The 124,134-nt window shown below is 46.8% G+C and overlaps 1 protein-coding gene across 4 annotated transcripts; it reads right to left on the bottom strand.

Moving 5' to 3' along the window:
• Positions 1–20,753: 20,753 nt before the first annotated feature.
• gpr155a (G protein-coupled receptor 155a) lies at positions 20,754–123,050 on the bottom strand. 4 transcript variants are annotated; one of them, XM_038789376.1, is made up of 16 exons: positions 122,693–123,050; positions 102,405–102,908; positions 76,948–77,347; positions 69,582–69,747; positions 69,026–69,181; positions 63,511–63,594; positions 60,534–60,654; positions 58,728–58,806; positions 56,142–56,235; positions 44,762–44,975; positions 35,220–35,318; positions 34,654–34,787; positions 33,399–33,494; positions 33,203–33,267; positions 27,019–27,156; positions 20,754–22,284 (listed from the first exon to the last, which is right to left on the bottom strand). In XM_038789376.1, the coding sequence occupies exons 2-16, from the start codon at positions 102,805–102,807 to the stop codon at positions 22,077–22,079; spliced, it is 2,457 nt and encodes an 818-aa protein (XP_038645304.1). In that variant the 5' UTR covers positions 102,808–102,908; positions 122,693–123,050; the 3' UTR covers positions 20,754–22,076. The 4 variants fall into 4 exon arrangements, with proteins under 4 accessions (XP_038645304.1, XP_038645305.1, XP_038645306.1 ...); XM_038789377.1 differs by lacking the exon at positions 122,693–123,050 and adding an exon at positions 116,049–116,445; XM_038789378.1 differs by lacking the exon at positions 122,693–123,050 and adding an exon at positions 110,212–110,354.
• Positions 123,051–124,134: the final 1,084 nt, after the last annotated feature.

Below are 124,134 nucleotides of genomic sequence, written 5' to 3'. Positions count from 1 at the left end.
GTGACGCAATACTGCCAGTGCAAAAGGCATGTGCAGCACTCTTGCTTCCCAGTGCTAGAGTTCCAGGTTCGATTTCTGCTTGGGTCACTGTCTGTGCGGAGTCTGCATGTTCTCCCCATATCTACGTGGGTTTCCTCCGGGTACTCCAGTTTCCTCCCACAAGTCCTGAAAGACGTGCTTGTGAGGTGAATTGGACATTCTGAATTCTCCTTCAGTGTACCCAAACAGGTGCCGGAGTGTGGCGACTCGGGGATTTTCACAGTTAATTCATTGCAGTGTTAATGTAAGCCTACTTGTGACAATAATAAAGATTATTAAAAAAATAGATTATTTTGTGACTCCCCTTTGATTCTCCACTTCTGTCACAATTCATACCTGCCTAAAATGAGTGATATGTGTGGATGTAGAAACAATTACGCTATCTTCGGATAATGACTTAACTTGAGCTAAAAATTAACTGCTTCATATTCTTTACCCTTCTGCTAGAAAAAGATCAATAAATACGTTAAAATTCAGAAAATTGCAGCAACAAGTGAATTTATCTCGTGTTCATATCTGCAGACATGTCATTTATCACTATTCAATTTCCAAACCTTGAGGTCTCTTGGACCTATATCGTTGTTCTGACATTGTCGCGGGGCCAAGATCCCTTCCTAATAGAACTGTGGGTGTTACTACACCAGATTGGCTGCAGTGTTTCAAGAAGGTGATTCAATACCACCTTCTCAAGGACAATTAGGGATGAGCAACAGATTATCTATCGCCTTGCCAGCAACAAATACCCCATGAAAGAATAATTTAAAAATCTTCTCTGCTCCCTGTCTTTTTTTTTGAAATAATTTTTATTAAGATTTTCACAAAATATAAACAACAAAACAATATTAATAGTATAACCATTGTAAAAAAAAAAACCAGGAACAACAGCCACCCCCCTACAAAAACAACTACTAACTCGAAAACAAAAAAAAGAAAGCAAACAACAGAAAGGAAAGAGATAACACCCGCCACATCCCACAAACCCAGGTACACACTTCTCCCCCCCTCCAAACCCAACCCCCCCCCCCCCCCCGGGTTGCTGCTGCTGCCGGCCTATTTCCCTACCGTTCCGCCAGGAAGTCCAGGAAAGGCTGCCACCGCCTAAAGAACCCCTGTACTGATCCCCTCAGGGCAAATTTCACCTTCTCCAATTTGATAAACCCCACCATATCATTGATCCAGGCCTCCACGCTTGGTGGCCTCGCATCCTTCCACTGAAGAAGAATCCTCCACCGGGCTCTGCTCCCTGTCTTGAAGGCAGCTAGCGACCTATTCTCCCACTTGTCCTCAAATCCACTTTATCGGATTTCGCTCATTAGTCTATGATGGCACCCTTTATCAAAGATTTTTTGAAAAGCCAGATAAATTACATCTAGTATATTACTGTTGTTTAATCTCTCTGTTACCTCAAACAAATCAGTAATGTTGATCAAGATTTTCCATTTTGAAAACATGCATACTATTCAATATTGTATTATTTTCTGTATGTTCTATTCTCTCTTGTAAAGATTCTATTCATTTTCCTACCACCAATATTAAGCTGTCTGGTCTATAATTCCCTGGGCATGTTTTGTGTCCCTTCTAACTTTAGCTATTCATCAATCTTCTGGAACTGCAGTGTTTTCTAATGAATTAGAAAATATGTGTAATAATATATCTGCTTTCACGCTGTAGATTATTTTAAATGCATGGATGCAAAGTTTAATTCCCAATCCAGATTTTCTGTAGCCATATTTCAGTAGTCCCTTCTATATCTGCTACCTCCCAATCCATTATTGCTTCCAGCTTCCCTGTTTTACATAAGGCACTGTATATTGTTGCACAGGCAATGTTTAACTATCTTTTTAGACTGTTCTATGGGTGCGATTTAACACAAACATTTCTAAGTGTCATTTTGGGTGCGATTGGCAGGGTGATTTTCGACAGCCGCGGTGGGGTATTGCGGCCCATATTTAGCGGCACTTAAGACCAGAAATGAGCCCCACGCGCTACTCGCCATTACTGGCTGTCTTGCCATCTGATTCACCAGATTAGTGCTTCAGCATCTCGCCACTTACGAGGGGGAGCTGCTTTTAAATACTCCTTCACCACTTTCTCCGATCAACACGCAAGCATAGCAGCATGCAGACCTGCACCTTGCTTTGGCAATGACGACCTGACCAGGTTTCTCGACGATGTCGATGAGAGATGGGGCATCCTGTTCCCCCAAGGGGTTGGAGGACCAGCAGCAGGGCCACCAAAATCGCCTCTGGGCAGCATGACGAGGAGAACCATCAGACAATGTAGGAAGAATATCGACAACATTTACCGAGCTGTAAGGGAAGTTATCACCTCTCTCTTCGCATCAGTTGTGCCTGACACCCCTCAAATTCCCAATTTCTCCTCTTCCCCCTCCCCCTGCAAATCACTGGCTGACACCTCATGCCATCCCCACATCCAATCTTCGTTCTTGTTCCTCAGTGGCACCCACCAGCACAACTCTTTGTTGAAAATTAGGAGAAACGTTAAGAGGAAAAATAAGTTAGGAGAGGTTACTGATCAAGGTGTTAAGATTCAAACAGGTATAAAAGCCAACAGAAGTGTACTTTACCTGAATGCTCGTAGTATTCGGAATAAGGTCAATGAGTTGATGGCACAAATCATCGTGAATGACTGATTTAGTGGCCATTACTGAAACATGGTTAAAGGATGGTCATGACTAGGAGTTAAATATCCAAAGGTATCAAACTATTCGGAAGGACAGAGTGGATGGTGAGGGAGGTGGTGTAGATCTTATTTAAGGATGACATTGGTGCTATGGAGGATAAGGTTGAATCCATTTTGGTGGAAATCAGGAATAGTAAGGTGAAAAAGTCACTGATAGGAGTAGTCTATAGGCCACCAAATAGTAACATTATGGTGGGGTGGTGGGGCAGGCAATAAACAAAGAAATAACTGATGCATGTAGAAATGGTACAGGAGTTATCATGGGGGATTTTAATATACATGTTGATTGGTTTAACCAGGTCGGTCAAGGCAGCCTTGAGGAGGAGTTTATAGAATGTATCCGCGATAGTTTCCTACAACAGTATGTAATGGAACCTACGAGGGAACAAGCGGTCCTATATCTGGTCCTGTGTAATGAGACAGGATTGATTAATGATCTCATAGTTAGGTATCCTCTCTGAAGGAGCGATCACAACATGGTGAAATTTAAAATACAGATGGAGGGTGAGAAAGTAAAATCAATTACTAGTGTTTTGTGCTTAAACAAAGGGGATTACAATGGGATGAAAGAAGAGCTATCTAAGGTAGACTGGGAGCAAATACTTTATGGTGAACAGTTGAGGAACAGTGGAGAACCTTCCAAGTGATTTTTCACAGTGCTCAGCAAAGGTTTATACCAACAAAAAGGAAGGACGGTAGTAGGGAAGATGCTGGAATCTATCATCAAGGAAGAAATAGTGAGGCATCTGGATGGAAATTGTCCCATTGAGCAGACGCAGCATGGGTTCATAAAGGGCAGGTCATGCTTAATTAATTCAGTGGAATTTTTTGAGGACATTACCAGTACAGTAGATAACGGGGAGTCAATGGATGTGGTATATCTGGATTTCCAGAAAGCCTTTGACAAGGTGCCACACAAAAGGTTGCTGCATAAGATGAAGATGCATGGCATTAAGGGTAAAGTAGTAGCATGGATAGAGGATTGGTTAATTAATAGAAAGCAAAGAGTGGGGATTAATGGGTGTTTCTCTGGTTGGTGATCAGTAGCTAGTGGTGTCCCTCAAGGATCAGTGTTGGGCCCACAATTGTTCACAATTTACATAGATGATTTAGAGTGATATTAAAGCAGGACAAGGACCCGGAATCCTGCGGGTCATACAGGCCAATCTCCCTGATTAATGTGGACGCCAAGGTCCTGGCGATTAGAATTGAGGACTGTGTACCGGAGGTGATTGGAAACGATCAAACAGAGTTTGTTAAAGGCAGACAGCTGGCAGCCAACTTGAGAAGATTGCTTAATGTGATTATGATGCCCCTGATGGGCAAGGAGGTGGAGGTAGTGGTGGAAATGGATGCTGAGAAGGCCTTTGACCGGGTGGAGTGGGACTATTTGTGGGAGGTACTCAGACGGTTTGGGGAGTGACTGGTTAATTGGGTCAGACTATTGTACCAGGCCCCAAAAGCTAGTGTAAGGACGAACAAGACGACGTCAGATTATTTCAGACTACATTGCGGGACCAGACAGGGATGCCCACTCTCCCCGTTGCTGTTCACGCTGGCCATAGAACCGTTGGCAATTGCTCTGAGAGCTGCAAAGGGGTGGAAGGGAATGACTGGGGGGGGGGGGGGGTGGAGCACAAGGTCTCTCTCTATGCGGATGACCTGCTCCTGTACGTGTCAGACCCACTGGCCAGGATGGACAATATACTGGAAACACTGAGAAAGTTTGGCCCGTTCTAAGGTACAAATTAAATATGACCAAGAGTGAGATGGTTGTAGTGCAGGCAAGGGGCCAGGAGAATAGGCTGAAAGAGCTGCCATTTAGGCTGGTTGGGGAAAGTTTCCGATACTTAGGGATACAGGTGGCACGAGAATGGGGCAGGTTACATCAGTTAAATTTGACTAGAGTGGTGGAACAAATGAAGAGGGAGTTTCGGAGATGGGATGCACTCCCGCTATCACTTGCGAGGAGGGTGCAGACGGTAAAGATGACAATCCTCCCAAGATTCCTGTTCATTTTTCAGTGCCTCCCGATCTTTATCCCTCGGTCCTTCTTCAAAAGGACCAGCAAAATCATTATGAGCTTTGGGCGGGAAAATCCCCGTGGGTGAGGAAGGCGATGCTGGAAAGGAACCGGAGCGAGGGGGGACTGGCGTTGCTGAATCTGATCAACTATTACTGGGTGGCTAACATAGCCATGATAAGGAAATGGATGGTGGGTACGGGGTCTATTTGGGAGCGGGTGGAGGCGGCTTCGTGCAGGGGCACCAGCTTGGCAGCCCTGGTCACGGCTCCCCTACCGCTTTCGCCGGCCAGGTACTCCACCAGCCCGGTAGTGGGGGGCGGCCCTGCGCATATTGGGCCAGTGGAAGAAACATGTAGGGGAGGTGGGTGCGTCGGTCTGGGCTTCAGTATGTGATAACCATTGATTCGCTCCCGGGAACATGGATAGAGGGTTTCGAACATGGCGGCGGGCAGGGGTGAGCGATATGTTCCTGGAGGGGAGCTTTGCGAGCTTGAGGGCATTGGAGGAGAAATTTGGACTGGTAAGGGGAAATTACTTTAGGTACTTACAGGTGCGGGACTTTATACGCAGACAGGTCCCATCCTTCCCACGCCTCCCGCCAATAGGGATCCAGGACAGAATAGTGTCTAGAGGAGAAGGTAGAGTCTTGGATATCTACAAGGTGCTCACGAAGGGGGAAGATTTCCAGACGGAGGAACTGAAACTCAAATGGGAGGAGGAACTCGGCGGGGAGATGGAGGAAGGGGTATGGGCGGAAGCCCTGAGTAGGGTAAACTCAACCGCAACATGTGCCAGGCTCACCCTGATTCAGTTTAAGGTCATTCACCGGACCCACATGACGGTGGCTCGGATGAGCAAATTCTTTGGGGTAGAGGACAAGTGCGCTAGATGCGCGGGAGGACCAGCGAACCAGGTACACATGTTTTGGGCATGCCCTAAGCTTAGGGGATACTGGGAGGGATTTGCGGGTGTCATGTCCTGGGTACTGAAAACAAGGGTGGTGATGAGTCCAGAGGTGGCAATTGTTGGGGTTTCGGAAGACCCGGGAGTCTAGGAGGAGAAAGAGGCTGATGTTCTGGCCTTTGCTTCCCTAATAGCCCGGCGACAAATACTGCTGGCATGGAGGGACTCAAAACTCCTGAAGACCGAACTATAGCTTTCGGACATGTCGAGTTTTCTGGGTATGGAAAAAAATCAAGTTTGCCTTGAGCGGATCTGTACTGGGGTTCGCCCGAAGGTGGCAACCATTCATCGACTTCTTCGCGGGAGATTGAACGTCAGCAGGGGAGAAAGGGGGTGGGGGTGGGGGGGGAGGGGGGGGGGGTGGGTGTGGGGGGGAGGTTAGAGTAGAGTAAGAGGGATAAATAGGCGGGTAGTGTTTATGGGAGAGGAGCGGTTATGTGCACTATGGTGTTGGTTTTCCGTTGTTGTTTTCATTTTTCTGTAACCTGTAACTGTTTACAATGCCATAAAATTCCTCAATAAAATTGTTTGTTAAAAAAAAATAGATGATATGGAGTTGGGGACCAAGTGCAATGTGTCCAAGTTTGCAGACGACACTAAGATGAGTGGTAAAGCAAAAAGTGCAGAGGATACCGGAAGCCTGCAGAGGGGTTTGGATAGGTTAAGTGAATGGGCTAGGGTCTGGCAAATGGAATACAATGTTTCCAAATGTGAGGTTATCCATTTTGGTAGGAATAACAGCAAAGGGATTATTATTTAAATGATAAAATATTAAAACGTACTGGCGCTGGAGAGTGTGCAGAGGAGATTCACTAGGTTAATCCAAGAGCTGAAGGGGTTGGATTGCGAGGAGAGGTTGAGTAGACTGAGACTGTACTCGTTGGAAATTAGAAGGATGTGGGAGGGGGGGTCTTATAGAAACATATAAAACTATGAAGGGAATAGATAGGATATGCTAAAGAAAATAGATAGGATTGGCCATGCTAAATTCCCCCTTAATTGGAAAAAATTAATTGGGTACTCTAAATTTATTTTTTAAAGATATGTTGACAAGAGAATGTGAATTTGTTTGTGACAGTTCTGTGTCTGGGGAAACATTTCATTCATTTGTAATTGAATGTAAACTTCTGGAGTCTGCGGAAGTAAAATATAGAGCTGTACCTCAGTTTATGACCCACAAAACAGGGGTTGCAAAGGTGGTGTGACAAAAAATAATCTTCACTTTATAGCCAATAGAAGGAGTGATTTTGGATCATTCCCAAAAAAGGAATGCCTGAATGGTGAGTCATAGGGATAAAAGTTGGAGAATTAATGTTCTTGTTGGCCCAGTTTTTACCATCGCTTCAATGGTATACTTCTGAAACAGTTCATCATTACTTCACAGACTTCGGCTGTGCTGTCAGAATCCTAGGCCATTGAGGATAGAGTATCCAGGATGTCTTCACTGCTTCTTGTTAAGTATATTTACATTTTATATAATAAATTCTGCTTGTACCTTATTAGGTCAAGCACAACGGAGGACCTTAGCGTTAGAAATTAAGAATTCGGATCTTAACATTTTTAATTAGAGGGGTTTTATACCTTGAAACCCCCAAATCATGCAGATCAATACGAAAGCTTCCTCCCTTAATGCTAAATTAATATTTTTGTATAACTTTGAAATGTCAGTTATAAAATAGTTAATGATTATCTGAAGCACTGCTAGTTGGAGGCATACAGCTTTTTCAATGAGGCGTGGAACAGAAGAGATGGATACAGAGAGAATATGAGTGAAGTGTTAACAGCTCAATGACATGATCACAGAGAGATATTGGGAAAGTCACAGGTAGAGATTGAGGCAGAGAGAAATGAGGGAGAACAATAAAGTAGGGGAGAAAAATCATGTAGACAAATCACAAGGGAGCACTTGGGGCAAAGAGAGTAAAAAGTAATCAACAGTTTAAAGGAGAAAAGCAATTGTCAAGGGGCCAAAGGAAAAGAGCCAAATATCAGAACAGTGGACTCAAAGGAAACTATGGGATTATATATGTATGTGTACATAATCACAGATATAAATAATAGATATAAATGCACAGATAGATTTGAGAAAAATCTAGATAAATACATGAAGGAGAAAGGAGCAGCGCGGTAGCATGGTGGTTAGCATAAATGCTTCACAGCTCCAGGGTCCCAGGTTCGATTCCCGGCTGGGTCACTGTCTGTGCGGAGTCTGCACGTCCTCCCCATGTGTGCGTGGGTTTCCTCCGGGTGCTCCGGTTTCCTCCCACAGTCCAAAGATGTGCGGGTTAGGTGGATTGGCTATACTAAATTGCCCGTAGTGTCCTAAAAAGTAAGGTTAAGGGGGGGTGTTCTTGGGTTACGGGTATAGGGTGGATACGTGGGTTTGAGTAGGGTGATCATTGGTCGGCACAACATCGAGGGCCGAAGGGCCTGTTCTGTGCTGTACTGTTCTATGTTCTATATATTAAGAGGGTTAAATGAGGACTTCCGGTGGCAACCATGGTGTGAGTGGTCACATACGGGGTGGCTCCAGCTCGAAGGTGTTGGTTTTGGCCTTTTTCACCCATGTTTGGGGTAGATTCGGCAGAAAGGTGGGGCGGAAAGTGTAAGGGAAGAAGTTCTCCCCTGGATTGGCATGTTTGCTGGCTATCAGACCTAGCAGAAAACAGTGCGGGACCTGACTAAGGAGTTGGAGGAGACTCATAGAGCAGCATCAATTGTGAAAATGGAGGTGGGGGGGTGAGTCGGCTGTGGCAGGAAAGCCTCAGATGGAGCAATTGATGAGCTTCATCAAGAAGGAATCACGGCAGCAAAGGAAGGAGATGCATAGTGACTGGTTGAAGGTGATTGAGGGAGCAGTGACACCTCTTCGCGGTTCCCTGGATCTGGTGGAAAAGTGCCTTGAGGCGCAGGGAGAGACGAACCAGGAGGTGGAAAAGGTGATGTCCGACCAGAGTGATCGGATTGTGTCTTTGGGGACGAAGGTGGGGAGCCTGGGAGATCTATTCAAGTTGCTGCAGTCGAAGGTGGGGGAGCAGGAGAATAGGCCCAGGCGACAGAAGTTGCGGATTGTGGGTCTGCCGGAGGGAGTGGAGGGAACGAGTGCCACAAAATATATTTTGAAGATGTTGGCCAGGTTGGTGGAGGAAAAGGTGTTGGATGAGGCCCCAGAGGTGGACCGGGCCCCTAGGTCCTTGAGGCAGAAGCCGAGATCAGGGGAGCTGCCACGGGCGGTGATTGTGCGGATGCACAAGTTTCTGGATAATGAGAAGATCCTGAGGTGGGTCCAAGTGAAACAAGTCTGTGACTGGGAGGGTAATCGAATCTGGATCTACGAGGACTTTGGCGCAGGGCTGGCAAAAAGGCGAGCAGGTTTCAACAAGTCCAAGGCGGTCTTGTACAGATGACAGATTCGGTTTGGGGTATTGCACCCGACCAGACTCTGGGTAACTCATAACAGCCGGGAATGTTGCTTTGAAGTTGCCGGAGGAGGTGAAAGACTTTTTCAGGGACCATATGCTGGGCGAGAACTGAAGGACGGTATGGGATGGAGTCGTTAAGTCAGCAAAAGTTGGAATTTGATGTGGTTCTAGGTTGCCGATGGGGGGGGGGGGGACGACTTTTGAAGATGTAATTTTGTAAGGAAGGGTGATCGCTCCCCCCTCCCCGCCTTTTGTATTTTAGGAGGATGTGTTTGTGTATTTTGGTGTTCTTTCATGTCAGGGGTGTGTTTTATGAGGCCCTTTGTGTTGTGTTGACGTTTGGATGTTTTTTGGAGTGTTTGGCTCAGGCTAAGGTGGGATTGGTAGCGGGAAGGGTGGGGTAGTGGGTAAGGGGGCCTTCAGGCAGGAGTCACCATGCTAGCAAGCAATGCTAGTGAACGAGAGTGTGGCAGGGAGGACACCACAATGGTTGGCCAGTTTGTGGCGGGGAAAGGGGAGGGGGAATGCGACGTAGAAGGTATGGAGGATGAGCATGGTCATCGGCAGTCGGCCATCTTGGATGGGCCGGGTACAGAGTGGGTTTGAGCGAGCAGAGCGAATGGGGCGATAGAGGACGACAGAGAGGCGTGGGGGCGTTAGCCTCCGGTAAGAAGTGTGACATGGTATATCCGCCGGTTAATCGGTCCAGCCAAGAAGTCCAGGGTTTTTGAAGAGTTTGAGAGCGGAGTTGATTTTCGTGCAGGAGACGCATCTCCGGGTGAAGGATCAGGTTAGGCTGAGGAAGGGATGGGTGGGACAAATATTTCACTGAGGTTTTGACTCAAAGTCAAGGGGGGGTGGCCATTTTATTGAGCAAGAAAACAAGGTTTGTGGGGCCAGGGAGGTGTGAGACCCAGGCGGGGGAGGTTTGTGCTGGTAAGTGGGGTGTTAGAGGGGACACCAGTAGTTTTAATCAATGTGTAGGCACCTAATTGGAACAATGCTGGGTTTGTAAAGAGATTACTGGGGTCAATTCCAGACTTAGATTCGCACCAGCTGATTATGGGAGGGGATTTTAACTGTGTTTTGGAGCCGAAGGTAGACACGTCGAACCCCAAGTCGCTGGGAAGATCAGGAATGGTGAAAGAGCTGGGGGGGTTTATGAAAAGGATGTGGATGATGGATCCATGGAGTTTGCAACAGAGTTGACCCTCCCACTTGTTGGGGATGTTCGGTGAGGCGGTGTAAAGGGGTGAGTTGCCAGCAATATTGTTACAAGTATAGATCTCGTTGTTCCTGAAAAAGGGGAAGGAGCATGGGTCCTACAGGCCTATTTCTTTGTTGAACACAAGTGTGAAAGTACTGGCACAGGTATTGGCGAGTAGGATGGAGGGGTGTGTGACCGAGGCGGTTTCTGAAAATCAAACAGATTTTGTGAAGCGGAGGCAGCTCTCCAGTAACATTAGGAGAATGCTGAATGAAGTTATGACTCCGTCAGGGGGGGGGGGGGGGGGGGGGGCAGGCACCGTGATTGGGGTGTCCATGGATGTGGAGAAGGCATTTGACCAGGTAGAGTGCAGGGGACGCGATTCTCCGAACCCTGCGCCGGGCTGGAGAATGGCCGCAACCGCGCTATGAAGCCCTGACGCCGGCGCGCGATTCTCCAAGGTGTGGAGAATTGGTGCCATTTGTGCCGGCGCGTTTGGCGTGAACCACTCCAGTGCCGTGCTGGTCCCCTGTGGGGGCTAGAATCGGTCGTGCCAGGGCCTGGTTCGCGCCATCGTGAAATGCGACGGCGTTCACGACGGCCAAACACTTGGGCTCCATATTGGAGAATCGCCCCCCAGGTATTTGAGATTCTGGGTAGGTTTGGGTTTGGGCCAAAGCTTGTGCATACCCTGTGGCAAACGTGCGTATGATTGAGATGAGTTCAGGGTATTTTGGGTTACATAGGGGAACGAGACAGGGTTGCCTGCTGTCACCGTTGTTATTCGTGTTGGCGATTCAGCCTTTGGTGATTGCCCTTCGGGGTATAGTCGAGTTTTTAGGGATTGTGTGCGGGGGTAGGGAGCACCAGGTGTCGCAGTATGCAGCTGATCTGTTGTTATTTGTGTCAGTCCTGCTGGAGAGTATGGGCAGAATTATGGGTCTGGTGGAGAGATTTGAGGCCTTCTCCAAGTATAAGTTGAGCGTAGCGAAGAGTGAGGTGTTTCCGGTGAATCTGGCCGGTCAAGCGGCGATTCTCCGGCCCGGATGGGCCGAGCGGCCTGCCTAATCCGACCGGTTCACGCCGGCGCCAACCACACCTGGTCGCTGCCGGTGTGAACAGCGCGCGACCGCTGCGTGTGGGGCCTGTGGGGGGTGCGGAGGGAGAATAGAGCACCAGGGGGGTGCTCAGGAGGGGTCTGGCCAGCGATCAGTTCCCACCGATCGTCGGGCCGGCGTCTCTGAAAGACGCACTCTTTTCCCTCCGCCGCCCCGCAAGATCAATCCGCCATGTCTTGCGGGGCAGCGGAGGGGAAGACGGCAACCGGGCATGCACGGGTTGGCGCCGTCATTTAGGTGCCGCCGGCCGCGTCATTCAGGCGGCGCCGCTTTGACGCAAGCGTCAAGGCCCGGCGCACGAGATTGACGCGCCGCCGCTCCTAGCCCCCTGGGGGTGGGAGAATAGGGGGCGAGGAGCGGCCTCCGACGTCGGAGTGAAACACTCTGGTTTTCACTCCGGCATCGCCACTTTGTCTCCCTTTGGGAGAATCGCGCCCATTGTGTCCAGTTCTGGTCGCCTCATTATAGGAAGGATGTGGATGCTTTGGAGAGGATGCAGAGGAGATTTACCAGGATGCTGCCTGGACTGGAGGGCATGTCTTGTGAAGAAAGGTTGAGGGAGCTAGGGCTTTTTTCACTAGAGCGAAGAAGGAAGAGAGGTGATTTGATAGAGGTGTACAAGATGATGAGAGGCATGGATAGAGTCGATAGCCAGAGACTTTCCCCAGGCCGAAATGGCTGTCACGAGGGGACATAATTTTAAGGTGATTGGAGGAAGGTATTGGGGAGATGTCAGAGGTAGGTTCTTTACACAGAGAGTGGCGGGTGCGTGAAATGCGCTGCCAGCAGAGGTGGCGGAGTCAGAGTCCTTAGGGACATTTAAGCGACTCTTGGACAGGCACATGGACAGCAGGGGTGCTGAAGGGCATGTACCGTGCTGTACTGTTCTATGTTCTATGAAAAGGAGCCAGTTGAGGAGGTATTTTAAGTTGGATAAAATGTTGGCGTTGATGCCACTGTGTGGGAGGTTTAGGCTGGGAGTTGGATGGGATGTGGAGGGAGGTGGAGCTGGTGCAGTTTAAGGATATTTTCTTTGAGGGAATGTTTGCTGAAGTGGACGAGCTGCGGGAGAGATTTGAGTTACCAAGGGAGAGTGAGTTTAGGTATATGCATGACTTTGTGTGACTTTGTGTACCACCAGTGACTCCGTTTCGCCAGCAACCGGAGTACATGTTATTGGAGTAACTGCTGCTTCCTGATGATGTGGGGAGGGCTGGATTGGGGGTATATATGGGTGGTTGGAAGAGCAGGGCAAGTCACTGGTGGTAAGGATAAAGCGTAAGTGGGAGGATTTGGGGAGGGAGGTAGCATGTGGACTCTCGTGTGAGGCGATGCGGTGGGTGAACTCAACCTCCTCCTGCACGGGGATGATCTTGATTCAGTTCAAGGTGGTGCACAGGGTACACATGACTCGGACAAGGATGGCAATCTTTGAGGTTTCAGAGGAGTCGAGTTGCTGGCGGGGGAAGGGGGCCGATGTCATGGACTTTGCCTCTCTAATTGCCCGGCGAAGGATCTTTTTGAATTGGAGGTCGTATATGCCACTGGGGATGGTGGTCTGGCTGGTAGATGTGTATGACTTTCTTTGGCTGGAGAAGATTAAGTTTGCTTTGAGGGGGTCAGAAGAGGGCTTCAAAGTGCGGCGGAGGCCGTTCATGACCTTAATTGAGGAGCTGTTTGTCGGGGGAGGGGGATGGACAGGATTAAAAGAGGTAAAATTGTACAAACTGTTAACTATGATTTGTTGGACTGTGTATTTTGTTGATATTGTGTATGTTTGGAATAAAATAGCTTTAAAAAAAGGGTTAAATGATGTGAGATGGAATGAGGCACATGCGGAGCATAAAATCTAGTATGAGCCAGTAGGGATAAAAGGCCTGTTGCTGTGCTGTAAATTCTGTTATGTTCTTGATTGAGACCAGTGACTGCTTTTTTAAAAAAGGATATAAATCCAAAACCCCATTAATTTACTGGAAGAATAAAGTCACAAGATTTCATGATTTAAATCCAAATAATTTTTACTGTACAAGAGTCAAACAAAGCAAACAATAAAGATTATCTTTGGTAACAATCTATACTCTAAAACCCAAAATCAACATGAATTAATCATGAATTAACAGGAAAATTGCGGTTGATTCTAAACTATAAATTACACACTAACTGGCAGATAAAAAAATCAGACAGATTTTACAAATTGGTTCAGCAACCTACACAGCAGATAGGGCGTCAAACTCAGTCACACCATCCTTCAAAGCTCTGTCTTCCTTATGAAGAATTTCAGCTCCTCCTCTTTTGGTATTTAACCTAATTCCCAGCAATACAAAACAGAAGGGAAAGAAGTTCTTCTGTGACAATCATTGGGGCATTTCACTTCTTTCCACAGCAGATCAGATTCTTGCAATGGCAATTTTCAGCATGATTGTCACTCATCTTGCAGACTCGGTGTACCCTCCCTGCTCCATGAATGAATGCTAATTATTACTTTGCATGTTCCTGCTGACGTGGGCCGGGATTCTCTGGTTACTCCTGCTCGAAGCGGGATTCGCGATCGGGCGGTGAAAAGCCAGTCGGCCCAAATTTGGAATTCACGCCGGGCGTCAGACCCGTCGCGAGTCTATGGGCCCGCCCAGCCAGCCATAACGAGATCCCCGCCCATGACAGCAAGACCATCCAAAGTACTAATCAGCCCGGCTGTTTAAAATGTTGCTTGTTGTCACTTTCAGTGGATTGCCCTGAGGTCTCCTGGTCATGTAGATTTCCAATTACCCCACCCATCTGGAGACCCTCATCACTGTCTCTCAGCACTCTCATCAAAGAGATGGGTGTAGCCAAGCTGAATCTCAGGACCACCAGCGGCTGGGATGCCTCATTAGATGCACAGCTCCACAGATGAATGAGAGGATTAACAGAGCTGAGTTCATACATGGACCAGTGGCTGTGGGTTCCTCTTTGGCACACAGCTGCCGTCAGGATAGAAAATTCACTGGTGAGACTATCAGCTAACCCACTCCTAAGGCTCAGGTGATTTCCCACCACCCCAGAGGTCAACCTAGCCCCCTCTGTGTCACACAGTCTGAGCACAGTAAGAAGTCTTACAACACCAGGTTAAAGTCCAACAGGTTTGATTCAAACACGAGCTTTCGGAGCGCAGCTCCTTCCTCAGGTGAGTGTCTGGATCCCGGACCTACCTAGGAGACATAGCAGATTTCTGACACAACCTCAGTGTTAAACACTGGCTCAATATATCATAGCTGCAAAGCTTGCAGCAAAGACACACATCTCTCTTTTTTAAAAATAAATTAGAATGCCCTATTATTTTTTTCCCAATTAAGGGGTATTTTAATATGGCCAATTCACCTTCCCTGCACATCTTTTTGAGTTGTGGGGTGAGACCCATGCAGACACGGGGAGAATGTGCAAACTGCACACAAACAGTGGGGCCTGGATCGAGCCAGGGTCCTCAGCACCATGAGGCAGCAGTGCTAACCACTGTGCCACCCAAAGACAATCTCTCAGACTCTCATCTTTAGGATGTGCCCTCACTTCAGCATCTTGAAAGAGAGCTGCATGCCTGCACAGTATGAACGTCACCACACAAGCAGCTGGCAATATTCTAGCAGGAATGCACAAGGCTCGCACAGGGAGGACACTCCTTTTAGTCTCTCTTGGAGACCCAGGAGAAGGGTCACATTTTGCAATCTCTAACATCTTTCCTTGAGGCCACTGACTCCTTATTTGGCAGTGAGGGATTGTGAGGGTAGAAAGTTCGCACATGAAATGAAAAATGAAAATCGCTTATTGTCACAAGTAGGCTTCAATAAAGTTACTGTGAAAAGCCTCTAGTCACCACATTCCGGCGCCTGTTTGGGGAGGCTGGTATAGGAATCAAACTGTGCTGCTGGCCTGCCTTGGTCTGCTTTAAAAGCTAGCGATTTAGCCCAGTGAGCTAAACCAGCCCCATGCAGGGCTGGGCACAGGTTTATGATAGGGAAAGGGCTGCAGTGTCAAATACAAAGGGATTGGGGGGTTGGGAGGGGTTTGCAGTTGGGGGGAGAATATTGATGGTGCTGTAAAAGCCCCTTTAGAAGTGGCAGGTACTTCAGTGGCTGCCCTGCTGGTTGGAGTGCAGCAAATCGTCAGCTGATATGGTGAGTCGGGTAAATTTCACGAGAGCCTTTCGGCAGACATACTGGCTTCCCGAGTCGGTTGCAACGTGGCAGTTAGATCGAGCCCTCAGTCACTTTTTGAACTTTGGGGAGTTTCTCCATGGTCACACTTAGAAATCTTTTCAACACTAGGGAGCTGAACTCACCGGTGAGACCAGCTCTTCAGAGATCTCTCGCTACACTGGGGAGTTCCAATGAGCGGAACTCCCCACTGTACAAAACGGGGACATGTGTGGCCTTGCCTCCGATGGGCCGAGTTGCTGACGGTGCGATTCACTTGTGCTTTAATAAATTGTGAAACTTGCGTGCTGGCTGATGAGGGAGAAGAAATAGGACACAGAGAGGAGTGATTACGGGCTGCCAGGCCTGAAACTGGCCGGGTGGGGGTGGTCTGCCAGGGCTGGGGGTGGGGGGGAACAAGCCAAGTGGCCAGGGTGACCCCCCCCCCCCCCACCCACAGAACTAGGGCAGTGCCCAGGCACGGACCGCCATTCAGCGGCCATCTTGCAGCGCATTCACTGACCACCCACCCAGGCCCCTGGTTCTGCAGATTGATACTGGCCCTATGGGCCACCACCCACCAGCGGCCTACCCAGGGAAACAGCCACAGTAACCTCTACGGATGCTGGTGCATACGCCTGGCGAGTGCAGTGCCAGCCGACAGTACCCCTGGCATCAGGGACGGGCTCCAGGGCCAGAGGCCCCAGTGGTGCTGGCCAATGACGGGGCCAGGGATGTGGGGATGGGGGCCTGCGGGGGCAAAGCCCACAGTACCAACTGGGTGCACCATGTAGCCCGGTTGACCTGGTTGGGCACGGGGGTACACACCATGTTAACGTGTCGGCCTTTCACCTCTGCAGACAATGGATATTGAAATACAACCAGCAACGGTGGCCTTCCTGCTAGTCACTGCAGTCTTGGGGGATGCCCTGTGGCTGTATGAGCTGGAGCTTCTCGAGGAGGAGGAGGAAACTGCAGCAGTGGAGCGTGCAGTAGAGGGACAGGTGGCAGCCGCTCAGGTTGGAGAGTCGGTCACCCAACACACCGTGGAGGTGCCAAGGAGGCGCCGCATGAGGCCTTGCATGTACCGGCATCGTCTGTCATTCGAGGACCTGCCATTGAAGACTCCGGCTGAGCAGAGAGGCCGTGCGACAAATCTGCCAGATGATGGCACACCTGACATGGTGGGGGTATGGAGGAGGACACCCACTCCTGGTGGCCATCAAGGTGACGGTCGCCCTGAACCTTTATGCGATGGGTTCCTTCAGATGCTGAGTCCGGGATCCCACAGATCTCGGTGTACAGGTGCATCCACGCTTTCACAGAGGTCCTATATGCCTAGGTGGCTCAATACATCCACCTCAATGTAGTCAGAGCACACCAGGATGCCCGGGCAGCGGGGTTCCCACCATTGCCAGGATGTCCCGGATCCAGGAGGTGATCTACGGGATGCATGTTACCCTATGAGCATTTGCAGATGACAGGCTGCTCTAAACAAACCGAAAGAGATTCCACTCAATGAACGTGCAGCTGATGTGTGACCAGTTGTGCATTATTCACCTCTGTGCCTGATACCCCGGGCAGTGTGCACAACGCCTTCATCCTGGCACACTCGACGATTCCTGACATGTTCGAGAACCCCCCCCCCTCCCCCGACTGAGAGGGTCGCCCATATCGTGGGGGCCTGCTGTGTAATGTTGTGGAGGGGTGATGTGCTGGAGGAGGAACTGCAGGCCTTGTCCAATGAGGAGGATGGGGGGAGGGGGAGGATGGGGGACATGGGGCCCAGGTAGACACAAGGGGCCGCACAACGTGCTCAGGACCCTCTGATCACCTCGGGGGGGGGGGGGGGGGGGGGGGGGGGAGGAAAGAGAGAACAGGTCAGGGACATGGGCACCACATCCCATTCCCTCACCTGCAACCCTCTCCATGATTCATGGGCGGCATGGTAGCACAGTGGTTAGCACTGTTGCTTCACAGCACCAGGGTTCCAGGTTTAATTCCCAGTTTGGATCAGTGTGTGGAGTTTGCACATTCTCCCCGTGTCTGCGTGGGTTTCCTCCCAAAGATGTGCTGTTAAGTGAATTGGACATTCTGAATTCTCCCTCCATGTACCCAAACAGGTGCCAGAATGTGGCGACTAGGGGATTTTAACAGTAAATTCATTGCTGTGTTAATGTAAGCCTATATGTGACAATAATAAAGATTATTAATATTACCTGCTGCAGTACGGGATGGGGGCCTTGGGTTGGCAGTAACAGTTGGTCTGGTCCATGGGATGGAGGATGATTACAACCTGTTCTGTGATGAGCTCTGGTGCTCCACATCATTTGGCAACGTCTGACTCCTGCCCACAGTAGCACATTCCACAATGCCCGTGGGTAATCCCAGCATTCAAGCTGGCCATTCCATCACATGGTCCCATCGAATCCCTGGGATGGTCAGTGGGGAATGCACGGCCAAAGGCTGCACATAGCCCCATTTTGTACACCGGGGAACTCCACTCGCCGGTGCAGAGAGATCAGACGCTATTTTTAAATGGCGTCCTGATTTCCGAGGCCCCAAAGCTGTCCCCGGTCCTTCCCCACCACGAACGTAGTATGGGAGGGTTCCATAGGGAGGGTTTTCAGGTGCAGCGTGGCCATTGGATTGCACCCTATGTCATTGATACCAATGTGGACCATGACCACAGGCTGTTCACCCTCTCCTTCAGGGTGCTCTGCAGCTGTTCAGTCTTTAGCCTAGCACTAGGGAAGCAATAAGCCATCCTGGATTCATATCTACGGCCATAGAAACATCTGTCTGTTCCCCTATCGATTTTCCTACACTATTGCTCTTCCACCTCTACGTGCCTCATTGTACAACTGAGTCAATTATAGTCCCATGTACTTGGCCCTAACTGCATTCCCCAGATGAACAATCACTCCCATCAATATTCAGAACAGAATACATGTTGGATAGTGGGATGCATTATCTGCCTGTATCTTCTTGACTGCCTGGTGGTCACCTATTCCCTCTCTCCCTGCATACTCACAGTGGGGGTAACCTCATCTTTAACCATGCCATGTACAATGCACTCTACCTCACCAATGTACTGCCAGCTGTTGTTCAAGCTCCAAAACCCAGAGCTCGGGCAGCTAACAACCCTTCCTACAAATGGTCATCAAGAAATGGGAAGCACCCTGCGTTCCCTTGTGGAAGAGGATGTGCACTCAAGAGGTGTGCTTTTTGTGGCCATAGATGTGAATCCAGGACAGTATGTTGCCTCTCTGGTGCTAGGGTCAAGATTATCACTGAATGGCTGTCCCACCATTCCTCTGTCTATTAAATAATAACACTTCTCCAGAAAGGAAAAACTCAACAGTTGCTTTCTTCTGCTAACTCACTCAAATATAGGGAAGTTCACTTAAATGTTTTAACTCAACCTCTGTTTTCTTAAAACAAAATAATTTCTCATACGCTTAGACTAACACCCAGGCATTGGAAATAGGGACACAAGGCTACAATACTCAGCAGCCAATCAATTCTGTCTTCCTATGATATCACAGCTTGATTTCTTTTCTCCCACTTGCTTAACCTCAAGCATATCTGATCCGCTACAGCTGTTGTATTCAATCAGCTGTGCTCAAGCAGCAGATTAAGACTGAGCACCCACCATTCCTGCCACACAAGATAAAATGGACACATGAATGGTGTCATTCAGGATTGAGACCCTGAGAATCCAACAGGTGAGCATAGAGCAGCCTTATTTGTTTGGAGCACATTGCATATACTTAAATTATTTTGTTTCTTTATTACAATAGACCTATCCTTTCCCTCCTGATCTACACGTCACCTCCTATAATAGATTTCCTCTGATTTGGGCAGCACCTGTTCTGATGAAGTGACATCCCGCCTGGTAGTTTTGCTGATGGCACCCAAATCAACGAACAGGAGACTGAATGAGAACACTGATCTCTTAGGGCAAATCAGCAGTTTGTCCAATTCTAAGTTAGTTTCATGATTCATTTCATTTCTTTGAGGGATGCCAACTCAGTTGATGTGCCTGATTATTGCAGGCAAACCAATGCCCCAAATTAAGGTAGATTGACCACTTTAGTCAGATGTGTCCGGTGAGGGTCTCTGAAAACTAAGTATAAAATGATTTCAGTCAGTCTATCATTATCCATTGGCAGGAGTACGCCTACAGCCAATGCAGCATCATAGAAAGTGGGTCCAATGGATGAAATGTTATTAATTAACTTATTAAAATATGTTGTTAATAAATAAAAGAATACAACAAATTTAAACTCTCAAAAGGAAAATGTGGGCTGGGATTTCCCACACCCTTCGCAGCACGTTTTCTGGCGATGGAATTCTGCCATTAGCTGGGGGCAGTTTCTTCTGGTCCCGCCCCTGTTCATGAGGTTTCCCATTCTATGCGTTTCCCCACCGCTGGGAAACCTACCTCAGGGGTTCACTGTCAGTGAGAATGGCAGTTGTAGGGGCTGGTTTAGCACAGTGGGATAAACAGCTGGCTTGTAATGCAGAACAAGGCAGCAGCACGGGTTAAATTCCTGTACCGGCCTTCCCGAACAGGTGCCGGAATGTGGCGACTAGGGGCTTTTCATTGAAGCCTACTTGTGACAATAAGCGATTATTATTATTACTTGTGTATCACGGGGTGTATGTCAGAAGATGTCATAAAAAGCAGTAACGTACCATGTCATTTTCCCAGGTCATGTTCCAGGCCTGGATCAATGACACCAATGTGTGGAAAATGTGTTCTAAAGAATGGGTTTTAAGCAAACAAATTTAAAATCCAAAACTATCTTTCTGAGCAATTTCATTAAATGCACATATACCACTGGAACTTTATTCAGGTATATACGAAACAGACATTATAATGTGACCACTTAAATTATTAACCTGCAACTACTTGTCAAAAATTGCATATTCTACAAAAGATACCCAAATGCAAGATCAATAATCTTAATTAATTTAGGTTCTTAACACAAGGCAGGTAATATTAAATAATAATGAAGACAAATCGAGCATGAGTTATTACGTTCAGCCATATGCCTACTATTCAAAATCTATTAAAAGTACTCAATATTTTAGACACTCGAGTATTTAAAAAAAGTTTTATTTCTTTATTTGTACAAGACTCAGGGACACCTTTAAACATATCAAAATATTTGTCACAATACCAGGATTTTACATTCCAACAAATGACACTCCTTTTCATTATTTTTATTACCATATAGCTACAATTAAGAATAAAAGAAATAGGTTAACAATCATTTATAATCTACCAGATATTTTTTGATCTTACACAATTCAGTGTTAAACAGATACTTTGGATAAATATAAATAAACGATTCAGCTTTCACTTGGCCTTTTCTGTTTGTTTTATACTGAATTTAAAAGTGCACCTTTTACCTTAAAGTGCAGTTTTTAACATTTAGTTATGTGAATGTCAGCATACCCGGTGAAGATCCATGTACAGACTGCTGGATTTGTTATGAATGTGATTTGCATTTGTTTAACAGACTCGTACGGGCGGCACGGTGGCCCAGCAGTTAGCACTGCTGCCTCACGGCAATGCTGACGTGAGGGCACATTCTGAAATGAGAATCTTTGGGCGGCATGGCGGCGCAGTGGATAGCACTGCTGCCTCACGCCACTGAGGACCCGGGTTTGATCCTGGCCCTGGGACACTGTCCGTGTGGAGTTTGCACGTTCTCCCCGTGTCTGTGTGAGTCTTGCCCCCACAACACAGGGTAGGTGGATTAGCCACACTAAGTTGCCCTTTATTTGGAAAAAAAATTGGGTTCTCGAAATTTATTTTAAAAGAAACAGGCTCCTACAACGTGTAGTCTGTGATATTTTTTACCCTGTTTTAGCCATTGCTTTTCTTTCCATGTATTAGTTTTCTTATTAAAGTTAAGTGGAAATATCAAATGTTCAATATCATAGTGATGATACATGGAAGGTTGAGGCTTTTTAAATACAAGTATCCAGCTCCATTATGAGCACCCATTTGCTGCAAACGTTGTTAGTTTTTCTGTTCCCCAGGTACAGAACATAAAATGTTAACTCATTACTTCAATGCAGTACCTAAATTTGGTTTAAATATGCTTGCAATATGGTGCAAGGTAAACCCTAAAACCGCTCTCTACTTTGCCACTACAGAATGAGTCACATTTTACATTTCCATAGATAAAACATCACTTTCTATACATTAATGCTGCATGGGTTTTAAATCTTAGTAAAAGTTAGGAGCAAATTTAACCACTTTATTTAGTAAATGGGGATTTCAAATTCTTTGGTTAACAGTACAAACATTTTTTTAAAAGACAGAAATTTTAAAATGTCCAATACATTTTACAGCAATGAGGAAAATCGCACATTTCATCTCTGGATTTAAAGCTGCTCGAATGGTAGTACAAATCATGCTTCATTCATCCGCGCCATGCGATAGTACAAAGGTTTATCCTCAAATGTATATTCATTTGTAATGTGCTGAATGATACCACCTTCCAGCAATCCGTCTCCATACTTAACAGCTTCACCTCGGTCATGAGCCAGACCAACTTGAATCAACCAGTCCACCAGATCACAGCCCTGGAAGACATCTACGAAGGTTTCTGCACCACACCTGTGTCAAAGGAATGATTCATCCACTTGGTCTGCAAGTTTCACATCACTGTTTCACAGGAAAGGAAACACCAAAAACAGTAGAAAGCGGTGGGATGGTAGGAAATAAGACTAATTGTAAACCAACAGATGTCCAAAATCAACTCTCTGCAGCCAGGTTCAACCAAAAAATATCTTGGCATTACGCAAAATTCATACACAAAATTCCACTTCCACACCCACACGAACAACACCCAGCTCTACCTTAGCAGCACCTCGCGTGGCCACTGTTGTCCAACTACTTGTCCAGCATCCAGACTTGGATTGGGAAGACCAAGCCATTGTTCACTGATCCCTTAGCCTATCCCTCGGTCTACCATCTTTAGACTGAACTCAATTGTTCACAATCTCAGCTCTATTTGGTCCCTAGCTGAGCTTCCGACCCCTTGAGCAGAATCGTACCAGAATTTGGCAAAGTGTCAGGCTCTGTCTGAAGACTGGTGTGTAACTCTCCATTTGCACAGACTTGTTTTCTCTTAAATAAAAAAAATGAGCGGGCGAGATTTATACTGTCACTCTGGCAGGATGGGACTTGATAAAGCTTACACCTGGCTTCAAAGAGATCGGGGTGCCATCTTTGAAGCGGGCCCCACTCCCCTCCCCAGACAATCAGTGGGCGCTCCCCACAGCCATGGAAGAATCGTTGGGGTCCTCCACCCTCAGTGCCTGCTCCTTCCCATGCCTACTAGTTTACCCCTCAAGAGCCCGTTCCCCCCCACCCCCAATTGGGGCTCCCACAAGGGCCCGCCTGGGCATGTCCCTCTCCCTTTAGGGGTTATAGTTGCCTTTACATCCCCGAGGGATCCCCTGACTGTTTCTCATTTTGTCAAACCTGTTGTAAACCTCGCCACGGTGACATCATGTCAGCGAGCAATGAATATTTAGTGAGAGTGGATCATGTGGTGGGGTGTCCCATTAATAATATGAGGATCCCATCCTTTGTGAGTGTGAACCTGGAGATGTTGCCGGCAAGGATATGTAGGTTGGAGAAGTAGGCTGCAAGGGTTGGGCACACTGGATATGTGGAGCTTGTTCAAGGAACAGCTATTGCATGTTCTTGATAAGTACGTACCAGTCAGGCAGGGAGGAAGGGGTCGAGCGAGGGAACCATGGTTTACCAAAGAAGTGGAATCTCTTGTTAAGAGGAAGAAGGAGGCCTATGTGAAGATGAGGCGTGAAGTTTCAGTTGGGGCGCTTGATAGTTACAAGGAAGCGAGGAAGGATCTAAAGAGAGAGCTAAGACGAGCAAGGAGGGGACATGAGAAGTCTTTGGCAGGTAGGATCAAGGAAAACCCAAAAGCTTTCTATAGGTATGTCAGGAATAAAAGAATGACTAGGGTAAGAGTAGGGCCAGTCAAGGACAGTGGTGGGAAGTTGTGTGTGGAGGCTGAGGAGATAAGCGAGATACTAAATGAATACTTTTCGTCAGTATTCACTCAGGAAAAAGATAATGTTGTGGAGGAGAATGCTGAGACCCAGGCTTTTAGAATAGATGGCATTGAGGTGCGTAGGGAAGAAGTGTTGGCAATTCTGGACAAGGTGAAAATAGATAAGTCCCCGGGGCCTGATGGGATTTATCCGAGGATTCTCTGGGAAGCCAGGGAAGAGATTGCTGAGCCTTTGGCTGTGATTTTTATGTCATCATTGGCTACAGGAATAGTGCCAGAGGACTGGAGGATAGCAAATGTGGTCCCTTTGTTCAAGAAGGGGAGTAGAGATAACCCCGGTAACTATAGGCCGGTGAGCCTCACGTCTGTTGTGGGTAAAGTCTTGGAGAGGATTATAAGAGATACGATTTATAATCATCTAGATAGGAATAATATGATTAGGGATAGTCAGCATGGTTTTGTGAAGGGTAGGTCATGCCTCACAAACCTTATCAAGTTCTTTGAGAAGGTGACTGAACAGGTAGACGAGGGTAGAGCAGTTGATGTGGTGTATATGGATTTCAGTAAAGCGTTTGATAAGGTTCCCCACGGTCGTCTATTGCAGAAAATACGGAGGCTGGGGATTGAGGGTGATTTAGAGATGTGGATCAGAAATTGGCTAGTTGAAAGAAGACAGAGGGTGGTGGTTGATGATAAATGTTCAGAATGGAGTTCAGTTACGAGTGGCGTACCACAAGGATCTGTTCTGGGGCCGTTGCTGTTTGTCATTTTTATAAATGACCTAGAGGAGGGCACAGAAGGTTGGGTGAGTAAATTTGCAGACGACACTAAAGTCGGTGGAGTTGTAGACAGTGTGGAAGGATGTTGCAGGTTACAGAGGGACATAGATAAGCTGCAGAGCTGGGCTGAGAGGTGGCAAATGGAGTTTAATGTAGAGAAGTGTGAGGTGATTCACTTTGGAAAGAATAACAGGAATGCGGAATATTTGGCTAATGGTAAAATTCTTCGCAGTGTGGATGAGCAGAGGGATCTCGGTGTCCATGTACATAGATCCCTGAAAGTTGCCACCCAGGTTGATAGGGTTGTGAAGAAGGCCTATGGTGTGTTGGCCTTTATTGGTAGAGGGATTGAGTTCCGGAGCCATGAGGTCATGTTGCAGCTGTACAAAACTCTGGTACGGCCGCATTTGGAGTATTGCATACAGTTCTGGTCGCCTCATTATAGGAAGGACGTGGAAGCTTTGGAACGGGTGCAGAGGAGATTTACCAGGATGTTGCCTGGTATGGAGGGAAAATCTTATGAGGAAAGGCTGATGGACTTGAGGTTGTTTTCGTTAGAGAGAAGAAGGTTAAGATGTGACTTAATAGAGGCATACAAAATGATCAGAGGGTTAGATAGGGTGGACAGTGAGAGCCTTCTCCCACGGATGGAGGTGGCTAGCACGAGGGGACATAGCCTTAAATTGAGGGGTAATAGATATAGGACAGAGGTCAGAGGTGGGTTTTTTACGCAAAGAGTGGTGAGGCCGTGGAATGCCCTACCTGCAACAGTAGTGAACTCGCCAACATTGAGGGCATTTAAAAGTTTATTGGATAAGCATATGGATGATAATGGCACAGTGTAGGTTAGATAGCCTTTAGTTTTTGACTTCCCATGTCGGTGCAGCATCGTGGGCCGAAGGGCCTGTACTGCGCTGTATCGTTCTATGTTCTAAGGGGCGGGAAAAGTCAGGAAAAGTGATTCTCTCTGGATTTTCCACCCATGTCACCGTTTCTCTGATAGCGATCTCGGGCTGAAAATTGTCCCCTTATATTTTCTTTGTCTACCCGCCTACTTCCACCTCAATAATATCCAACCCTGCCTCAGTCAGTCAGCTACCAAAACCCTCTTGCGTATTTAAGTTATCTCCAGATCTGGGGTATGAATCAGCAACTCCATTGCGCAGATCGGGGCACAATGAATACATCGCACAAATCGGGCTCCGTGCCAGGCGTTGGACCGATTGTGAGTCCACCTGATTTTCTCTGTTTGTGTGATCTGGATCTTGCCCTCGCTGGGGTAGAATTCATCTCGGCCCTTCCCACTGGAACAAACCTCCGACCACCTCACACATAAATCTTGTGTGAGGCACTGTCATGTGACAAGTGATTTTAGCAAAATTGAAGTGCTATTCTGTTCAGACTAACCTAACCAAACATATTTATCACTGATAGCTGATATAAATATATTATCTGAGATTAACATTTATTAACGCTTCGAGCACAATTTTGTATCTTAATTCTGCTTCAAACATGCAACATTCAATGCAAGCACTATACAATGCAAATCATTCATCCAGGTTGCAAACCAAAATCATTCACCCAATCAGCAATTCTGAAGGTGAATCAAGATCTACACAAAAAACATCTGTGGAAAGCAAAATGTTTTAATAAACACAGGAATGTGTTTCTGGGGCAGCACGGTGGCACAGTGGTTAGCATTGCTGCCTACGGCGCTGAGGACCTGGGTTCAAATCCCGGCCTTGGGTCACTGTCCGTTAGGAGTTTGCACATTCTCCCCGTGTCTGCGTGGGTTTCGCCCCCACAACCCAAAGATGTGCAGAGTAGGTGGATTGGCCATGCTAAATTGCCCCTTAATTGGAAAAAATAATTGGGTACCCTAAATTTATTTTAAAAAAAGGAATGTGTTTCTGTAGAGAAAACGTCTGGAATTCTCCAGCTGTTTGCTGGCGGCGGGATTCTCCGATGCTGCTGGCAGTGAACCTCCGCCCATGGGTTTCCCAGCAGCATGGGGTGGCTTCAATGGGAATTCCCACTGACAGCAGTGGGAGCAGAGCATCCTGCCGCCAGCGAACGGTGCGCTGCCGAGAAACACACGGCTGAGAGGCCGGAGACTCCCGCCTAACATATTTCAAAAGTGCAACACGTACAAATCGCTCAAAAAAGTTCCCCCAAATTTTAAGCATTGTATCCTCATTAATTAAAACTACTGTTTTCAATACAATAATATATATTTAAAAGTTTCCTGTACAAATAATGCTACCTCATTAATTTGTGCCATACTCAAGTGAAAAATATTGTAGAGCAAATGTTTTACAGCAATGAAAATATTGCTGTGAATTTAAATAATATCAAAAGTCTTTAAGAATAAGTATTAGTGGAGTATTAGTAAATCTTCGGAAATAAATTCAGTGTTTCAGATTGAAACAAAACTATTAAGAATCCAAGCAAATTAAGAAAATGCAATGGATTGCCAATACCAAGCATTGAATAGCACAATGCATGTGTCATGCTAATAGAAACTCATACCTCCTTTCTTTGACAATATCTCTGGCACATTGATGCTTATGATATTGAGAAAACTGTTGGCAAGTCATCCTTATGTCCTCAGGTAATGTATTGTCAGTCTGTACGCCTAGATTTCTTCCATACCATAGGAATTCCAGCCTGTCAAATTAACCAGAATAATTAACTAATGACATGCCAAAAAATGCCAAATAAACTCTAATTCCCAACTCTTGAGCACACTTTGCCATTCTAGGGGTGGAATATAGGAATTGTTACACAAAAAAAAGGACCAAGGTCCATCTGGTTTTCCTCCTACCACCTTGGTGATTGCATGGGGAGCGCAACCGTGTTTTCACTCATAGCTACAAATAACACAGTCCTAAAATTGTACAAAACCAGCTCTGCGACAGTACAGCAGAAGAAAGAAATTAGCTTCATAATGGGGTAAGGAGGGGTGTGAACCCACATCCACTGTCTATGCATCAAGAAAGTTACACAAATACACTGTTTTATGTCAATCCGTTTTACTTTATAATTATAATAGTGCCTCTTCTGAAGCGTGTCATATAAATCAAAGGTTTTGCCCTGGTATGCATGCCCTGTCAATTTTTTCCATTGTAAATGTTTATGTCATATTTGTAATAGAAACTGTTTTCATAAGATTTAGATTTATTGTCACGTCTACCGAGGTACAGTGAAAAGTATTATTCTGTGTACATCCAGGCAGATTGTTCCATACATGAAAAGCATAGGACATGTAATAAATACACAGTCATAGACATCGGGTGAAGCATACGGAGCAGAGTGCTACAACAGGAGAAGATGTAAATTGGGAAAGTAAAGGATACGGGGGGGGGGGGGGAAGGTGGTTGTGGATCCGGCGGGAGTGAATGATGTGGTTTGGGAATTTTATAGTAGACTATACAAATCGGACCCCCGGAGTTGGTGGAAGGCTTGGAGGCCCAATCGGGATTGGGGGCGATGCAATCGGGTAAGGCCCCGGGACCTGACGGATACCCAGTCCAGTTCTACAAAAAGCTGCTGGGGCTGCTCCTGGTAAAGGCTTTTAGTGAGTCCAAGGAGCTGGGAGTGCTTCCCCCAACGTTAGCGCGGGCATTGATTTCCCTTATTCTGAAGGGGGATAAGGATCCAGAGAACTGTGGATCGTATAGGCCGATCTCCCTTTTAAATGTGGATGCAAAATTGCTGGCAAAGATCTTGGCCATGCACAGAGAGGACTGTGTCCCGGAGGTGATAGGGGAGGGCCAGATGGGGTTTGCGAAGGGACGTCACCTGACGTCCAACATTAGACGGCTCTTAAATGCGATAATGATGCCAGCGGAAGGGCGCGAGGTCGAGGTGGTGGTAGCCATGGATGCAGAAAAGGCCTTTGATCAGGTCGAGTGGAAGCACCTGTGGGATATCCTGGGAAGGTTTGGGTTTGGGCAGGGATTCGTTGACTGGGTCCAGCTGTTATATCAGGCACCTCTGGCGAATGTAAGGACCAACTGGGTCCGGTCAGAATATTTTAGTTTGCGTAGGGGGACAAGACAGGGGTGTCCATTCTCCCCACTACTGTTTGCCTTGACCATGGAGCCCTTGGCAATGGTGCTTAGGTCATTGAATATCTGGTGGGGCAAAGTGAGATAGATGGGGGGTTGGAGCATCGGGTTTCACTCTACGCGGACGACATGCTCCTTTACATAACAGACCCGTTGGGGTGGATGGCTGGAATCATGGAGATATTGGAGGAATTTGGTCAGTTCTCGGGCTACGGAGTAAACATGGGTAAGAGGCGATTCAGGCACGGGGGCAGGAGAGGAGACTGAGGGAGTTACCGTTTAAAGTGGTGGGAAGGAGTTTTAGGTACCTGGGGATTCAGGTGGCAAGGGACTGGGGTCAGCTCCATAAGTTAAATTTGGGACGGGCGGTTGAGCAAATGCAAGGGGACCTCCGCAGGTGGGACGTGTTCCCGCTGTCATTGGCGGGGAGGGTACAGACTGTGAAGGTCAGAATCCTCCCGGGATTGCGGTTTGTGTTTCAATGTCTTCCAATTTTTATCCCTATGGCATTTTTCAGGAAGATGAACGCGGTGATCTCGGGTTTCGTATGGGCCTGTAAGGCCTCGAGGGTGAGGAAGGTCCTTTTGGAACGGTGGCACGGGATGGGGGGCTTGGCCCTTCTGAATTTTATTAATTATTACTGGGCGGCGAATATATCGATGGTTAGAAAATGGGTAGTTGGGGAGGGGTCAGTGTGGGAGCTAGCGGAGGCGGCATCCTATAAGGGTGCGAGTTTGGAGGCTTTGTTAACAGCACCTCTGCCGTTCTCGCCGGCTCAGTACTCCACAAGCCCAGTGGTAGTGGCAGCCCTGAGGGTGTAGGGGAAATGGAGGCAACACATGAGACTGGAGGGGGCGTCGGTGAGGTCACCGATCTGTGACAACCACCGTTTTGTTCCGGGAGGGGTGGACGGGGGCTTTGTGAGGTGGCAGCGGGAAGGGATTGAGAGATTTGGTGATCTCTTCATTGAAGAGGGTTATCCGAGCCTGGAGAGATTAGAGGAGGAGTTTGAGTTGCTGGGTGGGAACGGATTTTGGTACCTACAGGTAAGGGACTTTGTCCGATGGCAGATTCCAAGCATCCTTCGCCTCCTTCCAAGGGGATTACAGGATAAGGTGATGTCTAAAACAGGGGTTGGGGAGGGGAGGGTCTCGGAAATATATAAGGAATTGATGGAGTGGGAAGGGGTTCCAATTGGGGAGGTGAAAAGGAAGTGGGGGTAAGAGTTTGGAAGGGGAATTGGAAGTCGGAATATGGGAAAAGGGCTTGAGGAGTCAATTCATCCTCGTTGTGTGCCACGCTCAGCCTGATCCAGTTCAAGGTGGTCCACAGGGCTCATATGACTATGGCCCGGATGAGTAGGTTTTTTGAGGAGGTGGAGGACAGATGTGGGCGGTGCGGGAGAAATCCGGCGAATCATGTACACATGTTTTGGGTGTGTCCGAAGTTGAGGGGATTCTGGCAGGGATTCTCAGATGTCATGTTAGAGGTTCTGGTCAGGAGGGTGACTCCGAGTCCAGAGATGACAATATTTGGGGTGTCGGAGGATCCGGGAGCCCAGGAGGGGAGAGAGGCCGATGTTTTGGCCTTTGCCTCCCTGGTGGCCTGGAGAAGGATGTTGCTGGGATGGAGGGACTCGGAGCCTCCAAAGTCGGGGGTGTGGGTCAATGACATTACACGGTTTCTCAGGCTGGAGATTAAGTTTGCTTTAAGAGGTTCAATTCAGGGGTTCGCTCGGAGGTGGCAGCCGTTCATCGACTTCTTTAAGGAAAACTGACCGTCAGCGGAAGGCGGGGGGGCATGGCATTGTAGAATAGGTATAGGGAATCTAATATACGGGCAGTCAGGAGGTAGGTCGGGGGGTGTTGGGTACGTTCTGGTGATGTTGTTGTGTGTGTCGGACCGCTCTGTTGTTTCGAATGCTTCAATAAAATGTTTTCTAAAATGAAAAACTATAGTGAAGATGTAAAGAGAGTTCAGTTCAGTCCATAAGATGGTCATTCAGGAGTCTGTTAACAGTGGGGAAGAAGTTGTTTTTGAATCTTAATCATAAACTTGTCACACTGTAATTACACCCTCTCCCAGTGAGGGCACTGCTGTGTTATCACAGACAGAAGAACATAATTGCTGTCACAAAGGGACTTCCCATTTTAAATATAGACATGTAGGTAGATACAGCTAGGTAGGTAGATACAGCCAGGTAGGTAGATACAGCCGGGTAGGTAGATACAGCCGGGTAGGTAGATACAGCCGGGTAGGTAGATACAGCCGGGTAGGTAGATACAGCCGGGTAGGTAGATACAGCCGGGTAGGTAGATACAGCCGGGTAGGTAGATACAGCCGGGTAGGTAGATACAGCCGGGTAGGTAGATACAGCCGGGTAGGTAGATACAGCCGGGTAGGTAGATACAGCCGGGTAGGTAGATACAGCCGGGTAGGTAGATACAGCCGGGTAGGTAGATACAGCCGGGTAGGTAGATACAGCCGGGTAGGTAGATACAGCCGGGTAGGTAGATACAGCCGGGTAGGTAGATACAGCCGGGTAGGTAGATACAGCCGGGTAGGTAGATACAGCCGGGTAGGTAGATACAGCCGGGTAGGGAGATACAGCCGGGTAGGGAGATACAGCCGGGTAGGGAGATACAGCCGGGTAGGGAGATACAGCCGGGTAGGGAGATACAGCCGGGTAGGGAGATACAGCCGGGTAGGGAGATACAGCCGGGTAGGGAGATACAGCCGGGTAGGGAGATACAGCCGGGTAGGGAGATACAGCCGGGTAGGGAGATACAGCCGGGTAGGGAGATACAGCCGGGTAGGGAGATACAGCCGGGTAGGGAGATACAGCCGGGTAGGCAGATACAGCCGGGTAGGCAGATACAGCCGGGTAGGCAGATACAGCCGGGTAGGCAGATACAGCCGGGTAGGCAGATACAGCCGGGTAGGCAGATACAGCCGGGTAGGCAGATACAGCCGGGTAGGCAGATACAGCCGGTAGGCAGATACAGCCCGGTAGGTAGATACAGCCCGGTAGGTAGATACAGCCGGGTAGGTAGATACAGCCGGGTAGGTAGATACAGCCGGGTAGGTAGATACAGCCGGGTAGGTAGATACAGCCGGGCAGGTAGATACAGCCGGGCAGGTAGATACAGCCGGGCAGGTAGATACAGCCGGGCAGGTAGATACAGCCGGGCAGGTAGATACAGCCGGGCAGGTAGATACAGCCGGGCAGGTAGATACAGCCGGGTAGGTAGATACAGCCGGGTAGGTAGATACAGCCGGGTAGGTAGATACAGCCGGGTAGGTAGATACAGCCGGGTAGGTAGATACAGCCAGGTAGGTAGATACAGCCGGGTAGGTAGATACAGCCGGGTAGGTAGATACAGCCGGGTAGGTAGATACAGCCGGGTAGGTAGATACAGCCGGGTAGGTAGATACAGCCGGGTAGGTAGATACAGCCGGGTAGGTAGATACAGCCGGGTAGGTAGATACAGCCGGGTAGGTAGATACAGCCGGGTAGGTAGATACAGCCGGGTAGGTAGATACAGCCGGGTAGGTAGATACAGCCGGGTAGGTAGATACAGCCGGGTAGGTAGATACAGCCGGGTAGGTAGATACAGCCGGGTAGGTAGATACAGCCGGGTAGGTAGATACAGCCGGGTAGGTAGATACAGCCGGGTAGGGAGATACAGCCGGGTAGGCAGATACAGCCGGGTAGGCAGATACAGCCGGGTAGGTAGATACAGCCGGGTAGGTAGATACAGCCGGGTAGGTAGATACAGCCAAGTAGGTAGATACAGCCGGGTAGGTAGATACAGCCAGGTAGGTAGATACAGCTAGGTAGGTAGATACAGCCAGGTAGGTAGATACAGCCAAGTAGGTAGATACAGCCAAGTAGGTAGATACAGCCAGGTAGGTAGATACAGCCAAGTAGGTAGATACAGCCAAGTAGGTAGATACAGCTAGGTAGGTAGATACAGCCGGGTAGGTAGATACAGCCAAGTAGGTAGATACAGCCAAGTAGGTAGATACAGCCAGGTAGGTAGATACAGCCAAGTAGGTAGATACAGCCAGGTAGGTAGATACAGCCGGGTAGGTAGATACAGCCGGGTAGGTAGATACAGCCGGGTAGGTAGATACAGCCGGGTAGGTAGATACAGCCAAGTAGGTAGATACAGCTAGGTAGGTAGATAGTCTGAACATCAATGGCAGCTGCAGGACTTTAAAGCTTTTTGATGTGGAAATTCTCTAGTATCACAAAAAAACATTTTAAAATTTCCCGTTGACATCTTTCACTGTTACCACTGGTCAGCCAGGTTGGCATATCTTCAGTCACAATGACAGGAAAAGAATATACTGTGAACATCATGACTGCAACTAATTACATTACGTGATCACAAACTGGCTAAACTCCTTCGCAGCAAAAGGCTTATCAGGCAAGCTCTGACCCTCTCTTCTCTTTCTCTGAAGTTTGCCATCAGGAACACTGTCAGTACGTGGGTAACTGAGATATGCAGGTTGCACTGATAGTCAATCAAAACCCTCAGCTTGCTGGTCTAATGCAAACTGCCGGAGCTGCTGCACTGCCATTTATTTTAAGAGACAGAAGTGGGTGTTATGCAGATGTATGAAATAAAATTATTTACCTCTTTTTACATGGAAGAATGATTAAATGTTTATCAAGTCCAAATATGACAAAGGAAATAAAACCCTGAAAGGAAACAGAAATTTGGATTAATTATTTACCATTACATTTCAATTGATATTAATCACTAAATAGATAATGTTTACTGTTGAAATATCACAAGTGTCACATAAAGCTGGCATATCAGAAATACAAACCTGACCAAAATTAAAGATTATACAGAAGAACTGCAGCTCAACGTAAAGGCGACCTGGCTCATGATTAACCAACCACCACAAACAACTGGACACATTCTGAAAAATGAAATAAAACAGAGACAAATCAAAAAGCTATTTATACAATTGATGCAAGTACAAGCCCAGTGAAATGACTAACATAAAACAGATAATGTTCTAGGCAGGCATTTACCACAGTAATACATAGATCAACTAAAATGGCAACTGCCATTGCTCAGCTGTGACAAGCAGCAGCACAGGGAGAAAGACATAGCCAGGTGCTCCATTCTTGGTTATTCATTTGCCTCCTCCAGCAGTCTGCTGAAATTCACTGTCAAGGCTCACATGAATTAGAGACTCTTTGGAAGCACTACTGGAGGATGAACAGTCGTTATAGAATTGTTGAACCAACTAAGAACATCAGCCGGGATTCTCCAAAATCCCGGCCAAGTGTTGACGCCGACGTATATACCAGAGTGTGTACGCAAGCGTCAACGGGTCTCCTGGCCCAGCAATTCACCACTGTTCAGGGGGCTAGCACAGGGTGCCGGAGAGCTGCGCGCTGCTCTGGCGTCAAAAGGCGGCCCTGCATGGCTGGCGCGGGCCCGTGCATGCGTGTGGTTGCCGTCTCCGCATTGGCGCGGAGCAATATGTTGGGGACTTTACAGCGGGCCGCGTGGAAGGAGGTAGGCCGCCCGCCGATCAGATGCCCCCGATTGCGGGCCAGGACCCCGTGGAGGCTCTCCCCAGTCAGATCCCCTCGCCCCCCCCCCCCCCCCCCCCCCCCCCCCCCCCCCCCCCCCCCCCCCCCCCCCCCACACCAAGATGCCCACAGCGGCCGCGGGTCCAAACTCCTGTCAGGTGGTACCAGGTTCGAACTACACTGGTGGGACTTGCCGGGGGTTGGGCCCGTCGCCCGCGGAGAATTGCCACGGGGGCCTATTTCAGCTGCCCCCGACCGGCGCCGCGGCGACAACGTGGGCGCAATTGGTGCTGATTCTCCGGTTGCCGGAGAATTGGCGGCCCGGCTTCAGAGCAACGTGGCGGGAATTACCCGCAGCTCCAACATCTCTCCAACCCAGCGCGAGCTCAGAGAATCCCGCCCCATCATCTTCAGGTAAGAAGGGGAGGGAAAGTGAGCAAGATAAAAGGAAAACACTACAGGGGAAAAATGAATTATACTTTTTGTTCTTTGACTGAAGTCAAGGAAGAACTGAATATAAAACGTCAGACTTACAGCGAACAAGCCTATAATGAGAAGCAAGCACAGCAGCACGTGTCTGGCTAACTGTGGATCTGTATTCTGTAAAAGCTGTTCTTCTTGGATCAACATGCAGTTTTCAGTTTTGCACAAGGCTGTACATTGTTCTGCTGCAAAATACATCATAAGTAACGTATTGTAGATACAGGAACTACCATTTTATTGTTTTGAGTTTTGTCATTTGCAGGGAAGTAAACTTCAGGGAAGTAAAACAATATCAGACTCGCAGCAAACAAAGATTCTCCTCTTAAAATTATTATTTCATTAGTGCCTAGTTAAGAAATCCAATTGTTTAACTCAAAAATACAAGTTGCACCACAAGAAATGCAGCCTGTTTAAACTTTAAACATTTTAGCCAAATTATCAATATCTTCTTAAATACCATACCAGAATGTTTGACGAGATAAGGATTTCTAGATTAGTATGCATAAAAGTATTGCAGTACGTATCATACTTTTCGTATTGCTTTTAGCCATCAAAACATTGAAGTTATTAAAACTGGATGCTTTAATATCCAATCAATATTGGTTTAATAAACTTACCACTCAGTAATGCCTCATTTATACTTGTATCATTATTCTGAACTTGCTGGTTGCCACAACATAATTCGCCTTGATTTTTCATTCGACATGCACAGATTTCTGTGAGTAAAGTAGAAATACCTTAAACATCCGTTTCCACACTTAACAATGCCAATAAAAAAAAATGTTTAAGTAGAGTAGGAGGGATAAATTGGCGGGTAGTGCCGATGGGAGAGGAGCGGGCCTGTGCAGTAGGGTACGATTGAAGTATTGATTGTACGTGGATGTTTGCACATTTTTTCCTTATTTGCTTTCTTTTTGTTGATGTCTGTAACTGTTTACAATGCTGAAAACGACCTCAATAAAACTGTTTGTTAATAAAAAAAAATGTTTACATATGGAATTAAAAGCTCAAATTCAAGCCCAATATGTACTGTGCTTGCCATTACACCGCAAGCCCTCCAAAATTATTATGCCACGTCTTTTCAAAGAAGCACCAAATATAACAGCAGAAAATTTGAGAAAAGTGAATTTTAAAATCATAATTGTTCAAAACCGCCTAACAGAATAACATTAATGCAATCTTAAAAAAGTGGATCAAATTCTACAAACTGTTGAATCCTGTAAAAACTGCAAAATGTATTTCTAGCTGTACAAAAAGATATATATTTTGAGAAAATACAATCCAGTTATGTCATAGACAGAAATGGTTGCAAGATCAATGAAATAACCAAGTAATACAAATTAAAATAATTAACTGCAAATGTTCAAATTCAGAAACCAAATCAAAACACATTTTCAGCTGCAGTTCCAAATATGTCTCTCTCTCTCAGGCAATCCCTCAGTATTGAGGATGATTTGCTTCCAATCCGGGCAGGTAGGTTCTGCAGTGGCTGAGTAGTCCAATCCTGGATCTGCAGACTCTGCTACAGGTTTGGCAGGTGATGTTTGATGAGGTAGGTGGGTGTGACGTTCTGGATTCTGCACTCGCCTTCCACTGTTTACACATGTCCTCCGCACCTGGACCAATTCACCGACCGTTGAGGGGCTAGCACCAGCACCACATGGAACACGATCGATTCTAATGGGAAATGGAGTCAGATTCGCCGGGGCCGGGATTGGCACTCGAGAGGCTGACAAGCTGCAGCCGCGTATGAGCCCTCACATTCCTCACACACACTCATCCTAAACAACAAGATGGCACTGGAGCGCACCCATCCCATTGATGGGTCGGCTGGGGCCAGAGGGTATCTGGGAGGGGTGGCCTGGGGGGCACCCATACAACCCATGGCGCTAAGTTCACAGTGGGCAGTCAGCTGCATGCGCAGCCGCATGGCGGTCTGGCAGGCTGTGACAACGGTGTCCGTGCCCATCCACCCCAACTCCACAGTCCACCTCCTGGCCATCCCTGCTACTCCCCCCAACCCTGGCAGAAGCCCTCCCAGCCAGCAGCACAACTATCAGGGCACCATGGCGATGTTGCACACTTTCCGTACCCCTTTTTCCCCCTCAGCAGCCAGAGCAAACCTCACAGCCTGGATATTGGTGCCCCTCCAGTTTAGATGCAATGTGTCCTTCTTGTAGAGGTCCCACCTGACCGGAGGAGATCCCAGTGGTCCAGAAATCTGAAACCATCCCTCCTACACCACCAATTTAGCCACGTACTTAGCTGCACTATATCCCTATTTCTAGCCTCACTGGCACGTGGCACAGGGAGTAATCCTGAGATTACTACCCTGGAGGTTCTGCTTCTTAGCTTACTGCCTAACTCCCTGAACTCATTCTGCAGGACCTCATTGGTCTTCTTGTTGATGTCTTTAGTACCTATGTGTACTACGACCTCTGGCTCTTCACCCTCCCCCTTCAGGATGTCCTGTGTTTGTTTAGAGACATCCTTGACCCTGGCACCAGGGAGGCAACATGCCATCCCATAGTCACTTTCATGTCCACAGAAGCGGCTATCTGTGCCCCGTACTATAGAGTTGTGGTGCCACTTTTCTGGCTGCTGTTGTTTACCCCGATAGGCTATCCCCCCCCAACAGTATACAAAACAGTATACTTGCTAGAGAGGGGTCAGCCACAGAGGATTCCTGCACTCGCTGCCTGCCCTTTCTAGTGGTCACCCATCTGTCTGCCTGCACCTTGGGTGTGATCACGTCTCTGTAACTCCTATCTATGACGCTTTCCACCACTTGCATGCTCCTACGTGTATCAACTGCTGCTCCAACTGAACCACGCAGTCTGCGAGGAGCTGCCATTGGTTACACTTCCTGCAGACACCGTCGACCGGAATGCAAGAAGCTCCACGGATCTTCCACGTCTCACAGTTAGAGCACTGCACCCTGCTGAGTGATATTTAAGCACAAGTTAATGAATTTAAAATAAATACTTAAATCTTTATTTAATGATGTTACAATTAACTATATGGTCCCTGGCGCTAGATTTTTAGTGTAAAATTGAATGCTAAATAGTAGCACAGTGGGTAGCACCGCTGCTTCACAGCTCCAGGGTCCCAGGTTCGATTCCCGGCTTGGGTCACTGTCTGTGTGGAGTCTGCACGCTCTTCCTGTGTCTGCGTGGGTTTCCTCTGGGTGCTCCTGTTTCCTCCCACAATTCCTGAAAAATGTGCTGTTAGGTAATTTGGACATTCTGAATTCTCCCTCTGTGTACCCGAACAGGCGCCGAAATGTGGTGACTTGGGGTTTTTCACAGTAACTTCATTGCAGTGTTAATGTAAGTCTACTTAACATAGAACATACAGTGCAGAAGGAGGACATTCGGCCCATCGAGTCTGCACCGACCCACTTAAGCCCTCACTTCCACCCTATCCCCGTAACCCAATAACCCTCCTCACCTTTTTGGATACTAAGGGCAATTTAGCATGGCCAATCCACCTAACCGGCACGTCTTTGGACTGTGGGAGGAAACCGGAGCACCCGGAGGAAACCCAATCAGACATGGGGAGAACGTGCAGACTCCGCACAGTGTCCCAGCGGGGAATCGAACCTGGGACCCTGGCGCTGTAAAGCTACAGTGCTAGCCACTTGTCCTACCATGCTGCCCAATAAAGATGACAATAAAGATTATTATTATTATTCTCTGCCCTCAGGTTTAGTCATTCCTCTAGCTCGTTAATGAATTAGTTTGTCTCTTTATATAATGTAATAATCATTATCTAAATTTTTTCTCCTTTTCAGTAGACCAACCTAGATTGCTCGTTTAGTTTTTTGTTCCTTATTTAACTTCGAAGACTTACATTGTTAAAGTCTTGTGCAAATATCCTTATTGTTACAACCTTGATGTTATTCTAACATTTTTGCCATTACAGCATTAGCATCATCATGAACAACATTCTCACTGCCCCATCTCCCCACTTCAAGTACTTGAAGTTAAAGGTTCAGACGGTCTGGGGGCCTTACAATTCTTCCACATCTTGTTTGCTGTTTGTTGGGAGCGTGGTACGGTCTGCTGTTTCCTGTTCTTGTTGTTGGCTTGGAGGTTTGACTGGTACTTGTGTCTGGTTTAATTTGTCTCTTCCATTCCTTGATGCTAAACCATGTCTGGTTGTTCTGGCAATGTATGGGAATGGAAGGATACGGACTCCGTAAGTACAGACGGTTTTAGTTTAGGCAGGTACTATAGTCAGTGCAGGCTTGGGCGGCCGAATTGTTCTTTGTATAGCTGTTGTTTGTCTTGACTTATCATCGTAGTGGATGAATATGGTATTTGTCTGCTTAGTGATATTTTTACTTCTTTTTCCGTTGAGGTCACCAGGAAGTTCACCGAGGCTGAGGAAGAGCATTCCTGTAGCGAGATAATGATTGAGTAGCATGCTCACCTCTACCGTTTGTTTTTGATGGCCTGTAAATGCTCCCAGATTCCAGCATCCCTTGTGGTTTTGGCACACTGGCTGGAATTTGCTATGAGTGCCGATGGTTGGTGTGTCCACCGGCTGTACTATCATCGTAGTTGGAGGTAGAGGCTCCTCACAGACAGTTGAACCTTTTCTGGTATTACTTCCACTGGAGGTGCAGTGAAAACGCAATAGATTGATCATGAGGGCTTTTGAGATCTGGAATGATGACGGGCAAACTTGCTCCGCAAAAGGAGAAGTGACATTTGCAGGTGAAATCAAAGTCGGAATACTCTTTAGTAGTTAAGGATTCAGGACTGTGATGTTCTGGCCAGCAAACGACGTTGTACTCTTGACATCTTCAGCCAGCTTGAGAAGATCAAGAGCTACACAGGCATCTCTGCTCAGAAGAGAGAAAGGCTGACTGCCGACAACATACATCAACTTAAAGGGTTGTTGTCACCATATACCAGTGGTTGAAGGATTAGATTGGATTAGATTAGTTTATTGTCACATGTCCGAGGTACAGTGAAAAGTATTTTTCTGCTAGCAGCTCAACAGATCATTAAGTACTTGGGAAGAAAAGGGAATAAAAGAAAATACATAATAGGGCAACACAAGGTACACAATGTAACTACATAACACTGGCATCGGATGAAGCATACAGGGTGTAGTGTTAATGAGGTCAGTCCATAAGAGGGTCATTTAGGAGTCTGGTAACAGCAGGGAAGAAGCTGTTTTTGAGTCTATTTGTGCGTGTTCTCAGACTTCTGTATCTCCTGCCCGATGGAAGAAGTTGGAAGAGTGAGTAAGCCGGGTGGGAGGGGTCTTTGATTATGCTGCCCGCTTTCCCCAGGCAGCGAGAGGTGTAGATCGAGTCAATGGATGGGAGGCAGGTTTGTGTGATGGTCTGGGCTGTGTCCACGACTCTCTGAAGTTTCTTGCGGCCCTGGGCCGAGCAGTTGCCATACCAGGCTGTGATGCAGCCTGATAGGATGCTTTCTATAGTGCATCTGTAAAAGTTGGTAAGAGTTAATGTGGACATACCGAATTTCCTTAGTTTCCTGAGGACGTATAGGCACTGTTGTGCTTTCTCGGTGGTAGCATCGACGTGGGTGGACCAGGTCAGATTTTTGGAGATGTGCACCCCTAGGAATTTGAAACTGCTAACCATCTCAGGGGCAGCACGGTAGCATTGTGGATAGCACAAATGCTTCACAGCTCCAGGGTCCCAGGTTCGATTCCGGCTTGGGTCACTGTCTGTGCGGAGTCTGCACATCCTCCCTGTGTGTGCGTGGGTTTCCTCCGGGTGCTCCGGTTTCCTCCCACAGTCCAAAGATGTGCAGGTTAGGTGGATTGGCCATGATAAATTGCCCTTAGTGTCCAAAATTGCCCTTAGTGTTGGGTGGGATTGCTGGGTTATGGGGATGGGGAGGAGGTGTTGACCTCGGGTGGGGTGCTCATTCCCAGGGCCGGTGCACTCTCGATGGGCCGAATGGCCTCCTTCTGCACTGTAAATTCTATGATAATCTATGATAATCTCCACCTCCCGTTGATGCTGACAGGGGTGTGTACAGTATTTTGCTTCCTGAAGTCAATGACCCGCTCTTTAGTTTTGCTGGCATTGAGGGAGAGATTGTTGTCGCTACACCACTCCACCAGGTTCTCTATCTCCCTGACTCTGACTCGTATTCTGACTCGTCGTTCTTAGAGATCCGGCCCACTATGGTCGTGTCGTCCGCAAACTTGTAGATGGAGTTGGAACCAAATTTTGCCACGCAGTCGGGTGTATACAGGGAATAGAGTAGGGGGCTAAGTACGCAGCCTTGCGGGGCCCCGGTATTGAGGACTATTGTGGAGGAGGTGTTGTTATTTATTCTTACTGATTGTGGTCTGTGGGTTAGAAAGTCAAGGATCCAGTTGCAGAGCGGGGAGCCAAGACCTAGGTTTTGGAGCTTCGATATGAGCTTGGCTAGGATTATGGTGTTGAAGGTGGAGCTGTAGTTAATAAATAGGAGTCTGGTGGAGGAGTCCTTGTTGCCGAGATGCTCTAGGGATGAGTGTAGGGCCATAGAAATGGCGTCTGCAGGGGACCAGTTGCGACGGTATGTGAATTGTAGTGGATCAAGGCGTTCCGGGAGTATGGAGGTGATGCGCTTCATGATCAACCTCTCGAAGCACTTCATTATGACTGAAGTCAGGGCCACCGGACGGTTGTCATTGAGGCACGTTGCCTGGTTCTTCTTTGACACCGGTACGATGGTGGTCTTCTTGAAGCAGGTGGGGACCTCGGAGTAGAGTAGGGACAGATTAAAGATGTCCGCGAACACCTCTGCCAGCTGGTCCGCGCAGACTCCGAGTGCACGACCAGGGATCCCGTCCGAGGGTTCACTTTCAGGGAGGCCGATCTGACTTTGGAAGCTGTGATGGTGGGTATGGGTGAGTTATGGGCTCCTGGGGCATTCGACAGCGGATTGTTGATTACTTGCTCGAACCGAGCATAGAATGCATTGAGTTCAGCGGGGAGGGGTTTGTAGCCCGTTATGTTGTTTAGTCCTTGCCACAGCCGCCGAGAGTCTGTCTGTGACTCTAGCCTGGTTTATATTCTCTCTTGGCATCTCGGATGGCTTTGAGGAGGTCGTACATGGATTTCTTATTTAGGTCAGGGTCGTCTGACTTGAACGCCTCAGATCTGTTCTTCAGTAGGGGGTCATCTCGCGACTGAGCCATGGTTTCCGGTTGGGGAACGTACGTATTGCTTTCTTTGGCACACAGTCATCCACACATTTGCTGATGAAGTCTGTGACGGTGGTGGCATACTCATTTAAGTTAGTCGCTGAGTTCTTAAATATGGACCAGTCCATTGTCTCTAAGCAGTTACGTAAGAGCTCTTCTGTTTCCTCGGACCAGCACTGCACGACCTTCTTAGCTGGATTCTCCCGCTTGAGTTTCTGCTTGTATGCCGGGAGAAGGGACACCGTCTTATGGTCTGATTTCCCAAACTGTGGTCGGGGGATGGAACGGTAGGCGCCCTTGATTTTTGAGTAGCAGTGGTCAAGAGTGTTGTCGCCCCTGGTGGGACAGGAGATGTGCTGGTGGAATTCCTCACTTCTGCCTGGGGTGGGATGTAGACCGCTGTGATAATGGCTGAAGTGAACTCACGTGGAAGATAGTATGGGCGGCTCTTCACGGTCAGATATTCCAGGTCCGGGGAGCAGTAGGTCGCCAGGGTCGCCACATCCAAGCACCAGGAGGAGTTGATGAGGAGGCAAACCCCTCCACCCTTCGCTTTGCCTGATGACGCGGTGCGGTCCGCCCGGTGAATTGAGAAGCCTTCAGGTTGTATGGCACAGTCCGGTGAGGCGGGGGTGAGCCATGTCTCTGTGAAACAGAGCACACAGCAGTCTCTTACTTCCCTCTGAGAGGTAAGTCTGGCGTTAAGTTCATCCAGCTGGTTTTCGATCACTTGGACATTTGCCAGGAGTATGCTGGGGAGAGGGGTCTTGAAACCGCATTGCTTCAGTCTAACCTACAGACCGCTGCGTTTCCCTCGCTTCCTCGTTCGGCGGCTGCGGATGGATGGTGCCGGGATCCGATGGGAGACGTCAGCCCTTGTGGAAGGTAGGTGGTTGCATCTGGCGGGGTCCAGGACGCTGTCGGGGACCACGGCGTTCTGCGGGCACGGGAATACCTTGCAGCACATTCGGGTCTTCGCGCGGGGTCTCCGCCATTTCGGGTTTCCTGGGTCATGGGCAGGGGCTTCCTGAGGCAGGTTGGGCTGAGTCCCGTGGTCTGTTCCTCCCTGGGTGCTCCTGGGGTAGGGTCTTGAAGTAGGCCCGGTCGAGCCACAAGTGGATTTTTCTTCTCAAGGACAGGAGGGAGGACTCGCATTGCTCTGTACAATGAAGCATCTGTCGTTCAAATCCAGAGGCCTTGGAGTCATGATTCTTTGCCTGACAGGACTGTCACTGGCGTTGGAATCTCATTTAAAATTTATCTGAAGAAGGGACCGCAATTACGGTGTACGTCGGTTGGCTGTCAACTTAATTAATTATTGCATTAAGAATCAGCACTCTTGTAAAAGAACTGTGGGCTTGCTGTTTCCAAACTTAGATGGTCGCAAAGTACCCAGAGTGACAAAATTAATCATTGATTTTTGTTTTGCTGGACTCGGGAGCCACCGGCTCCAAGGTGCTCCGACACCCTTGGAAGGTCACCCAGCAAACCCTGCTGGAATTTGCCAGTGGCCTTCTGGAGGTGATGTATGGGCCGATCATAGTCAGGCAGTCTGCGCCCAATCGAGGGATCCAGCTTTAGAGGGCTGGGCCACTGCAAGCCAAACCAAGCCATTGCGTCCGAAACACCTCCCCCTCTCCTGGGACACCTCCATCCCACCTTCCCTCAACTTGATCTGGGGTCTCACGATAATCCTAGGCCTCTGCTGAGTGCACAGCCGCCATCAATATCCGCTTTCACTGGTTTTCATGGTATGAAGACTGCTGGCCTCTGATTTGCCAATAGCTCTCAGTGGGCTTCTGCCATTGGGGGCCCCAATTGTAGAGAAGGCCTGACGGTGGCCATTCTAGATCTCATCAAACCATCCCACAGAACCGACCCGCTGAAAGAGCACCCGACCTCGGCTCACTTCCTCGCCTTATCCCTGTAACTCCATAATCCCACCTAACCTGCTTCGCTTTGGACACTAAGGGGCAATTGATCATGGCCAATCCACCTAACCTGCACATTTTTGGACTGTGGGAGGAAACCGGAACATCCGGAGGAAACCCATGCAGACACGGGGAGAAAGTGCAAACTCCGCACAGTCACCCAGGCTGAAATTGAACCCGGGTTCCTGGCACTGTGAGGCAGCACTGCTAACCACTGTGCCACCGTACCTAGGGAAAGACTTTTATAAAGACTTTTATATAACCAGGTTGTTGGTTGTAACGGACCAAGTTGTAACCAGCACTAAACGGCATCCTGGAGAGGTGCCCCAGGATCTGCCTGTGAGACCCGGGTGAATCTGTGTCCAGGTCTGAGTCATTAGGCTAATTTAAATATTCAGATTTGGATCTTGCCCTGCGCCAGGCGTAAAAGGGTCGTTGAATCGCGCCCTGCACCAGGCGTAAAAGGGTCGTTGAATCACGCCCAAGAAACAAAATGGATTTGAGGAGGCATGTGACCTTTTCTTTCCTACAAACATACTTGTAAAATCACAAGGCCCTGGAACTAGCCATCATATCTGGCTGGAGATTAAATTGCAAACAAACTTTCAAGATATCTCACTGAGAAGTGATTAAAATGCAACAAATCTTTCCTGTGGTTAATGACTGCCCTTATTCATATAATTTAAGAAACTAGTTAACAATATTTTTTGTAGAGCTTGTGGCTTTGAAGTGGAATTCCCAGAAATGGGTGTGAAAAACCTCCAACTCTACCAAAAAGATGTGCGAATGGGTGAAACTTAGACCCCATTATTTGACAATCACCAAGTCATGAGAGAGCATTTCTCCCACGCAGACACGGGGAGAATGTGCAAACTCCACACGGACAATGAACACGGCCTGGATCGAACCCGGGTCCTCGGCGCTGCGAGGGAGCAGTACTAACCACTGCACCACTGTGCCGCCCATATAGATGTTTTAAGGAGGAAGGAGGTAACAAATGCCACATCTGTCATTCCATGCTGTATCAAGTAAATAAAAAATACCTTCACTTTCTCCAGTTGCAAATTCTGCAACAGGTGCTACATTTTTAGCTGTTGGTTGGATTTCTTTCAGTCTGGGGTCCACACTAGTATTGCTGGAAATAGAGTTGCGCTGTAGTATCTGGTAAGCATTATTATGCCTGTTCCGACTCAGTAACATCAATGATGAGCCCGCAAGAACAATGCTGCAGGACAGTACCAATGCAGTACTAATAACCTGTACATGAGAAACATGTGAAGGAGGAAACAAAAACACAAAAACACGCTCTTCAAAAAAGTGTGAATTTGAGGATCAGATCAACTGAAATTACAGAATACAGCCCAACTCTTGTAGCAAACAGATCTTTGGTCATATTTCTATTCATACATGGATCATATCTTTTTGGAAGCTCTTTCAAAATGGAGGTAGTGATTGTTAGTGGGTACTCTGGTGGATCTAGTTAATTTATATGCACTGAACTGGGATGATACAGCTTTCGTCAACAATTTGTTGGCTTCTATTCCCGATCTAGACTCGCACCAGCTAATTCGGGGGGGGGGGGGGGGGGGGGGGGGGTATAGGTTTCTCCTTACTTGGATATTTGGCAATAGGTATTTTAGATCATGCTCCACATTTTGTGGATTTTGTGTTGGGGTGAGGCCCCGCTCAGCGCCCCACATGGAAGCTGGATGTGATGTTGCTGGCGTACAACATCATATCCAGCTTCCGTGTGTGGGGGTATCCTCCACCATTGGGGAGTACATTGATTTTAATAGAAGTGAGACTATCTCGCCTTCCACGTTGTCGGAGGCTCAGACAGTGGTCATTAAGAGGGAGATAATCTCTTATAGGGTACAGTAAGAGAAGAGTTAAAGGATCAATAGACAGAGGTTGCTTGATTCCGTCCTTCAGATGGACTGCCAGTACTTGCTTACCCCGACACCAGAGTCATTGGCAAGCAGGAAGAAATTACAGATGGACTTTGCTGTGTTCTCAACGGGCAAGGCAGTGCATCTGCTGTGACGCTCGAGGGAGGCATTTTATGAATATGGGGAGAAGGCCAGTTGCCTTTTAGTGCACCAACTGAGGCGGCAAGCTGCCTCCTGGGAGATAGTACAGCTGAAGTACTTTAGTGGCAGGTTGGTCTCAGCCCCATGGAAGGTCAATGAGGTTTTTGAGGCGTTTTGTCGCAGACTTTCTAAGTCAGAAACCCTGGATGATATGTTGCCCATGATGGAATTTTTGCATGGCTTGTCTATCCCAGTTGTAGACTAAGAGAGAAGACATGAGTTGGAGCCCCCACTCAGCCCAGAGGAGATCATGAAATGCATTGGGTTGATGCAGTTGGGTAAGGATACAGGCCCGGACGGATTCCCGATAGAATTTTACAAGAAATTTGCAGGTCAGCTGATCCCACTGACGTTAAATATGTTTAATGATTCCTTGTCCTAGGAGGTATTGCCAATTGCATTGGCGCAGGCATCAGTCTCTTTGATTTTAAAGAAGGATAAGGATATGACAGTACATAGGTCGTATCACCCTATTTCGTTATTGAATGCAGACGCTAAGCTATTGCTGAAAGTTTTAGCAATGTGCTTGGAGTCCTGCCTACGGGGTTATTTTGGAGGAACAGACTGGGTTTGTTAAGGGCAGCCAGCTTTCAGCCAACATACAGCGCTTGCTTAATATTATTTCTCTCAAGTCCCTGAGCCAGAGGTGATTATTTCAATGTTCGCTGATGAGGTATTTTAGAGGGTGGAATGGGGTATCTGTTTGAGGTCCTTGGAAGGTTTGGGTTTGGGCCTATATTTATATCTTGGATCCATCTTTTATATAGAGCCCCCACTGCTAGTGTTCGTACGAATGCCCAGCGTTCGGAATACTTTGTTAAATAGAGGTATGAGGCAGGGTTACCCATTGTCGATCCTATTGTTTGCCTTGGCAATTGAGCCTCTGGACAGAGAATTGAGGTCATCAACGGGGTAGAGGGGAATAAAGAAGGGAGGGAGGGAGCATAGAATGTCCTTGTATGCAGATTATCTGCTGTTGTATAATGGATCCTCTCTCCAGCGTAGTGCAGATAATGAAGTTAGTTATGGGTTTTGGCTCCATTTCGGGAAAAGGTTGAATCTGGACAGAAGCAAATATTTTCTGGTGAACTCCCCGGAGGGGGGTGCCGATTTGGGGATGTTGCCTATTCGCTTGGCCAGAGCTAGCTTTCGTTATCGGGAAATTCGGGTGGCCCACCACTCGGCCTCGCTGCATAAACTTAATTTTATAGCCTACTGAACGGGGTTAAATCCAAATTGAAAAAAATGGGAGAACCTCTCTTTGTCCTTGGCAGGCAAGGTTCAGTCAGTAAAAATTAATGCCCTTCCTAGGTTTCAGTGTCACCCAATTTTCCTTCCCAAATCTTTCTTTGTGGAGGTGAATAAAGCTGGTTTAGCTTGGGGCTGGTTTAGCTCACTGGGCTAAATCGCTGGTTTGAAAGCAGGCCAACAGCACGGTTCAATTCCCGTACCAGCCTCCCCGAACAGGCACTGTAATGTGGCGACTAGGGGCTTTTCACAGTAACGACATTGAAGCCTACTTGTGACAATAAGCGATTTTCATTTCATTCTTTAAATTGATTTCCTCCTTTATTTGGGTGCGCAAAACTCCACAGATTCATTGGAAGTGTCTGCAGAGGGGACGATATCGGCGCTACCAAATTTGTTACTTTATTATTGGACGGCAAATATTGAGAAAGTAGAGGGGTGGCTTAAAGATCCTGATTTCATATGAGGGGCCAAAGAGGCAGGCTTGTAAGCGTATTCGTTCGAGGCCTTGGTTATGGCCCCACTTCCGCTTCCCCCCCGCAAAGTTTACGTTAAGCCCGGTGGTGGTGGCCACTCTGCGGATATGGAAACATTTCAACAATATTTTAGGTTGGGTGCCATGTCAATATTAGCCCCAATCTGCAGAAATCAGCATTTTCTTTCCACTGGTTTTGGACTCATTGTTCGGGTCTTGGGGGAGGGAGGGGTTGGTGCAGTTTGGGGACATATAGGGCGGGATTCTCCCCTACCTGGCAGGCGGTCCCAGCGCCGAGGAGTGGCGTGAACCACTCCGGCGTCAGGCCGCCCAGAGGGTGCAGAATCCTCTGCACCTTCAGGGGCTAGGCCGGCGGCGGCGGGGTTGGCGCCGCGCCAATTGGCGCGGAATGGGCTTGGCATGGTAGGGCCTCCGCCGACTGGCACATGTGCGGGAGCGCCAGTGTGTGCTGGCGTCATCCCAGCGCATGCGCAGGGAGGGTTCGTCGCCGCACTGGCCATGGCGGAGATCCACAGCAGCCGGTGCGGAGGGATAGAGTGCCCCCACAGCACAGGCCGGCCCGTGGATTGGTGGGCCCCGATCTGGGGCCAGGCCACCGTGTGGGCACCCCCTGGGGCCAGATTCACCTCCCCCCCCCAGAGGCCGCCCACAGAGCCAGGTCCTGCCAGTAAGTAACAGGTCCAATTTACAGCGGCGGGACTGGCCTAAAATGGGCGGCCGCTCGGCCCATCACGGGCCGGAGAATCGCCGGAGGGGCCGCTGCCAGTGGCCGCCGACCGGCGCGATTCCCATCCCCGCCAAAACCCTGGCGCCGGAGAATTCAGCAGCTGGCGGGGGCTGTCTTCACGCCCATACCCCCGGCAAATCCCGTCTATAGAGGGGAAGTTCACCGGTTTTGAAGATTTGTTGGGGAAATTCCAACTTCAGAAGTCTAATCTATTTAGGTTTTTTCAGGTCCTTTTGCTGGCTGGGTTGGGGGAGGGGAAGATATCGGGATATTTATCGTTGGATTTTGTCAATAGAGCAAGCTCTGTTGGATGAGGTAAAAATAAGTGGAAAAGAGAGCTGGGTCCGGTTTTTGATGGAGGGGTGTGTGGCGTGAGATTCTTCACATGGTCAACTCCATCTCCTCCTGTGCTAAGCTCAGCTTGATTCAGCTCAAGGTGGTGCACAGGGCACATCTGACCAGGGTGTGGATGGGTGGGAGTGGAAGTGCGAGCGCAGTTCTCGGGGCCTGCGAATCATAAACACATGTGCTGGTCATGTCCTAAACCTGTGAGCTTTTGGGTCTCCTTCTTCAACAGCATGCCAGGGATTCTTGGGATTGAACTGGAGCCTTGTCTGCAAGTGATTATTTTTGGGGTCTCAGACTCGCTCGAGCTTCAGATGGGGGCGAAGGCAGGTGCTCTTGCCTTTGCCTTGTTAATAGCCCGGAGACGAGTTCTGCTTGGGTGGCGGACTCCGGTTCGGCCCAGTGCTTTGTCATGGTTGAGTGACCTTATGGAGTCTTTGTACTTAGAGAAGGTCAAGTACATCCTGATAGGGTCAGCAGAAGGGTTTGACTCGAGGTGGCAGCCTTTCATTTCCTATTTCAGGGCGACGGTCACCATCAGATGTTTGGGGGGGGGGATTTGGGATTGTATTTGTTTTGTGTTTCTACTGTGTTATAGTGAAACATTTTCTCAATAAAAATATACATCTTTATGGAAGCTCTAGCGTGCAAACAATTTCTTTCACTGCAGCATTTTAGTTCTACTACATTAAACTTTGTACGATCTACCTCATTTTGCATGGGAGCCCTGTCTAATAATTGAAAACGTCAGTACATTATACGTAAGCTATCTGTCACACTTTATTGCTGTCACAAGCTTATGAGCACAGTAAGAAGTCTGACAACACCAGGTTAAAGTCCAACAGGTTTGTTTCGAATCACTAGCTTTCAGAGCACTGCTCCTTCCTCAGGTGAATGAAGAGGTGGGTTTCAGAAATATATATACAGACAAAGGCAAAGATGCAAGACGATACTTTGAATGCAAGTCTTTGCAGGTAATTAAGTCTCAGGTCCAGGCGGAGCAATTGGAGAGAGGGATAATCACAGGTTAAAGAGGTGTGAATTGTCTCAAGCCAGAACAGTACGGCCTCAACCGGGACCTTGGATTTGTGTCGCATTACATTCACCCCCCCACCATCTGGCCTGGGCTTGCGAAATCCTACCAAATGTCCTGGCTTGTGATAATTCACACCTCTTTAACCTGGGATTATCCCTCTCTCCTGTTGCTCCGTCTAGACCTGTAGACTTAATTACCTGCAAAGATTCACATTCAAAGTATTATCTTGCACCTTTGACTTTGTCTATATATATATCTTTCTGGAATCCACCTCTTCATTCTCCTGAGCAAGGAGCAGTGCTCCGAAAGCTAGCAATTTGAAACAAACCTGTTGGACTTTAACCTGGTTTTGTAAGACTTCTTACTGTGCTCGCCCCAGTCCAACGCCGGCATCTCCACATCCAAGTTTATGATGTTAAGCTTCGCAGCACAAGAGGCCAGAATCGGAGGGACAGGGAAGTGGGGGAGGTGGATGGAAATAATGACAAGGAAATGGAATTTGCAGCAGGAGCAGAAAACCATGGATTCAGTCTTCCCAACTTTTAAATTGCAGGTGAATTTTGCTCACAGAAAACAAGATGGTGGAAATGCCGTCTGACAATGGAATGGGAGACGGAAGCAGTGGAGAAGCTTTATAAAAGAAATTGGATGAAATGAAAATCGTTTATTTTCACGAGTAGGCTTCAATGAAGTTACTGTGAAAAGCCCCTAGTCGCCACATTCTGGCGCCTGTTCGGGGAGGCTGGTACGGAAACACATGAGAGTGAAATGTACTGGATTCCAGGAACGGGTAAGGGAGTGGAACTAGTTAAAATGCCCTTGCAGAGAGCTGTGTTGATTAGTCTCCTTCTATGCAGTAACCATGATAAAGATGGCAGTGATCAGTGTACATGTTGAAGTCTGTAGACTTGAAGGGATAGTAGTAGGAGGGGGTCAAAGGCAGATCATGGGAAGTAATGACGTAGGAGCAGGAGAAGAAGTAATTGCTGAAGATGCTTTGGCTTCGACCAGATAGGCATGTGTGGAACCAATCAAGAGCAGCCCACAGAGTGGGGCAATGGGAGAGAAGCACTGGAGAATGAGAGTGTTGTCAGCTCTTTCAAAGGTTACAATAAGTTCTGGAATGGTGGGAGGTGTTGAGTGAGGGTATTTCTTTTTTTTCAAAAATACTTTTTTATTCTCCCCCCTTTTCACATTTTCTTCAAAATTTACACCCAACAACAAACAATCAATGGTAACAAATACAATGTCAATCCCCTCATCAACAACAACAATCCCATCCTCCCACCAACCCCCAAACAACAACCAACATGTCAACACAAACATCAAATTAAAAGGTAATCAGGAATCACCCATAGTCACCATCAACATACACAGCCCCCCCCCCCCCCCCCACCCTAATGTTCGATGTCATCCAATTCTCGAAAGTGCATAATGAATAACACCCATGAATTGTAGAACCCCTCCATCCTTCCCCTCAGTTCATACTTTAACTTCTCAAGAGTTAGGAATTCCAGCAGGTGCCCCACCACGCCAGGGCACAGGGTGGATAGGTTGACCTCCACCCCAACAAGATTCGCCTTCAGGCGATCAACGAGGCAAAGGCTACAACATCTGCCTCCGCACCCGTTTCAACCCTGGCTGGTGCGACACCCTGAATATGGCCTCGAGAGGGCCCGGGTCAAGTTTCACGTGCACCACCTTAGAGATTACCCTAAAAACCCTCTTCAAATAATCCTCCAGCTTTGGATAGGACTAAAACATATGAACGTGGTTTGCACACCGACCCCCCCCCCCCCCCCCCCCCCCCCCCCCCGCAACGTTCACACACATCTTCTGCCTCCTCAAAGAGCCGGCTCATCCTCACCTTTGTGAAGTGTGCTTTATATACCACCTAAAAAAAAATCTTTATTGTCACAAGTAGGCTTACATTGCAATGATGTTACTGTGAAAAGCCCCTAGTTGCCACATTCTGGCACCTGTTCCGGTACACAGAGGGAGAATTCAGAATGTCCAAATTACCTAACAGCACGTCTTTCGGGGCTTGTGGGAGGAAACATTTCCTGTTCCAGCCCATACTTCGCAACCAGCTCCTTCAATCCTGCAAACCGACTCCCTAAGAACAACTCCCTTCTCCTCCCATCTCCAAAAATTCCCGTCCCTCTTCCCTCACTCAAATAATCTATGATTCCCCCAAATCTGCATTTCCCTTGACCCTGCCCCCAACTGAAGTGCTGGCTAAACTGCCTCCAAATTCGCAACAATGCTATCACTACCAGTCTCCCTGAGTACTTATCCTGGGCCATCAGGAGCGGCGCTGTTGCTAGTGCCTTCAATCCCGACCCCCTACACAAACTCTCCTCCATTCTGACCCATTGGGAGTCAACCCCTCTGACCCAGCTCCGTACCTTCTCCACATTCACCGCCCAGTAATAATACATCAGGTTCGGAAGGCCCAAACCCCCTGCTGTCTTCCCCTCTGTAGCAGCACCTTTCTCACTCTGGCCACCTTCCCTCCCCATATGAACGAGGTATTCATTCCTTCAATCTTTGTAAAAAAAAATGCTTTTGGCAGGAACATCGGCAGGCATTGAAAAATAAACAGAAATCGTGGCAACACGTTCATTTTAACCACATGTACCCAACCCGCCAGTGACAGGAGACCATCCCACCACGCCAGGACAGCTTTCACTCTCCCCACCAAACTACAAATGTTGTACCTACGGAGTCTCCCCAATCCCGAGCAACCTGCACCCCAGATATCTAAGGTGAGTCCCTGCCCTACGGAATGGCAGCCCCCCCACCCCTGCCCCCACTCCCGGCCGAGACACCACAAAATACTCACTCTTGTCTAGTTTAATTTGTACCCCGAGAAAGAACCAAACACTCAAAGCAGCTCCAATATTCCCCCTATTGACACACTCGGTTATGACACGTATAACAGCAAATCATCCACATATAACAACACCCTAAACTCTACCCTCCCCCACCACACTATCCCTTTCCATAACCCCCCAAACTTCTTAACACAATGGCCAGCGGCTCAATCGCGAGCGCAAACAACATGGAGGACATGGGACATCCCTACCTAGTCCCACGGTGGAGAGCAAAATATCCCGAGCTGACATTATTTGCGCAGACACTCGCCTTCGGCTCCTTATACAGTAGCTTTATCCAGTCAAGAATGAGTGTCTTTCTAATTGGACCAAGGTGGGTATGCATTTCGAGTGAAGATCAAAGTCAACACAGCCCTGCATTTCTTCACCTCTGCCTCCTTCTAGGTGACATTTGTAGAATTTCACAATCTCTTTCTCACAGGTGCATCTCCCAGTTAAAGACACTCGGTGGTTCAGGTGCCACAGCCGGAGTCCTCCTGTGAGTCGGGCACCAACGTTGAAAGCAGCTCGGACACCAGCCCTCCGCCCGAGACTCAGGAGACCCCAAGCTCGGGTCGCAGGATGACGGTGATTTTCTGTCACAGCTGTCTCCAACACCCTGCAGTATTCCAGAGGCACTCACCTTGGTTGGGCATGTTAGTGAAGAGGCTCCTAGGACACTATCTGGTGCTCACCACACAGCTGATCCAGTGCCACTCTGGCACTGTTAGGACACCGGGTGGACAGTGCCAGTGTGCCTGGATGCCAGGTTGGCACTGCTAGGGATCTAGCCCGGGGTTCAGAAAAAAAGGGAGGAGGAGAAAGAGATTGGGGCAGACAGATAAAATAGTGATCTGATCTGGGAGGAGCCTTTCCTACCGGTGAGCTTTAGCTAGCCAGCTGGAAATCCCTCCAAGTGCAGTCTCGGTGGAGAGAATCTGCCCGAGGCCAAAACAAACTGGCAAAGTACCATCGAATAGCGAGATGTTTCTCAGTACCTCAAGTCCGCTGAATCGCACCCATTCTTTTGTTACATTCTGGAACGCATTAACTGAAATGGTGATGACTATAGGACATACATTTGGAACGCATTAACTGAAATGGTGATGACTATAGGACATACATTTGAAGAGAACCAATATGCATGATTATGTGGATAAAGCTGGGTCTAATTTTAACAGTTCTTTTATGGAGCCAGTACAGAATGATAAGTCCAATCGCCCATTTCTGGGCTGTAAGTCTCTGTGACTTTATGAAATGACAGGTAAACTGGAATCAAGGCAATTAAGTCTTCAAGTCCTTGAATGGCGGAGCAGGCTCAAAGGGCCAGATGACCTACTCCTGCTCCTAGTTCTTATGAATGTCAAAAAGGAGATAGTAAAGGCTCTGACCAGTTTTTCCAATCCTGTCGCTTTTCCCTGGTTAACCGTACCGTCGATGGAATTCACATCCTTGCCTTCGTCACTGGGGGAATTGTTCTTCCAGCCACCTTCTGAGCTGCACTACAATTTCCAATTCATACGGAGCTCACAACTTTAGGTACCCAGTTCTGACTGGCCAATTCTAGCTCATTTCCGATTGCATTAAAGCATTAGCATTATTATAAAATCCACTCTGGCATCTTTCCATTTTACCTATGAAATCTCCTACAGCCCTAGCATTCTCAGTTAATTCAATTCCTCCTGAAATGAAAAATGAAAATCGCTTATTGTCACGAGTAGGCTTCAATTAAGTTACTGTGAAAAGCCCCTAGTCGCCACATTCCGGCGCCTGTCCGGGGAGGCTGGTACGGGAATCGAACCGTGCTGCTGGCCTGCTTTAAAAGCCAGCAATTTAGCTGAGTGAGCTAAACCAGCCCCTTGTCCAGATTTCTCTGCGTCACTCCAACCCCACTGCCTTCGATCTAACACTAGTGGCAGATCCATGAACCATTGTGACCTTACATTCTGAAAATCTCTTCTGAAACTCTCCACATCTCTTTACACTTCCAAAAGCCTCTTCAAAATTCAACTCTCCAGTCAAATAGTGAGTCTTTTCCCCCAGGTTTGATGTACTATGAATTGCCTTGGGATGTCACATTACACCAAGACTGTACATAAGTTGCAAAAATATAATAGAAAAATAATGGATATTTACAGTGCTGCTTTTCAAGTAAAGTTATATTTCTCAAATCTCAGCTAAGACAATAGGGGCTGGTTTAGCTCACTGGGCTAAATCGCTGGCTTTTAAAGCAGGCCAGCAGCACGGTTCGATTCCCGTATCAGCCTCCCCGGACAGGCGCTGGAATGTGGCGACTAGGGGCTTTTCACAGTAACTTCATTGAAGCCTACTCGTTACAATAAGCGATTTTCATTTCATTTCATTTCAATACCAAGATGGAGCTTCTTCAGTCAATTCAATACAATAAAGAATACCGTGCATTTCCACAATTAGTCATTTGTTGACATAAAACTTGGAACTATGCTGTTTTATAATTATATGAACAGTCTTGTTAACATTAGTGAACAGTGAGACTACATATGTTAAATTCCACCCATCCATCTAATTTTTAGCAAATACGATAATGTATTGCAGAACCACCTTTCAAAAGCCTAATTAATGTTCTAATAGATACACATTGTCTGAACATAGCAAATTACAGTATAATTTCTCCTTTATTTGCAATCTCACAAAGGCATTGTTCTCTTCCACGTCACTGAGGCTAATTATAGGTCCACTTATGGCTCCCTATCAGATCAGTTCACGAAGCAATGACCGAGGATTGAACTTTGGGAGCTAATTTATTTTCATGGCTCAGAACCAAAAACAAAAACACTGCAGAAAGCTATTTGCATTCAACTTGGTCCTGTGAGCTACAGAAAAATAGAGGAGTCTTAATACTCTCAGGTCAAACTACCACTTCCCTCTTAGCCTGATGAAAATCCAAGAAACTACCCGAACTTTTCTTCAGTCGCAAACTTGCAGCATCAGGGCCCATCACCCTGCGCATCTGCACCCCTCCTGAGCTATTCCTGCACACAAGTTGTGTCCTGGAGCTGCCTTATTGATGCCAGTTATTAAAATTGACCTATAGATTACACTACAAAGAAGAGATCACTGGTGAGCACACAGCAAAAGCAGTGATATTTCCCAGCTTCTGCTGGTCTTTGAAAATAAATATAATGGGTGGGAGGCTGATGTGGAGCAGAAACAGCCAGCAAAAGAACTGTTTCTGTGTCATAAATTCTATGTATCTGGTGGATTCCATCATTGTAAGCTATAACTATTAAAGCTCATTCTTCCAGTGATTTTTTTAAAGCTTTTCTTTTGATGATTTAAGCACTGAATTATAAAAATATGTTCCATCTTGACCTCAACAGTAATACACTACCAAATTTCAAGTATTTCAAAATAAAGTATATAAAAAGTGAATTACTTTCACATTTCTCCAAACTTGCATGTTGGTGATAAATGCATCAGTGGTTTACATTATTCTAGGACAACAGTTGGAAGAAAATGTAGATCTCTGTAGACAGAATTTCCATGCTAGTCAATGTATATAAGAACTTGTACTTGTTTTAGCGATATACTTTGAAGGTGATTCAGAGATGCCACTTAATTCATACCTGAGTATTTCCATAAAAGAATGCTGAATCTTCCAGTAGTTGTGTATTTGGATGACCAGTAATCAATAGCATTCCTACAACAAATGCCGGTATTCTAATAGAACAAAAACTTACAGCTATTAATTGCGAGAATAATGGGTCACAATAATGCATTAACAAATAAATATAAAAAGGATATTAGCTGAGGCAAGCATCATGAAATAAAGTCACATCTGTAGTACGGGTCTTATAGACATGGACATGGCAGAAAACTTACTACAATTAATCTTAACATAGACTTTCAGTAATGACATCAAGGTTTTTGATTACATATGTTTCAAGGTGACTTTAGCTCACATTCAAGCACTGCTGTGAATGCATGTACAAACATGTGAAATAAAATGTGCATTGTGCAAAATCAGGCCTGCTTTAGATGGTTCAGAGGCTTCAGTTACTCCTTCAAGCCTGCTGAGCACCTTTTATGGGCGTTGATTAACTCAGCTCCTCATTACAGCCTTGATTTGAACATGGAAAAACGAGCTGAATTCCAGGGGTGGGATTCTCCGGCCACGTCCGCCTGGTGACCGGAGAATCCTGCCTGAGGTCAATGGCGTTCTTGCGGCAGGTGGGTGACAGAATCATCCCCAGGAGGTGAGAGTGACTACCCTTGACATTAAGGCAGCATCTCGCAGAGTGTAGCATCAAGTAGTTCCAGCAAAACTGGAGTAATTTGGAATCGGGGGGAAAACTCTCTGCTGGTTGGAGTCATACCTAGCATTAAGGAAGATGGTTGTGGTTGTTGGAGGTCAATCATGTCATCAGTTCCAGAGCATCACTGCAAGAGTTTCTCAAGGTAGTTTCCTAGGTGCAACCATTTTCAGCTGCTTCATCAGTGACGTTCCTTCCACCGTAAGATCAAAAGTACGGATCTTCGTTGATGACTGCACAGTGTTCAGCACCATAGACCACTCCGTAAATACTGAAGCAATCCATGTCCAAATGCAGAAAGACTCGAACAATATCCAGGCTTGGGCTTTTAAGTGACAAGTAATATCCCTGCCACACAAATGCCAGACAATGAGTATCTCCAACAATAGATTATCTAACCATTGCCCAATGACATTTAATGATATTACCATCACTGGATCCTCAACTATCAACATCTTGGGAGTTTCCATTGACCAGAAACGGAACTGGACTTGTCATATAAATACTGTGGCTACTAGAGCAGGTCAGATGCTACAAATCCTCGTAGGCTGGTTTAGGGGCTGGTTTAGAACAGGGCTAAATCGCTGGCTTTGAAAGCAGGCCAAGGCAGGCCCGCAGCACAGTTCAATTCCCGCACCAGCCTCTCCGAACAGGCGCCAGATTGTGGCGACTAGGGGCTTTCCACAGTAACTTCATTTGAAGCCCACTTGTGACAATAAGCGATTTTCATTTCATCCTGCAGCGAGTAACTCACCTCTTGATTCCCCAAAGCCTGTCCATCATCTACAAGGCACAAGCCAGGAGTGTAAGTGAATGCTCTCCACTTGCCTGGATGAATGCAGCTCCAACAAAACTCAAGCATAACACCATTCAGAAAGCTGGTCCAGTTTAGTTACAGCACTGGCATACATCTGGCATTGTGGAAAATTGTCCAGGAATGTCCTGTCCACAAAAGGCAGGAAAAATCCAAACTGGCGAATTACCGCCCCATCAGTCTACTCTTGATCATCAGCAAAGTGATGGGAGGAGTCATCAACAATGTTATCAGGTGGCACTTATTCAGCAATAACCTGCTCACTGATGCTCAGTTTGGATTCCGCTGGGGCTACGCCATTCCTGACTTCATTACAACCTTGATCTAAACATGGACAAAGGATCTAAACATGGACAAAGGAGCTAAACTCCAGAGGTGAGGTGGAGTGATGGCCCATGTCATCAAGTCGTATTTGAACGAATATGGCATCAAGGAGCCCTGGCAAAACTGAAGTCACTGGGAATCAGGGTGAAAACTCTCTCCTGGTTGGAGTCATACCCAGCACAAAGAAAGCTTTCTGTAGTTGTTGGAGGTCAAACATCTCAGTGCCGGGACATCACTGCAGGAGTTCTCCAAGATAGTGTCCTCAGCCCAGTAACTTCATCAATGATATTCCCTCCATCGTAAGGTCGGAAATGGGGATGTTTCTAGATGATTGCACAATGTTCAGCACTATTCACAAATCCTCAGGTTGTTACAATCTCAGCTGATGTGAATACAGGACAAGTCACAGACCCCAGAGTGAAACTTGACTTGATAGGTCCTAACTTAAAGAAATCATAGATGGCAGTTACTGAACAGATTCACAAGAGCATACTCATTTGGGGTGTCACGAGGCAGAGAATCTCGCCCATAGTCTCCCAAAGGGTGAATCTTACCCATTACCTCCGTGACAGTAACACAGAAAAGCATGTTACCCTGCCCCGGTCTTCAGTTTGTGGTTGAATTACACTCTCATTTCCTGTACCCATAGATACGATTTGAAAACACGAATGATTTCCCACTACCACTTCATTCATTTTTCATTCATTTCAAAAAACCTTTTGGAGCACAGATTAAAAGTGGAAAATTCAAAGTTTTCTCACCCCCATCCTGCAATAATGAAGAATCCTCTTTGCTTGAATGCATTTTTCTCCAACAGAAGTAATGACAGTGCTATGAGGCCTATTAAAAGAAATTGGTTGGAGACATTTTAAACCATTTTTCAAGAACTTACTGAACTAACTGTGTTGTTAATCAGAGATCAAATTAATGAAATAAATGATCAGATAAGCTGTCTGTTCTTAAAATAAAAGTCTTACAACACCAGGTTAAAGTCCAACAGTTTTGTTTGGAGTCACTAGCTTTCGGAGCTCAGCTCCTTCATCAGGTAATATTACTACTGGTGCAATTTAGAAACCCTGATGCGCCTGGCACAGATCCGGGCGCAATCAGTGAATTCTGCATGAGCCCCAAATTGGGCTCCGCGCCAGGCCAATGGCACGTTACTTGAATCGCTCCGCCGGCATGATCTGCATCTCGCCCTTGAGGAGGTGGTAGTGAGCCGCTTTCATGAACCGCTTCAATCCATGTGGCATAATTACACCCAAAGTGCTGTTAGGAACTAATTTCCAGGATTTTGACCCAGTGATAGTGAAGGAACCGCACTATAGTTTTAAGTCAGGATGGTGTGTAACTTGGAGGAAAACTTGCAGGTGGTGGTTTTGCCATCTATTTGCTGCCCAGTCTTTACAGGTGCAACAGGTGATTAAGAAGGCAAATGGAATTTTGTCCTTCATTGCTAGAGGGATGAGGTTTAAGACTAGGGAGGTTATGCTGCAATTGTATAAGGTGTTAGTGAGGCCACGCCTGGAGTATCGTGTTCAGTTTTGGTCTCCTTACTTGAGAAAGGACGTGCTGGCGCTTAGAGGGTGTGCAGAGGAGATTCACTAGGTTAATCCCAGAGCTGAAGGGGTTGGATTACGAGGAGAGGTTGAGTATACTGGGACTGTACTCGTTGGAATTTAGAAGGATGAGGGGGGATCTTATAGAAACATATAAAATTATGAAGGGAATAGATAGGATAGATGCGGGCAGGTTGTTTCCACTGGCAGGTGAAAGCAGAACTAGGGGGCATAGCCTCAAAATAAGGGGAAGTAGATTTAGGACTGAGTTTAGGAGGAACTTCTTCCCCCAAAGGGTTGTGAATCTATGGAATTCCTTTCCCAGTGAAGTAGTTGAGGCTCCTTCATTAAATGTTTTTAAGGTAAGGGTAGATAGTTTTTTGAAGAATAAAGGGATTAAGGGTGATGATGTTCGTGCCGGAAAGTAGAGCTGAGTCCACAAAAGATCAGCCATGATCTCATTGAATGGCGGAGCAGGCTCGAGGGACCACTCCTGCTCCTAGTTTTTATGAACCTTGGAGAGTTGCTGCAGTGCATCTTGCAGATAGTACACACTGCTGCCACTGTGTGCCGGTGGTAGAGGGAGTGAATGTTGAAGGCTGCGGCTGTGGTGCCAATCAAGCAGGATGTTTTGTCCTGTATTATTTTTTATTCTTTCATGGGACGCAAGCATTTTTGGCTAGGCCTGCATTTATTGCTCATTCCTAATTGTCCTTGGGAATGATGTAGAGCTTCTTGAGTGTTGTTGGAGCTCTACTCATCCAGGCAAGTGGAGAGTATTCCATCACACTCCTGATATGTGGAAAGCAGTAGGGAGTTTTCTTATCCTTGTTTTCATCATCATGCCATGAGACATCCTGGGCTCCTGAGTCAATGTCGATGGCTCCCAGAGCAAATCCATTACCGACTTGGACATATGCAAGAAATTATTACAACATACAAATGAGGAAAGGCAACTGCTTGGGCTGAAACAGCCTTCTAACATTAATTACATTTTAGGCACCTTACCTGTCCATACATATGTACTATACAAAGAACTATATAGCACAATGAACACCAGGACTTGACCCAGAAGATTATTTTGCTTGGTGATAATATACCACATGATCATTGCCAAACACGCCATGGTCTGGAAAACAATTATTCAATGTACAAAGTGATTAATATTCAGTTTATTGAGAGAATAAGAATCAGAATTGACTTTTATTTCTACAAAGTCAGCTGAATGTTTCCTTTATCCCTTGAAAAGATTAAAAATCATACAAGCCACACAAGCTGCTAGCTGCTAAATTCTCAAAGACGGAAAACTAGTGATGAGAAAACAGTTGTTTCAGCTCAGACTATCCACAGACAACAACCAAGGACCAGATTATAGAGAAAGCTTTGTTTACACAATTCGCATACAAGGATTCAATTGAACACTGTGCAGCTATATGTGTGTTCGCTACAACAAGGAACAATGGGGAAGGGAATTTATACATCACTGGTCAAAATATATTCTTATCATACCTATATCTGGAAGTTATTAGATAAACAGAGAAAAATATGTATTGGGTGATATTATAATTAAGTAGATGCATGCAAATCGGAATTGGATCACTATACTCATATGTTATACGTCATGTAATGCTTTTTCATTTTGTTTTTCCAATTGAGGAGTAATTTAGCATGGTCAATCCACTGCAATTCGCATAATCGCCACAACCGGTCCACAGCAGCCGCCATCTCCCTGGCCCTACACTCATCCTTGGAGCATCTCGACAAAAAGCACTCCGACATTAGACTCCTATTCATTGACTACAGCTCTGCATTCAACGCCATAATACCAGCCAAGCTCATAGCCAAACTCCAAAATCTAGGACTTGGCATCTCCCTTTGCAACTGGATTCTCGACTTCCTGACCCATCGACCACAATCAGTAAGGATAACCAACGACACCTCCTCCATGATAGTCCTCAATATTGGGGCCCCGCAAGGCTGCGTACTTAGCTCCCTACTATATGCCCTGTACACGCGCGTCTATCTGGTAAAATTCGGCTCCAACACCATCTACGCGTTTGCTGATACCACGACCATAGTGGGTCGGATCTCAAACAACAATGAGTCAGAGTACAGGGGGGAGATAGAGAATGTCCAAATTACCTAACAGCACGTCTTCCGGGACTTCGGGAGGAAACTGGAGCACCCGGAGAAACCCACGCAGGCACAGGGAGAACATGCAAACTCCACACAGACAGTGATCCAAGCCGGGATTCAAACCATGGACCCTGGCGCTGTGAAGGAACAGTGCTAACCACTGTGCAAGATCCATCACCAAGAGTGATTTGGTGCTCAGTACTGATGAATATAGCTACCAGAGTGGGCTTCTGTCATGTGGAGTGAGAACTAACACAAGGGAATAATCCATTTCACCTCATCCATTCAATGCTTTCACCATTTCCTTATTCTCCATTAATTCCCTATTTTCACTCTCTGTCCCTTTAATTATGCTGTTCCTTTTTTAAAAATTGTAGAAACTCTTACAATCTAATTTTACATTTCTAGTTAATTTTCTCTCGTGCTCTAATTTCCCCCTCATTTTGTTTCAATCATTGTTTTTAAAAAATTCTTCCCCTATTACCTACCACTACTCTGTAGAATTGTGCACTTTTTCTTTCAATTTGGTACTAATTTTAACTTCCTTAGCTAGCCAGGGATGGTGCATTCTTTTCCGAGACTCTTTCATTTTTGATAAGTGTTATAAAATATCTCCTTTAATGCCTGTCACTACATCTCTCATGTCCTACCCATTAATCTAATTTCCCAGTTTACTTTAGTCAGTTCTATATTCACACATTTGTAATTGCTTTTATTTAAGTTTAAGACACTGGTCTTAGAATGGCTCTTCTCACCCTCAAACTGAATGCAAAATCCAATGATGTTATGATCACTGCTGCCTTGAGGTTCCTTCACTATGAAGTCATTAATTAATGCTGTCTCATTGTAATATAATTAAATTCACTTGAAAAAAAGTGCAGATTTCAGATCTTTTCGAATTTTAAATAAGGGATGCTCAACCTGTACCTTTCTTACAAAGCCCCATTATTTCTTCCTGTATACTTCATTCTACAATTTTGCTCCTATTAGGGTCCTATAAACTACACCCACAAATGACTTCTTCCATTGCTATTTAGACATAGAATTAACAATGCAGAAGGAGGCTATTCGACCAATCGAGTCTGCACCAGCCTTTGGAAAGAGCACCCTATTTAAGCCCACCCGTTTAACCATTTTGGACATTAAGGGCAATTTAGAATGGCCAATCCACCTAACTTGCACATCTTTGGACTGTGGGAAGAAACCGGAGCACCTGCAGGAAACCCATGCAGACACAGGAAGAATGTGCAGACTCTGCACAGACGGTGACCCAAGCCGGGAATCAAACCTGGGACCCTAGCGGTGTGAAGCATTGGTGCTAACCACTGCCGCCCCCATCTCATCTCTACCCAAACAGACTCTAAATCTTAATCTTTAGAACCCAGGTAATCTCTCGTTATTGTACTCATGTCATCCCTAATTAACAGAGCCTCCTTTTCTTAGTTACTGTCCTTCCAAAATCAGCCTGGACAACAGGCTGGAAGGGGGTGGTGGGTGTCAGTAAAATGCCAGGGAGCTGCATCAAGATAGCCTCCCAGTGCAGTCACACCATTGGGGACGTTTCTCTGTGGTGGGCTGTGTGCTGGGCAATTTACATAAGGGTCACTTTGCAGTGGTGGTGGGTGGGGGGGTGGGCTGTCAATTAGGAGGCTGTCTGTTTTGCTGTCAGCAAATGAGAGTCTGGGACCAGCTTGTTAGCTCGACATTGGGATTTGCTCCATTCTGCTAAAATTTCCCCAAGTTGAAGTACCTGCAGAAAATGTGCAATACCCACCAGCCCAATTATTCCTCAATGAATATGTTATACCACAAAATCTGACCCTAATAATTAATAATTTAAGGGCCTTACCTGGGCAAGCAGCAAATTAACAGAGAGTAAATGTGGCAACTGCTTAAATTTCTTACTCAGAAGCATAACAGCCACAGACCAAACCTATATGAAAGAACAAAGTTGCGTAAGTACATAAATGGTTTCAACTTAAAATTGAGATCCATCTCGACTAATCAGCTTTTAAAAATATTCTTTAATCAGCACTTTTAAGTGGTTAATATTAACTAATATATAAATAATAGTGCTTACCCGTGGCATTGTATTTATTTATGACAGTACCATGATAACAATAGAAAGTATTTGTATTTTCATAGTTCTTTTGTTTATACAGATAATGGCACTGCTGTGCGTAAAGTCATTTGCTACTAATGATGTGGAGATGCCGGCATTGAACTGGGGTGGGCACAGTAATAAGTCTTACAACACCAGGTTAAAGTTCAACAGGTTTGCTACTAAGTTAGGGGTGTTCTTAACTTGGTCTAGCTCTTTGAGACCACCAGGTCTAAATAGACCCAGGCAAAAATGTGATGCTTTAGCTACTCAACTACTGATAAGAATCTGAGTCAATCATAGAATCATAGAATTTACAGTGCAGAAGGAGGCCATTCGGCCCATCGAGTCTGTACCAGCCCTTGGAAAGAGCACCCTACCCAAGCCCATACCTCCATCCCATCCCCGTAACGCAGCAACCCCACCCCCCCTTTTGGACACAAAGGGCAATTTAGCATGGCCAATCCACCTATCTTGCACATCTTTGGACCGTGGGAGGAAACCGGAGCACCCGGAGGAAACCCACGCAGACACGGGGAAAACGTGCAGACTCCGCACAGACAGTGACCCAAGCCGGGAATCGAACTTGGGACCCTGGAGCTGTGAAGCAACTGTGCTAACCACTGTGCTACCGTGCTCCCCAGAATATTCAAGTGTGTAACAATTCAAGATCTATCAATTGTAGCACTTTCAGACATCTCAGATAAATTACATTTTTTAAAGTTTAATTCAAGTACAGATGGATCGCATAGCTTTTGTCACGGGAAGTTAAAGATTAAAGATTTATAAAGAACAGGAGAATTGGAGAATGGTAGAATGCATTAGTCAGTTGCTGAGTATGTGTTCTGAGTAACCTCGGCTATCACTTTAGAGTACAGGGTACAATAATGGTAAAGGAATCAGACTGAGCGTGTACCTCTATAAATACATTATTAGCAGTCACAGAATAAGCACCAGAGTAATCATATCTAAACACTGGTGGAGGAGTATACATGAGTAAATGCAAACGGGTGAGGAAGGAGTGGCATCAGGGACAATGCAAATAAAGTTTCAGTGCAACATTCGCACAGCTGGGTTTCAAACTGTACTTGCATGTTTACTTTGTTTTACTGAAGATCTGTGATATTGATTATGACCTTTGAATGCTCCTTCAAGTGGCTGAGCACTGAAGTGCACTTTTCCAGGACTTGCAGAAAGATGTGCAGGTTAGGTGGATTGGCCATGATAAATTGCCCTTAGTGTCCAAAATTGCCCTTAGTGTTGGGTGGGGTTACTGGGTTATGGGGATAGGGGGGAGGTGTTAACCTTGGGTAGGGTGCTCTTTCCAGGAGCCGGTGCAGACTCGATGGGCCGAATGGCCTCCTTCTGCACTGTAAATTCTATGAAGACAGGCAAGCTGGAGTCAAGCTAGTCAGCGTTTGTCGGAGAGGAGGGGTAAGGCTGGCAAAAGAAGAGCTGCAGGAATAGTTGTGGCAGGGGAATGGTTTTCAGTGCGAGGGTAGGCCTGGAAATCAGTGTCAATTGAGACTGAGGCTGCCTTGTGAATCATGGATCTTACTCAGATCATTTTTAGGAACTTGGAACAGCAGAAGTAAAGCGGGTTGATCCAGCTATTTTATATTGAATTAAGTGACCCTTTTTGTAGATTTATGTTGTAATTTCAACTGTAAATTTAGGTTCATTCATCACAGTAGCACTCTCGTCTCCAAGGCCGTGAGATCAAGCTTGCTTCCAGGCACTGGTGCACATAATTTAGGGTGACACTTCAGTGCTGTACTGATGGAATCTTTTGGGTGAGATATTAACGTACAGATTTATGCAATTTTGTGCACTGAAATTGGACAGAAACCACTGAAATCCATTTGAAGGTGAATGCTCGGAGCCCACAGAAAAAAAATAGTGGCTGTCTTGATTGTTAAGTAAAAACAACAAACTGTTGCAATACAGATTACACAGTCCATACAATAAATTGAAACAAAGAACCAGATACATATGTGCCACAAAGGTTCCCATTTTGATTGTATAATTCATGTGCCTATGCACAGAATATTAAATTTATTTCAATATAAGCTGGAAACAGTTACTTCAGGCTTATTGATATTTTTAAAATTATATAGATCAGATGGTCACCCAAATGGGTGTGTTTGTTCTGTTGAAGGTAATGCTGAAGTAGATTAGGATGTAATGAGCAAGCATACTCACTGGGCAGAATTACCATAGAATAGAATTTACAGTGCAGAATTCTCCCAATTTGAGACTAAGTACTGTGGCAGGGGCTGGAATGTGGAGTGTTTCCCGCTGAGCTGGCCAGTGGGAAAACACGCTTAATCTTCTGTCCCCAACCTCATTAATTATGAACCTGGTTGTTTCATGCTATATACAGTGGCGGGACAGGCCTGGCTGGCACATATTATTATTATTATTATTATTATAGTCCGCCATTGTGCCCGGGTGTCATATTGAAAAGGCGCCCAACATCACTGGCCCACCATTGAAGAAAATAGGTGGACCTTCTGAAAATGATGATGGATCTCCAGGAATATTCTGAAGCTGGCAGCTGGACATAGAAACAGGAGTAGCCTATTCAGCTGATGGACATAGAAACAGGAGTAGCCAACTCAGCCCCTCGACCCTGTCCCGCTATGCAATGAGATCATGGCTGACCTGTGTCTAACTTCATACACCTGCCTTTGGCCCTTAATATCTTTGTTTAACAAAGACCCCCTCCAGGACATCGATCCACCTGCAGATGCACTCCAACCCACTATTACTGTGGGTGTTCCAGAGGTGCAGGCAGCCTCCAACCTGAACTCTGGAGGCCAGCGTGTTTTCTGGCGACATCATGGAGAATCTGGTGTGGGGGGGTCGGACCTTTATCTGCTTCCATTAATAGGATGCCAATGAGGTTTATGCCATCCTCTGATGGGTTTTCCAAGCCACCATGGCGGACACCAGCGGAGGATCCTGCTGTAAATTCACACTGGCATGAAACTGATTTCTGGCCCTCTTGTCATATTCTCCCACTGTGCCAACCACCAAATACGCCGGCGGGGGCTTGGGAGAATCCCACCCATTGTTTTAAAATATTAACAATTGAATTTTGAGAGTGTCAATTTTCCTTAATCCTTCAATGTCACTATACTGTGGTTCTATCTAATTCTATATAGTTACTTGCCCGTATCGCTGCACAGAGTCAAAGTTGAATGTAGTCATCAGCTGAAGAAGGGTTACAATGTGCAAGATATTGGATCAGGGTGTGAGAAGTTACATGACAAATTGTGGAATTTATAATGTTACAGCTAATTTAGAATTTAGAACAGTACAGCACAGAACAGGCCCTTCGACCCTCGATGTTGTGCCGAGCAATGATCACCCTACTTAAACCCATGTAACCCGTATACCCGTAACCCAACAATCCCCCCATTAACCTTACACTACGGGCAATTTATCATGGCCAATCCACCTAACCCGCACATCTTTGGACTGTGGGAGGAAACCGGAGCACCCGGAGGAAACCCACGCACACACGGGGAGGACGTGCAGACTCCACACAGACAGTGACCCAGCCGGGAATCGAACCTGGGACCCTGGAGCTGTGAAGCATTGATGCTAACCACCATGCTACCGTGAAGTGCACAGAGATATTTTTGTATATATAGTTATATTTTAAATAATGACTTATCTAAAATATAAATATTACTCTTGAATCCACCAGGACGATAAAATAACCAATAGTCTTCTTGTTGAAAGATGAACTATTTAATAAGTAATAAAATAATAAACTGTGAGTCCTTTTACTCAATACTAAACTAACAATAAAGAATTAAAGTACAATACAGATAACTATATAACTATACACTATTACAACAAACTAGTTCTAACTTCTCTCACTCTAGCTATTCTATGTCTTGCTTGTACACTGTTCTGAACCACATCATCATTTCATCTGACTTAGAAAAGGCGGGAAACCAGGGGCGGGATTCTCCGAAATGGAGGCAGAGTGCCCACCCTGTCACAAACGCCTTCGCGTTTTACGACGGCGTGAACAGGCCACTCCCACGTCGAATTCAGCACGGCGCTAGAGTGGTTTGCGACACTCCAGCCGCAGATCCCGGCGCGAACTGGGCGCTGCAGGATCAGCGCATGCGCAGTTGCGCCGGCACCAACGATGACATGCGCAGTGGCACCGGTGCCAACCGCGCAAGTGCGGTAACCTCGCGGAGCGCTCCGGCCCCTCACCAACATGGCGCCGGGTTCTGGGGCCGGTCGCGCAAGGAAGTAGGCCGGGGGGAGAGAGGCCGGCCCACTGATCGGTGATCCCCGATCGCGGGCCAGACCCCATCGGAGACTCCCCTGGGAACGGAGCCCCCCCTTCCCCACAGGCCACCCCCCCCCAAGCCTTCGCAACGAGTACCCGCTGGCAGCGACCAGGTGTGGACGGCGCCAGCGGGACTAGGCCGTTTACGCACGGCCGCTAGAGAATTGCTGCGAGAGGCGATTCTCCGAGCGGCCCGGCGTGATTCACGCGGCACTGGTTTCGGGGGTGGGTGGGAGAATCGCGTGCGGGGGTCGGGGCAGGGTGGCGCGATTCACGTGGCGCCCCAGTGATTCTCCCACCCGGCCGAGGGGGGGGGGGGGGGGGGGGGGGGGGGAATCCCGCCCCAGTTCTTCTAGTATTTGACTGTGAGCCATCTAGTGTTGAAATGATTGTACCACATTTACATATATTGATCATGTATATTGGTATCTGAATAACACTACATATATTATGTATGTGTGTCCATATCATTAACGTGCAGATCACGGTTTTATAACAATGAAAGTATACTTATACCATTGGAAGTCAATACCTAGCATTTAGCAACTCGAGATAAATGTCTGGTCGTTAAGATGAATATGACTAAGCTGCACTAAAGGACAGTCTGGGGTATTGCTATAACTGGGGATGATCCTGGTCTTTGTCAGAACCAGGGTGGAGAGTTCTGAAGTTTGACAGGATTGCACTGGTGTTGCTGGAGTTTGGAAGCATCATTATCCAAAAAGATAATTTTGAGTGAACTATTGAGATTTTAATTAAATAAAATTTAGCAGCAATTTAAACTGCAAGTCAACCAACACCTCAAAATGTAAACCAACCACATAGATTATAAACTAACAATAACTGTACTGCCAACAACAAATAACTTTTCAAGAGCAGTGATAGTATGCTTCAGCAGATGTGAAACATTAGAAAGGAATGTTTTTACAGAAGCTACATACTAACCAGAAAAATGAGGGTGACTATGCTTATGTCAAAGCTGATGTTTCGAATTTCAGATTGCAACACATGTGTGTGCATCGATGGAATTGTCAAAAGCCATGCGGACAAATACATAATGGGAGCAGATACAAACGTATTTATCACCATCCCGGATGTCACCTACAAAAATAATTTCATATCCATGTTAGTCATAAATTGTGATGTAGAAACTGAAGAAAAATGCATGCTATATCACTGACTCATGATTGGCTAAATGAGCGTTTCCTTTACATACTGTCGTCAGTCCTCAAAAGTCAGTAATTCCACAGAAAAGAAACATCATGGTTTTGGTTGGAAAGTGCATTATAAGCTTATCCAGCAGTATCCATTCTAAATTTTACTGAGGCTTAAGTTACTTAGTACGCGAGAGTCATATGAAGACTGAAAATGTAATTCAAAAAAGAGTGCAAACTCTTAAATACCCACTTTAAAAAATATATTGCATCCTTAATATATCCTTGCTTTGTAAAAAACGTTCCTTTCTGTAATTTAAAATGAGAGTGATCCTCTACATACTTACAATTTCAATTTCCATATTGTACTGACTTGCATATATAGCTACGCTTGGTGCTGTTGGGAAAACGCCATATAAAAATGCATAGTTCGAGAGACTGGTGTAGTTAGCCTCTGTACTGCCATTATCTAGTAATTCCACCATCTCACGGCTGATGAGAGGAAGGACCAATCTATGAATTTTAAAACACAGATGTATCATTAAAGTTAAATGAAACATAAATCATTAATCATATTGCCCTTTTGAGAAGTTTGATGACAATTTTCAAATTCCCAACTTGAATTTCAGTGAACTGTTAAATCTAGACTAAGAAGTTAATCACCCAACACTGTGGCATGGAAACAGAGAATATGCAACGGTTGGAGAAGAAAGAACAAGAACACAGGAGTGAGCAATGGGAAAGACGTGCAATGAATGAAGGGAAAAGGGGAACAAGTGAAAGAGCACGGAGTTCATAAGAAAGGAAGAGAGGCCCAAAATGCACGTGTGATTTTGTGAGATAAGAACAAACATGATTCAGAACGAGTGAACACAACTGAAAAAAATAGATAACAATAATGGGTAGTGAGAAAGATCCAACTAAAAAGTGAAAAGGAGCAGTGAACAAGTAAATGCGTGCAGGTGTGTGTGTGAACTAGTAGTTGAGATTGGGACACATGACCTCCGGTGGCAGATATGAGGTGAACAGTCGCACATGCAGTGACTCTCGCCTGGGGATTTGGTATTTTTCTGCCTTGTTAACAGGTATTTTTGGGGAAGGAATTGGTGCCGTATACTAGAATAAGTTCCCTTCTTTCGAGTGATGTCTGGTGAATACAACACAAGGTAGAGGTCGGGTAAGGGATCCTCATCGGATTCAGAAGGTACTCGAGCCTCTGAAGAGGAGAAAATAGTAGAGGCCTCTGTCCCCATCTAAGGGGAAGGTGTCTGAAGTAATCATCTCCATGGATGAAGAGAAAGTTTTGATTGGGTGGAATGGAGGTACCTCGTCAAGGTTCTGGGATGGTTTGGATTTGGGCCAACATTTATCTCCTGGGTGAGGCTGTTATGTAATGCTCCCATTGACAGCGTCCGGACTAACACGGTGAGCTTAGGGTATTTCCATCTGTACAGGGGCATGAGACAGGGATGTCCATTGTTGTTCGCGCTAGTAACTGAACCCTTGGCTATCGCACTTAGGTCGTTGAATGAATGGAGAGGTATCCATGATGTGGAGATGCCGGCGCTAGATTGGGGTAGAGTTTAAGTCCATTGGTTACTGCCTCTCTCCCATTTTCTCTGGCCAAATTCACAATAAACCAAGTACTGATGGCATCTTTAAAATCTGGACTCAATCCAGGCAACATTTTAGATTATGGGGCATGTCAGCACTGTTGCCAATCTGCAGAAACCATAGGTTTGCACCGTCTGGGACAGATGCAATGTATAGGATTTGGAAGAGGGAGGGGTCGAGAGGATCAGGGATCGGTTTGTGAAGGACAGGTTCGTGGGACTGGATGAGTTGAAGGAAAAATACTGGGCGGGATTCTCCGACCCCGCGCTGGGTCGGAGAATCGGCGGCGGGCCACGCAAATCGCGCCATGCTCTACGTGGCTGGACCACATTGGCCGAGTGGCCGTAAGAAAAGAGCCGAGTCCCGCTGGTACCATTCTAACCTGCTCTGGGCCGGAGGGACACCTGGGGGGGGGGGGGGGGGGGGGCTCCGATGTGGCCTGGCCCACCAATCAGTGGGCTGGCCTCTCTGGTTGGGGGCCTCCTTTCCCACGCGCCAGCCCCTGTAGTCCTGTGCCATGTTACATTGGGGCCAGTGCGTTGAAGGAGGCCACTGCGCAAGGGCGGTTGGTGCTGGTGCCATTGCACGTCTTCGTTGGCGCCAGCGCATGCACGGATCCCGCGGCGCACAGTTCGCAACGGGATCAGCAACTGGTAGGGCCCTGAAGGGGCCAGAATCAATCCTGGGAGCGGCTCGTTCACGCCGTCGTAAAACGCGACGGCGTTTACCGTGGACACTCTGCCACGGGATTGGAGAAACCCACCCACTAACTCCCGAGCAGGAGCGAGTTTAGGTATATGCAGGTGCGGGACTTTGTTCGCAAAGATCTCTTTGTTCCCCCAGTTGCCTAGACTAAACTGATAGATAGAATGTTGTCTTTTGATGAATTGGACATGTATGTGCGGTTGCTGGAGACGGGGAAGGCTGCATTTGAAGTGATAAAGGGGTTAGCACTGCTACCTCATGGTGCTGAGAGCCCGGATTCGATCCCGGCCCCAGGTCACTGTCCGTGTGGAGTTTGCAGATTCTCCCCATGTCTGCATGGGTCTCACCCCAAAGCCCAAAGATGTGCAAGCTAGGTGAATTGGCCAACGTAAATTGCGCCTTAGTTGGGGAAAAAAAAATTGGATATTTTAAATTTATTTTTTATAATTTTAGAAGATAGTATGGGGAAGTGGGGTGGGATTGGGCTTGGGGCTGGAGGGAGGGGCCTGGAGTGAGGTTTTGTGCAGGGTAAAATCTACTTCCTCTTTCGTCAGGCTGAGCTTGATACAATTTAAAGTAATCATGACTCGAGCGCACGAGTGAGTTCTTCCCGGTGTGAGTGGTATTTAGGGGGTGCCAGCGAACAACTCGCACATGTTCTGGTCCTGGCCAAAATTGGTTTTGTTCTTTGATACCGGGGCGGGATTCTCCCAACCCAGGGCCGGGCCGGAGAAACCCCGTATCCGGGCCACGCCACCCCGTCGTTGGCACCGCGGAGAATCAGCGCCGGCACGTTTGGCACGACGCCGGTCGTGGGTGATTGTACGCCGCCGGGCCACCAATTCTCCGTCCCGGATGGGCCGAGCGGCTGCTCTAAAAAGGCTGAGTCCCGCCGTCGTCCACACCTGGTCGCGCAGGGTCGGGGGTGGTCTGTGTGTGTGTGTGGGGGGGGGGGGGGGTAGAATGGGGGGCTCCAACCCCGGGGGTGCCTCCGATGGAGCCTGGCCCACGATCGGGGTCTACCGATTGGCAGGCCGGCCTCTCGCTCTCCGGGCCTATTTTCTTACGCACCGGCCCCTGAACTCCTGCGCCATGTTGTGTCGGGGCCGGCAGGTTGAGGAAGGCCACCGCGCATGCGCGGGTTGGCGACGGCGCCACTGCGCATGCGCTGGACCCGCAGCACACAGCTCCCGCCGGGATAGGAGGCTGGAGCGGCATGAACCACTCCAATGCCGAGCTGGCCCCCTGTAGAGGCCAGAAGCGGTACTCCCAGCGGCCCGTTCACGCCGTCGTGAAACACGACAGCGTTTCCGACGGCATGGACACTCTGCCGCCGAATGGAAAAATCCCGCCCCATGTCAGTGATTATGGTGGTTAGGTTGGAACCATGCCAACTGGTGGCGATGTTTGTGCTGTCGGACTTGCCAGAGCTGCTAGGGGGAGGAAGAGGGTTGACACCTTGGCCCTTGCTTCTCTGATTGTCTGGCGGCAAGTCCTCCTTGGATGGAGGTCGGCGGTGCCATCTAGGGCCTCGGCATGGTTGGCACAATTTCTGCAACTGGAAAAGTTTAAATATGGCATTAGGGGACTGGAAGGGTTTTACTCAGAGTGGAAGCTGTTCGTTGCTTTCTTTAAAGATCTGTTTGTGACCAGCAATTAGTGGGGAACCGATTATGGGTGGGTGCGGGGGTGGGGGGACAATAATAGTTAGTTTGTAAAAAGAAAATGACAAACTGTTTGTAAGATACTTGAGTGTTTTTTATTTGTGAATTTTTGTTGCATTGGTTGGAATAAGATACATATTTAAAAAGAGCACACACAGAACAGGGACACGGAAAATAGATTTAATGTGATAGCATAAATGAGAGACGAAAGATCATTTATATTTTGTAATTTATATTTGTTATACTATTTGCATATTTCAAACTTGTCCACATGCTTCACAAAGACTGAATTACTATGGAATTCAATAATACATATGTAAATACAATAACCTAGAGCCATTAGATTATCTTCCAAATCTTTATTATCATGCACTTGTACACATTAAATGGCATTTACCACTCATTAACCTACCTTTCCAACTTACCCAGATCCCTTTATATTTTGCATTTTCCTCTCATTTATGTTTGCTATAAACGTATGCATCTTTATTTCTGCCCCCAGTTCCAAAATAATTTACATATGCTTTAAAAACAATCACTTAGCACTAACCTGTGACAACCTGGCATCACTGACCCCTTTATGTACCCGAAGTTCCATTAACAATCATTTCCTTTCTCTGGTTTAGCCACTGTCCAATCCATCTAAATATGTCTCCTATTTCATGTTTATCTATTTTAACTATCCTCAAAGTCTTATACATCAATATATAATCCATCTCTCAAACTCTACAAAACGGTGATATTACTCTTTCCCACTACACTGATAGCTACATGAACCACTACCTCTGGTCATATTTGGTAACATTTTCAATTCTCTCTGGAGTCCTGTAACATCCCATTCAGGACTCCCAGTCATGGCTGCAAAACAAAGGGTGACATTTTTCTGCACTTATTCCCTGCTGAAATGCCAGCCCAATTGTACGTAAGGAACCCGTTTAACTAATGGGTGCCCTTTAGCAAAGCCACGGCATTAACTAAGGTAGCACGGTAGCACAGTGGGTAGCACTGTTGCTTCACAGCTCCAGGTCCCAGGTTCAATTCCCGGCTTGGGTCACTGTGTGGAGTTTGCACGTTCTCCTAGTATCTGCGTGGGTTTCCTCCAACTACTCCCGAAAGACGTGCTGTTAGGTAATTTAGACATTCTAAATTCTCCCTCTGTGTACCCAAACAGGCGACTAGGGGCGTTTCACAGCAACTTCATTGCACTGTTAATGTAAGCCTAGTTGTGACAATAAAGATTATTATTATTATAACTTCCCAACTATGGGCTCCCCAAGTAGCCGAACTGCAGTCTCTCCAACTTGGGGAGAGTGCATCAAGATAATTCAGGATCTCAAGGACAGGTAAGGTGTGTGGCATAACACTGTCAAGTGCCAAATAGTGACCCTGAAGTGACAAGCACCTTATCAATTACTGCCTGCTCAGCCGGGATGTGCAGCAGTTAGACAGATGAAGTACCTTCCGAAAAGTGGTTAGCATGTGGTTAGCATTATGGGCAGCACGGTAGCATGTATGGGCAGCACGGTAGCATGTATGGGCAGCACGGTAGCATGGTGGTTAGCACAAATGCTTCACAGCTCCAGGGTCCCAGGTTCGATTCCCGGCTGGGTCACTGTCTGTGCGGAGTCTGCACGTCCTCCCCGTGTGTGCGTGGGTTTCCTCCGGGTGCTCCGGTTTCCTCCCACAGTCCAAAGATATGCCGGTTAGGTGGATTGGCCATGCTAAATTGCCCGTAGTGTCCTAAAAAGTAGGGGGGGTTATGGGTATAGGGTGGATACGTGGGTTTGAGTAGGGTGATCATTGCTCGGCACAACATCGAGGGCCGAAGGGCCTGTTCTGTGCTGTACTGTTCTATGTGTCATGTAGGGAAAGTATTCTGGGAGAGAAGAAATGCTTTGAACAGCAGTGGCTCCCCTGGCCATGGCTGAGGGTTCTTCAGTTTCACTGATAAAAGCCATACAAACTTGCCAGTTTCATTGAAGAAGCTGAAGCTATTCCTGTTGTGCTTTCTCCTCGCTGTACCTGGCGAATTGAACGGCTAAGGAAACAGGAGCCATGAGACCTAGGAGCAGAATTAGGCCACTCGGCCCATCGAGTCTGCTCCGCCATTCGATCATGGCTGATATTTTTCTCATCCTCATTCTCCTGCCTTCTCCCCATAACCACTGATCATAAGACAGAGGAGCAGAATTAGGCTATTAAATCCAGAATGGAGCATTAAAACAGTTCTTAAGTTGGTTTCCCGACAGACCAGATGGGGAATTTCTCCTGGCCTTCAATCCCGCCCCAATAGAACATAGAACATAGAACAGTACAGCACAGAACAGGCCCTTCGGCCCTCAATGTTGTGCCGAGCCATGATCACCCTACTCAAACCCACGTATCCACCCTATACCCGTAACCCAACAACCCCCCCCCTTAACCTTACTTTTTATTAGGACACTACGGGCAATTTAGCATGGCCAATCCACCTAACCCGCACATCTTTGGAATGAATCCTGAAAGAAGGCGGAATGATGTTGCAATGCCTAGCTGACTTCACGATAATTGGATTTGATTTCCCAAAGGCACAGAAACCTACCTCTCTTTGCCTGGTACAACTCTTTCCAAAATGTTTGTCTCCTTCATTATAGAATTTACAGCTGCTGCTATATCTCATATTTTATGCTCTTTTGAATAACCGTATGTGGAAGCGACAGGAGTTTCTGTTGCCGGCCAAAGAGCCAGAGGGAACCCTGCATCCCCTCTTTTCAGGATAGCCTGCCGAATGTTTGCTACTCAGGCACTTAGCTGAATAGCAATGGGCTTCACCTTAGTTTAAGGACTGATTCACCGGCTCTTCTGTACTCAACAACACTCCCAGGGAGGTGGTGGTGGCTGCTGCTATTATGACACTGACCCAAGACATTAGGTCAAGGAGAGACTCAGGCAGGTGAGTGAAGGGGGTTGCTTGGTTGGAGTCAGCAGCAAGGGCAGTCATTCCCCCACCCCTCACCTTCCTGACACTGGGTTCCTCAATCAGGCACCGAGTGCTTTGAAGCAAGGAAGCTTGTCTCCCGTCAACCAGGAAGCAAATATGCCAGTTTGCTTGTTGCGCTCCCAACATGGTGAACCCCTGGCCTGCTGCTGGGTTAGTACAGCAGCAGCAGGACGAGACCCTTAAGTGGGAATTTGTTGCCCACTTTAGTACCTCAAATGGTGGTGAGGCAGGAAGGCTGTACACAGGCCATCCCACCATGGGTTTAACGGGGGTCCCCACAAGCCACTCTCCTCACTCATTAAATGCTCTCCAGTCACCATGGGGATAGGCAGAAGATACCACCCAATGAATTGAAATACCATGTTGTTGCTCTTGATAACCCTCTCTTGTCCCTCAGTCCATGTCTTCAGCATAGGTATCAAGGACTGTATACTTACTGGACAATTCCAGACTGTGCCACTTACTTTTGCCTCCTCCTCCTCCTTTTAACCTTATGGGTGGTTACTTCTCATTTGCCTTCCCGTTTTTGATAAAATACACTTTTCCTCTGTTACATCTATCCTTAAGTCAGTCACAGACACATTATGAATATAGGGAAAAGGCAGTTGTGGATATTTTTTGATTTCACAAGTGGAATCCCATTATTAAAAAAACTTCACAACCATATTAAATGCACAGTATAGAAAATTTAACTTAATTGAATCAGGCACTAATTGTACTTATATCAGATGGCAAGATTTTTCTACTTACAGTTTGGCTGTGATCAGGAGAATAATTGCAACAAATGAATTTTTTTTCAGCTTCTTGATCTGCCCCACCATTGTCAGTCCAAGATAAAAGAGAGCTGAACCACTGAAAGAGCTTGCCAGACCATCCAGAAATTGTCCGATAATCACCGGAATCTTTTGTTCAAAGATAAAATTCCCACAAATTCCAACAATGACCATAAAAACAATTGGGTTTTTAAAAACCTGTAACAGTACCAGTGCAACAGTCTTCAGTTTGCTTTGCTGGGTGTTTATGTTTTCCCTCCATTTCTGTATTTCACAGAAGATGAAACCAATTGGATTCAACAACATCAGTGATATGGGAGCCACCAGGTAAATGTACTGAAGATATTCAGGATATGTGTCTCTGTACAGAGCTTCAACTGAAACACATAAAACCATTAGGTTACCATAACAGAAGTTAAATTCCTGGCAATGCAGATTTATATAAAGTATTTACATTGTAAAATTAATTATTCGATGTGTAACATCATATTCTTCACAAAGCTATCCATGCTAGGAGTATGGCCTCGGCATTTCATTCTCTAGTTCTCCATCCTGCCTTTGCAGCCATTGAAGTGCTTAACCACTCGCTCTCTCATATTTTTCAATCCCCAGCAAGACAATTACTCTCTTCCAACCTGGTTAATCTCTTTGGTATGGTCCCCAATTCTCACTACATGCCCAAGAAACAAAGAATTGCGTGAATGTGGCGCGTATGTGGGTGGCGCGGTGGTTAGGACTGCTGCCTCACAGCTCCAGGGACCCAGGTTCAATTCCATTACATGGGTGACTGTGTGGACCTTGCACTGTCTCCCCGTGTCTGCGCAAGTTTCCTCCGGGTGCTCCAGTTTCCTCCCACAGTCCAAAGATGTGGGGTGGAATTCTCCGCTGGTGGCCAAAATCGTGGAGGCCGTCATGAACTCGGCCGAGGTTCACGACGGCCTCGGGGCCTGCTCCCCGCACCTAATTCACCCCCACCCGGGGGGCTAGGAGCGGGCCTCTGTCGTTCCCGGTCGCGACCTCGGCCGCCGGACTTGACGCCCGAACGGCGCTTCGCGGATGTCATCCGCGCATGCGCAGGAACCCGCGCATGCGTGGATAGCATCAGCGTGCAGACGATGCGAACCCACGCATGCGCGGTGCCGTCTTTCTCCACCGCCGCCCGGCAAGACGTGGCGGCTTGATCTTGCCGGGCAGCGGAGGGGAAAGAGTGCGTCCGGAGCACAGTCGCGGTGCTCCCATCCCAATCGGGCCCCTGGATGCCCCAAACGGGCATCCGGCGCCCGTTTCACGAATGCAGCGACCAGGTGTGGTTGCTGCCGTGGTGAAACGGGCGTGAAGGGCCGGCCACTCGGCCCATCGGGCTCGGAGAATCGCCGTTCGCCGTGAAAAATGGCGAGCGCCGATTTTTCCGAGAAGGGGGGGGGGGGGGGAAAGAGGGGGAATCGCGGGGGCGCCAGGGGGGCGTAAAAAATGTCGGGAGGCCCTCCCACGATTCTCCCAGGCCACGTGGGGAGCGGAGAATTCTGCCCGTGCAGGTTAGGTGGATTGGCCATGCTAAATTAGCCCTTAGTGTCCAAAAGATTAGGTGTGGTTATTGGGTCACAGGGATAGGGTGGAAGCATGGGCTTAAGTGGGATGCTCTTTCCAAGAGCCGGTGCAGACCCAATGGGCCAAATGGCCTCCTTCTGCACTGTAAATTCTATGATCGATGATTCTATGTAACTGGCTTAGCCATCCGTCATGAAATCTTTCGGGATCATGTCAACAAAAACTTTTATTTAGTTTACGCCTTTGATTGTGGTGTGGTACCTTTAATGTATCCTGAGGGATTTTACAGGAGCTTTATCAATCCAGATTTGACACCAAGTCACGTAAGGCGATACCAGGACAGGTGATCAAAAGCTTGGTCAGAGAGTTAGGTATTAAGGAATGTATTAGAACCATGGAACGCCTACAATGCAGAACGAGACCATTTGGCCCATCGAGTCTGCACCAAACCTCCGAAAGAGCACCACTCCCCTGTCCTATCCCCATAACCCTACCTAATCTGTACATCTTTGGACTGTGGGAGGAAACCGGAGCACCCGGAGGAAACCCATGCAGACACAGGGAGAAAATGCAAACTCCACACAGGCAATCCAAGGCTGGAATTGAACTCAGGCCTCTGGCATTGTGAGGCAGCTAACCACTTAATTAATGGAGGAGAGGTACAGAGATGGGCCAGAATTTCACAGAGCTTGAACGGACTTGTTTCCCACCCTAGTGCATGTGAAATTGCTTGAGGAGACGACGGGCACGGATTTTAGTGACATGGTGCACTCGTGCGATATTACATTCAGTGGGCATGTGCGACAGTTGGAGACTCGCCTGCTGACAATTGAAAGGGTATTTAAACCCATTAAGCATGCAATTGGTCCTAATTTTACATGACCTGTGTGCTTTTATGCTTGGCGCATGGGCCCATCAGCCAAGCAGTGGTCATGTTTATTCACCATTCCTCATCCAGGGAGGGATAAATTGTTCGGAATAAAATAACATTTTTGATGGTCTAAGTATCATGCTGTCACTTGCTTGATTCTGCATGATACTGCCTGCACCCTCTCTTCTCTCAGCAGCCACCCTCTTCACCGCCCTCCCTGGCAGCACTCAGCGTTTCAGATCACACATTTCATGCTGGCTGGCTATGAACCAGCGTGAAGTCATGCTTCGGTGCCGACTGCGGCCATAAGTGCATTTCAGACCAGCTTTCGGGCTCACCGAGTGCATGTGCCTGTGAGGGAAAAAGGTCAGGCCATGGAGTGGCTTTAGGAGGGAATATGAAAGGAGACCACCGGTTGTGGCCATGGTGTGAGTGGTTGCACATTTGGCAGCTCCCGCTCGAGGCTATTTTTTGGATCTTTTCCCCTTTTGTTGGATGGATGCGTAAAAAATGTGTAGGGGTGATTGGAGAAAGGTTTGACTCCACTGGTGGGGCTGGTTGGTAGATCCATGGACTAGAAGTGGAGCGAGGAGAAGGGAGCAGTTGGAGCAGGAGAATTTTCGTGCGACACAGGTCAAGGTGGCAGTGGGTAAAGGGTCTGGTCTGCCTTGCCTGCCCAATGGTTGACGGAGCAACTGGTGGAATTTTAAAAATGAATTGTAGGGCCAGGAGGGCCTAGTCAAGGCGGTGGAACCGTTGAGGCAGCAGTCCCAAGGTCAGGCTATTCGGAAAGTGGAGGAGGCGGCGGGGGTGCATGAGGATCAGCTTGCTTCATTGGCAGCCAAAATAGGTCTGATGTAAGAGACCTAGAAGCGGTTAAAGGAGACGGTGGAGGATCTGGAAAACCACTCCCATAGACCACTCCCTAAGAATCGTGTGGATGCCTGAAGGCATCGAGGGAGCGGATGCTGGCTCGTATATAGCTAAGATGGTGGACAAGTTGATGGGAGAAGGGCCATTGACCAGCTCCTGGAGGTTGACTGGGCGCGGGCACAGGGCACTGATGAAGAAGTCACAGGTGAACGAGCCACCGAGGGCGATGGTGGTGCGTCTTCACCAGTTCCTGTACAAAGAGAAGATATTGAGATGGGCGAGGCAGACGAGGAGATGCATCTGGGAGGGGAGCGAGCTCCGGCTGTACCAGGACCTGGGCGTGAACCTGGCGAAGAGGAGAGCCGGATTTAACCGGGTGAAGGCTCTTTAAAAAAGGGGGTGAAATTTGGGATGTTTACAGATTTAACAGTGCAGAAGGAGGCCATGCAGCCCATCGGGTCTGCACCAGCCTTGGAAAGAGCACCCTACCTAAGCCCCACGCCTCCACCTTATCCCCATAACCCCACCTCACCTTTTGTGGACACTAAGCAATTTAGAATGGGCAATCCACCTAACCTGCACATCTTTTGGACTGTGGGAGGAAGCCGGAGCAGCCGGAGGAAACCCACGCACACAGGGCGGGAACATGCAGACTCCACACAGACAGTGAGCCAAGCCAGGAATTGAACCTGGGACCGTGGTGCTGTGAAGCAACTGTGCTAACCGCTATGCTACCGTGATGCCCCGCTGCTGTACCTGGCACCGCTTTTAGGTGACTTTTAATAGCTTTTAAAAGGGGTGGGAAATCAGTGGAAAGTAGGAAGCATTGGTGCCTTGGGTGGGGGCTACCAGGCTAGCTGGGTGTGCTAGTTAATGGGAGCGCAGTGGGGGGGGTGATCGGGTGGTTAGTGTAGTAGAGGGGATGGGATTGTTGTTTTGTTTAAGGGAAGGGGGGTGGGGGGCTGCTGACAAATGTGTTGTTGCTGTGGCGTAGCATGGGAGGGAGTGATGATGGTGATCATCTGAGGGTGGGCCTCGAGGGGCATGTGGCATGGGCCGAGGCTGGCCTAAGAAGGGATATCGTTGATCGGTAGGGCAGGGGGGCGGGGTGCCCTCCGACCAGGCTGGCCACATGGGATGTGAGGGGGCTGAATGGGCCAGTTAAACGGTTACGTGTTTTCGCGCACCTGAGGAGTTTGAAGGCGGACGTGTCCTTTTTATAAGAAACGCATTTGAAGATCAGGGATTAGACAAGGTTAAGGAAAGGTGGGGTAGGCCAATTCTTCCATTCGGGATTGGACATGAAGACGCGGGGGGTGGCGTTTGTGGTGGGGAATATAGTAGCAAATTCATGGGGAAGGTTTGTGATGGTAATTGCGAAGCTGGAGGGGATGCCGGTGGTCCTGGTAAATGTTTATGCCCCAAATTGGGTGATGTAGAGTTCATGAGGAGAGTGCTGGGGAAGATCCCGACTCATACTGGTTGATTATAGGGGGGGGGGGGGGGGGGAGGGGGGGACTTTAACACAGTCATTGATCCAGGCTTGGACTGGTTGAGCCGGAGGTCGGGGAGAGTGTCGCATGCGAAGGAGTGGAAGGGAAGAGAGAGAGAGATTCCTGGACAGGCTGCAGTTCCCCAAGGTAGAGGATGGCCTGGTAGAGGGGGAGGGAAGGGCCCAGAAGGTTTTGCGGTATAATTCTATAAAACATTTTTGGGAGACCGGGGGCCTTTGCCGGTAAGGGCATTTAATGAGGCAAGGGAGAAGTGGGAGTTCCCCTACACGTTATCGCAGGCCTCATTAGCTTTAATCTTGAAGAAGGACAAGGATCCGGAGCAGTGTGGGTCCTACATTGGATGGGGCATCGAGTATAAAAACTGGCAAGTCATGCTACAGTTGTATAGAACCTGGTACGGCTGCACTTGGAATATTGTGCACAATTCTGGTCGCCACACTACCAGACAATGTGGAGGCTTTGGAGAGGGTGCAGAGGAGGTTTACCAGGATATTGCCTGGTCTGGAGGGTGTTTTCTGTGCGGAGAGGCTGAATAGACTCGGACTGTTTTCGTTAGAATGACGGAGGTTGAGGGGTGACCTGATAGAGGTCTACAAGATTATGGCAGGCACGGATAGAGTGGATGGGCACCCTTTCACAGGGTGGAGGGGTCAGTCAAAAGAAGGCATAGGTTTAAGGTCCGTGGGGCAAAGTTTAGAGGAGATGTGCGAGGCAGGTTTTTTTACGCAGAGGGTGGTGAGAGCCTAGAACTTGTTGCCAGGAGAGATTGTGAAAGCAGATACATTAACGGCTTTCAAAGGGCATCCCAACAAACACATGGATAGGAAGGGTATAAAGGGATAGGGCACAAGGAAGTGCTGAGGGTTTTGGCCAAGAGTGTTATCATGACCGGTACAGGCTTGGAAGGCCGAAGGGCCTATTCCTGTGCTGTATTGTTCTTCGTTCTACTGCCCAATATCACTGCTGAATGTAGACGCCAACTTGTTGGCAAAGATCTTGGCCTCGCAGATTGAGGACTGTGTGCAGGCATCTTGTCGGTCAATGTTAGGCATCTGTTGAACGTTTTATAATGATGCCCTTGGAACGACGGAATGTGGAGGTGGCATCGCTATGGACGCGGAGAAGGCCTTTGATCGGGTCGAATGGGAATATTTGTGGGAGGTACTGAGGCGGTTTGGGTTCAGGTAGGGGTTTGTGGATTGGGTCCAGTTGTTGTATCAAGCACCAGCAGCATGTGTAAGGACGAACCGGGTAAGTTCAGGGTATTTCAGTCTGCATCGTGGGACGAGGCAGTTTACTCTTCCCATTACTCTTTATCTTGGTGATGGAGGCACTGACAATGGCGCTTAAGAGCGTCAAGGGGTTGGAAAGAGATTGTGCGGGGAGGGGTGGAACATAGGGTCTCTCTATATGTGGACGACCTGTTGCTCTACGTATCTACAGGGTTGGTAGAGGAGTATGAGCTGCCCAGCAGGAATGGGTTCCGGTACTTACAGGTTCAGGACTATGTGAGGAAACAGGTGCCGTCCTTTCCTGACCTGCCGCCCCCTGGATTGCAGGACAAAGTGGTGTCGAAAACAGGGGTTGGTGAGGGCAGGGTGTCGGAGATTTACAAAGAGTTATTGGACTGGGAGGGCGCCCCGATAAGAGAAGTTAAGCAGAAGTGGGAGGAAGAACTGAGGAGGGTGCTGGAGGCTGGGTTATGGGAGGAGGCTCCGAGGAGGGTGAATGCATCCTTTTTGTGCACTAGGCTTAGCCTCTTTCAATTTAAAGTCGCCCACAAGGCGCATATGACGATGGCCAGAATGAGCAGGTTTTTTGAGGGGGTGGTGGATAGGTGTGGGCGGTGTGCGGGTGGGCCTGCGAACCATGTCCACATGTTCTGGCCTGTCCAAATCTGGAGGGACTTTGGCGGGAGTCCGCTGACGTGATGGTGCTGAGGGTGAAGGTGGACCCAAGTCCAGAATTGGCAGATTTTGGAATTTTGGGAGACACTGGGGTCCAGGGGGTGAGAGAAGCCGACGTTTTGGCCTTTACCTCGCTGGTAGCCCAGAGACGGATCCTGTTGGGCTGGAGCTGCCGAAACTGGGGATGTGGGTGAGTGACCTTGCAGAATTCCTTAGGCTGGAAAAAAAATTAAGTTCGCTTTGAGAGGGTCTGTGAAAGGAGTTTGCCCAGAGATGGAAACCATTTATCGACTTCTTCCAGGATAGAAATATGAAAGCTGAGGGCGAGGCAGCTGATGGTGCAGCTGCTAATGTGGAAACCTAGGGATGCATCAAGCATTACTGAGTCGTACCTTCTTCTACCACAAAATGCCTGCTACTCCTGGGCCGAGGCTTTTTGCTGTCATAATCAACTGTCTCATTAAACCATTTCCCTGTTGCCTCTCCACCTTTATCGCTAATTAGCATGATTGAGACTACCTGTTCAATTGCTTCACCCAACAAAACCTCCTCCAGTCCTACACCATCCAAGTAGGCGTCATTTCTCTAATTATAGTGTTTTGGGATTTCTGTCCTTCCCTTATCCCATTAGCTAAAGTGCCTTCAGTTTTCCATGCTCTACATTCTACAATTACTTCCCTAAATCTCTTAGCCTCCCCTATTTTAATATCTTAACATCAAGTTTATGATTGCCCCTCCTATGACCCAGTAGTAGGCAGCACGGTGGCACAGTGGTTAGCATTGCTGCCTACGGCTCTGAGGACCTGGGTTCGAATCCCGGCCCGGGGTCCGTGTGGAGTTTGCACATTCTCCCCGTGTCTGCGTGGGTTTCACCCCCACAACCCAAAGATGTGCAGGGTAGGTGGATTGGCCATGCTAAATTGGCCCTTAATTGGAAAACATTAATTGGGTACTCCAAATTTATATTTAAAAAAATATTTGACCCAATATCCATTTTCATCCAATTATACACCTTGAAAAACCATGGGATTTTTTCCGTTGAAGTTGCTATTTAATGCAGGTTGCTTTTGTGTAAACATAACACAAGTGCTCAACAATCAGCAACGCGGGTTCAATTCCTGTACCAGCTGGGAATTCTGAATTCTCCCTCTGTGTACCTGAACAGGCGCTGGAATGCGGCGACCAGAGGCTTTTCACAGTAACTTCATTGCAGTGTTAATGTAAGCCTACTGGTGACACTAAAGGTTATTTACAATTTTTACATTTATTTTGCATTGGCAAGTGGTAGTGCAAAATTCAAGGTGTGGCATTCTCTGTATAAATTATGGAGTTTGATAGTGTTTGGACTCTGCACCCAATCCCAACACTATTTATGCTGAGGTCAAAATGCAGTTTCCAACTTCAATATAAATCACTTGTATTATAATCTCCTTATAATCTAGTCAACAATACCCGTACTTCTATTCACACCAAATAATGGAAAGCTCTAAAAATCCATGATGAAAAAATCAGAATTGGTAATAGAAAACAACGTCTATCATAGATCATAGAATTTACAGTGCAGAAGGAGGCCATTCGGCCCATCGAGTCTGCACCGGCCCCAGGAAAGAGCACTCCACCCAAGCCCACACCTCCACCCTATCCCCATAACCGAGTAACCCTGCCCCAGCTTTTTTGGGCACTAAGGGCAATTTAGCATGGCCAATCCACCCAATCTGCACATCCTTGAACTGTGGGAGGAAGCCGGAGCAGCCGGAGGAAACCCATGCAGACACAGGAGAACGTGCAGACTCCACACAGACAGTAACCCAAGCCGGTATCGAACCTGGGACTCTGGAGCAGTGAAGTAACTATGCTAACCACTGTGCTACCCAAATCATTGAAGAAATCAAGTAACCTAGACAAACTACACACTGAAGAGATGTCATCACGAGTGCATATTTGGTTAGGTCTGTTATTTAGTAGAAATAATCCTAGCCCCTATAGTGATTACACTGGGTTGTGTTCGCTACCACAGAGGATTATTGAGCTAGTTTCAATCTTGCGTCAATTTTGAGGTAACTTAATCTGCAAACAATAAGCATGCCCACTACAAGTAGTATTCCTTGGAGGAGGGTCATACCAAAACGAGGAAAGCAGACTGAATTGGTACAAAAGGATGAGATTGAAACTAATGAAATCTTGTACAGCAATCAGACTGTCCCAGTGATTGGTTTGTCTCTCCAGATTGGTACTGGGGCGTTGCAATTGCTCTACTCAACTTTGCATGATGTACATTCTAATTGCTTTGCATATGAATTGCATTGTTTTAGTTACTGAAACCCCTGCTGTGCTCAATGCAAATCTAGGGTTCCACGTGGCATTTGCCAACATTTGTCTGTCTCTGGGCTTGGGTGTTTCCCAAAGTAGAGACTGTAGATTACACCCATGACATACAGCAAACATTGGATGGTGCTACTTTGGTTGCATAATGTCACCTGCCACATAATTAGTAAGTTTGCAGACGACACAAAGATAGGTGGAATTGCGGAGAGCGATGAGGACTGTCAGAGGATACAGCAGGATTTAGATCATCTGGATACTTGGGCGGAGAGATGGCAGATGGAGTTTAATCCGGACAAATGTGAGGCAATGCATTTTGGAAGGTCTAATACAGGTAGGGAATATACAGTGAATGGTAGAACCCTCAAGAGTATTGACAGTCAGAGATCTAGGTGTACAGGTCCACAGGTCACTGAAAGGGGCAACACAGGTGGAGAAGGTAGCCAAGAAGGCATACGGAAAGCTTGCCTTCATTAGCTGGGCATTGAGTATAAAAATTGGCAAGTCATGTTGCAGCTGTATAGAACCTTAGTGAAATGAAATGAAAAGAAAATCGCTTATTGTCACGGGTAGGCTTCAATGAAGTTACTGTGAAAAGCCCCTAGTCGCCACATTCCGGCGCCTGTCCGGGGAGGCTGGTACGGGAATTGAACCATGCTGCTGGTCTGCTTTAAAAGCCAGCGATTTAGCCCAGTGAGCTAAACCAGCCCCTGTTAGGCCACACTTGAGTATAGTGTTCATTTCTGGTTGCCACACTACCAGAAGGATGTGGAGACTTTAGAGAGGGTGCAGAAGAGATTTACCAGGATGTTGCCTGGTATGGAGAGCATTAGCTATGAGGAGAGGTTGAATAAACTTGGTTTGTTCTCACTTGAACGAAGGAGGTTGAGGGGCGACCTGATAGAGGTCTACAAAACTATGAGAGGCATAGACAGAGTGGATAGTCAGAGACTTTTTTCCAGGGTAGAGGGGTCAATTACTAGGAGGCATAGGTCTAAGGTGCGAGGAGCAAGGTTTAGAGGAGATGTACGAGGCAAGTTTTTTTACACAGAGGGTAGTGGGTGCCTGGAACTCGCTGCTGGAGGAGGTGGTGGAAGCAGGGACAATAGTGACGTTTCAGGGGCATCTTGATAAATACATGAATAGGATGGGAATAGAGGGATACAGACCCTGGAAGCGTAGAAAATTTTAGTTCAGATGGGCAGCATGGTCAGCGTAGGCTTGGAAGGCCAATGGGCCTGTTCCTGTGCTGTACTTTTCTTTGTTCTTTGTATATGCAATCCCATCGATATCACTTCCAGTCATATATAAGTTAAGAATCACATGATGGCGCTTATGCTTCCTGTCTCACAAAGCTTAAACTTCAAAGTTCATCATGAGCTTTATACATTATTTCTTCCTGTTTCAGTTCACTATTTGTACATCTGTGCTACTTGAATCAAAAACATATATATTGCTTCTGCAAAGATCTGCAATGATACTTTGGTCCTGCCTTAATCAAGATTTGTGCTTTTCTGCCATCAAGATCTGCAACATTAAATGTGTACTTTGATACTACCTGAAACTACCCTGCTTTATGAATGAAAGGTCTGATAAACTGCGACAACAATCAAGCTTGACACATCCTGGGTTGGTCCGACAAGTCTGGCTAAACACTTTGCCTCCTCCACCTCAGCAAATATGTACGGGCACGATTCTCCGAAATGGAGACAGAGTGTTCGCGCCGTCATGAACGCCGTCGCGAAATGGGCGCGGGCACTACCGATTCTGGCCCCCTACGGTGCTGCCGGAAAAAATGGCGCGAACGCCAATTCTCCTATACGACATGGGGGAATCCCGCCCATAATCTCTTATGAGAGGCAAAACAAGAGAAAAACCAAGGGCCCATGAGGGAAAGAAATTCAATGGAAACTTCCCCTCCATGACACCCACACCTCCCGCCAGTGATTGGAACCAGTCCTAGAGATCACTTGGACAGGTGTTATCTGTACAATCCAGTGCCTGTCCCAATTGGGAAGCTGCCCAGCTCCCTCTTGTCAGCACCACCACAACAGCCTGAAACAACAGCAAGTGGGACGTGTGGTGGCGGCCATGGTGTGAGTGGTCGCACACAGGGCAGCTCCTGTTCGAAGGCATAGGAAAGAGCTCTTTTTACCAATATTGGGTGGAATTTTGACAAAAAGGTGTAGTTGAAGGTCAGAGGAGTAGTTTCCCCCAGGAGTGGGATGTCCGCTGGCTTACAAACCCGGCAGAAGACGGTGAGAGACCTGGCCAAAGAGTTGGAGGAAACCTGGGGCGCAGCAGATGGTGTAAGGAGTCGATGACGCAGGCAACGATCACATTAATCCCAAAAAAGGGGAAGGACCCGGTGGAATGTGGGTTGTGTAGGCCCATATCACTGTTGTGCATGGATGTGAAAGTATTGACTAAGTTGTTGGCAGGGAGGATGGAGGATTGTGTCCAGGGGTGGTTGCAGAGGAGCAAACAGGCTTTGTGAAAGGCAGGCAGTCTGTGAGTAATACAGGATAGTTGTTGAATGTAGTTATGAATCCGTCGGGAGCTAAGTCCAGGTCGGAAAAGAGACTGGCGGCAGCCAAGGCCCTGAGGGAGTTCATGGATCAGATGGGGGGGGGGGCGTGGACCCATGGAGATTCCCGCGGCCAAGGGCGAAGGAGTTCTCTTTTTTCTCCCACGTTCACAAAGTCTACTCGCGGATTTACTTTTTTGTGTTGAGCAGGCGTTAATCCCAAGGGTGGAGGGGGTTGAGTATTTGGCCATTGCAGTCTCAGACCATGCCCCACAATGGGTGGACTTGCGACTAGGGGTGGAGGGAGGTCAGTGCCCTCTCTGGAGACTAGATGTGAGACTGCTAGTGGATGAAGAGGTGTGAGGGCGGATAAGGAGGAGCATCCAAAACTATGTGACAACAAACGATAGAGGGGAGGTGACAGCAACAACGGTCTGGGAGGCTATGGAGGCATTTGTCAGAGGGGGGTTAATTTCTATTAGGTCCCATAGAGGGAAGAGGGAGAGGGCGGAGAGGGAGAGGGAGATACTCAAGAGTAGACAGGAGTTACACGGAGACCCCCGAGGAGGGGCTGCTAAAGGAGCGCCGAAGACTGCAGGTGGAGTTTGATCTGCTCACCACTGGGAAGTCGGAGGCACAGCTGAGGAAGGTGAAAGGGGCAGTCCACGAGTATGGAGAGAAAGCAAGTAGGATGCTGGCACACCAACTTCACAGGAGAGAGGCGGCCGGGGAGATTGGGGGAGTGAGGGATAAAGCAGGTAACACGGTCTTGGACCCAGAGAAGATCAACAAAGTCTTCAAGGAGTTTAAAGGAGTGGGAGGGGAAGGGATGAAGCAATTTATGGACCAATTGAGGTTCCGAAGGGTAGACGAGGATCTGGTGGAGGGACTGGGGGCCCCGATTGAGTTGGAGGAGATAGTTAAGGGCCTAGATAGTATGCAGTCGGGCAAGGCCCCGGGTCCAGACAGCTTCCCTATAGAATCCTACAAGAAATTCTCGGAGCTGCTGAGCCCACTCCTGCTAAGAACCTTTAACGAGGCAAAGGAGAGAGGAACCCTCCCCCCGACGATGTTTCAGGCTTCGATCTCGCTCATCCTGAAGAGGGAGAAGGATCCGCTTCAATGTGGGATCTACAGGCCGATATCGCTCCGGAACGTGGATGCCAAACTGCTGGCTAAAATACTGGCTACAAGAATAGAGGACTGTGTCCCTGGAGTGATTGATGAGGATCGGATGGGTTTCGTCAAGGGCAGGCAACTGAACACAAATGTGAGGAGGCTCCTAAACATTATCATGATGCCCTCTGAAGGAGGGGATGCAGGAGTAGTGGCTGCAATGGATGCAGAGAAATCCTTTGACAGGGTGGAACAGGAGTACATGTGGGAAGCGCAAGGTAGGTTTGGATTTGGTGAGTGATTCATAGGGTGGGTCAAGCTACTGTATCAGGCCCCCGTAGCAAGTGTATCCACGAACCGGCTGAGGTCGGAGTATTTTAGGCTGCACCGAGGGACGAGGCAGGGGTGCCCCCTATCCCTGCGACTATTTGCCCTGGCAATTGAGCCGTTGGCCATAGCGCTGAGGACGTCAAGGAACTGGAGGGAGCTGGTGCGGGGCCAAGGGGGGGGGGCTGGGTTTCACTTTACGCAGAAGACCTGCTATTGTATATTTTGGACCCGCTAGAGGGGATGGGGGAGGTCATGCGGATCCCAAGAAACTTTGGGAGCTTCTCAGGGTACAAGTTGAACGTGGGGAAAAGTGAGCTGTTTGTAATCCACGCTATGAGTCAGGAACAGAGACTGGGAGAGCTCCCGCTCAAGATGGTGGAGAGGAGCTTTCGTTACCTAGGTATACAGGTGGCTAGGAACTGGGATGCCCTACACAGGCTCAATCTGTCTCGGCTTGTAAAACAGATGGAGGGAGACTTTAAAAGGTGGGACATGCTCCCGCTTTCCCTGGCAGGAAGGGTGCCGACCGTGAAGAGGATGGTCCTCCCCATATTCCTGTTCGTTTTCCAGTGCCTTCCCATCTTCATCCCCAAATCCTTCTTCAAGCGGGTGAACAGGATTATCACGGGATTTGTGTGGGCCAACAAGACTCCGCGAGTTAAAAGACTGTTTTTGGAGCGCAGTCGTGGGGTACAATAACGGTACCGCTGCCATTCTCGCCGGCACGATACACCACAAGCCAGGTGGTGACGGCAGCACTGAGGATCTGGGGTCAGTGGAGAAGACACAGGAAGGAGGAGGGGGCCTCAGTTTGGACTTCGATACGGAATAATCATAGATTTGTTCCGGGCAAGATAGACAGAGGGGTTTCAAAGCTGGCAGAGGGAAGGCAATAGAAGGATGGGAGACCTGTTTATAGATGGGACTTTCCCTAGTTTGAAGGCGCTGGAGGAGAAATTCAGCCTGCCCCCTGGAAAAGCCTTCAGATACCTTCAAGTCCGCGACTTTCTCAAAAAACAGGTGGGGACATTTCCGTTGCTACCCCCTCGTAGGATTCAGGACAGGGTGGTGTCTGGCATCTGGGTAGGAGAGGGGAAGGTGTCGGACATCTACCAAGAACTGCAGGAGGCAGAGGAAGCCCCAGTGGAGGAACTGAAGGGCAAGTGGGGCGAGGAGCTGGATGAGGGCCTGTGGGCTGATGCCTTGGGCAGGGTAAATTCCTCCTCATCATGTGCCAGGCTCTGCTTAATTCAGTTTAAGATGGTACATCGGGCACACATGACGAAGGCGAGAATGAGTAAGTTCTTTGGGGTTGAGGACAGCTGTGCGAGATGTTCAGGGAGTCCAGCGAACCATGTCCATATGTTCTGGGCATGCCCGGGCGCTTAAAGAATTCTGGCAGGGCTTTGCGAGGGCTATGTCCAGGATTTTGGACACGGGGGTAAAGCCGAGTCCAGGAATAGCGATATTTCGGGTGTCAGAGGATCCGGAAGTGCAGGAAGCGAAAGAGGCCGAGGTTTTGGCCTTTGCCTCCCTGGTAGCCCGGAGACGGATCTTGTTAATGTGGAGGGACGCGAAACTCCCGAGCGTGGTGACCTGGGTTAGTGATATGGCTGGGTTTATCAGCCTGGAGAGAATAAAGTTTGCCTTGAGAGGGTCCTTGCTGGAGTTCTCCCAGCAGTGGCAACCATTCCTTGACTTTCTAGGAGAGCGGTGAAAATGTCCTCCGGGTGCTCCGGTTTCCTCCCATAGTCCAAAGATGTGTAGGTTAGGTGGCCAATTCATGCTAAATCGCCCTTAGTGTCCAAAAATGTTAGGTGGGGTTACGGGGATAGGTTGGAGGTGTGGGCTTAAGTGGGGTGCTCTTTCCGGGGGCCGGTGCAGACTCGATGAGCCGAATGGCTCTTTCTGCACTGTAAATTCTATGATTCCATAAGTGGAACTTAACAAAGCTTGTGTAGGAGGCCAGGGGATCTTAAAGGTGGGATACAGTGCAGTTGACTTTGGCGGGGAGGATCCAAGTGGTAAAAATGAATATTCTTCTGCGTTTCTTGTCAATTTTTCAAGCTCTCCCGATCTTTATACCAAAGGCCTTTTTTCAGAATTGGACATGATTATTTTGGGCTTTGTGGGCGGGGTAGGTGCCAAGCTTCAGAGGCGGGAGGGGGGGGGGGGGAACATCCTGGTAAATCTCTTCTGCACTCTCTCTAAAGCCTCCACATCCTTCTGGTAGTGTGGCGACCAGAATTGAACACTATACTCCAAGTGTGGCCTAACTAAGGTTCTATACAGCTGCAACATGACTTGCCAATTTTTATACTCAATGCCCCAGCCAATGAAGGCAAGCATGCCGTATGCCTTCTTGGCTACCTTCTCCACCTGTGTTGCCCCTTTCAGTGACCTGTGGACCTGTACACCAAGATCTCTCTGGCTGTCAATACTCTTGAGGGTTCTACCACTGAATAATCCTTACCTGTATTAGACCTTCCAAAATGCATTACTACACATTTGTCCGGATTAAACTCCATCTGTCATCTCGCCGCCCAAGTCTCCAAATGATCTAAACCCTGCTGTATCCTCTGACAGTCCTCATCGCTATCTGCAATTCCACCAACCTTTAGTGTCATCCGCAAACTTACGAATCAGACCAGTTACATTTTCCTCTAAATCATTTATATATATTACAAACAGCAAAGGTCCCAGCACTGATCCCTGCAGAACACCACTGGTCACAGCCCTCCAATCTGAAAAGCTCCCTTCCATTGCTACTCTCTGCTTTCTATGACCTAGCCAGTTCTGTATCCATCCGCCAGTTCACCTCTGATCCCGTGTGACTTCACCTTTTGTACCAGACAGCCATGAGGGACCTTGTCAAAGGCCTTACTGAAGTCCATATAGACAACATCCACTGCCCTATCTGCATCAATCATTTTTGTGATCTTTGGTTCATTATTACTGAGCGGCGAATATGGAAAAGGTGCGGCGATGGTGGGAAGGAGAAGAGGTAGAGTGGGTTAGGATGGAGGAGGAATCTTGTATGGGGTCCAGTTTAAGGGCTATGGTGATAGTAGTGTTGCCAAAGGCAGCGAGTAGGTATTTAGGGAGTCAGGTGGTGCAGTCCACGGTGAAGATTTGGAATCAGTTGAGGAGGCATTTTAGGATGGAGGGGATATTGGTGCAAACCCCGCTGTGTGAGAATCATGGTTTGAGCCCGGGGGATGGATGCACACAGGTGGAGGGAAGTGGGGCTGGTGAAGCTCAGGGGTCTATATTTGGAGGAAGGGCTCACCAGTCTGGAGGACTAAGGGAGAGGGTAGAGCTGCCAAGGGTCAATGAGTTCAGTTATCTGCTTGTTCAGTTAGGGACTTTGCGCGAAAGGTCTGGAATGGGTTCCCTAGGTTACCAGGATACACCCTGCTGGAGCGACTGCTGCTTCCGGATGTGAAAGGGGTGTAAAATTGGAGATACATACAAGTGGCTGGGGGAGTAGAGAGGCAACCGGTTCTGAAGATTAAGGAGAAATGGGAAGGGGAGTTGGGAGGAGAGATCAATTAGGGAGTATGGAGTGAGGCACTGCATAGGGTAATCGGGACCTCCTCATGTGCAAGAATGAGCTTGATACAGTTTAAGGTGGTGCACAGGGTACAGACATACATACAGTGCAGAAGGAGGCCACTCGGCCCATCGAGTCCGCACCGACCCACCCAAGCCCCTCACTTCCACCCTATTCTCGTAACCTAACAACCCTTCCGAACCTTTTTGGTCACTAAGGGCAAGTTATCATGGCCACTCCACCAAACCTGCACGTCTTTGGACTGTGTGAAATAGTGATAAAGAGGAAAAAGTTGTGCAAACTGTATAGTTGATTGTTGGGAAGTATCTTTCCTGGAGTGTTTATTTGCGGTAACCTGTTCTGATACATGTTTGTAATAAAATACATTTTTTAAAAAACAACAGCAAGAGAGAGATAGAGCTAAGCGAATCTACAACCAACAGATCAGATCTAAGCTCTGCAGTCCTGCCACATCCAGCTGTGAATGGTGATGGACATTTAAACAGCTTATAGGAGGAGGAGACTCCACAAATATCCCCATCACCCTGATGTCAGTCTTCAGCCAATTCCATTCACTCCGCGTGATGTCAAGAAACTACTGAAGGCGCTGGATACTGCAACGGCAATAGGTTCTGACAATATTCTGGAAATAGCCCTGAAGACTTGTGCTCCAGAACCTGCCACACTCCTAGCCAAGCTGTTCCAATACAGCTACAACACTGGCATCGACTTAGCAATGTGGAAAATTGCCCAGGTGTGTCTTGTACACAAGAAACATGACAAATCCAACCTATCCAATTACTGCTCTATCAGTCTACTCTCCATCATCAGCAAAGTGATGGAAAGAGTCAACAACAGTGCTATCATAGACATAGAACATAACAGTGCAGAAGGAGGCCATTCGGCCCATCAAGTCTGCACTGACCCACTTAAGCCCTCACTTCCACCCTAGCCCCCTAACACAATAACTCCTCCTAACCTTTTTTTGGACACAAAGGGCAATTTAGTGTGGCCAATTCACCTAACCTGCACGTCTTTGGACTGTGGGAGGAAACCAGAGCACCTGGAGGAAACCCACGCAGACACGGGGAGAACTTGCAGACTCCGCAGTCAGTGACCCAGCAGGAAATCAAACCTGGGACCCTGGCGCTGTGAAGCCACAGTGCTAACAACTATGCTACCATGTTGCCCATCAAGCGGCACTTACTCCTTACTCATATAACCAGCTCACGAACGCTCAGTTTGAGTTCCGCCAGGTTACTCAACTCCTGGCCTCATTACAACCTTGACTCAAAGGTGGACAAAAGAGCTGAATTCCAGAGTGAGGTGAGAAGGACTGCCATTAGCATCTAGACAGCATTTGATGGATTATGGTATCAAGGAGCCCTAGAAAAACTGGAATCAATGGGAATTGGGGGGAAACTCTCCGCTGGATTTAGTTATACCTGGCACAAAGGAAGATGGCCCAACCATCCATCATAAGGTCAGAAATGGCGATGTTCACAGATGACTGCACAATGTTCAGCACCATTCGTAACTCTTCAGATACCCAAGTAGTAGTTCATGTCCAAATGCAGCAAGACCTGGACAATATCCCAGCTTGGGTGTAACAAGTGGCAAGTTACATTCACGCCACACAAGTGCCAGGCACTGGCCATTTCAAACAAGACAGGGTCTAACTATTGCCCCATGACAGGTCAAAGGCTAGGAATCCTATGACGAGTAACTCACCAGCTGACCCCATCCAAAGCCTGTCCACCACAAGGCACAAGTCAGGAGTGAAATAGAATACTCTCCACTTGCCTGGATGAGTGCAACTCTAACAACACTCAATAAGCTCTATACCATCCAGGACAAAGATGCCTGCTTGATTGTTCCTCCTTCCACAAACATTCAATCTCTCCACCACCGATGAACAGTGGCAGCCGTGTACGCCATTTACAAGATGCACTGCAGGAACTCACCAAGGTTCCTTCGGCAGCATTTTCCAAACCCACGCACTACCATCTAGAAGGACAAAAGCAGAGAATACCTGGGAACACCACCACCTGGAGGATCCCCTCCAAGTCACGCACCACCCTGACTTGGAAATATATCCCCATTCCTTTACTGTCACTGAGTCAAAATCCTGGAATTCCTTCCCTAACAGCACTGTGGGTGTACCTACACCTAAGGGACTGCACGATTCAAGAAGGCAGCTTCAGCACCACCTTCTGAAGGGCAACTAGGGTTGGGCAGTATATACTGGCTTAACCAGCGACATCCACACCCCCTAAAATGTTTTTTTTTTTAAATAGTCCGTAGGCTCATACTTTTCTGGGAAAGATAACTGCTCAACCTCCAGTCTTTTGCCACTTTTACATTGTTGTGTTTCCTGGAATAACTAGTCACCGGCTGCCATCCTGAAAAAGACCCCTTTTTCCCCACACTCTGCCTTCTGCCAGTCAGCCAATCCTCTATTCATGCCAGCATTTTACCCTTAATGCCTTGGGCTCTTAACTCATTTAACAGCCTCCATTATGGCACCTTGTCAAAGACCTTCTGGAAATCTAAATAAATCACGTCCACAGGTTCTGTTTTGTCTAATTTCCCTGTTACCTTCTCAGAATTCTAACAGGTTTGTTGGACATGACCTCCCCTTGACGAAGCCGTGCTGACTCAGTCCTATTTTACCATGCACTTCCAAGTGCTCCGCAATCTCATCATTAATGATGGAATCTAAAATCTTACCAATGACCGAAGTCAGGCTAACAGGCCTATAATTTCCCGTCTTCTGCCTCCCTCCCTTCTTTTTTTTAAAATTTAGAGTACCCAAATCATTTTTTACAATTAAGGGCTAATCCACCTAGCTTGCACATTTTTGGGTTGTGGGGGTGAAACCCACGCAAATATCGGGAGAATGTGCAAACTCCACACGGACAGTGACCCAGAGTCGGGATTGAACCTGGGACCTCGGCGCTGTGAGGCCGCAGTGCTAACCCACTGCGCCACCCCCTTCCCTCCCTTTTAGCTCACTCAGCTAAATCGCTGGCTTTTAAAGCAGACCAAGCAGGCCAGCAGCACGGTTCGATTCCCGTACCAGCCTCCCCAGACAGGCGCCGGAATGTGGCGACTAGGGGCTTTTCACAGTAACTTCATTGAAGCCTACTCGTGACAATAAGTGATTTTCATTTCATTTCATAAATAGCGGTGTTACATTAGCCATTTTCCAGTCCTCTGGGACCCTCTCTGCCTCCAGTGATTCCTGAAAGATCACCACCAATACCGTCACAATCTCCTCAGTTATTTCTTTAGGACCCTGGGGTGTAGTCCATCCAGTCCAGATGATTTATCCACCTTCAGACCTTTATTTCCCCAGAACCCTCTCCTTAATGATGGCCACTGCACTCACCCCTGTCCCCTAATTCTCCTGAGTTCTGATATCCCACTGGTGTCTTCCACCGTGAAGACTATTGCAAAGTAACTATTCAGTTCCTCTGCCATTTTTTTGTTTCCTATTACTACTTCTCCTGCCTCATTTTCCAGTGGTCCAATTACTATTTTTACCTCTCTCGTACCTTTTATATATTGAAAAAAAACTCTTCCTATCTTCTTTTATAGTGACTATCTTCTAGAATAGTGGCAATCGCGCAGGATTTGATCCCCGTTCTGACTGAGGTAGACTTGGGGCTGCCTCCTTGACCTGCATAACCTGTGGTTCAGCAATTGAATAAACAAGGAGAAAAAGATTCCAGCTATCAAAATGCTAATTCAATCAATCCTTGCCCAAGGGCCATTAGTATACCTATTGCAGTCAAGCACGTGTCATAGCAGTAACTCAATCAATTGTTTTTGCGCTTTTCGGATGAGAGGGCACAGCCTGAAACATAAATTCCATTTCTCTATCCACAGATGCTGCCAGACCTGTTGGGTATTTCCAGCGTTTACTGTTTTTATTTCCAGCATGGGCAGCACTTTGCTTTTTCTTTTGCACTGTGAGTTGCGGCAGAAATTGTTCTCCATCTGACCTTCCTTTTATCCAAGGACCAAGACTGATCAACACGAGCTTTGGCTGCATCGTGGGCCCGGTAGGCTGCTGATCTTCCCTCACCGTTGCCCATTGCACCAGCAGCTATAGCAACTTGGAAACCTTCTGCTTGCACAAACTAAACTCAGCAAACACATGCACGCGCACTCTGCCCTAATCTTGCAAAATATTTCACATCTTGGCTTGGAGCATTCTTTTTATTTCACTTTGGGCACAAGGTTCAAAATCACATTTTCATGTACACGCCAGGAGCACAGATCCCTATCAATCCGTGCATTTGTTGGAGCATAACTACACCATTTGAAACAGAAAATCTGTAGAAATCAGCTCTGCAGAATAGGCAAGTATCTGCTGGCAAATTTGTTTTTTCCAGTTGTCTTTCACAGTTTATAGATATTTCCTTTCTACTAACAAGGCACGTGCTCAGTGTGCAGATTGCTAAAACTGGCAGAATCCAATAACAAGCAAAGTATCCATGGATACCACTGGACAACTTGAAAATTCTTGTTGAAAAATGCTGTCAACATGAAAATTCAGGAATTTTAATAAGTATCTGCCCTTCAAGGTACTTTCATGTTCGTTGTGTCCAGCTGCAAAAGTATGTTTTGTGCCGATTCTTCCTTCATAGGAAATGACTTTGGTTGAGCTTATCACCTTTCTTTTTGCAAGGAACTAACAATTTCTAAAAAATAATTCACTGGTAAAGGAAAAGAGATGGAAAATCTAATTCCCTGTTGGATTTAAGTACACATGTGCGAAATGGGGTCATGGTAGCACAGTGGTTAGCACTGTTGCTTCACAGCTCCAGGGTCCCAGGTTCGATTCCCGCTTGGCTCACTGTCTGTACGGAGACTGCACATACACCCCATATCTGCGTGGGTTTCCTCCAGGTGCTCCGGTTTTCTCCAACAAGTCCCAAAAGATGTGCTACGTGCTTGTAGGTGAATTGGGCATTCTGAATTCTCCCTCGGTGTACCCGAACAGGCACCGAAGTATGGCGACTCGGGGCTTTTTTTTTTACAGTAACTTTGTTGCAGTGTTAATGTAAGCCTACTTGTGACAATAATAAAGATTATTATCTCTAGTGCATGTAGATTTACAGATGTGTACTCAATCTAGTAACATTCGACGAATCAACAGTAGATGTTATATGACACGTCGTGTGCACAGAATGGCAATGTCAATGGGCATCTAAACTGGCATTGTGCAAGTGGCCGGCAACTATATGGTAGGAAGCACTATTGAGAAACACATGGGCTGAAATTTTCCAGCCAGGCTCGCCGGCAGGATCTTCCGGTCCCACCGACGGCAAGTGTCAGAGGTTGTGTAGAACGGGAAACCTTGTTGACAGTGCGCGCTGGCCAATAGCAGACTGTCGCCACCACCGACAAACACGCATGGAAAATCCTGCCCAGAATCTAGACACCTTATTGACCAGGCAGTGTTGTGAGACATCCAAATGCACGCTTTTGTTTTTTTCTGTTTGCCCTCCCTTCATTTCCTATTCATTAATGCAAATTGCAGTGTGGCAGTCACAGCAGTAGAAAACAATGGTTACTTTAAGCCTTCCATCATGCACCGTAACATCTCGTCTCCAGTAGTTAATAGATGAACAAAAAAAATACCCTCGTTCCAGCGAACTGTATTTTCTGATGTAGAATAATCACTGGAAGACATCGTCAGCAAAATACTTCACATTCTACAATCTTGTCAAACTTGACAAATTACTCATATGTTGCGCACGAGTTGATCAAAAACATAGGGTGTGGTTTTCCCACCGCGTTGCTAATCCCATTGCACTGGCGGGGGAGGGCCAAAATGAGCTTATGACTCGTGATGCCCGACCTGATTTGGATGGTGCTCTGATAATCATATTTAAATGAGCCATTAGGCTCATTTAAGTATGTGCAGACTGTTTGAGGCCACGTACTAGGTTGGTACTGCCAGGGTGCCTGGGCAAGTGTGCGTATGTCAGATTGGAACTTTGAAGTGGTGGGTTCTGAGGGGGTTATGCACATGAAAGGGGAGGGGGTTTCCTGAAAGGGAGAGACTGAAAGGGGGCCCTAAAGGTGGGGTGACGGCTCTAAAGGTGGCGGGGCCCTCAGTGACCCCATAGTGGGCATGCTCACTTGCTGGGAGGAGGAGGGGGGGGAATGCCCAAAAGGATGAATGGGTGTGGGGCAGGGTCACCCTTATGCTTGGGTGGTAGTGGGGTTCACTATGACATTTAGTGATGGTGGGGAGGTCGCCCCGTGGGGGTTGAAGATTGGGGGTGTTGCCCACTTCTGTGGGTGGTTGCATTGTCCGAGGGTGGGGTTTGTGAGGGACCCTCAACCTCACTTTGAGTTCAGGCACCCTTTCAAATTGGCGTAACGATCTCGGAAGAGCAGGTCTGGCCGGCAAGTTTACTTCCCCACTGCAGAAAAAAATTAATTCTAAGTGTGGGATTTACTAGTGAGTAAACATGACTAAGTGTGGGCGAGTACAGGTCTGGATCTCACCAAAAAAGCTGGCGAAATCACCCTGCCAAACCCACCCAAAAATGAGTCCGTTTTTGGGTGAATCGCAGCCAGAGATTGACAATTCGAGGATTGCGACGTACTTGCTGGAATGCTACTGATAGCAACCTGTGGATTATCCATGAATTATGGTGAAATTATCCATATTTGTGACAAGCAGTAAATACCAATTCAACAGCTTCTCATCTGCCTGGCTCTTATTCAGAGCCGCTGCCACTGCTCTCAAATTTCTATGAAGTTCTTTGATCCATTGCTTTATTTGCAAAGTCCGGAGAAGTTTTAAAATCGGATGCATTTCTTTGTGTGGTTCTGGGCTTTGCCCCCATGAGCAGTGAGTGGACTGGATGCGTCAGAGCTAAATTGGGTGTGTTACATATCAACATTCTGGTTTTTCATGTGTTTAATGTTTTGCCATTTTGGGTTGATATGTCCACAAGACAAGATTTATTAATTGAATTTCTTCCTCAGAAATGCCATGTAAAGTTTTAGTAGCCTGAAGTGGCATTTGGCAACGAGTCCAAGAATATTTACAATTTCAGGCTCTGAAGTAGAATCTTTCAAAAATACTTCTTCCCAAAATATAAAGCTCTCCAAACAAAAAGGCACTTCATCAAAATGCATCAAATGATAACCTGAACCAAATTAAACACAGCATATTAAATAAGACACTCCTCGACAATTCAGTTTTCAAAATTGCTGAACATTTCAGAAATACAGACAAACTGGTTTTATTAAGGCCCTCCCTTCTATAATGAAGGGCAGTGGCAGAACCAGATAAACCGGCATTTATCTAGTTTAAACTGTTTATTTTTCCATGAACCAGGGATAGTTCACATTTACCATTTCAACCCACAGAGGTTAAAATATGACCGACCCAATAACAATTTGGTTTTGTTATCATTGTAGCTAAATATTATGGCGAACGATATTGTACTTCATACCAAATTAAGTTTGAATTGTTGTGCAGAATAAAAACACCTTATTGTATCCACATAGAAAATGAATTTCAGGTGACACAAAGTAACACATTAGTGCAGTTAAATGTTGCATCAGATTAGTTGACTGATTGATTTGTTATGAAACTATCAGTTTTATTACCAAGAAGCATGTTGAATAGTATTTTGGTGTGGTTTTCTGTAATTTTCCCTCCATATCATTGGCTAATCATTTAAAATCTATGAGCCCTGGTTACTAACCCACTTACCAGAGCATACAACTACCCCTTACTCACCTTATCAAAACTCCTCCATTTTAAATATCTCTATTGGGCCTCCATCTAATCTTCTCTGTTCTAAGGAGAACAATCTCAGCTTCTCCAATCTCTTTCCATGACTGAAGTTCCTCTTCTCTGGCATAATTCTGGCTACCCTCTCCAAAGTCTTTACATTCTTCCCAAGCGCAGTGCTCAAAATTGTACACAACATTCCAGCTGAAGCCTAGTCATTGATTTACATTTTAAAAAATAGCATGGCTTCCATGTTTTTGTATTTAATGTCCCCATTTAGAAAGCCAAATATCCCATATGCTTTCTTATCAATCTCCTTATAAACTTGCCCTGCCAAATTAAATATCTGTCAATATGCAGTCCCCTATGTAGTCCCTCTCTGCTCTTAAAAAGTAGCACCATTTAAATTATAAAAGCAAAATACTGGGGATGCTAATCAAAACAAAGTGCTGGAAACACTCAGCAGATCTGGCAGCATCTGTTGAGAAAGAAACAGAGTTAACGTTTCAAGTCGAATACGATTCTTCTTCAGAACTGCTTAGATTTTTTATTAGAATTATTCAGATTATGCTACCAGTTTTTCATCCTCCCAAAGTACATCGTTGCATTAAATTACATCTCATGAGTGCCTAACCATTTCACAAGATTGTCTATGTTCTACTGAAATTTGCTACTATCCTGAAAACTATTTCTCTTCCAAAGTTATATTGAAATAAATAATGTCCCGGAAGGACCATTACTTGTAACAAATTCCCATTTAAATTATGCAGCATTTTTCTTACTAGAGATTAAGTGAATTATTTTGTTTAAACAAACAAAGGATATTTTCTACAATTAATCACTGAATTTTACAGAGTGGAAGCAGCTACTCACAATGTCTGGGTAAAACGTCTAACATTTAACAGATACTCAGTCCCATTGGATTTAAGGATTTATAGTCAGTATTTATTTTTATGAAACTCTTACATTTACACGGGAACAAAAAGAATTTGGGTACCCACTGACCATCTATCCTCCCTCTCCACAGCTTAATTTGCTTCTCCTTGAGCCACATGAATTCGGTCGCAGTCAAGTTAAAAGAAATTTATTATAATACACTTACCTATGGGGTATCCCAAAGCAAAATCGTTACTCTGTGTAGCAAAAATTGGGAAGAGTCCAGCTTTACCAAATCGGCTTTCCGGACTTGCTATCAGGAGAGTCAGGATGCAAACAATTATGAAAACTGCAACTTTAGCCACAAGAATACTCCAAAGAAAACTCCAGTTTATGTGAGCCAAGTCTAAAACCACCATGTTCTTAAAAAGGAGGCCAGGAAGCGCAAACTTTGAGACAAAACTTCCTAAACCTTTGGCTTGCGTAGAAGTAATTATGTTCACTCGTCCAGCAACATACCCACAAAGAATGATGCCGAAACATTCTAAAAGGGCTGGGAAAAGCCGGTCAATAGACATTGAAGGAACAAAGCCCGCAGAGGAATTTGTGCTAATATCCAAACTTGCCATGCTGTAAGCTTCCAGGCTGGTTTCCTTTTTGAAGAATTGGATATGTGAAACGCGCCAATGATGATAGTTTTCATGTATCAAATAAGGACTCCCATTGGGTGCTGAAAGAAAAATAAAATCAATAACAATTTGAACAGACGTGTACTCATGGTATTAAAAGACAAATAATAATTGCCATTTTTCAAAATCTCCTCCTTTCCTGAAAGAAATGTATTCCTTGCTGGGGTATGATGCAATGGCTTTGAGTACCTCATTCAAGAGATCATGCCTTTTATCATAATGTGCCTCTTGGTGGGGAATGTCAACAGTCTATGTGACAGCATGGGCATGTCGTAGTCAAGTCTGGTCCTAACCTCACCCAACAAATATATGTGACCACTTACAGCATGGGTCATTAAATACTCATCGGGGTCAGAAGCTCTGCTCAATCTTCTCTTTCCATCATCCTGACATCCTGAGGCATGAAGGAAAATTGTACTAACTGATTACCTGGCTGAGCAAACCATACCCGCTCAACTACTGGGCACAGCTGGGTATGTCTGCAAGGATATATATAACACCAATCGGTTCTATGGATGGTTTAGCCAATACGCACCTGGAGATCTGGCTGATATTTCCCACATTTATAAGTCTCTCAATATAGTGTAATCCCGGCAACACGGTGGCGCAGTAGGTTAGCCCTGCTGCCTCACGGCGCCGAGGTCCCACGTTCGATCCCGGCTCTGGGTCACTGTCCGTGTGGAGTTTGCACATTCTTCCCATGTTTGTGTGGGTTTTGCCCCCACAACCCAAAAAATGTGCAGGCTAGGTGGATTGGCCACTCTAAATTGCCCCTTAATTGGAAAAAATGGATTGGGTACTTTAAATTTATTTTTAAAAATATATAGTGTAATCCCTCTTTGATATATTTTGGAGCTGCAGAAGATGGGCTCAGAAGAACATTACCGTTCAACAGATTTGATCCCATCCCTGCAGAATAATATTTCCCATTGACGTTCAATAGCATGCCCATCACTAAACACCCTCCACCATCACCATCTGGGAGTTATGATTGACCAGCCTCATACATACCATGGTAAAAGGAGCAAAGACAGGGGTTGAAAAGTGGATTATAGGGATCCTGCAGATGTAGTATAGCTGGACTTCCGGAAAGCATTTGATAAGGTGCCACACAGAAGGTTAATACACAAGGATCGATCACATGAGGTTAGGAGGAACTTATTATCTTGGATAGAAGACTGGCTGAAGGACAAAATACAGAGAGTCGGGATAAATAAGTATTTTTCTAGATGTCAAGCTGTAACGAGTGGGGTGCCACAGGGTTCGGGCCTTGGGCCCCAACTTTCTATATACAATCTATATTAATGACTTGGATACAGGGATAGAATGTTCTAGAGCCAAATTTGCAGCCAATACTAAAATAGGTGAAACAGTCTGCTGCAATGAGGAAATAAGAACCTTACAAATGGATAGATAGGTTAGATGAGTTGGCCAAAATGTGGCACATGGAGTTTAGCGTGGATAAGTATGAGGTCATCCATTTTGTTCAGAAAAGTGGAACGGCAACTTATTATCTAAATGGGGAGAGACTTCTGGTGTATAGAGATCTGGGTGTCCTCGTGAAAGAGTCGCAGAAAACTAGCAAGTGGATACAGCAGGTAATAAAGAATGCAAATGGTACGTTGGCATTTATAGCTAAAGGAATAGAGTATAAAGGTAAGGAAGTGTTATTGCAACTGTACAGGGCATTGGTAAGGCCGCACCTTGAGTATTGTGCACAGTATTGGTCCCTTTATTTGAGGAAATATGTAGTGGCATTGGAGACAGTTCAGAGGAGGTTCACTAGATTGATTCCAGAGACAAGGGGCGGATTCTCCGTCAGCCGATGCCGAAATCAGGAAAGGTGACTAGGCGGAGAAATCGGCCCTGACACCGAAAGCGTGGTCAGTGCCAGATTCACGGTCGTAATTCTCCGGTGTTCAACAACGGCGTCAATGCTTTCCACTCAGCACATACAATAAACACCCTTTGCAGATCATTAGCGGGTCTGACCTGGTATTCTCTGGGGTCTTCATGATCCTCCGTCTCCGCTGGGGGGTATAAAAAGTGTCCAACATCGCCATAGTGTGCTGACAGTTGTGCCGCTGGCCAAGGAACTTCTGCCAGGGCTGGGAGGAGTAGCGGGGGGTAGCCAGGGTGTGGGCCATTAATCAAGGTGGACGGGCACGGAACACCATTGCCACAGTATGCAAGACAGCCATGTAGATATGCACAGCGCCGACTGCCTACTGTGAACATAGTATTATGGGTCGTAAGGGGCTGACATTGAAGGTGGTGCACAGGGCTCATTTGACGAATTCAAGGATGAGCCAGCTGTTTGAGGGGATAGAGGAACAGTGTGGGAGGGGCCTGGCTAACCATGTGCACATGTTCTGGCCCTGTCTGAAGTTGGAGAAAGTTTGGGGGTGATGTTCAGGACCATGTCGGTGATCTTCCATGTGTATTTAGAGCAGGGTCCCCTGGGGCCATATTCGGGGTGTCAGACTTGCCAGAGTTGCAGACAGGAGCGGGGGCAATATTTTAAACTTTGCCTTGTTGATCGCTCGTGGTCGGGTTCTGTTGAGGTGGAGGTCAGCTTCTCCAGCCTGTTCCTCGGTGTGGCTGGGAGATCTAATGGAGTTCTTACATCTTGAGAAAGTGAAAGTTGCACTAAGGGGAGCAAATGAGGGGCTCCACAAGAGTTGGGATATGTTTATTTTGTATTTCGGAGAGCTAGTTAGCATCAACTGTTGGGTTGGGGGGGGGGGGGGGGGCGGATTGGTGCAGGGTTTATTGTTTTTGGGGTGTAATGTTTCTGTATTGTTTAGTAAAATGTTACATGCTAAAAATTTGAATAAAAATATGTTTAAAAAAGGGTATAAAGTAAACATGGAGCTCTTGTGGGGCATTCTAGAATGAGAGGTCATGGCCTTGGAATAAGGGGTAGAAAATTTAAAACACGTATAAATTTAAAACAGATTCATGACCAAAGGGTCGTGAATTTGTGGAATTTGCTATCCCAGGGTGCAGTGGATATTGGGAGAGTGAGTAAATTTGAGAAGTTAGACAGATATTGAATTAGTAATGGGTTACAGAGAACGGGCAGGATGGTGGAGATGAAGCCATGATTAGATTAGCCACGATCGTATTGAACGGTGGAGTAGACTCGAAAGGCTAAACTTTCTATTCCTGCTCCTAGTTTTTATGTTCGAAGAAAGAACTATGTTGCCTAATTCCACCATCCAGCTCTTGGTCTGTCGCTCTGTAGGTAACAGAACCTCAAGCACAAATCTGGTGTTCTTGATTAATATGTGGATTTCTTGATTAATATGGGAATCAGGGGTTATAGGGAGAAGGCAGGGAGAATGGGATGAGGAACATATCAGCCATGATCAAGTTCCCTCCCAGTCACACACCATCCTGACACGGAATGAGATTACCATTCCTTTACTGTTGCTGGCTCAAGATTCTGAAATTTCCTCCTCGGGGCACTGTCGGTTCTTACACCATATGAACTGCAATGGTTCAAGAAGGTGGCTTAACAGCACCTTCACCGAAGACAAATTAGAGATGGACCATAAATACTGGTGTTTCCAGCAATGCCCACCTCCCATTAAAGAATAAAATATACTATCTCCTCAATACAGCATTTGGCGATTTCTGATATGATCCCTGGATCTTGGCCTCCATTTCCCCTCCTCACAGCTTTGCCAACTGATACTTGCCAAGGTCAACCCCACACCCCGACTACTTGCGTTCAAACAACCACACAACCTCAAACAAACCATTGTTTGCAGCAAACTACCCAGCCTTCAGAACAGCGACCACAACACCACACAACCCTGTCATGGCAATCTCTGCAAGACGTGCCAGATAGTGGAGGGCTGTTAAGCTACCTTCTTGAACCATTGCAGTTGATATGGTGTAAGAATACCGACAGTGCCCCGAGGCACTGGGTACCACCATTACACGTGAGAACACCACCCACCAGGTACGTGGTAAATACTCGTGCAACTCGGTCAACATTGTCTACCTCATACGCTGCAGGAAAGGATGTCCCGAAGCGTGATACATTAGCAAGACCATGCAGATGCTGCGACAACGGATGAACGGACATCGCGCAACAATCGCCAGGCAGGAATGTTCCCTTCCAGTCGGCGAACACTTCAGCAGTCAAGGGCATTCAGCCTCTGATCTTCGGGTAAGCATTCTCCAAGGTGGCCTTCAGGATGCGCGAAAACGCAGAATCGGCGAACAGAAACTTATAGCCAAGTTCCGCACATGTCGCATTACATTCACCCCCCCACTATCTGGCTTGGGCTTGAGAAATTCTACCAACTGTCCTGGCTTGAGACAATTCACACTTCTTTAACCTGTGATTATCCCTCTCTCCATCTTGCTCCGTCTGGACCTGGAGACTTAATTACCTGCAAGCACACGCATTCAAAATATCGTATTGCATCTTTGACTTTGCTTATATAAATGTTTCTGGAACCCATCTCTTCATTCACCTGAGGAAGGAGCAGTGCTCCGAAAGCTAGTGATTCGAAACAAAGCTGTTGGACTTTAACCTGGTGTTATAAGACTTCTTACTGAACTGATACTTGCGTTTATGGCTTCTTTATGCAAACTAACCAAACATACATGGGATTGGTAAACTATAAATAGGTTTCTTTAATTTGGAGACTAGAACTCATTATATGTGCTCATTGTAGGAGAGCTCAACAACAGGTCCTACTCTCGGGATTCAAAACACATCGCAATAGCAACCATCAACACTAACTGCAACAACAATATATAGCCAAAGAGAAAATGCTGGAAAATCTCAGCAGGTCTGGCAGCATCTGTAGGTAGAGAAAAGAGCTAACGTTTTGAGTCCAGAGGACCCTTTGTCAAAGCTCAATATAAACTACTAGTCACATGTTGGTTCTGTGATAATCCCTGTACATCATTTACATATTCTCTTAAAGTGATATTGCAATATCCACTTTTTCCCCCCAAAGAATAACATTTCATTCATGAAGGATAAATATACATACACACTAAAATGGTTGCAAAAACTATTTACAAAAAAGGTAGATTTCTGTTGATGATTTCAGAAATTAAAGAGTCTATACAATGTTTAGGTGGCTTACTAATCTTTCTGGATCTCACAACAGTGTAACCTTCCTGAGATCTAACTTATCACTTTGATGTCCTTGACTTGGAGGCACATTGGCATCCTATGTATTACTGGAGTGCTGGTGTTTAATGGTGATTGTATTAACACACCACTTTAAGGAGTCAAGCGTTGTGGTCCACGTGACCAGCTCAGGACCAATCATGCGGAAGCGCATGAACCCCCGACCAATACAGAAAGTGCGGGCTGTGTAGTGTGGACTCCAGAGCTGGAGAATCAAGCCCTAAACATCATTTTTCTGTGCCTGTATATGTGCCTGTGCCTTTGCCCACTGTCAAAAAGTGCACTTTGTTGTTACTGGAATTCTCCAGTACATTATCTTGAGCTCAGCAATATGCTGCAGGACTATCTAGTGTGTGGAATTAACAAGCATACAGAAGAAACTAAAATCATGCTAGACAAAGCAATCGAAATAGCTCAGGCAATGGAGTGTGCTGAAAAAGACGCATTTGAACTACAAAGTGCTGCAGAAGTAAACCAGTTGTGTGGCAGTACAGCTGTGAGGACTGCAATGAGATCAACAGGTAAAGTAGAGTACCAAACACAGTCCTCGGGACCGGATCAAAGTCAGAAAATCAGGAAAAGAATGGATCGTCATGTCAAGACAGAGGTGCATTGCTATTTGCGTGGGAAAGATCATCTCCAGGAAGCTTGCCATTGTCACAAGTTTGTCTGTTTTCGTTGCAACTGAAGAGGCCATATGTAGGCTTGTTGCCGCGCGAGGCAGAGCGTGCCAATGAAAAACAAAACAGCAGAAATCTACAACACCACTGAACCAAGTGGAGAAGAGCTCTGAGGAGGAGCATGAAATGTACCATCCGAGTTTCGTCAGGTAAATAAGACAGCCCCTAATAAATAATTCTGCAAGTGGACGGAAGACCTTTGAAGGTGGCGGTCAATACAGGGAACATCAGTCACGGTTGTAGGGGTGCAGACATTTAGAATACATTCCAGAAGGGGCTCAGACCCTGAATTTAGGTGGCACAACGGCCAAGCTGTGAACCTATACGGGGGAAACCCTAAAACTTCTTGGGACCACCAGTAGCTTGCAAAGAACAAGAGGCCCAGCTGCTTTTGATTGTCGTAGAGGGACTTAGACCAAGTCTGATGGGGAGGGACTGGTTACCGTAAATTATTCAAAATTGCCTATAAATCTTTAAAATGTTAAACAGCGCTTTTCAAGGCATCCTGCGAAGTTATGAGGATGTGGTCCACAATGAGTTAGGCCAGGTCAAGGGCATGAATGCCACAATTTATGCCGGCCAGCTTTATCCCAGTATTTATAAAACGCCCCCTTGAATATTGTAACATATGCGCAGCTTTACTTATGGAAAGTAAGTCAAATGAGTCTGAAGCTTAGCCTGTCTACATATAACTCGGGAGTGGGGGTAATGGAATATTGATGGCCTATTTCTAAACTTGAATCCACCAAATTTTGTTGTTTTCATTTTCTTTGTTTGATAATATATGCAGTGTAAGAAATTACATTTCCCCAGTGAACCACCTTGAGGGTCTCCCATAATACTGATGGGGTCATGGGAGTCAAATTTGTTTGTTTAAATAACAACATCTATAAATGGTAGATATAGATTTACAAAACCTTTGTCAGATAATAGGGTTGTTTTAAATCTCCATGGAGGCCAACCTTTAGCTTTGGACGTAAGAGCCAGGTCAAGGGATGGGCTGATGTAATATTCGACAATTCTAACTGTGGGGTGAAGAGCTCCGTCCAAAAAAATATAGTTGATGCATGAGTAAGCATGGTGGATAGGAGAGAAGTAGAAAAAGTCCCCTGTGCCAGGTGGAGGAAATGCCAAGGGTTCACATACCCCTTTTGAGTCATAACGGTGGAGAGAGCGTTGGAAATGCTGGTGAGGGTGAGAGTCTTTGGACTTGAGCAATCCAGCTTTGGGTCTATAACATAGTTTAGATTCCCTCCGAAAATAAGATGGTAGAGACGTAGATTGGCAAGGAAGGCTAGAAGCTAAGGACTTCAGTTGATGATTAGTTCTCACTGCATCCTTTGAAAAAAATCATGAGGCTTGACCTCAAACTCGCCATCCTTAGTCGTCAAATCCCATTGAAGGTTTGAGGGTTTTAAACTTTCATTTGCCTGTACATCCCTGCATATAACACACATGGGCTTTGCCTCCTGATTTGCATTGGCACAATTAACAAAGCCATACCTCAAGAGATGATCTTTATATTGCTTTGTTCCCAATTTCAGTTTCTTCTTGGTAGAGACCCTGGAAGACTGTATACAGAGCTGCTTTATCCTGCCATGGACTCTTCCAAGCAGCTCTCTCCAGCAGATTCAGTGTGAGATCCTGGCCTCTTTGTGACTCTGGCCCTCTCTTCCTTACAACAAAACGATCCATCTTCAGTTCTTCACAGTCCTGTTGCCTTGCTTGCTCGCAGATAGAAAATGGAGGAATCACGGATATACAGGGCGCATGAGGTCAGTGTATATGCAGGGAACGTGTCATGGTCTCTGCTGCTGCGCCTGATGGGAAAAGTACATTGTTGCCACTTATGATGGGAATACTACATTGTTTGTATTTAAAACCTGTTACGGCCAACATTCTCTTTTCCCTTCAGGTTTTTATTATGTTTTTAACTAGGAGTGACAAAAATTAGAACTTTAGAAGGAACCAAAATTGGACACAATGATTGCACCTCAGAAACTGGGCGCTTCTTGCTTGAAACTGTTAAAAGAGGAGTTAATCTGGCTGATCAATGAATGAACAGCACAAATTTATAGGCATTAATGTGTCAACTGTATTCTTCAATCCCAGGATTCTATGCAGATTCTAGCTTCATTATCTCAAATGTAAAGTTAGTGAAAGTCTAGAATTTCTGTCTTGGTTCTGGGACTTTCTGCATCTGGACCAGTTTTCCAAATCTAGCATCATAATCTATCCTTTATTCATCACGTACTTGGCCACCAGATTTTCCTCGCCCAAACCGTCTGCCTTCTTTGAAGCCTGTATCCCATCTGTTGGATGGTTCAATCATCCAAGCATGTTCCAATAATAAATCTCATGCACTGTTCAGCATCACTATGTATGGAATATTCCACAATCCGCATGAAGTTTTCTTGATTTGTCCAAATCCATGATGATTCGCTTAACATCAGCACTTTACGAGAAGAGTTCATAGTTCTGTTCCTCGGTAGTGTAAAATGACAGATTCCCAACATAGAGAGTGTAGTTGTATGTCAGTAGTTTGTCCTGCTCATATCGGCTTCCCCGAAAGTACTGGTCTCGGTATTGGCTCTGCTCCATGTGAGATTCACTGTTGAAGGCATTCAAGCACCACAGACATGGTGCCGGAGAGGAGATGAGCCGCGGCGCTCAACAACCGGAACAAGGAAATCATCTGCACCTGTCCGGAATCAGTCCCTCATGGCCAGCATGCTCAGCTTAAAAGCCAGTCGCGACCATTGGACGCATCGCCCGCGATCAGGAACAACACGACTGATCTTTCCATGACCCTCCTGACACCTGCCTATGGGCCAGCCGCGGGTCGTGACCCGCAGTTTGAAAAACCCTGGTCTTACAGGATGGACGGAAAACCTTTCCATCTCAACAGTTGAAATCCACAAAGAAAAAGTCACTGAAATTGTTTGTGGATCTTCAGAATGTGGATGACTTCACCATCTCCACTCTCACAGAAGAGAATCTTCAAGCCATGCTTGACACCTTCGTGGAAGTATACCATAGAATCAGCCTCAGTCTCAACCTCAAGAAGACTCAAGTCCTTTACCAACTTGCCCCAGGGCAAGATCCAGTCTCCCCCTCCTTCAAGATCAAGGGAGAAACCCGACAAAACATGGAACATTTCTCCTACCTGGGAAGCCGCCTCTCATGTAAGGCCGACGTCAATGAGGAGATCCAACATCATATCCATACCACGAGTGCCTCCTTCAGATGTCTAATGACAAGTCTTTGATGAATCTAACAAGCTGATACCAAGGTCCTTGTGTACAAGACAGTCATCCCCCAACTCTTCTATGCAGCTCAGAAACTTACAGATGCCACCTCAAGGCCCTGGAAAGGTACCATCAACGCTGTCGGAGATGGATTCTCCGTATCAGCTGGGAGAACAGGCGTACTAACATCAGTTCCTTGAAGGAGCCAAGAGCACCCGATTTGAGGCTCATCATCCAAAATCAACTTCACTAGGATGGCCACATGCTTAGGATGTCAGAGTCCCGACTGCCAAAACAAATCCTCTTCGACCAATTCAAGCAAGGCTCCCAAACAAATGGAGGACAAAGGAAGCATTTCAAAGATACCCTGAAGGTTTATCTCAAGAAATGTAACATAGATATAAAAGCCTGGGAGACCCTTGCCCAGAAGACACTCACTTGGAGGAACCTCCTGATGAAGGGATAATTCTTTGAGGACACCTAATGGCACGAGGCCAGGAAAAGGAGCCCAAGAAAGGAATACCAACGATCTAGAGTCCAAGGACCGACCACACATCCCAGAAACACCTGTCAAGTGTGCAGTCGAAGATGCAGCTCTAGGATCGGGCTCATCAGCCATGCAAGGACCCACAGAACCCATGGCCAGTAACACGGAGTGTCTTCGGTGGGCAAACATACTTGTTGGGGTGTGATCGGCAAAGAAGATAACACACCATTGGAAAATAGCTTCATCTAATGTAGTAAGAGCTCTAGTATGAACAAAATAAAAAAATAAAATAAATTTTTAAAAATCGAACATGCCTTTAATTGTGAGCATATTAAATGGTCATTACAGGTATTCATACACACAAAACCCAAATCAATTCCACAAATATGTTCTAGTAAACACATCAAGAATTAGGTATGCATCGCTGAAAGAAAGAAAGAAAGAATCTGCCTCGTCAGTTGTGTCAAGAAATGATCGTCCCCATTAAATGTGACGCAGAGACGGGCAGGGTGAATCAGCTTGACGTTAATACCTTTCTTGTAAAGCATGGAGTTGATGTTGTTAAATGCTGCACGCCCCCTTGCCAGGTCTGCACTCATTACTTGGTAGATCCTGATCGAAAGGCCTTGATAAGTAACATTGTGGTGCTCCTTCATCCACCGAAAAACAAGCTCTTTATCTTTGTAGTGATTGAACTGGACTACAATGGCCCGCGGGATATAGCCAGGGTGAGGTTTCGGCCAAAAGGTACAGTGGGCTTGGTTTAACTCCAGGGATTTATGGAATGTATCTTGGCCCACCACCTTTTTACATAATTCCAAGATAAACTGTGTTGTGGTTTGCCCTTCAGCCTCTTCTTGTAGGCCAACAGTATACAAGTTTTGTTGTCTTGATCGGTTTTCCAAATCATTGACTTTGCCCTGCAACAACACTTTCTCCTTAACTGTCGAAGTCAGCCTTGACTCCAGTGTACGGATCCTGTCACTATGGTCTAAAAGGGCCGTCTCAATGTCAGCAAGGTGCTAGTGTGAGAGTCGACAGCTAAACGAATGATGTCGAGGGAGGGTCGAACATGACCCTGCGATTCTTCCAATTAATTTTTCAGCTCCAGAGCCTAACTTCGTTAGGAGTTGTCAAGTTCAGCAACCAAAATTTTGCTCAGAATTTCTGTTGTTCGAAGCATGTGGGAGCTGGCTGCCATCTTAACTGCAGCCGACTTGACAGGGGCATTTTTATCATTTAATACTTTCTGCCTGTATATTTGGGGCATATAAAAAATGTTACCTGGGTGTTTAGCTTAGTTTTTCGACTGGCAGATCCGTGTTATTAAGAAGGATTATGAAAAGAATTGTCGAGAGATACACCACCTGCACTTCCCCTACATCGTGCAACCAGAAATCAAAAACCTCCTGTATATAGTTGCCTTTGCCTACAGTTAATAAACCCACTTTGTTATTACTGGAAGTCTCCAGTGTCTTGTCTCGAGCCACGGCAATGGTCTTCCAAAGTTTTTCTCTCTTAGTCACCGTGCGATGTTTTGTAGATGCAACTGGAGTGCTGGACGTTATACAGCAGGGCAATTTCCTTCATTGGCTTCTCTTTCTCCTTAACATTACCTCATGACTGGCACGTATGACCCAAACCTTTTGTCCTACATGCAGACTGGGCATTTCTGCACCTGCACATTGGTCATATGCCATCTTGATCCTCCCTTGTTTTTAAAGAAGTTTCTCCTCTTTTCTTCAGAATTTGGACAGAGGTGGCTTGGCATGGTTGTCCTAACCTGCTTCCCACACATGATTTCCACTCGTAACGGTAAGCCCATGCCTAAAGATGCCACCCTCAATGTCTTGTTTTAATTCTCTACACTTCTTGATTAATGCCTTAATGACGAAGACCATTCGCTCGGCAAGACAGTTGGATCTGGGAGTGTGTGGCAAGGTCGTCACATGGTTTATACCCCATTTGGTACCTTCAAGGTTTGCTTCAAGTATATTGTGCCAGTTGTCTGATATAATCCCCTCAGATGTAGCAAACTGAATGTGACTACCATGGATGTACTCAAGGTGAGCTTCAATTGTATGATGATTAGGAAAAGTAATTAATGACTTGGAGAAAGTCATTGCCAGGGATAGTGAATAAATCTGTTGCAATATTGTGCTATGGGTGCGTTGGAACCGAGTGAGGGTGCAAGTTCCATAGTTTGTGTGCTAATTCCTTAATATGATTTTTAGACCCTTAGTTCAGGTTAGCTACAGACCACATTGTGAAACCTGTAACAATATTCCTGTACCCGATGTTTTAAGTTAATCACAATAAGTACAAAAATGTGATACTTCACATGGGAGTTGTTATGCAATTATGCTATAAGTTCACTCTGGAACTGGTTCACGATCCTCTGGTTGACTGCAGTGCTCTCGTGTTCTGCTGACCACAGTCCAGTTTCTCATCTTGGTGCATGCCGAGAGACTCAACAAGCTCTTGAACTTATGCCATATTAGGTAAAACTCCGTCCTATTCATTTCATTGATTAAAAATTATTTAATTAGCCATCCATTACTGCCTGCCATGTCTGCACATCCTTCATGAGCTAATATCAGATGATTCCTGTTTTTGACATTTACAAAAGTCCCAAAGTTCATACTTGGCTGACATTTCTTGTTTTCTATGACTCTTGTGGTAACTTCTCTGACCTATTTATTTCTGCCATTGCTGTTAAACAGATGCCAATTTCTTTAAATTTGCTTCTCAACATTTAGCCGAGCAAAGATGCTGAAGACAGCATTTTAGTACAACTCCTCTGACCTTTACTCCACATTTAGTCTCAAGATGAGGTGATTTCTACCCACACTTGGTTAAAGTTTAGCTAATGTCTGCTGTGCAGTCTCACAGCCTCGGAACATTTCTTTTCATGCAAGATGGCATAAAAACTCAACTTTGCTAGTAAAGAGGTCAATGTACAACTGTTAACAGTCATGCTTTGTTACTGAAAGAGAGTCTACAAAGATATTCATAAGAACAAACATGAAAATACACTAAACCATACAAGGGTGTGGTGGTTCTTTGTGTTGGTATAGTTGGTGACTCTGGCCTACTTCATACATCCTCGCTACCTTTTCAATATCGTTGTTGGTTCCAGGCCAATACATAGTTTCCTTGCCAGGCACCTTGACCAATTTGTTTGTGCTGAGCTGCACCATTCCTGTGGGTTTGTTGCATTATTCGTTAAAATGAAAAACCTTAATAAAACACTTTTAAAAATTGTGCCACATTTACGATGTGGAAAGCCTGTTCACTTTCTAATTGAAGATTCCTCCACTCCGAATTCTCACCTTGGTCTGCTTTGCCGCTAACCTTGTGTATCGTGTTGCGCTTGCGTCTGTGACGCAACAACTCCCTGTTGTTGCAGCTAGTATAATAATAATCACTTATTGTCACAAGTAGGCTTCAATGAAGTTACTGTGAAAAGCCCCTAGTCGCCACATTCCGGTATCTGTTCCGGGAGGCCAGAATGGGAATTGAACCCGCGCTGCTGGCATTGTTCTGCATTACAAGTCAGCTGTTTAGCCCACTGTGCTAAACCAGCCCTAGTATGCTCCACATACCTTTTGATTAGTTGTCTCTTATTGTAATCTCTGGTCGCACCTCTAGATCTAGTTCTTCTGCATTGGCAAGCCCAGCACCCTCTGAGACTGTACACATTGCAAAGGTTTTGGAATCCAGGGCAGCTTTGCGATGGTTGCAAGAGATCAGACTTCCCACACAGTTTGCTTTCTTACTGCATCTTGGCTCTTGTATCAATACTGGTAGCCACACCCAATGCTTGCAGGTGTTGTCATCCAGCCGCAATGACTTGGAGGATCCGGCCACAAGCAAGAAGGACTCAATTGAACTTATTACATGTTTGTCGTCACATCAACTGGGATTTTTCAGCCAGCTTCCAGTGCTGCACAGGGAGCAGGAGGCAGTACAGCTGCCTGAAGGCAGCTTCCCAGTGCCAGACAGGTGGTGCAGAAATAGAGAGAAAAAGAGATAGAGAGAAATAGAGAGAGAGAGAGAGAAACAGAGAGATGGCCGTGGCATCTAGTGCTCCTGACAAACTTAGAAGCCGACCTTGCCTGTCTGGGTTCAGCAGCTGTGGCTATCCTCTCACTTACCCTCAATGGCATCTTGTTACTTCTTTCCAACTGGAGCGCCTCCAACTTCGACAATCCACCCTCCATCCTAATTGGATGGCGTCCCTGCCCCCTCCCTCTGACCACTAATTGGCCAAATGAGTCAAAGTCACAGATGAGTGTCTGTTCCTCACCGTGCGGGCTTCTGACCCTCATTTGGGCGTAATGCCAAAGTCATGAAGCCCACAGGAAAATACTGCCCCTGGATTTCTGTTGCTAATCTAGTTTTCAACTCATCCATATTAGATAAATAAATTATGCTTAGTAGCAGCTGGCACATTGCGACTGGTATTGTTGAACCCGTCATGACTTTTGCACAGCAATTAATAAGAAAAGGTCAGTTAATCAAGATAGCTGAATAAACAGAACTGTCACAAGACTAAGTTGTGGCACAGAACACAGTACGACCAGAACACTAAAACAAACTTGGCTCAAAACAGTTGAATATGGATTCTTGGTCCCGTTTTATTGCACTAACTCCTGAGCCTTAAAGGCTACCACTTTCAATATCCTTGCTGTTGTACAATCGGAGAAAGACTAGCTGCTGATCTAAAGTGGTGTTTCTCTTCACTTTCAAAGATTTTTACCACTCCCTCACCCTCAAAAGCTACGGATGCAGGTTATTCAAATTTCACTTTGCCTACTACCTGATATCCTGCCTCCAGGCTGGCAATACAATACAAATACAAAATTAAGTGTACAATTCTAAAGGGGTTCAGGAGCAGAGGAACCCAAGTATATATATGTATAGGTCATTGAAGGTGTCAGGTCAGGTTGGTTAATAAAGAATACAGTATCCTAGGTGATATGAATGGTAGCTTAAAATACAAGAGTAAGGAGGTTATTCTGAACTTGTGTAAGACACTTGCTCAGCCTCAGCATCCAGGTGTTGTCATCCAGCCGAAATGACTTGGAGGATCCGGCCACAAGCAAGAAGGACTCAATTGAACTTATTACATGTTTGTCGTCACATCAACTGGGATTTTTCAGCCAGCTTCCAGTGCTGCACAGGGAGCAGGAGGCAGTACAGCTGCCTGAAGGCAGCTTCCCAGTGCCAGACAGGTGGTGCAGAAATAGAGAGAAAAAGAGATAGAGAGAAATAGAGAGAGAGAGAAACAGAGAGATGGCCGTGGCATCTAGTGCTCCTGACAAACTTAGAAGCCGACCTTGCCTGTCTGGGTTCAGCAGCTGTGGCTATCCTCTCACTTACCCTCAATGGCATCTTGTTACTTCTTTCCAACTGGAGCGCCTTCAACTGGCCCTCCAGCTTCGACAATCCACCCTCCATCCTAATTGGATGGCGTCCCTGCCCCCTCCCTCTGACCACTAATTGGCCAAATGAGTCAAAGTCACAGATGAGTGACTGTTCCTCACCGTGCGGGCTTCTGACCCTCATTTGGGCGTAATGCCAAAGTCATGAAGCCCACAGGAAAATACTGCCCCTGGATTTCTGTTGCTAATCTAGTTTTCAACTCATCCATATTAGATAAATAAATTATGCTTAGTAGCAGCTGGCACATTGCGACTGGTATTGTTGAACCCGTCATGACTTTTGCACAGCAATTAATAAGAAAAGGTCAGTTAATCAAGATAGCTGAATAAACAGAACTGTCACAAGACTAAGTTGTGGCACAGAACACAGTACGACCAGAACACTAAAACAAACTTGGCTCAAAACAGTTGAATATGGATTCTTGGTCCCGTTTTATTGCACTAACTCCTGAGCCTTAAAGGCTACCACTTTCAATATCCTTGCTGTTGTACAATCGGAGAAAGACTAGCTGCTGATCTAAAGTGGTGTTTCTCTTCACTTTCAAAGATTTTTACCACTCCCTCACCCTCAAAAGCTACGGATGCAGGTTATTCAAATTTCACTTTGCCTACTACCTGATATCCTGCCTCCAGGCTGGCAATACAATACAAATACAAAATTAAGTGTACAATTCTAAAGGGGTTCAGGAGCAGAGGAACCCAAGTATATATATGTATAGGTCATTGAAGGTGTCAGGTCAGGTTGGTTAATAAAGAATACAGTATCCTAGGTGATATGAATGGTAGCTTAAAATACAAGAGTAAGGAGGTTATTCTGAACTTGTGTAAGACACTTGCTCAGCCTCAGCATCCAGGTGTTGTCATCCAGCCGAAATGACTTGGAGGATCCGGCCACAAGCAAGAAGGACTCAATTGAACTTATTACATGTTTGTCGTCACATCAACTGGGATTTTTCAGCCAGCTTCCAGTGCTGCACAGGGAGCAGGAGGCAGTACAGCTGCCTGAAGGCAGCCTCCCAGTGCCAGACAGGTGGTGCAGAAATAGAGAGAAAAAGAGATAGAGAGAAATAGAGAGAGAGCGAGAGAGAGAGAAACAGAGAGATGGCCGTGGCATCTAGTGCTCCTGACAAACTTAGAAGCCGACCTTGCCTGTCTGGGTTCAGCAGCTGTGGCTATCCTCTCACTTACCCTCAATGGCATCTTGTTACTTCTTTCCAACTGGAGCGCCTCCAACTTCGACAATCCACCCTCCATCCTAATTGGATGGCGTCCCTGCCCCCTCCCTCTGACCACTAATTGGCCAAATGAGTCAAAGTCACAGATGAGTGACTGTTCCTCACCGTGCGGGCTTCTGACCCTCATTTGGGCGTAATGCCAAAGTCATGAAGCCCACAGGAAAATACTGCCCCTGGATTTCTGTTGCTAATCTAGTTTTCAACTCATCCATATTAGATAAATAAATTATGCTTAGTAGCAGCTGTCACATTGCGACTGGTATTGTTGAACCCGTCATGACTTTTGCACAGCAATTAATAAGAAAAGGTCAGTTAATCAAGATAGCTGAATAAACAGAACTGTCACAAGACTAAGTTGTGGCACAGAACTGGGGCAGCAGGGTAGCATGGTGGTTAGCATAAATGCTTCACAGCTCCAGGGTCCCAGGTTCGATTCCCGGCTGGGTCACTGTCTGTGTGGAGTCTGCACGTCCTCCCCCTGTGTGCGTGGGTTTCCTCCGGGTGCTCCGGTTTCCTCCCACAGTCCAAAGATGTGCGGGTTAGGTGGATTGGCCATGCTAAAAATTGCCCGTAGTGTGCTAATAAAAGTAAGGTTAAGGGGGGGGTTGTTGGGTTACGGGTATAGGGTGGATACGTGGGTTTGAGTAGGGTGATCATGGCTCGGCACAACATTGAGGGCCGAAGGGCCTGTTCTGTGCTGTACTGTTCTATTCTATTCTATTCTATTCTATTCTATAGAACACAGTACGACCAGAACACTAAAACAAACTTGGCTCAAAACAGTTGAATATGGATTCTTGGTCCCGTTTTATTGCACTAACTCCTGAGCCTTAAAGGCTACCACTTTCAATATCCTTGCTGTTGTACAATCGGAGAAAGACTAGCTGCTGATCTAAAGTGGTGTTTCTCTTCACTTTCAAAGATTTTTACCACTCCCTCACCCTCAAAAGCTACGGATGCAGGTTATTCAAATTTCACTTTGCCTACTACCTGATATCCTGCCTCCAGGCTGGCAATACAATACAAATACAAAATTAAGTGTACAATTCTAAAGGGGTTCAGGAGCAGAGGAACCCAAGTATATATATGTATAGGTCATTGAAGGTGTCAGGTCAGGTTGGTTAATAAAGAATACAGTATCCTAGGTGATATGAATGGTAGCTTAAAATACAAGAGTAAGGAGGTTATTCTGAACTTGTGTAAGACACTTGCTCAGCCTCAGCATCCAGTTCAGGCTGCTGCACTTTAGGAAAGATGCAAATGCATTGGAGAGAGTACAGAAAAGATTTGTGAGAATGGTTCCAGGAATGAGGAACCTCAGTTATGAAGGTAGATTTGGGAATTATAGAATCATAGAATCCCTACAGTGCAGAAGGGGGCCTTCTTGTCCATCGAGTCTGCACCAACCCTCTGAAAGAGCACTCTACCCAGGCCCATCCCCCTGAAATCTCATAACCCGAACTAGGCTTTGCACACTAAAGGATAATTTAAGCATGGTCAATCAACCTAACCTGCGTCTTTGACATTGGGGCATGGAGGAGCAGGTCAAGAGGATATTTGATATAGAGATATGCAATATCATGGAGGAGCTGGACAGAGTGGGTTGCGCAGGTCAACTGGTGTGGGTCGCAAAGGATGGCCGGTTGGTAAAAGTGAATCCCAGAAAAAAAAGTTTGGAAAACACTGCACTAGACAGTCCAGGTCATAGGGGTGTGATGTCTGCTCAAGTGTGATTAGGGGCATTAAAACCAAACAAATATTTCATGTAATTATCCAAATGGTCCTTGGGTGTGTACCCAATCCAGTCCTCACACAACTACAGTTCTAGCACATGCTATTAGAAGCATGAATCTCAATTGATTTCCTCCTCCTTTACCAAGGGACACAGAGGACAATTGTCATCCGATTCACAAATTCACTACATACTGAGATTGAACCTGGTGATATCTTGGTAAACCCCAGTGTTTCAGTTATTTCATCTGAGCCAGATGAGATAAGGTTTTAACAGTGTCATTTGAACCCTGTGCTATGTTCTTGGCATAAAAGCATGTCCCTAAATATAGATTACATATAAATACTGTGCAAGAAGTCACAAAAGACAATACATACACGCATACCAAATAACTCATAGATCGGTTTACCTCAAATTTCGTCTTAATTCAATACAGTTTTCATGTTACATCATACAGATAAGCAGTAAAATGAAATAGACAGATTTACTATACGTGGTGCAACATCAATAGAAAATACACCCCCGTCTACATCACTGGCTCCGAAGTGGAGATGGTCGATGGCTCTAAGTTCCTGGAGGACACAATTACCAACAGTCTGACCCAGTCCACTCACGTTGATGCAACAGTCAAGAACACCCAACAACGTCTCTACTTCCTACGGAAGCTAATGAAATTCGGCATATCTGCATCGACTCTCACAAACGTCTACAGATGTGCAATAGAGAGCATCCTATCCAGCTGCATCACAGCCTGGTATGGCAACTGCTCGGCCCAAGATCGCATATAACTGCAGAGTGTGGTGAACTCCACCCAACGCATCACGCCATTGATTCTGTCTACACCTCCCTCAGCCTCAGAAAGGCAGACAGCATTGTCAGAGACCCCTCCCACCCAGGCTTTGCCCTCTTCCAGATCATTCCATCAGGCAGAAGATACAGAAGTCTGTCTGAAGACCCGCACATCCAGACATAGCAACAGCTTCTTCCCCAGAACTACTAGACTCCACAATGCCTCTCCCTCGGACTGATCTGATCCCTGTAAGAACACTATTCATCACGCCCTATGCTACTCTTGCTCATGTATTTGCTTAGTTTGGTCCTTGTTCCTCACTGTCACCAATCACTAATTGACGATGTACTCTGTCGATTATTCTTTTTGGCTACTATGTACGTACTGTGTACGCTCCCTTGGCTGCAGTAAAATACTTTTCACTGCACTTCGGTACATGTGACAATAAATTAATCAATCAGCGGAGTAAATCTAAGATTTAATGAGTCACCACCTTAGAGTTTTCATACTAGTAAAGAAAGTGGGACATCCAGCTCTTGAGAATTTCACAAATTTTGTTTTGATAATCAGCACTGTACATTGAGGTTTGTATATACAGTTCCACTTTGCCTCAGCAAACATTGGTGTTTCACATTCATACTACTGTAAAAACCAAGTACCAGTGTCAAAAACATTTATCTCATAATTGCAGCTGGAAAACACTCTAAGTAAATTAACAAATATTACATTATTCAATCTAGCAATTACATTACACAGACAGACAACTTAAGGAAAGAAGAATCATTCTGTGTGATTGACAAACTATGGTTAACAGGCAAGTCATGCTACTTTTATTTTTATGCAGTTTTTCTTTGCACTCTCTATTCCTGATCAATTCCTCTCAGCTTGTAGATTTCAGAGGCGGTTAATTTATTACCTCAAGAGGTGGCCCCGACCCCGATTTTTGATTTTACTGGGGGATTGAGAGGTCATGAGATGGCACAAAATCCCTTATCTGAGATGACACTTGCAACATTTCCCCGTTCAAACGTGACTAGACACTTACCGGCTCCACCCAGTTATGTTTCAGCTCTGTCGTCGCTGAATAATCCAAGCCAACCACAGCGTATTGCACCATAAACTGGAGGTGTAATGTTTGGCAAAATATTTCCGCTGGTCGTCACTGTCGCAAAACATGGACATGAAGTCGATGTGCTGGGTTGAGACGATCAATCGGCGCTTTCACACAAAGGCAACGCCTACAACAGGGGGGCTCTGTGTTCCTTTCCCGCAGAATGTATTAAAGAATTGTTCCCATGCGCATTGCCGAGGGACCTTTCTGATGATTTTCCTCCGAGCTTGTCCTCTACTGTGGAACCGCACTTCCCGCTCCGCCTCTCCGTTTCAGTTCAGCTCCAACTCTGCCGAGTGATTGTGCGCCGGCCCTGAGTGGCAGCGGGTCGGAGCCAACCACAGGACCTCTCCGTCTCCCCACACACATACACCCTCTGCCTCACTAAGACTAAACAGCTTCACAGCAGGCGGTGATGCTACTCACTGTTCAAAAGGCGAGTAGTGTGGGGTTTGCTGAGCCATGAGGGCACAGATTGGGGTGCAATACAACTGTCCTCTTGATGACGGCCCACACCGTATGATGGGCTTTGAGCTGCTAGATTTATTCCAAATCTAACCACACAATACAGTGGTGGCTGTCCTCAGAGTGAAAATGGGATTTAGTAGTCTTACAGCACAGAAAGAGGCCTTTTGACCCATCGTGTCTGTGCCAGCCATCAAGCACCTCTCTGTTCTAATCCCATTTTCCAGCTCTTGGCTGGTAGACTTGTATGCTACGTGTGGTGCTTGCTCCTACCAATACAGTCATGGACAGAACCATCTGCAACAGATTGGTATGGCTGAAATGAGTACCCAATAAATTTGGTGAATATAGAACATAGAACAGTACAGCACAGAACAGGCCCTTTGGCCCTCGATGTTGTGCCGAGCAATGATCACCCTACTCAAGTCAACGTATCCACCCTATACCAGTAACCCCCCCAAATTAACCTTATTTTTTAGGACACTTAAGGGCAATTTAGCATAGCCAATCCACCTAACCCGCACATCTTTGGACTGTGGGAGGAAACCGGAGCACCCGGAGGAAACCCACGCACACACAGGGATGACGTGCAGACTCCGCACAGACAGTGACCCAGCCGGGAATCGAACCTGGGACCCTGGAGCTGTGAAGCATTTATGCTAACCACCATGCTACCGTGGGTGGCCTCCGGGGGTGGCCTCAGCGGTGGCCGGCGTGGTTTACACCTGGTACCACCCGGTGGGAGCTCGGATCTGTGGCTGCGCTCCTAGTTGGCGGTACCTGACTCCGGGGGTGGCCTCAGCGGTGGCCAGGCTCACGATCGGGGGCCACAGATCGGCGGGCCATCGCAATCAGTGGGGGACCTACCTTACTCTGTGTGGGCCATGTCGGCGGTGCCCATGCAGAGGTGG

This window comes from Scyliorhinus canicula, chromosome 2 (genome assembly GCF_902713615.1).
Source record: "Scyliorhinus canicula chromosome 2, sScyCan1.1, whole genome shotgun sequence".
NCBI lineage: Eukaryota > Metazoa > Chordata > Chondrichthyes > Carcharhiniformes > Scyliorhinidae > Scyliorhinus > Scyliorhinus canicula.
The sequence above is the reverse complement of the archived record's forward strand: the minus strand, read 5'-3'. Positions and strand labels throughout refer to the sequence as shown.

Excerpts from the sequence above, each read along its gene's own strand:
- gpr155a (XM_038789376.1), bottom strand. The coding sequence starts at position 102,807 with ATGGCAAGTTTGGATATTAGCACAAATTCCTCTGCGGGCTTTGTTCCT. Across the intron at positions 44,976-56,141 it reads TCTTTTATGGAAATACTCAG|GTTATTAGTACTGCATTGGT; the intron begins GTATGAATTAAG and ends TCTCATGTACAG. Across the intron at positions 33,495-34,653 it reads TCATTATAGGCTTGTTCGCT|AATGTGTCCAGTTGTTTGTG; the intron begins GTAAGTCTGACG and ends TTCATTTTTCAG.